This window comes from Pituophis catenifer, unplaced genomic scaffold, assembly GCF_029215685.1.
Source record: "Pituophis catenifer annectens isolate HBS135680 unplaced genomic scaffold, rPitCat1.0.hap2 SCAF_3, whole genome shotgun sequence".
NCBI lineage: Eukaryota > Metazoa > Chordata > Lepidosauria > Squamata > Colubridae > Pituophis > Pituophis catenifer.
Window position 1 is genome coordinate 199,907,526 of NW_027256883.1, and position 144,179 is coordinate 200,051,704.

A 144,179-nucleotide genomic window follows, 5' to 3' on the forward strand; every position below is an offset into this window, starting at 1 on the left:
TATAGAACTGCACACCAGAACTAGACACTAGGACAGTCCGTCCGTCCATCCCCCTTCCCATGCCATCACTCTGCTAAGCAACTAATTTCCATAACACTGTCAAATTATCTAGTAAGACTGTATTACTATTATTCTCATCTTTCCTGTTACCTATCTCATCTTCTTATGACTATAACTTTGTTGCTTGTATCTTATGATTTATATTGTTTATTTAGTATCTTAGTATGATTTATGTTGATTACTTATTTAGTATCCTATGACTATCACTAAGTATTGTATCTTATGATTTTGATGAATGTATTTTTATGATGACCATGATCATGATCTATCACTTATTGCTTGTATGTACACTGAGAGCTTATGCACCAAAGACAAACTGTGCATCGAATTACACTTGGCCAATAAATAATTTTGTTCCATTCCATTCCATTCCATTCCATTCTTTACTCAAAGGAAAATCTCCTTGTGTTACATGGAGCTTATACCGACATACATAAATGAGGAATTGTAACCTTCATTCATCTGTGGCTCTTTGAATGGGATTACATTGCCCTGACAATGAAACCCATTGAACTCAAAGGAACATTTACAGGATGGGCCTGTGAAGAAGAAAAGGAAGCGCAATAACCACATAAAAACATCACAAGAGAGGCTTCATTTTAAAGCCACATAAAATGGCAATGATTTATTTGATTAATTTGTACAAACAACCATCTAAAAACAACTGCTGTAAGGAAATAAAAAGTCCCCAAACATTTATTTGTTTCACCAGCAGTTGTTAATAAATATTTTATTAAATAAAGAAACAACATGTTTTCAAATGAGAAATGATTTTTTTTTTTTTTTTTGTCGATTGCTTGGTTGGTTTTGTTTTTCCCAAATGCGACTGAGAAAAGAAATACAGAGGCTGAAATAAATAATTTTTTTTTTTGGCTTTTGTGAAAACTATTTACAAAAACATGTACAAAGAATGGAATTTAAACAGAAATTAACCCAAAGAAAAAGGCCATTTATTTTGAAAGGTTGGGAAGGGAAATGACCCTAGGAATATTATTCCCCTAATACACATAAAGAGGCTGAACTCATTCGTGAAGGTTTTCTTCCAGAATATTTACCAACATAATCTGGAAGAGAAGACACTACAGATCACCCATATATTATATACATACTCATAAGGCAGTTTCCCCTAAGATGGTGTCCTCTGTATAAACTAGGACTACAATGTTCAGAATGATGATCACATGATGGCCAGGAATCCTGTTTCTGTTGTCCCAACACAGCCTGAAGGTAAAGGGCTCAGGAAAAACACATTTTTTAAAAAAAAATCTAGTATAGCATTAAAAAAAAAAAGTTCCCTGAAGGAGATTCATCAAACCCTAGAACAGCGCTGTCAAACTCGCGGCCCGTGGGCCAGATGCGTCACGTGTTGGCCACGCCCACGCCCAGTTTAGTGAAGGGGGGAAAAGTCGTGATACGTCACGTGACGACGCGAGTTTAACACCCCTGCCCTAGAAAGACATATGAAGCTGGTGTAAGCATCTATATAAAAATATGCTAGGACTTTGACCTCCTGACTTAATCAGCAGGTGAAGGGAAGTTAATCTGATCCCAAAATATACTGACTGAGAGAAAAGGTAAGGATTAGAATCAGCTCTAATTGGAGGGATGCTTGAAAATCACACTAGTCCCTTTAGCTTCCCATTGGGATCTACCCCCACAATCATTCTACCTACTGGTATATGAAACAAGCTGGTTTCAAACAGTAGAAAGTCCACTTTGGGCCTTTTCCACCTAACAGCCACCCAGTCTAAAACATTTCCAAGCATGACTTCACAGATAGCAAGGCAATGTGAATCAGTAAGGTTTGTTCCCAACATCCTATATATATATCACATATATAAAGTATATATACAGTATATATACATACATACATATATATATATATATATATATATATATATATATATATATATATGTACACATATATATGTGATTATTTAGAAGTTAGCTTTCGTGGTTCAGAGTCTTTGGTAGACCCATCCTCCTCCTATTTTAAAAACCAGCAATTCATCATGTGGGAACAAATCCTAGAAATTACTTAGGCACTATGGGATAAAATACTTTCTGTGTTCTATTGTGGCAAATTAACTTCATTAATTAAGCCTTATTAGCAGGAAGAAGGGAAGAAACATCTCTCTCATATTCAGGGAGACCAGAAAAAAAAAATACAGGTAGTCCTCGACTTACGACCACTCACTTAGCAACCATTGGAAGTTATGACAGACCCCAAAAATGCTATGGTGGCTAGAGAATTCTGGGAGCTGAAGTCCACACATCTTCAAGTTGCCAAGATTGAGAAGCACTGGTATATAAGGCATGCACAGGTTTGTTGGTTTCTATTCTTTGGGCGGTATACAATGAGGTAAAATTTAAGGTTGATAAATTACCATCATAATTTTATGACATTTTAAAACCAGGTAAAGACCCACAAAAATGTGAACACCAAGATGTTATCTATCCTACTGGCTAGATGATTGCAAAAGATCTTACTAGATATAATTCATCCTTCCCAGTTGGGGTTTATCAAAAATTTTCAGGCATCAGATAATTTGCATATATTATATAAGTGACATACTGCATATAGCAGAGGATGAAACAGATTCTGCTACATTAGTATCTTTAGATGCAGAAAAAGCCTTTGAATTTTTTTGGAAGCAAGTGATGATTAGATATGGCTTTCCATGGGATTTTGTCCAGTGATTGAGAGTTATTATCTGCAACCTTGCACCAGTTATAACAAACTGAATGGCTTCAGTCACTTGTTAGCCACAACATCTTTTTTTGAACTAGGAGCTCCACCCAGTATTACAAGTGCGGTATTTATGTAACTTTAGCTGATGGCATATTACACTTGCAGCTTGAAATTCAACACTTTTGTGAGTTCAGCTCCTTTAGGCTTCCTATGTAGGTTCTTATCTTGGTATCTTCTCCTATGAAACTTTCCTGAATGGTCAAAATTCTTTTTGAAACAACATACAACACAACCAAAAGTCATATCGCCGTACATGGGCATCTTCAAGCTAATTGAGGATGAACAATAACATTCTCAAGTTTTGGAAACAATTCTACTTGATGATAGAACCTGGATTATTTGCCTTGGTATCAAGTTATTGATTAATGTTTGTTCCCCGTAACGGTCCTCTCTATCCAATCTTTATCCTTGTACCTTTCTCCCAACTTTATCCAGTGAATAATTTTGTGCGCACGATCTGTACAGAAATAGGTAACACATGGATCTACAGATGTTGAATTCCAGCTTCTGAGCCACAGTGACTAATAATGAAACATGAGACTTACAATTCAGTAGCATCTGGAAATCACAAAATGCTTACCACTGTTCAACCGAGTTGCAATTCCATGTCATTTAGCACGGAAATATTGACAAGCTGTCCACCTCTTCATCCAGATTAGTCTGCCCAACGTGGCTTATGAATGGTAGCCTTTTAATTCAACAGCAATTATTGTATTAACTTTTTACACCTTTCTGCTCCCTTCCAGATTAAAGGAAGATTTAAATTAGCATTGCCAAAACAGAAAAGGGAGAAGGCACTTTTCAGAAACAAAAGATCTCTATATTGACTGAATGCATTGTTCCTGCACATTAAGAGATTCGCCCTTCTGAATAGTTAAGAGTTTTCTCTTGCCTATCAAATTGGATTAAAGCATAGGAAAAAGAAGAAATCTTGCCAGAAAAAGTGATTAAACAATTATCACAGTAAATCTGCATGTTTGCTACTGTGACTTGGGAAATAAGATTGGCAAATTTTATTGTCAGTATTCTAGTGAATGCTATTGTCAATCCTGTTTTCTCAAACAGGGGAAGCTTCATTGTGCAATTCCATGAATTACACTAAACACAGCCAACTGCGACTCAAATCTGTATGCCGTTTATCTTGAGGTCTCTGTGCTTGTATACGGAACACTATGCATGGCCATACAAAGATATTATGTACAGCCCTGACTCTTGGATTTGTAATGCTGCCTGCTCTTTTTGAATGGGAAACAGGAGATCCAGCTGCAGAAAGTACAGTATATATACATCATGCTCAGTGTCTGGAATCACTGCAAAAGTTTTATAGCTGCCTTGGCAGGGAACATCTCAAACATGTAAGGCCGTGGAATTTTTGTTTTAAAAAGAAGTCAAAATTCACATCTTCCATGTAATGTGGTTGAGATAGTCAGTGGATTCAGATAAATTCATTCATACATTTTAATTCAGCTGGTGCATTTCTTTAGGAAGGAGATCTATAAACCTGTACGTAGCACTCATGGATGTGTTCCTCATTCATATACACCTCAAATAGCTTTCTTGTTAAAAAAAAAAAGAAAGAAAGAAAGGAAAAGTAAAAAATAAAAGAGGTCTGTTTCCTTGACAAGGCACTTTCAGGGAAAAAAAAAATCTGTTCTTAGAATTCATCCTTATTTTCATCCAAGATGCTTCTGTGCAATCTAAAGCCAACTTTGTTCAAAGCAGCGCTTGCATCTCAAAAATAATTCCTGAACCTTTGGCCCATTTAGAAATGTTCTTTCTAAGATAGCTTTCCTTTTTTTTTTTCCTCATTTTTTTTCTTTAAAAAAAAAACCTCTCTATTTTATAAAAACAATTCAGTCTACACATTTTGAAATCCCGATATAGCTTTCCTGACTAGGCTGTTAATGGCAGCCACAGGCTCGTACCACCATGTTTCTGTATTTCTTCAAAATGACGTTGGAGCTGTCATCGAAGTAGAGAACGGAAATGGCATTGAGTTGTGTTGGGGCACAGCAAGGCTTCGGCACGGTATCGGGGTTTATAAAGTGAACCTGGAGGCAAAGAAGTTACGAGACATCAAGATGTTTACAAGAATTTAAGGTGAATATTAAATACAAATAGAACACAACAGCACATCAGTTGGGCTACCAGAGAGACTGTAGGAATCCTGGAAACCACTAGATGGCAGGAAAGATACTGAAAACGATGAACTCATTGCTGCCATCTAGTGGTCATTTAAATTTTGCAGCCTGAAAGACGGTTTTCCAGAAATGGACTATGGTTCTTTCCCCCTCCATATCTGCTTCTCTGTTTCTACCACACTGATGTTATAACCACTGCCACTTATAATTGGAAGATCTGCTTTTCTACAAATTTGGTGATCCCCATGCAAGAATTAACAAGGCATTTTTGAACTTTTTTTTTTTTTAATTTGATTTATATGCCGCCCTTCTCCGGAGACTCAGGGTAGCTTACAATGCATTAAGCAATAGCCTTCATACTTTTGTATATTTATACAAAGTCAGCTTATTGCCCCCACAATCTGGGTCCTCATTTTATCTACCTTAGAAAGGATGGAAGGCTGAGTCAACCTTGAGCCTGGTAAGATTTGAACTTACAGTAATTGCAGACAGCTTGATGTTAGTAACAGTGCTTTAGTCTGCTGTGCCACCAGGCTCTGTGAACTTTGAATTGAGCAAGCTCTGTGGGTACTAGACATTGAAAGGTACAGGGTTTTTCAACAGTTACCACCAAGTTCTATTGGAACTTGAGCCAGGAGAGCTGACACCTTGACTTCTGTACTGAGAAGACTATGATTACTGGGCTTAGAAGAAACAGATCTTGCAGAAGATCAACAAGAGTTGTTACATAAGAAAGTCATGAAAGGACAGTGAGCAAGAAGGGTGAGGATAAAAGGCTTTCTGGGTAAATGTTTAGGGTAAATAATATTATTTGCAATATATGTGTATGTTTGTGGGTATTGTGGGTATGTGGTGTATGCACACAACTCACACCCCACTATCATTAATGCAACTCGCACAGCCATAGAAAACACTTGTTTCTGTGAATTTGTGACTGTTCTTTAGATATTCTTCCTAGTCTTGGGAACTGGTGATATGAAGAAATTATTGATATGAAAAATACAATAATCTTTCTCTTCCACTTTTTACTTCTTTCTCTCCTCCTCTCTTTTGTGGGGAAAGCTTTCATTGGATCATTTTATATCCAAGAGATACAGCACTGGGTTTCTCAAATATCTGGATTATTTTCTTAGTACTTTTCAAATTCTCATTCTTGGTGAAAATATAATTAAAAAGGTAAAATAATTCACTTTTATTCACTTTTTATTTTTATGGTGAATTATAAATACATATAGACACATGTTAATTGGTTGAGCTTCACACTCTTTCACCCTGTCAATGTTTCCTCCCATTATTCAACTAGAAGATCCAGTTTTGGCACCTATTATTACCAACACTTGATTTCCTCTGATTGCATGGCAACTTTGGGTGTTGCCCAAAGAAGACAGGTTACCACCATCAAAGTAGCTGAACTAGCTATTCCTGAACTGTCAATGTAGCTGCAAGGTCTTTACTCATAGTGTCAATTAATAATTAGATCTAGTTTATAATCTCAGAGTAACCCAATATCCTCTCCCATGGAATTTTAGCTCCTGATAATCTGTGATGATGGAAAATATCGCTCAAATTTTTCTTATGTCAAGTTTTTTGAGGAAATATGAGAAGTATATTGCTACAAGAAAAATGTGTCTAGTGAGATATATTTGTTTAGCATGAATAAAAACAGTTATCATACCCAACAGGGCAAGAGGAGGAGAGGACAGAAACTGCCATCCTATCTAACAATGGCAAATTGTGGATACATGATTTATATTTGATGATGTTACCTAGTTTGGTAATGAAAGGTCTGCAAGCAAACACCAAGCTCAGAGAGCACCAAGGACTCCACAGAGTTCACCAAATACCGTCTACCCTGGTATCAAACAAATTACCAAATTGAAGATATAAGAAATGCTAATGTGTAATTAATGATTATTTTACTTTCCTGAAATCCATATAGTTCACCTCTCTTATACTTTCTCTTTTAATGGAATGACACTGATCAGGCTACAGAACTGTTGCGAAAGACGCTGAAGATAAACTTACCAGTGTCTGTACAATAGCATGATTTGTTGCATTCATGTAAGAGTTCAATGGAAAAGCACATTCTCCTTCGCAGTAATAAGCAGCATAGCCTTCTGGAGCGATGATCCAGTCCTGGGTGAGGCAGAGAGATGGAGAGGATTTAATAAGCTAAACATCATCATTTTTTTTCGGTCCCCAAAATTCTTGAAATTCATCTGTATACATATAGGACTTTCACTTAAATGGGAATTTAAAACTGAATTGGTTAGATAATATTGTTTTTATTTTAATTTATTTCTGTAGATTGTTTTCCCGCATCCTGTGTTTCTCTTTTAAAAGTTGCAATAAAAGAACGATGATAAAAAGGATGGGGGTTAGGGGAGGTTTACTTTAGCTTAAAACAGTTTAGGGATTATGTAGGCCTAAATTAATGTCTCTGGTCTGTGCTATCATCTAAAGATCAAAAAGAGGGTTAACAAAGCTTAAGCTTCATTTCCTGCCACAGGCACATTCATTTATCCCTAGACCCAGTACAAGGGTATCAACTCCGATGGGGTTGCTGTGGATTTTTTCCCTGTTTCCCCTAAAGCAGTGTTAATTTTAATTGCTTCCCCTAATGCTGAACTGGGAATTCTGGGAGTTGAAGTCCACACCTCTTAAAGTTGCTGAGGTAGAGACACATTGTATTAGAATGACGTTTTTTTACTTTTTTTTTTTTAAACCCTATTATTAGATTTGTATCCATTCCTTATCAGTGGTTAAGGTACCAAACTGGGAGACTGTGAGTTCTAGTTCCATTTTAGGCATGGGAAACACCTGGTTGACTTTGAGCCAATCCCTTTCTCTCAGCCCTACCCACTAAAGGTGGCTTTAAAATTACTGATTCTTTTGGTTTATAAAGAAATTTAAAATTCTGGCATGGTTCAGGAAGAGAGCCTTCTCTCACATCACTCCTGCCCTTTGGAATACACTCCCCCCACCCCCAAAAACGAGGCAGTCCCCCTGGCATGGCATTTCCAAAAAAAAATTGAAGACCTGGCTCTGCCGACTCACTTGGGGTTCGCAGAGGAACACACAACTTTGGTATTGTTCAAAGAAAACCAACTGAGACTCTCCATAGACACACAACTTTGGTGTTGATCAGTACCTCGAAGGCCCTTCCTCTGCCTTTTTAATTTTAATTATTTCATTCCCGTTTACACTGCCTCCTATTGGACTAAAACGCACATGATTTTTACGCTATAATTGTACACCACTCAAAGTGGCTCTTCAAGTGAGATGGGCGATCTCCAGATTTGATATAGAAATTAAAAATAAATAGATAAATACATTAGTGGAACTGAATCTACTACCATGTTTCCCCAAAAATAAGACTGGGCCTTATTTTCTTTTTGGCCCCAAAATAAGCACTAGGGCTTATTTTTTGGGGGGAGACTCTTATTCATTTTTCCCCATGTACGGGAGGCCCACTTCTTCTGCTTGCTTGCAGAGGGGTCAGGATGCTGAGCAGTGGAGCTGCCCCACATGCTCTGCACTGGCTTACTTCAAGCCCCCCGCAGCCAGGCCACCCATGGCCCAATACCTGCCTCGCCTCATGGCCACGGCACCAGAACACCATTAGGCTTTCTGCTCTATTGTGGCTGTGAGCAAACAGAAGTGGGCTGGTGGCCACATGGGCTGCTGCTGCACATGGCTGCTGCTGGTGCTGCCGCTGCGAGGCAGGTGTTGGGTTGTGGATGGCCTGTCTGTGGGGGCCCTGAGGTAAGCTGCTGCGGGCCATGTGGAGCAGCTCCACCATCACAACACCTCGCCTCATGCCTGCAGCACCATGAGCAACCAGACAAAATGGGTGGCCAGCTGTCTGGCTGCGCAGGTTCTTAACTAGGGCTTATTTTGGGGATAGGGTTTATATTAAGCGCAAAAAAAGTGCTAGGGCTTCTTTTCGGGGAAATGGGGTATAAGGAAAGAAAGCTTGCCCTGGAATTATTTGCAAGCAACATGGAAACCTGCATGATTTTACCTGTCAAAACAGGTTTGGCTTTTGTTTTTCTACAGTTTTGGACATAATAGAAAAAGGAAATCACGTTACCCACTTGAAAATTAGTAGACTTAAAGCACAACCTATTATTAGGATCTCTAATTCCAAGTAAAAAAAAGTAGCATTACCTGCCAGCCAAGATCCCTGAAACTGACATAGAGTTCATGTTTCTTGCATGCTTGCCTCTGATCATTGCTGCTGTTTTCTGAGTTGGAGAGCGTTGGGCAGAAAAAGAAGGCAAAGCAAAGTTAGACCAACTGTCTCGCAGCAATCAGTCTGACAATTTTATTAATAACGCATAGACTAGCACTGGGAATGTAGTTACATGCATACACGACTTTTTGAAATATTTTTCTAAAATCATGACAATATCTATAAACAGTGTAATAGAATCCCATGCAATCCTAGAAGGATTTATGTATCTCTCAGCCCCACCCCCACCCCACCAGGATACTGTTGTGGGGAAAATAGGAGGAGGAAGGAGTATTAGGTATATTCACCATCTTGAGTTATTTACAAAAATAATAAAAGTGAGATATAAATAAATAAATAAGAGATAAAAAGGATGCCAAAAATTAATCCATAAAACCTACATATTAATGGTTCCTTAATATTCCTCCAACACATTAATGTATTGATCTGGATTCTATAAACATTTAAACAACAGATGTTGTTTAGGAAGGTGAAGAGAGTTTGAAGAAAATTTGTGAAAGCATAGAATCTCTACACTGCAGCACAGGTGCAATTCCCAAATCCAATAACTTCCTTCTTTCCCTCTCTCCCTCCCTTCTCCGACCCCTTCCTCCCTCCTTTCCTTTCTTCCTTCGTTTCTCTCTCCCTCCTTCCTTTCTTCCCAAGCACAAAATTGTGGTGATGGCCAATCATAAAACTGCCATACGTTGAAAACCAAAACTGGTAAGGTTCCTTCATGGAAGTGTGACTAGGTACATATTCTATAGCTTTCTCTTCATAATATAGACATTGTCTATATCAGAGGTCTTCAACCTTGGCAATTTGAGGACATGTGGACTTCAACTCGCAGAATTCCTTAGCCAGCCATGTTGGCTGGGGAATTCTGGGAGTGTAGTCCACAAATCTTAAAGTTGCTAAGATTGGAGACCCCTGGTCTATATTATTGTTGCAATACTGTACGACAATAAAAATTCAGCCCCTTGGTCTAGTTTTCCAAGCATCATACCTGAAGAGCCCAGGATATAGTCCTTAGCTGTAAGAAAGTGACCTCCAGATGAAACACTGGGAGCAAGATACTTTTTCTTTTCTAGAGTGAACACTGAAAGCAACGTCCCTATTTTGTGCTGAATTCAAAGGGTCATTTTGTTTCAGATTTAGAATGCTCAAAATGGCTATTCTGACCTAAGAACGTTTTACACACTCCAATTGTGCAGTGGAGTTCATTGTGTTTGATAACTAGTTGGTTGCAGAGAAGCATTTCTCAACATCCAAGCATGTTCACAGCAGAGAAAGCCATGCTCGGATTTCGTTTCTTCTCAGCTAAGATAAAAAACAATTTAGGAAGGAGACAAAACTACCAGAAACAACTTCATTTTCTTAACTTAATCCCCAAGATTAATTTTATGGAAATCACAAACCTAATGTTTGCATACCTCCAAGATTTGACACTCGAAAGGCTTCTTGATTTTTAGGTGCCTTTGAACGGTTTTGGTTCCGCTGTTTACCTCCTGTAGAACGAATACTTCGGAGGTGCACTTCGGTAGCTTTGAAAAAGGCCACCGTAAATGGCTGCTTGTTTTGTGGACCATGCCTTCCAATGAGACCAGCAAACTTGGGATTGATGCTTTGTCCTAAGTGGAAAGAGAAAGAAGAGAAGAGAGGCAAATTAGTTTTGCAGATGAATGTTGCCTATTTTCCAGTTATGCCAATAATAATGGAAGCTTCCAATGAACATACATGGTGACACAGTGGTTAGAATACAATACTGCTGGCTAACCAGGGATGCTATTTAGCAGGTTCTGACAGGTTCTGGAGAACCGGTAGCGGAAATTTTGAGTAGTTCGGAGAACCAGCAAATACCACCTCTGGCTGGCCCCAGAGTAGGATGGGAATGGAGATTTTGCAATATCCTTCCCCTGCCACGCCCACCAAGCCACACCACTCCCACCAAGCCACGCCCACAGAACCGGTAGTAAAAGAATTTGAATTCCACCACTGTGACTAACTCTGCCCACAACCAGGAATTCGATCCTGATGGAGACCAAGTTTGACTCAGCCTTCCATCCTTTCAAAGTTGGTAAATTGAGGACCCAGATTGTTGGGGGCAAGATGCTAACATTGTAAACCATTGAGTGTCTATGCTGTAAAGCACTAACTGCTTTTAAGTGCTATTGCTATTCCAATGGAAATTAATGCTAGACGTTTCATACAAGAAATGACTCAATTAAAAAAAAATCATTTTCCATTTTGAAATTTGCCGTTGCTAAAGCAATTACCTCTATTAAAGCTACGTTACTCCAGGTCAACTTCCAATATGAATTTCTCCTACTCTTTGGTTTCTTTAAAAAAAAACAAATGTGGTGGGGGAAGTTTCTTGAGTTCAACCATTTATAATTTAATGTGCTCCTGTTTTTTTGTTTTTAAAAAGAGCCATAAAACTAAGTCCAACAGACTAGAATTCTCCTTGGAAAGTTATTAGTTGAAAATAAAAATGTCCTAAAATAAAAGCTGGTGTGTTTCCAGAAAACATCCATTTGAGAGATAGACAGAAACAGCTTTTTCTTATTAAAAGACATCACAAATAATTTGTTTAGTCTTATGTAAACCAAAGATAATTTTGAGGACTACTGCAACAGTCTTTACATGGGGCTACTTTAACGTTGCAGTTGGCTCAGAATATAGTGGCCCATTTGCTGGTTAGTACACCAACATTAATGGCCCTGGCATATGTTACAAATATGTTTCTGGATACAATTCACACTGCAGATTGCATCAGTGGTGGGATTCAAAATTTTTTACTACCGGTTCTGTGAGTGTGGCTTGGTGGGTGTAGCATGGCTTGGTGGGTATGGCAGGGGAAGGATACTGTAAAATCTCCATTCCCTCCCCATTCCAGGGGAAGGTTACTGAAAAATCCCCATTTCCTCCCAATCAGCTGGGACTCGGGAGGCAGAGAATAAATGGGGGAGGGGCCAGTCAGAGGTGGTATTTACCGGTTCTCTGAACTACTCAAAATTTCCACTACTGGTTCTCCAGAACTGGTCAGAACCTGCTGAATAAAACCTCTGGGTTTCATCCTATGAAGCCCTTTGGGGCTCAGCTCCAAGTATTATTGAGATCTGTCCAATATGAGTATCCCAAAGGAAGGGGCTAATGGTGGTCCATTTTGGGGAAGTAAAGTTGAGGCCTGAAGATCTGTGATGGCTCCTGTTCATGGAACAACCTCAGTTTGGAAGCTAGATTAGACCCCTGTCTAGTAGCCTTCCAGAGATTGGTAAAAGTAGAGTGTATTAAGGGACTTAGGATTTGTTGAAAATCAGACAGTCTATCTTAATAATCAGACAAACTGATGTGGAACAGGATACATGAATGCTCTTAAATGCTTTAGAGATCTAGCCCCCAAGTTTGTAATGCAAAGGAACTTATCAACACTTTGTGAGACCATCTCACCATCATTTAACTGCCAGGATAGAAGACGGATTTTTCAGAGGAAATTTATTCATACCAATTCCAAATAATACCAGTGGATTTCTGGGGCACACGGTGGTCACCAAAAATATGGCAATTTTTAAAACTCCCTAGCATACCCATTTAGTCAATAATGCCTATAATATCAATAATATTTAATCTATTCAGTTGTTCAGTAATGCTGGGCCAAATCATTCATTCTTAAATATCGGAAGTATAGATTTGGAAAATTTGACACAGGATTTAGCAGTCATCGTTTTCTTTCTTAAATGGTATTTTATAGATAATTTAAGAAATAGATTTTATTTAATTTAATAAATCTTTTAAGTCAGCAGTCCACAATTTTTGCGGCTTCGCAGCTCGGGGAGAGGGGAACTGGGCCGCATGAACAGTGGGCTAGCGCCAGTGGTGGGTTGCCCCCGGTTCGCACCGGTTCTATAGAACCGGTAGTAAAACCAACATGAGGCTCCGCCCTCTGACCCTGACGTCATGAAAATGCTTCTGCACTTGTGCAGAAGAGTGTGCGAGTTCACACGTGAAGCTCGCACACGCGGCCCTGTTGCGAACCAGTAAGGTAAGTAGAACCCACCCCTGGCTAGCGCACATGTCTGCGCAGCGGCCCACTTGTCACACAGCCTGATTCCGACTAGGCCACAGCCTGGTAGTGGCCTGTGGCCCAGGGCTTGGGGACCCCTGTTTTAAGTAAAAAAAAAAAAAAAAGCTCTCATTCCTATCTGTAGTAACTCCCTATCTTGGGCTCTAATCTCATTATAGTGGAAGTTCCTTTGCAGTCACTCTGATGATTTCTCATGAAGTCTTTAGAGAAGAATATAGTTATATTAATTTTAAAGCAATACCCTTCATTTAGATGACAAGATGCAAATATGCTTCAAACTAGCTGTGGCTCTGAGTCTACATTCATTGGACATTTCCTTAGCTAGGGAGGCCAATAAATTGCACAGGATTTACTGCCCAGCATGTATGTCTAGTATCAAGCTGCATAAGAGTTTTCTTCAACTTGCCACCGCAATGAGACAAACAGGATATGAACGAGTATGTAAGAAATCAAGTTAACTTTACAAAGTCAGCTATTACTCCAATATAATGTCAGGAAGGAAAGCATTCACGGACTTAGAAGATAACAGAATGCCTGAGGCTAATGGATTACTTTAGCCTTTCTTGCATTGCTTCATTTAACCAAACTTTTTAAGAATAAACAAAAACTCACTAAAATTCCCTCCTTCCCCTCTTTCTTTCTTTCTTTCTTTCTTTCTTTCTTTTTCTTTTCTTTCTCTTTCTTTCTTTCTCTTCCTTTCCTCCCTTCTTTCTTTTTCTTCCTTCCTTCCTTCTACCATTGTTCCTTCCTTCCATCTACCATTGTTGGATTTAACTATCAAAGAATGCCATGTTTCCCTGAAAATAATACCCGGTCTTATATTTTTTTGAACCACGAAATAAGCGCTTGGCCTTATTTTTGGGGAGGTCTTATTATTTTGGGGTGCATGGAGCAAGATGGGGCTCCTCTTGCTATCTTACCTGAATTCCAGCTGTTTTTAAATATTTTCGTGGAGGGCTTATTTTCAGGGGGAGGCTTATTTTAGCGCATGCACTCAAAAGCCCGATTGGGCTCATTATCAGGGGATGTCTTATTTTTGGGGAAACAGGGTAGAATTTGTGATCTATATACCTTGTCTATAACCTAACCTGGATGAAACAGTGCATTATAGGGTGACAATTTTTTAACTAATTTGACTATCTTAAGAATGTGTCCAAAATCCCATGGAATTGAAATCTGGAAAAATTATGGTAGCTTCAGTGCTGACATACTGCCATCCAGAAGTTCAATAGGCCATTCCCATCCTAGCTTTCTGGAGACTGGGTACATCAATCCTACCAATGGCTGCCAAAGGTAGTCAACCATGAGCAAGCTATCAGGAAGTCAGAAGTCATTTCCACTCTCACTGATTTTCTGCCTTGGTCATTCTGTTTCCCTGTTTAAGTAAGAAAATATCTCCAAAACGATGACCAAATAGGTCATGAGTTGTCTAGTTACTATTGAATGTGAGCTTATGTTTCAGTTAGAACTTCAAAATGCCTTCAAAACCATCCCATCTAGACTCAAATCTCCATGAGGTGAATGAAATGACCATAAGACTCAAGTCAACGCCCACATGTACTTTTCTTACATTAACAAATTTAGCTTGTTCTTATTAGTCTTCATTCAGTCTAAGGAGGAAGATGTCAGATTCTGATAGTTTCTTTGTATCATCAGAGGCAAAAACAAAACAAGAAATTACTTGACCTAAAGGATTTAGCTAAGATGACTTCCAGGTGCACGTAATAATCTTTGGAGAGCCAATGGAAAGTCTAAACCAGGTTTGAAAACCATTTTGGGAGAGATAAAGGGGAATAATTGAAGCTAAATCAGTGAAGAAGACAATAACTAACCAAGGACCTTGTTTTCCTTTTTATGAATCTTCATCCAGATATAGGTCATGCAGCCTTACAACAGAGGACACCTTTGAATAAACAACCATCCTCTCTACCAGGGGGACACATGAAAGTAACACCATCTCTAAATACAACTGGTTATTATCCCAAGCACAAATTGTAAAAGATTTGCCAAAATGTTATTTTCTTATACTCACCATCTATACTCTCCACTGATAGCTGCAGGCCAAGATTGTGCTGCGGATTTACCACCCAGTGATTACTAGTTGCTGTAATATCAAATACCAGCCAACCTTCTTCTTCAGCCCAAATTGTACGAGTATCAAGTAAGAACAAATCTGAATCCCTAGAGACACAAAATAAAAGGAAAATGGGAGAGAACATCTTTCAAAATTTCTAGAATTAAGATTGTGTGTGTGTGTGTGTGTGTGTGTGTGTGTGTGTGTGTGTGTGTCTGTCTGTCTGTCTGTCTGTCTGTCTGTCGTGATGGCTCAGTGGTTAAAGGCACTAAACTTGTCAGCTAGAGAGCTGACAGCCTGAGTTTGAGATCCGAGCACCATGCAACGGTGTGAGCTCCCATTCCTTGCTCCAGCTCCTGCCCACCTAGTAGTTTGAAAGGATGCAAATGCCAAGTAGACTAATAGGTACCACTTTTACAGACATTTTCTGTAAAACCATTTCATTTCCTGCAAGGACTTGAAAAATGGAGAGCAATCCACAACCTGTTGGCTCAAACATTCTTTGCAATTCCCAGAAGACTTGCTGACAGTGCCTCTAAAATCTGGCAACTTTCCACCAAGTATTTGCAGCATATCTTTCTGCTCCTTTTAGACTGGAACAAGGACAATTATTATCAATTGAGGTTTAACTACAATCATATTCAAAAAATCCAAGTCTCAAAGAAAAGAAAGCTTTGTCCACTGCAGTCCTTCTTATCTAAAAGTAGATAAGAAGCAACTTCTGAAACAGGGGTCTCCAACCTTGGCAACTTTAAGATTCATGGACTTCAACTCCCAACTTTAAGACTTGTGGACTTCAAGCTGGCTGAGGAACTCTGGGAGTTGAAGTCCACAAGTCTTAAAGTTGTCAAGGTTGGAGACCCCTGTTCTAGAATTCCATGTAGGAGTTGCTAAAGCTATTAATTCACCATAAAATCTGGTGACCATCATCTACAACAGCAGAAGCTTCCAGGTAGATTTGAGATGCAGTTCTACTTAAGGCAGTTATATATGATGAAGGCTTCACTTAAAGCTTTGCATAGTAATCCTTGACTTACAACCAATTTACATTACAATTTAGTGACTATTCAAAGTTACAACTGCATGAAAAAGTGACTTATGACCAGTTCTCACACTAATGACCACTGCATCATACCCACAGTCATGTGATCAATTTGGGGGCATTTGGCAACTTGTTTGCCTCTATGACATTTACAGCACCCTGGGGTCATGTGATCACCACTTGCAACCTTCCCTATTGGCCTCCAGCAAGCAAAGTCAATGGGAGAAGCCAGATGTGTTTAACTATCACATAATTCACTTAACTGTAGTGATTTGCTTACAACTGTGGCAAAAAGGTTGTAAAATTGGGTGTGATTCATTTAACAACAGCCTTGCTAGCAATGTAAATTGTGGTCGTAAGGTGAGGTCTACTTGTAGAATGCACCACGTAAGGTACATGCACAATGCTTTAGTCTACCCTACCATCTTGGCACAACTGAGGAAGCTGGAGCCCAATTGAGTGTTGAAACCCACAAATCCTAAAATAAATACTGGGTTATACTTCAACTGTTTTGAATGAGGATATCATCCCATCGATCCTTTCTCAGCTCTATGGATGGTATCATATATCATTTCATAGCATGTCATAGCATGTCACATCATACTTCTATGTTCTTGTTCATGCTCATTTTTGGACTGTGGTGACCCACATGCTATTCTAGAACTTAACAGTGTCCTTAATTCTCACCCCAGACAAACTGTACATTCCTCATACAATCCATTTTGTAGTAAATATAGGCCACTTGGAAGTTGCAACCGTTTGTGCAAGGTTCATAATTGGATACACCAACACGCCGGCTTCATTTACAAGCCCGTTTTGCTGACTTGCATACACCATCTTGCCAAACAGCCTGTGAACACGTTTGCATAGATATTTGCGTAACTAAATTACTTTGTGTGGGTTCCAACTGAAGCAAAGATAAGCCCATCTGTGTGGTTATGAAAATCTTAGGGCGCTTTATAAATTCTTGAACGACTACTGCTACTATCAGTAGAATGGTTGTTTATAGATAAAAGAAGCACCAAGCCACAAAGCATACTCATATAAAAAAAAAAAGGCAGAGGTGTGGAATTTAATATTCAACAAAGGAGTAGAGCAACCTCAAGAGTAAGCACAAAGATCAAGAAAGAAAATCATGAGGTCCGAGACAGAAGCAATATCTAGATTACTTCTTTCTGATCTGCGCAGTTACGTATGTGAGTTTCTTGCTTGAACAGAAGAACTTCTGGACCATCTACAACAAACCTAAAGTCTCACATCTGGGACTGCCTCAAGACCAGATGAAGGAGAGTATGCGACGACGTGACGGTAAGCACTTTCTCTTGCAAGTTTTCAACAACAGGAATATATTAAGCAAATTCAGCTGTGATCAACAGTTTACCCATTCGAAATTAAGTCTGGGTGAAGCATTACTAAATTCAACTGAGTTTTCCTAAACCGGCTGGTAAGCTCTCTCGTTTCAGCCTTTTAAATGAAAACTAATGAGGCAATTATCATCAAGGTTTTATGGGTGGCACACCAATACTCAACCATCTGGCAGAGCAGAGGTATTCATACTTTTTTTGTGCTGGTAGATTCTGAAAGCACTTTATGGGCATTTTCAGAAATTACCAGGCGTTGTAGATGGGATTTACCAGAAGGCAAACAAATGAGAATATTCCCAATCACCTGCTTTAGTTTTCTTGCATGCTCCTTTACCACTTCTGCTGACCTTGTCCTATTCTGGGAAGATCAAGTATTGGGTTGTGAACTCCTTATCATTTTATTTCATAAGTATAGCATATAAAGAGTCGGGAAGAGTTCTTTAAATGGGGCTAGAGGCTTGGGGCTTGGCTTTGCAGCATGGTATTTTTACATGTGATTTTTAATTAAAAGTAATTGAGCTAAGCATGGAATCTGCCAATCTTCTTCTCATCCTTACTAGTACCTATCTCTTCCCACTTAGGGCTATATCCATGTTGCTTGCATCTTTACAACCTATATTGTTTTTACTGTTTCTTAGTATGATTTGATTGCTTATTAGTATCCTATGACTATCACTAAGTGTTGTATCTTATGATTCTTGACGAATATATTTTATTTTTTCTTTATGTACATTGAGAGCAAAGACAAATTCCTTCTCTGTCCAATCACACTTGGCCAATAAAGAATTCTATTCTATTCTATATCCAGGCACCCTAGGACTCAGATCTTTCTTCTTTCTATCTATCTGTCCATCCATCTTTAGAACCGCCCATCGCCCTCACAACTCTGGATAATTAGGGCAGAGATGCCAAGCTGATCTCTGAGAAGCTTTTGTTCTGTTTTGTGACATTGATCCTCATATAACAGCTAGCCACCAGAGGATTTTTTAAGGAGCTGGGAAATTCTAAATCCCCAACTGAAAGATCTTTCTGTAGATATTGAAGCAGAAGATAAAATAATGTGATGTAATCAATTTGATCAGCAAATCTGATCAAGGTGAAAAGACTTAACAATTTTAAAAGTACTTTCCCTAATAAAGTCCTAATCCTATCTATCCTCAATGAATTGCACACTTTTTATCTTCAGAGAACTTTTTCTACATCAGACAGTTACTTCTCCATTTTCAAAACAATCCTAGTGTATTATATAGAAATGTTACGTACACCACAGAATGCATATTCAGATAGTTTGGAAGACAAGGACTAACTCTTGATCGGCAACCTTGATTTAATAAAAAGCATATCTTAAGACAAGATCTTCAGATCATAACTTTGTGGGGCTTGTGGACAAATCTGAAATTATGAAAGAGATAAATTGCTGCGCCATGGTTGCTCATTACTTTATAACAATTTGATTATATATGTGGGGCCCAGCAACATTCCTGGAAATTAATTGTGCTTCAGGCTGGCAAACTGCTTTACGGTGTGCTATCATTTCACTCTCTTTTTAAATTAAAATCATATTTTAGACAAATCAGATAGCATAGGCAGCCTTGGGAGCCCCAAGGTCTGTAAGCACCATGTGGGGGACCCAGGTACAGTTGCATCTTAGAAAGACTGGTTATGGTACATCAGCCAGTCACTTTTCAAGAAAATGCAGCAACTATTTCTAATCATCCCATCAGGGTGTCCCTACTAAAACAGTCGTTGGCTGCTAGAGTCTTTCTGAAGATTTACGGTTTTGAGAAGATTTTGCATTGCAAATGGAACAAAATGTGCCCTGTATGTTCGTAAAATAAATACACACATGAGCAAGGAACTCCGTGTCAGCCCTTCAAGGCAGGCCACCCTAAGAAACAGACACCAAAAGAAATATTAGAATTCTATTTTATTATAGTAACAGAATCTAAAAAGGTAAAGGTTCGCCTCACACATATGTGCTAGTTGTTCCCGATTCTAGGGGGCAGTGCTCATCTCCGTTTCTAAGCCAAAAACCCAGTGCTGTCCGAAGACGTCTCCATGGTCATGTGGCCGGCATGACTAAATGCCAAAGGTACACGGACCACTGTTACCTTCCCACCAAAGGTGGTCCCTATTTTTCTACTTGCATTTTTTACGCGCTTTCGAACGGCTAGGTTGGCAGAAGCTGGGACAAGGAACGGGAGCTCACCCCATTATGCTGCACCAGGGATTTGAACCGCTGAACTGCCATCCTTTCGATCGACAAGCTCAGCATCTTAGCCACTGGGCCACTGCGTCCCTTTAACAGAATCTACACCCCCAGATTTAAGAGTAACAGTAGTTAGTGATAAAGGTAAAAACCCCAATTCTACCCAATCTCATCTGGCCTCTTTATAAATTACCTGTAAGGTAACAAGAAAGACATCTGCATGAATTCTGCTACCAGACAGAGCAGTCGATGTTCAGCTTAATTGATCAGGACGGGTGGTCCTTTGAAAATTGGGGCATCAAACTCTCCCCTTCCCCTTTGACAGAGTCAACTTAGAAACAGACAAAAGCTTTTTGGCCAATTTGTGCCAAGACCTCACTGCTCATCAGCCAGGCTCTAATGTTGAATTCTATTGGTGTTGTGGCCCACCAGCGGCCTGCGCGGCTTGTGGCTGATCCCGACGACGAGGAGGCTGGTGTGGTGTCGCGCCAGCAGCCTGTGCAGCCGGCGCTCGCGTCGGGCAGCAAGGAGGCTGAAGAGGATGTGGTGCCAGAGGCAGAGACTCAGCCAGGGCCTTCAGAACCTCCAGAGGCTCCTTCAAGTGCAGAGAGTGAAGTGGAGGAGCCTCTCCTCAATGCTCGAGCACGCAGGGCTGCCAAAAGGCAGGAGTGGCTACTCAGGAGGAGGAGGTCTCCTAAAGAGTAAGGCTTGGGGCTAATTGGCCACTCCCTTAGCCTATTTAAGTCACACACAGTTAGCAATTGTTGCTGGAAACAACGTTTAATTATTAGGCAGAGCATTTTGGAGAGTGAGTTTCTTATCACATCTTGGTTTCTGGGCTGGTTGCCAAACTTTGTCGGACTTTGTTTATTCTTTGTACTTTATATCAGGCTGATAAGGACATTTGCACTGAAAGCCTGCATTTTGAAAGGGGTCTGTTTGTAATAAACGAAGTTTTTGGAGCTTGGTGTGTGTCACACTCCTTGGGATCCAGAGCTGGGGCAGAACAATTGGTGAGTTTTCAAATCAAGGAGCAATAACAGGAAACATGGATGACGAAGCACTACACTCAGCCTTAAATGTTGAGATCTGATGTGGAATTTCCAAGATTTCACTTGACTGGACTTCCTTGATTCAACCATCTTCTATTACTCACAAACCTACTTCATGGATGTTTACTTTTTGGGGAATGGGTCAAACAGACATTTCTTGAAAATTACTACTTGGGTTAACCTTATATGGGGAAAAGCTACCCCTCCCCTTTTTTTCATTTTCATTCCCTTGTTAAAATGAAGGCATGACATGGCCCAGTGCAGGCCATGAGTCAGCTGGGAAGCTGTAGAATACATCTGTTTTCCTGCAGTTACTTAGATTCCTGCGTACGCAGTGAGTCTGGAGGGAAACCCCCTCAGGAATAGAGATCAAAGGGAATCATCTTTCCCACACTTATTTGGAACTTTTCTGTCCTGGTATCTCATAATATACTCAGCAGCAATAATGGATTAGCAGTCTTGGAAGAAGAGCGTCCATTTTATGGAAGTCATTCCAAACTAAATAATTTGTTTGCTTCATCTCCTATTTTTAACCCCAAAATTAGAAGATTTATTGTTTATTCAGGAGACTTAAAACAAAGATAAATTACGTAGGTATGCCAATTAACACATTGAATATCTATCTATCTATCTATCTATCTATCTATCTATCTATCTATCTATCTATCTATCAATCAATCTATCCATCCATCCTAGAACAATAGGATTGGGAAGGACTTGGAGGTCTTCTAGTCCAACCTCTTGCTCAAGGATTCTGGAGAAATGACTGCCCAAACTCTTCTTAAAAATCTCCAGTGATGGAGCACCCACAATTTCCCAAGGCAAGTCATTTCACTGATTAATTGTTCTCACTGTCAGGAAATTTCTTCTTAGTTCTACGTTGGATCTCTCGTTGATCATCTTCCACCTGTTACTTCTTATCCTGTTCACGTTGACTGTTTTCACTAATATATGGTGGAATTTTGGCTTTCATATTAAATCTGATATTAAAAAATGAATGATGTCCAACTTCATTCAGCATAGAAGAAATAAAATGTTACAGCCTCAAACTTTTGCTTTACATTTCTAAATGTTTCTATCTATCTATCTATCTATCTATCTATCTATCTATCTATCTATCTATCTATCTATCTATCTATCTATCCATCCATCCATCCATCCATCCATCCATCCATCTACCTACCTACCTACCTACTGTGTTGACACAGTGGTTAGAATGCAGTAATGCACTGGCTCAAGATTGACTCAGCCTTCCATCCTTCCAAGATCAGTAAAAAGAGGATGCAGAGTGTTAAGGACAATATGCTGACTCTGTAAAACTGCTTAGAGCAGGCTGTAAAGCACTGTGAAGCAGTGTCTAAGTGCTATTGATATCTATCTATTGATTTACAGAAGAAGACATATGTCTTTGTTTAGAAGTAAACCGTAGGAAGGTTTGAGCAGCATAGTATACTCTTACCTCAAAGGATTTATCTTTGGAGGAAGTTTAGAAGCTCCTGAGATACCTTCACTATGACCCCCTAAGTAGACAGCTCCTATTTACTCAGAGGAGATTCTTCATCTTTGTTTCCTGAGACAGAGCTCTTTTGTTGGAATAAAATCAATGGGATGATGGGCAGCAAAAGAGATGGTAATAGCTAGGCAAAGGAATGCTCTGTGGTGTTATCTAGCTTGGTAATGAAACATCTACAAGAAAACCACCAAGGAAGGCAAATATACATGTCCCATGTTGCAGGATCCAATTTGGGTCAGTCACAGGAACCAGAAGTTTAGTCTTCTGAACTTTCAGACTTGTGCTACAGCTGGATGAGGATGGGCTCCAGCATGAGTCCAAAAGCTTGGAAGATTAAGCCTTTGGTCCCTGGTGACCGATCAGATTGAAGCCTGCAAAACCACCAAGCTCAGAGAGCACCAAGGACTTCAAAGGAATGCTCTCTTGAGAAACAGATCAGAGTAAAGGCTTACTCATCAGTGGGAACTCTACAAAAGCTTCTCTTCAGATCTTCAGTTGAGCATCCTAGTTGCTGATGCACTGGTGTTGACCTTTGGCCTAGCATTAGAGTCTGCTTACAGCTAGACCGTTTGTTTGAACTCCTGAATGAACTTTAGATTGCTTACTGGCTCTGATATAAGTAACTGATCTGAAAACCTGACCTGGTTACAGAACAGACACAACAAATAGCTAAAGTTTCCATCCATATTTTACATGCCACCAACCACATCATTATTAGAATGTCTTACAGGCATTGCAACACTTCAAGTAAACAGAATCATAGAATCAGATGAGGTTGTTGTTTTCAGCCAGTCTAGAGAAAAGAAGGACTAGGGGTCACGTGATAGCAGTATTCCAGTATTTGAGGGGCTGCCACAAAGAGGAGGGGGTCAACTTATTTTCCAAAGCACCAGAAGGCAAGGCAAGAAACAATGGATGGAAACTAATCAAGGAGAGAAGCAACCAGGAATTAAGGAGAAACTTCCTAACAGTGAGGATAATTAACCAGAGGAATAGCTTGCCTTCAGACCTTGTGGGTGCTTCATCACTGGGGGGTTTTAAGAAAAGACTAGACAGCTATCTGTCTGAAATGGTATAGAGTCTTCTGCTTCAGCAGAGGGTTAGACTAGAAGACCTCCAAGGTCCCTTCCAGCTCTATTCTGATTGACTCCTCAGTGAAGGATACACTGATAGATCCTATGCTCAAAGAGTGATGGGGAATCTAGCACCTATCTTAATAATTCATTTCACTATCCAGTATCCATTGCTCTGTTACTATTTTTGAACTTTCAATTGGAATTTCCTTTCCTACTATTTAAATCTGCCTTTGGAGTTTCACTGCTAAAGTCTGTCATATTAAGCCATCCTCAAGAAGGGTAAGGGCTTCCAACACGATTCAGATAGGAGGAAATCCTGCAACTCTGACCAAATTCTGAAAGTTTAGCAAAATGAGCCCTGTATGGCTAGCCAGTTGAAGCAACGGAGTCACCAAGCAGTCTTTTACTCCGCATGGAATGGGCCTAATCTTCCTACCTGTTTCATAAGCAAGTTCTACATTAATTAAACCAACTGCTCTTCAAAGGCTTACACCTCAATTCTTGATTATCACTTCAAAGCTAAATTCATTAAATACACAAGTATAGTTGCATTTTAAGGGGGATAATTAAGCTGAACAGAAACAGCCTCTGGAGGTCAAGGGCTAAAACAGAGTTTCCGTATCATCTCAACAAAGGAAGTTTCAAAAGATCACCTCACACATTCAGCCCCGAGTCTTTAGATGAGGAGATACTAAATAAGAAGCATCACAGACTCTCTCCCTCCCTCTCTCTCTCTCACACACACACATTGTTACAGGCATCACTGAACTATATTTCATTCTACAATCTCTTGGGTTTCCAGCACCAACTCAAATGAGGTCTTTTAGTCACTCACCTTCCTGGATGTTCTTGGAGGACCTGATAGACACTGATTTGGAATGTTTCGTTATCAAAACGTTCTCTAATGTAGTCCTTGTAAATTCGAAACTCAGCTGCAGTTACTGCTTCACCCTCGGGGATCCTAGAGAGGTCAAATCGGAACTCACGACGATGACTACGCTGATGATAGAACTCCTTGTCATGTTCCACTGCAGAAAGAAAAGCAAATTATTGGCTCCAATAATTTTTCAATGACTCATACACTATCCAATGGCAGAATTAACATCTATGCATTAACAAAGAAAATGTTTGGTGGAAAAGAAAATGTATCCACAGGATAGGAAGATATTACTACTCACAACACATTTTAAACCTTTGCAGAAACCTTGTGGAGTGGGTGTCTGCTGGTTATTCAAATTAGATGGACATGCCAAATATTGGGAAGTATCTGTTCACTCTTGCTCCCTGACTGAGAAACCAAGCCAATCCAGTCTGAATTTCAGATTCACAAACCCTAACTAAACTAAAAAATATACAGTATATAATACAAAGTACAATATGGATGATAAACCAGATGTACATTACTGATCATCTCTGGATCTCGTGTAGACTTTAGAATATTGCTATTCCCATATACCCTGTTTCCCCCAAAATAAGACATCCCCTGATAATGTGCTTTTGAGCACATGGCAATAAGGCCAGCACTTACTTCAGGGTTCAAAAAAATATAAGACAGGGTCTTATTTTCGGGGAAACACGGTAGTGGGCAGGCAGAAATGGCTTTATTGGTCCATCTTAGAAAGTTATTAGTATCCGCTCTCATTGCAGTTTCTAGGAGGGCATATAGCAAGGGTGTCAAACTCAACACCCGGGGGCTGGATCTGGTCCATGTGCTTAGATTTGGCCCACGGGGCCACCCTGGAAACAGGAAAGGACCGGCCTGTGGTTCCTCTGCCAGTGAAAGCGGAGCTAGGAGGGCCGCGGGGGGCCCTCCCAAGCTCTGTTTTCACTGGCGGAGGGTTGCAGAAGGCCGTTGCAGCCAAAAATGGAGCTCGGGAGCCCGTTTTAGCTGGCAGAGAGCTAGGGCCACCACAGGCACACCAACATGAGTGACGTCAAGCTGGCCACACCAGGGGTGGGTTCTAAAATTTTTTACTACCAGTTCTGTGGGCGTGGTTTATTTTGTGGGCATGGCTTGATGGTCATGTGACAATTATTTAGGATTTAGCAGAGGTACTGGTCTACCAGGCTTTTTTATTTTTATTTTATTTTATTTTATTTTATTTTATTTTTATTTTTTATTTCATTTATTTTTACAGGCACTGATCTACTCATGTATTTTTGCAGGCACTGGTCTACTCATTTGTTTTCTTTTAACACTGATCAGCTGTAGGGCGGCCCTTTGAAGCCCCGCAGCAAGAGTTTAAACAGTTTTTTTCCAGCTAGCCATCAGCTGGGACTCAGGAGGCAGCAATAGATTGGGGGTGGGGCCAAATAAAAGGTAAGAATAACGCGGGGGGGGTGGGGGGCGCGGTGCGGTGCGGGAGGGCAGAACCGGTTCGGTGTTGTCATATCATCACTGCTACCGGCTCAGGAGAACCAGGCCGAACCGGGAGGAACCCACCACTGGGCCACACCCACCCTGGCCATGCCCCCCCCCAGCCGCCCAAGGTCAAACACAACCCTGATGCGGCCCTCAATGAAATTGAGTTTGACAACCCTGGCATTTAGGGTATACCAGCCTTAAGATTTTTTCTTTCAACCACCAGATAGAATGCAAAGGAATTCTGGATTAATATTTTTTTTATCAACATTGGGAGAGCACTAAAATGGGGCAGAATCACAACTGATGATAGTACCTAACGAGCTGTGGCTGATCTCAACAAAACTAAACAGGGTCAGCCCTACTTGGAGAAAAGGACTATGAGAAATCTCAAGACTAGAGTTGGGGGAAAAAAACATACTGGAAAAAGGAGGGGAAGGAACATACCACTTCATTCTTTTTGCCAAGAAATATTTCTTCAGGCAACTCATGCTTAAACTATGGAATTTGCTTCTAGAAGATATATAAGCCATGGCCATTAACACAGATGGCTTTAAAATGTGGTATTACTCTATAAACACTCTTATGTTATTCTCCATAAATTTGTCTCTCAACAGTTGTCCAATGACAGATGAATCATATGTATTGGAAAAAGTAATAGAAACAATAACCAAAGAATTTCAACAATTGCTACGATTCAAAAACAACCTCTCTCTATAAGGAACAGTATTCAAACTATCTTGCATGTTCTTCTCCTTCTTGGACTAGGAAACTACTTGGCAACAAGATCATGTTGTTTCTATCTGTCCTTTATTTGTGCAATCAACGGATCAGTTATCATAATTTATTTTTGACTGGGTGAGAACTAACTTTCATACTAGCTACTAATCATGAGAGCTATGCATTACCCCCAATTATCATTTCCCTCAATCTGAACTCAACTTCTGAGAACTTCATGGATCTCTCCATAAAGTTTTCTTAGCAACAGTAAGGAAATGGGGATTTTGCAGTATCCTTCCCCTGGAGTGGGGTGGGAATGGAGATTTTGCAGTATCCTTCCCCTGCCATGCCCACCAAGCCATGCCCACAGAACCGGTAGTAAAAAAAAATTGAATTTCACCACTGATGTTCAGAGTGATGGGAATAGGCAACTAGACTTTATTGAGCAGACCGGATATCATCCATTTATATTGCTGCAGTTGTGGTGATACTGGATCACAACTTTTAAAAATATAGATACTTTCTGTTTTTATTGTGAGCTACATAGTCATTTGAGTTGAGTGGTTCAACATATTTAATAAAAAAAAAGTGTCAGAATTCTACTCTGAAGTACATTCAGCTTAAGGAAAAGGCAGAAGTTGACAACTTTATTATTTTCTTGATTTCTCAAGACATTAGAAGTTAGCTAAATTTTAAAACAAATGCCACAGTTTGTGTTTTGAATTCCAAGGACACATGTCATTGCTGGAATTAATAGTTTTCTCTGGTGTTTTCTCTGTTTGCTTTGTAACTATTTGGCTTTTCTGGATCCTAGCCTCTATATGTAAGTAAAATGTTTGTTATCTAAATACTTCCATTTTAATGGCTATAAACTTTAAATAATTAAAACAGAGAACTAAAATGTGTGAAATCAAAGCATAAGCACGAAGCACTTAAGTACAGGGGCTATTATTGTACAGGAAATAATCTTACTAATTGTGGTTCATAGTTGGATGACATAATATACAAATCTGTAGTTTAAAACCTAGAATTTTCCAAATGATGAAGAGAGCAGAAGAGGTTTAGGTCAGTAATTTCAGAACAGAATTATGATATTGGAAGAATGTTAAGTGATTGCACTGTGTATGCACTTAAATTATATCCTCCCCTCTCTTTTTTAGTTTAGTTTTTAACTGTTTTTCTTTGGTATTAACGGTTAAATTTTGTGATTGTTAATTTGAATTCTAAATGTGATTGTTAATTTGAATTCTAAATTCTAAATGACGGCACTTTGATCAGGGTCATATGGAAGTGAGATGGGGGCATATAAATTCAGTCAATCGATTCTCTTCAATAATCCATATAACAGTATATTTTTCTTTCTTTCTTTTTTCTTGTACGTTTTGATGCTTTTTTCCTGATGCACTTCAGACAGTACAATAAGAACATACTGCAGTTAGGAAACTACACAGACAAGCGTGAGAAGGTGGGATAATGCCCCCACAAGGTTCACTTGGTATCTATGACGTGTAACTACCGTACATTCGAGTCATGGTCATTGTGCCTAGATGCTGGCATGGGAAGAAAGCTGTATCATCTCAGTGACAAAACATTGTGGTGAGTTTGGAAAAATGTGATCCAATACAACTCAGACAAAGAACATCTGGATTACACCCCCCCACACACACACACATACACAACAAATGACTAACAGGCAGCTATGCTGCATCAAATGGATTGCTTTGAAAAGCTCAGAATGAGATTTCTCTCAATTTCTGTTTCTTGTGGAAAAGAGAGCACATGTTGGCCATCTTTTATTTTGATGCAATGTGGAGATGCTTATGAGTTGAAAGCTGTTTTTGCTGGGTTGGTTTTTTAAAAAATTAAAATAGTGGGAATAGGAATACTTGCTCAAAGTTTCCAGAAAAGATGATTTAGCGGACAAAGCGAGAGCTGGGGAGAAAGTGATCCTGTTGGAATTCTTAAGTGTGATGGGAAACTTAAGCTGAGTGTAACCAAATTCATGTTTTGGGTTTCGAGAAACCACTTTTTTTTTTAATAAACTCCAAAAGAACAGTAAGAATTCTGTGGCAGGAGAAACCCATAGGGAAAGAATGCCAAGGTGGGTAGGAGTTCCTTAAAAAGGAGCCGTTGAAACAGTTACAGGAACAGTTACGTTGAAACAGGAGCCTGGATAGCTCAGCAGACTAATGCACTGTAATTTAACTCCAGCTGTCTGCAATTAGCAAATTCGAATCTTGCCAGGCTCAAGGTTGACTCAGCCTTCCATCCTTTCTAAGGTAAGTAAATTGAGGACCCAGTTTGTGGGGACAATAAGCTGACTTTGTAAAATATACAAAAGTATGAAGGCTATTGCTTAACACATTGTAAGCCGCCCTGAGTCTCCGGAGAAGGGCGGCATATAAATCAAATTTAAAAAAAAAAAGTTACAAAAAAATATGGTGTAAAAATGGGACAGTAGAGGAAGGTAGTACGTGTATACAAAAAAATGGAAGACAGGAGAAATAAAGGAGATGGACGGAAGAGCAAGTTGTCATGCAGGAGGATATACAAATAGTCCAGATTTGTTGACATGATACCAGGAAAATTAACGCTTCAAGAGACTGGGGTTGCTGACCAATGATATGACTAATCAAAAAGACCTTTTCTAAAAGAAAGAAAGAAAGAAAGAAAGAAAGAAAGAAAGAAAGAAAGAAAGAGAAGGAAGGAAGGAAGGAAGGAAGGAAGGAAGGAAGGAAGGAAGGAAGGAAAGAAAGAAAGAAAGAAAGAAAGAAAGAAAGAAAGAAAGAAAGAAAGAAAGAAAGAAAGAAAGAAAGAAAGAAAGAAAGCCAGTTGCCAAATGGAAAGGAGCTAGAACATTAAGAAAAGACAAAACTACTTTAATCCTATTAAAGTTCAGTCTTCTCCTAAAAGTGTACATGTCTTCTCCCTGGCAATTAGGAAAAAGCAAGATTCAAGCTTAAAGTTGATATCCTTCCTTCCAGAATACTTAGTGACCTGGATTCAGAACTTCAGGATTTTATTCTAAGATAAAAGGACTTGCTAAATTTGTTTTTAATCAAATTTTAAATCTTCCCATCTCCCTCTCAGAGAGACTCTTGGCAGTGTACAAATAAAACAGTACAGGTAGTCCTTGACCTACGATCACAATTAAGCCCAAAATTTCTGTTCTTAAGTGAGACATCTGTTAAGTGAGTTCTGCCCCATTTTACGACCTTTCTTGCATCAGTTGATAAGTGAATCTGGCATTCCCATTGACATCGCTTGTCTGAAGGTCGTGAAAAGTGATCACATGACTTTAGGACACTGCAACCGTCATAAATATGAGTCAATTGCCAAGTGTCCAGATTTTGATCACATGACCATGGGGATGCTATAAAGGTCGTAAGAGTGAAAAATGGTCATAAGTCACTTTTTTCAGTGCCGTTGCAACTTTGAATGGTCACTAAACGAACTGTTGTAATTTGAGGACTACCTATATATAAAATTTCAAAAGGATGATTAAAATTTAATGTTAAAAACTAATTCAAAGGCAGGGAGAGGGCTTTAAGGGTGCTAACCCTGCATGCTTCTCTGTGTGCCCTACGTAAGGCTGCAGAGAAATGGTTTTGTTTTTCACTTCTCCAAAAGGCCAGGAGAATGACGGCTCTTCTTAACCTCTGAGAGGAGAATCTTCAGAGGATGGGGGGAATGGCAGAGAAAGCTCTCTTCCTGGACCCACCAGTTGGAATTTTTGGGCTGATGAATTCCACAACATACCGTATTTTTTGGAATATAAGATGCACCTTAGTTTTGGGGGAAGAAAATAAGAAAAAAGCTGATTGGCAGGTGGATCGGCCTCCCTTACCCCCAATCAGCTGTTCCCAGAGGTGAATTTTAGCAACAGGTTCGTTGGTTGTGAGCTCTGTGCCTTGCTTTTTTTTTCTGCCTCTGAAACTTCTGAAACTCTGTTTCAGAAAAAACTTTTTTTTCTGCCTCTGAAAGCCTCCAAAACAGAGCTTCAGAAAAAAAGCCTCTGAAACTCTGTTTGGGGGCTTCTTTTCTGAAGCTTTGTTTCTGATGCTTTTTTCAGCCTCTGAAACCTCCGTTTGAGAAGCTGGGCGGGGCTACATTAGGAGTATAAAACCCAGATTTTCACTCTCTTTTTTGGGGAAAAAAGGTGCGTCTTATACTCCGAAAAATACAGTACCTTCCCTACCTACAGAAGTGGCCAAAATTGCGGAAACCTTTTGGGAAAAGTATATTTTCTAAAACTAGCTAATAACACCACTTTTTTTTTTGGAGTAGTACCATAAAATTATATATCAATGGAAAAATAATTTAATCAAGAATGTAATGCAATAACTTTTATGAAGGATTTGGTATTAAGTTACAGTATAAAGAAGAAAAGTGAAACACGTAGAAAAAACGAGATATACAAAAAATATCACCATGTCAGTTAATACTTAGTTGGGTAACCTTACAACCTCTTCCCATGGAGTGAACCAAGTCTTTTAGTTCTGCAGCTGTTATAATGTGAAACCAAGATTGAATGATTGCTTCTATTAACTGGGTTTTATTGCTGGGTCGCTTCTGACTAACAAGTTTCTTTAGTCAGCTCCATAGATTTTCAGTTGGGTTAAGGTCTGGGTTATTCCCAGGCCATTCCAGCAGTGGAATATGATTATCTTGAAACTCCCCCCCAAAAAAAGTGGTGTTATTAGCCATCAAACCTGAAAAATACACTTTTTCCCAAAAGGTTTTCACAATTTTGGCCACTACTATAGCCTGGTGGGATGGGCTAATGTAATAGAATGAAGACATTTCTGTAGTTAACCTGGCCCCATGTAGAGCCTTAATAGTCATAACACGTTGAATTGGAGCCAGAAGCAGACTATTCGTTTTATCTTTGGGGAAATCCTAATGAATGAAGAAAAGTTTTGGAGTGATTTTTGTCTCTGTCTTCTAAAAGATAACACAGACCAGTCAGTCTGATATCAATAACCTAAGTCAGATCATTAAATGATAGATCTGGAAGTATCTTGAAAAAGTGGCCCTGGGACATTTTAATCGTCAAGGTGGTTAAATTTGAGAATCCCTTTCTGCAATTAAGAAAGTCAGATTGTGTAGGATTGTATTTTGTTGTTAAGCATACGGAGTAGGAATAATTCCACAGCAGTCAAGCTTAATAGATAATAAATCTAAGTGATAATAATTGTAGTCAAATCTGGAATACCCAGAAGGATAGAGATGATTATTGCGGAAAGCCTAATCAGTTATTGCGGTGCAGAGCACTTTATATATACGGTACTGTATTTAAAGAAGGTTGCTGGTAAATAAGAGGGTTTTTGGTTTTTTTTACAAACAATACCATGTAAATGTATTGAAGTCCAAACCTACCATCGCCTGCATTTTTTGTACTAACTACGCTGACATGCTTCTTGTCTAAAGTGTTGGAGAGCACCAAATTGGGCAAGGATGACATAGAATAATGAGGAAAAAAAACCCATTAAAGATTGACAACTGCAATGTATTCTCATGGACCACATCTTGTGGCCTATTTTCCTTTGGATACCTAGATTTGGGTTTTGATGAGCAAGTTCATTGCTCATAAATGCATTTTTTAAAGATAACTATCCTTTGTGTAAGGTAGGAAGTAGAAAACCACATAGAGAGCTTCAGATGAAACAAAAATATTAAAATCAACATGACCTTCAGGTTTACCACTCTTCATTTCTGATTCAAGCAGTATAAGATCATGGGAAGCAATGGACAATGTTATATGAGTCACACCATTCATAGAGTTAGCTGGAGCAATAGCAATAGGACTTAGATATATATACCACTTGACAGTGCTTTGCAGCCCTCTCTAAGCAGTTTACAGAATCAGCCTATTGCCCCCAACAATTTGGCTCCTCATTTTACCCACCTCGGAAGGATGGAAGGCTGAGTCAATCTTGAACCTGGTGAGATTTGAACTGCCAAATTGCAAGCAGCCGGCAGGCAGCAGAAGTAGCCTGCAGTACTGCACTCTAACCACTGCGCCACCAAGGCTCTTACTAAATGAAAATAGTATTAAATATGTCTGTTTATACTTTCCTTACATTGGTGCACTGTCTAGTGAACCATACTTGATTACCTGAGAGCTGTAGTGGCGCAGTGGTTAGAATGCAGTATTGCAGGCCAATTCTGATGACTGCCGGCTGCCAGTGAATCACTGCAGGTGTTAAATTAGTAACAGAGTTGTTAAGTGAATCTGGCTTTCCCATTGACTTTGCTTGTCAAAAGGTTGCAAAAACTGATCACATGACACTGGGACACTGTAACCGTCATAAATATGAGTCAATTGCCAAGTGTCCAGATTTTGATCACATGACCATGGGGATGCTATAAAGGTCGTAAGAATGAAAAATGGTCATAAGTCACTTCTTTTTAAAGTGTCATTGTAACTTTGAACAGTCACGAAATGAACTGTTGTACGTCGAGAACTACCTGTATAACCATATTAGATTAGTTTAAAGGCCTATGTAGTCAAGCATCTTGGTTTTTAACAGTGGACTGCCAGTTATTGATGGAAATGTTTGTAGATTCTTTTCTCACTGTATAACAACCACAACTGTATTTTTATTGTGTGGCAGTTGTTTGTATTCCATTAATAATCATAAATAAATTAAAAGACACTTGCTCCTGGGGAGGAAAGCTATGGCAAATCTAGATGGCTTACTAAAAAGCAGAGACATCACCCTGTCAACAAAAGTGTGTATAGTCAAGGCTATGGTTTTCCTAGTTGCAATGGATGGCTGTGAAAGTTGGACCATAAGAAAGGCTGAATGCCAAAGAATTGAGGCCTTTGAACTATGGTGCTGGAGAAGACTCCTGCGAGTCCCTTGGACTGCAAGGCGATGAAACCGGTCAGGCCTAGAGGAGATCAACCCTGACTGCTCTTTAGAAGGCCAGATCCTGAAGATGAAACTCAAATACTTTGGCCACCTAATGAGAAGGAAGGACTCACTGAAGAAGAGCCTAATGCTGGGAAAGATTGAGTGCAAGAGAAGAAAGGGATGATAGAGAATGAGGTGCCCGGATGGAGTCACTGAAGCAGTAGGCATGAGGTTAAATGGACTCCGGGAGATGGTAGAGGACAGAAAGGCCTGGAGGAACGTTGTCCATGGGGTTGCAATGGGTCAGGCACGACTTTGCAACTAACAACAACAATCATCATCATCATCTTAGAGAAAGAACTGGGAAAAAAATACAAAATGCAAAGACTAGCAAATGGAAGTAGAACAACTGTGGTAAAAGAAAGCAAAGATAGTACCAACAGTAATAGGTGCCTTGGGTGCAATCCCAATATATCTGAAGCACCACTTGAATACCATCAACATTGACAAAATCACAATCAGTCAATTGCAAAAGGCAGCTTTACCTTGGAGCAGCTTACATCCTATGACAATATGTTCGACAATATCAAACAATAACACCTGCCTACGCCAAGTCCTTGGGAAGACTGATAGGTGGATAAAAATTCCAAATTCAGTCTAAATATGTGGCTGACTGTGCCACCAACTATAATAATAAATATTGATGTGGCATTCACAAGGAAATAAACTCAATTCTCACTCCCAACAACCATATGGAGAGCCATACTGTCTCCATTGTCTCAGCAGGTGGCAGCACATGGTTGATCTTGTCTGAGCTCACAATATTAGCAAGATCAGGCCTGATTAGGCCTGAATAAGAAATCATCCTGAGAATACAAAGATTACTCTGGGTAATCCCGGAAGAAGCAATGGGAAACTATTTCCTCCCCACTCCTGAGGGAAGGAGATTGCAAAATCTCCATTCCCACCCCAGTCTAGGGCCAGCCAGAGGTGGTATTTGTGGTTCTCCGAACTATTCAAAATTTCCGCTACCAGTTCTCCAGAACCTGTCAGAACCTGCTGGATTTGAACATGATTAGTTGCCTGTATGGAAAAAGTATGATAAATGAAACTATGGAATTTCATTTATTCCTACAAACGGTTATTACACTAGCTGTCCTCTTTTTCAAGCAAGGTGAGCAAGAATATATGCTGTCCTAAAAGAATCCTGATGCAATTCACTAAGGATATGTTCATAGCTATTATTTTTTTCAGAATATCTGCCCTTAGAGTAGAATTTACACTATTGTCCAAGTCCTAGTTTCAGTTCCAAGTCCTAGTTTCAGTTTAATTAATGAGTCCACAGCAGGTGGCAGCAACTGGTCAACTGTTTCTGTCTGGATTGAGAAGCTAAGCAGGATCTCTGCCTAGTTGGTACTGGATGGGTGACACGCAATACAAAGGCTGTTGACTAGAACAGGAATTTAAAATCCTGAAAAAGTTAGTTGCAAACTACTTCCTTACTGGTTCCATGACAACTGCACGGTGTCAAGTTTAACCCGAAGGAGATGACTTTACAAAGATGCCGCACGACACCAACACAGCTTTAAATAAGTCAATCATTTATTGAAATGATGCAAGCATCCGCCTGAATGTGATGAGGCAAATAGCATTAGGAGGGAAGATAGCTTAGACTTGAGAAAATATTTTCATTAATATTTCCCTTCCTCCCTTCCTCAGCTCAGACTTACTGCTCCAAGAAAGTCCATGATCCAGCCCTGACTGCAACACTCAGAGGCATCCATGGGAAATCTCTTCATCAACCTTTTGCCAGCTTTCTCATCTGCTAAGGCAGCAGTCCCTCTTTATGGGCTGGGCTGGAAGAATTCATTATTAAACCCTTTGAAGATTAAATGAGCTGTGTATTATGCAAAACATATTCAAAGTGAAATGACCTAACAAGGAAAAATAAATGAATATCCCAGAGCCAAATTGACATGGAGGCGGCCTTATATCAAGTAAGACTATTGGACTACGAAGCCGAGTGTTGTCTAATGTGATTGGGGGAGACATTCTGGGGTCTTATAGAGATTTCAGCCCTATCCTTGTACCTGAATTAAACTCAAGACTTTCCCTTTGCAAAGAAGTTTTCTACCGCTGAACTGTGCTCTTAATAAATTGAATTGAAGAGCTAATCAAGTTGCTTGTGGATATGGAAAGGAGAGAAGAAAAGAGTTCTAGAATTTTAAAAAATCTAATATTTCACAAAGACTTTCAAATCAAATAATTACTATGCATGCTATAATTCTGAAAACTCTCCCTGTTTTCTAATACCTCTCCCTCTGGGAACAGCCAAAAATTCACAAACATTGGCTTAGTTTACTGGCTTTTGAAAAAGAGATGGAACTGGCTCAGTGGCTAAGACGCTGACCTTGTTGATCAGAAAGGTCGGTGGTTCAAATCCCTAGGTCTCCTGCACGAGCAGGGTCCCTTCCAACTCTGTGACTGTTACTTCGAGAATACTTTAGAAGCAGGGATATTGCTTAGGGCCAATTAGCAGGAACTTGCTATTAACAACAGTTTCACCACCTACTGTATTATGTCACCATTCAAATGCTAAATGTGAGCAATAAAATTCTACAGGACTCAAGATCAGGCATTTTGAAAGAATGCATTTTCTTTGTGAGTTTGCCCACTTTGTAAGACCTTCAAGAGAAGTCTTTCTCTCTATCTCATTCATTCATCTGGCAAAAATACAAGAAGGCAGTTTTCTAAGCGACTGGCACTTAATCTCAACAATTCTTCTCTTGTTTGTGGATTTCCTATCTTGGTTGGGTTCTAGCCCTGCTTGTTACTACCTTGAGTCTCAACTGCAAATTATATATCTGTTTTTGACTCCCTTGGTCTTGGTCTGCTTTCCACTGTGGTCTGATCCACTTCATCTAACAACCAGCTTCTTACGCTCACCCTAAAAAGAAGCTGCCTTCCTGGAATACACAGTAAGCCAGAGTGAAGTTCGTGATGAGTTTTGGTTTCCTAATATTAACCCAAAGAAATATATTCTTTGTTAGTAGGCTGATTTTAGAATGGTAGACTAAGGGACGCACATAAAAAAAAGCACAGCACAATGCTACATCAAATTAATTTAAAAGTGATGGGGGCAGCAAATTTAAATTAAGTAAATAATATCTATTAGAAGTTATCATACAAACATGCTTACAGGTAGTTTCCGAATAAAATAGAATAACAGAAGGCACCTTTGAGGTCTTCTAGTGCAAACCCCCTACTCCTGCATACCATTTCAGACAAATTGTTATTCAATCTCTTCTTAAAAACTTCCAGTGTTGGAGCATTGACAACTTCTGGAGGCAAGTTGTTCCACTGATTAATTGTTCTAACTGTCAGGAAATTTCTCCTTAGTTTTGGGTTGCTTCTCTTGTTTAGTTTCCATCCATTGCTTCTTGTCCAACCCTCAGGTGCTTTGGAGAATAGCTTGACTCCCTCTTCTTTGTGGCAACCTCTGAGATACTGGAACATTGCTATCATGTCTCCCCTAGTCCTTCTTTTCATTACTTTAAGGGAAGCCAAGCTCCTCCAACTCTTAAAGCACCCTTGTCCTTATGCAGCTGCTTTGGAGATCATCCCATGTTCTCTGCACAGATAACACATTAATCAAAACTGTCAGCAAAGCAGTTGGGGATGCACAGACCCATGCAGTAAACTGTGAATAGGATTTGTGCAAGTTGTAAAGGTGCAATTCACTCATTTGATTTATATCAGATATGTGTGTGTGTATGTGTGTTTTTATATATATAAGACCTTTTCTTCAGAACTCAAGGTGGGATACATTCTCCTCCTCCAATTTCTGCCTACAGAATCCTGTTAGCAATGGTACACAACAGGGGTGTCAAACTCAAGGCCCGCAGGCCGGATCTGGCCCACAGGGTGCTTAGATGTCACCTGCAGTGCCACCCTGGAAAGAGTGAAGGACTGGCCCGCGGTGCCTCTGGCAGTGAAAATGGAGCTCAGTAGGCTGCGACGGCCTCCCGCAACTCTCTGCCAGTGAAAATGGAGCATGCGGCCCTCCCAAGCTCCATTTTCACTGGCAGAGGTGGCAGGAGGCTGTCGCAGCCTCCCAAGCTCCGTTTTCACTGGCAGAAATGAAATGCTTGGGCCACCACAGGCACCCCCGAGTGACGTCGAGCTGGCCATGCCCACCCCACCGCCAATGTCAAACACAACCCTGATGCGGCCCTCAATGAAATCGAATTTGACACCCCGGTATACAGGAATGCAAAGATAGCTTTGAAGAAAATATGCAGTAGCAGCAGCTGAAGGAGAGGATGATATTCAAGGTGGGCTCACCTTCGTGCTCTTGGTGATAAGAGGAGGGGAAAAGAAACTCTATCAGGCTTTCAAGATTCTGTTATTGATGACTATTATGTGCTATTAATTTGCTGTTGACTCCTAGTGATGATCACATAGATAACTCTTCATTATCTAGGAGCCGAGGTGGCACAGTGGTTAGAGTGCAGTACTGCAGCTACTTCAGCTGACTGCTAGTTCAGCAGATCAGCGGATCAAATCTCACTGGCTCAAGGTTGACTCAGCCTTCCATCCTTCCGAGGTGGGTGAAATGAGGACCCAGATTGCTGGGGGCAATATGCTATTTAGTATACTGTCTTTGGTGTAAGCCGCCCAGAGTCCTCAGAGAGTGGGCGGCATAGAAATATGAACAATAAAATAAATAATAAAATAAATCTTCTGTCCCTAATCTGTTCCAAGTCTTCCAATAGTGCATCCATTGCCACTGTAATTGGATCTATCCACCTTCCTGCTTGTTGTCCTCTTATTGTTGTTCTTCTGCCTTTCCCGGCATTAAAGCCTTCTCCCAGGGTGTAATAACTCCAAACTATGATGATTTAAACCTGGTCATTTGTGCCTTGAGTGAGATCTGTTATTATATCATAGAACAATAAACTGGAGTTATAGTACCTCCTGTAAGGTCTATTTCTTGACTTAGCTTACCTGAAACCCAATATTGAAAGAACTAAATTCAAGTTGCTGGGTTTTTTAATAACTGCTACTAATTTCATGTAAGACTGTTTCCATGCTTCCTAAACAGGTAGGTTGGACTGAGTTTCTATAGTTGAGAATGGACTAGAACCCTAGTCTCCTAATGCCAGTCCAATGCCCTAACCACTACACCATACAGACTCTGTGGTGATCAGCTTAGTTATCCACTTTTTGTTAGATGCTAAAAGTTATCATTACAACATTGGAAAAATAATACACATCATACCTTAGATCAGGGGTGTCAAACTCAAGGCCTGCAGGTTGGATCCAGCCTGCAGGGTGCTTAGATCTGGCCTGCGGGGCCTCCCTGGAAACAGCGAAGGACTGGCCCGTGGTGCCTCTGCCAGTGAAAATGGGTAAGCACAGCCGGGCACTCCCTTGGGGAAGCAGGGCTGGGCTGGGATGGGCTGTGGAGTCCCGGTGCCCTGGGAGCTTGAAGGCCAGGCTGGCCGCTTGCCCTCTACTGCCTAGAGCTCTGGACAACCTGTGACACCATCTGGGGGTCCACCGCGTGGCCTGGGAGGGATGGATGGCAAGGCTCCTCTGGAAGACAAGGGTTTGGCGCTCTTCCTGGTCTCATCTTCCTCCTCTGGAGACAATGGGTCCCCCGCAGCCCTGCCCGAGCCACCATGGGTGCCCCCAACACAAGTGATGTTGAGCTGATCATGCTCACCCCAGCCATGCCCCACGCCCCTCCCAGGTCAAATACAACCCTGATGCATCCCTCAATGAAATTGAGTTTGACATCCCTGTCTTAGATCAATGTCATTCAGAAGTATAGGTGATAAGTCTTAATTCTGGGATCTTATGGAAATGAGTTTTTCATTAGCCCTGTAAGGTTGGGTTTAGACATATGTTATTGTTGTCTACAAGCTCTCCAATTAAGTGGTAACCTGTGATCTAAGTCTTCCTAGTGTTAGTCCAACACTCTGCCACCCTAGTTTATTCATTATTCTTCCTCCTAAATCTCCTGAATCTAATTTCTGGTTCAGCATCTGCAGCCAACTTTTAACAAAATGAGCCAATGGTGGGGTAGCTAAATCATAAAAGTAGATCACCACTGAACTTCATATTAATGGGAACCACTGGTATCTTCTCTCCACAAATACATTAATGAAAATGAAAGTAGTGTGGGAAGTTAGCACCCACTCTTCTCCTAGAAGAATGAAATATTCTAAGAAATATTAAAAAGGCAGAATATTATACCTCCCTGGATGAGAAAAGGAGAAATATGCTCTTGGAAAGCAGCCCCTACCTTTGTCAATAGCCCCAGAAAGACTGGTGCCAACCTATCTACAAGACAAAAGACTGGGCCATCTTGTCTACAAAAGACCTTCAGCTACAGGGTGATAGGATTAGCCCTCACTCAAGATCCAAACCAGGACAAAGCCATTCAGCCATAATAGGAATTGCCCAAAGCCCCTTCATTACATTACCCAGCAAGATTCAACCAAGCCTGGGACTCAAGACAACCTACAAAGTTACCTCTGCATGGCCCCATGGGAGGCTGACAACAAATCAGAATACATTTCTTATACAGGAACAGGAAGCTCCAAGGCAGGGCCCAAGAGAGGGTATAAATCTCTCTCTCTCTCTCACTCACTCATGTGCTCGATTGCCCAAGACCTCAAACCATATGGTCCTGTCCACCACTAAACCATCTTTCCAAACAGCTTCCATGTTTCCAGTGTCTTTCTCCCCACTTGGAACTGAACCCAGATGGACATTTCTTCCAACACTTGGATATAATTAAATGCTTCCAAAATTTTTGTACTGAAACAAAGGTTTGCTGTAACGATGGCCATGAATGATGCTCTTACCAACACCGTACTCCTTTGAGACTGTCGATTCCTATGAGAATAACTAACACAATGCAGTTGGATTTTATTTAAATGAGGGCTGAGGCATGCATGGAATGCTTACATGGCCACCATCGTATCTATTTTGGTCTCAGACCTGAAAGCTAAGAAGAGAGAAGAGAGATCTTGATTGCTGTTGAGTGCTTTCATAAATCTCCCAATAATTAATCACCCATTTGTGGCTACACTGTGTACTTAACTCACTCTGTGTGTTTGCTTGGCTTAAGCTTGTATCTGCTGATCTCATTTACACTTCCTGTGCTACCCAATTAACAATTAACTCTGGGAAGTTACACATACATTATCAACAAATCCCCACTTGACCTTCTTGTTTGATTACTTAAACCAAAAACAGCTTCGGAGAACCTGTTCACAGAGTTTGCATCTTCTCTAGTCAAACCCACTTTTTTTATTTATTTATTTATTAGCAGGAAGTATCAATGGGAAATAATCACACACACTTTCTTGAAAAAAATGTCAGTGATCGTGACCAAGCTCAAAATTATGGCCCAAGATTAGCATGGAAATTGCTGCTGAAGGGTATTATCACATGGAATGTTCTTAATTAAATTGCAAATATGCAGTGGAGGATAATTGCATGGAAACATTCCAACAAAAACGTGACATATGCAAATAAGCTCCTGTTTCTCTGATATCTTTCGTAACATCTGCCAATATTACTGTGACTTTGCACAACAAAAAAACAAAACAAAAAACAAAACAAAAAAACCCATGAATTTATCGGATCCAAGTGCTATTTTGTTATATTCCAGGGACAGCCAGAGAGGTTTAACAATAATAAACATCAAAGCACTATTCTGGAACTCTAAATTCAAGCCCCTATTTTTAAGAACTGAAAACATTAGAGATGGCACCCACTAAAAGCACATGTTTGTTTATGTCTTTTCATTTTGTCAATGTCTAATGCATTTGGATAAATTTGTGCCTCCATTGTGGATAACCATTCTGGAATTTTGTCATAGTGATTCTTTTTTATCCCTTGCCCTGTTAGTAGTAGTGCATCCCTGATTAAATGTCGTTGAAAATAGTTATGTTGTCTATTTTTCCCCTCCCATAAGAAGACACGCCACCCCCTCTGTAAATCGTATCCCTCTAATGTTAAAATTCTTTTGTTTCGTAATTCTATCCAGTCCTTGATCCATGTAAGTGATGTCGCTTTGTAGTAAATTTCCCAATCTGGGAGTCCAAATCCTCCTCTTTCTCTACTATCTTGCTGTGATTGTATTTTGATTCTTGGTTTTTTCCCCCCTGCCAAATATAGTTCTCTGTTAATTTATTTAAGTCTTTAAAAAAGTTTTTTCCTAATTTTATGGATACTACTTGGCACATGTTTGCTCATGGTAGGTCTATTGAAACAGTATATAATCTGCATCAGTGGTGGGTTCCTCCCGGTTTGGTCTGGTTCGGCCGAGCCGGTAGCGGTGACGATATGACGTCACCGAACCGGTTCTCCCCCCCCCCACCCCCCCCACCCCCCCATGTTATTCTTACCTTTTATTTGGTCCCACCCCCAATCTATTGCTGCCTCCTGAGTCCCAGCTGATGACTAGAGGGAAAAAAACTGTTTAAACTCTTGCCGCGGGGCTTCATAGGGCCGTCCTACAGCTGATCAGTGTTAAAAGCAAACAAATGAGTCGGGTTGTAAGTGCGAGGATTGGTCGTAAGTACGAGGACCTTCCAGAAATGACTCTGACCAGCTAGCCACGCCCACCTAATCACATGACCTCCAAGCCACACCCACAAAATAAGCCACGCCCACAGAACCGGTAGTAAAAACATTTAGAACCCACCCCTGATCTGTATCTTTTTTTTTTTTTTACAATTACTGATATTATTCTATTACTTTCTGTAATATTATAAGCTGATGTGGATATAAGATATAACATTTGGGGAGGGGCAATACATGTACATGTACATATACATATTTTAATCACACCAACAATACCTTTTGGCCTCTAATTCTAACTTCAAGATTCAAACATACCCAGATAGTCCTCAATTTACGACCATAATTGAGCCTAACATTTCTGTTGCTAAGTGAGGCATTTGTTAAGTGAGTTTTGCCCCATTATATGACCTTTCTTGCCATATGTAAGCGATTCACTACAGTTTTTACATTAGTAACACGGTTGTTAAGTGAATCTGGATTCCCCACTGATTTTGTTTGTCAGAAAGTCGCAAAAGGTATTCGTTCACATGACCCTGGGACACTGCAACCGTCATAAACACAAGTCAGTTGCCAAGCATCTGAATTTTGATCACATGACCATGGGCGTGCTGCAATGGTCATAAGTGTGAAAAACAGTCATTTTCTCAGTGCATTGTAAGTTTGAATGGACACTAAATGAGCTGTTGTAAATCAAGGACTACCTGTATAAGGCTTTCTTTTAACATCAAGAGTTGGATCCCAAAAATCTACGGATTAACATCTCTCCGCTAACATTTGCACCAGCACTCAATTAAATGCACCACAGTGACTTTCAAACTATTTAATAAGATATAGTAAAAGTTCGTCATGACCTAACCAGTCTGACTACACCTTAGTACTGGAAGATTTTTGTCACTTCTCATGCCAATAATGCAACTGAACTGCAACAACAACAATAAAAAGTTCCTGTTTATGCATGAGCAGTCACGTGATATATGGGAATGATCCAGCAATAGGATTCCCATGCCAGTTGTTTACTAAACCAAGTCATTGCAGCTTTAATATTTGGAATATAACCACTAAAGTAGGGGTGAAATGTAAAATTTGTTACTACCGGTTCTGTGGGCGTGGCTTGGTGGTGGGGGGGGTAATGTGACTGGATGGGCGTAGCCAACTTTTTTTTTTTTTTTTAAACTTTTCAAAGCATTTTTTCTAATGCTTTGAAAAGCCTCTGCCGATCAGGAAACTCAGCTGGGATCGTCAGAGAGGCTGCTTTAAAAATACCTCTCTGCCAATCAGGAAACTCAGCTGGGATCGTCAGAGACTTTTCAAAGCATTTTTTTTTTTACCACCTCTTCGGCCAAGAGGTTGCAGAAAAAAATGCTTTGAAAAGCCTCTGACTATCCCAGCTGAGCCGCGCGATCATCAGAGGCTTTTTTTTTTTTTAAAAGCATTTTTTCATCGGAAGAGATTGTAGAAAAAATGCTTTTAAAAGTAAAAAAAAAAAAAAAAAAAGCCTCTGATGATTGTGCGGCTCAGCTGGGCATGGTGGGGGGGGGGGGCCCCGCAGGGATTTTTGCTACCAGTTCTCCGAACCACCCACCGCCATCGCTACTGGATCAGGTGATCCGGTCCGAACCGGGAGCATTTCACCCCTGCATTAAAGTCATTGGAATAGTATCCTTGCTAGGATTTAGACAATGCTATTTTACTTTATGGTTTTATGTACTTATTTAAACTAAAAGTAAAGGATGTTTTATTTTAGATATTTAATTTTAGAAATATCTAGTAATATGTAGCTACATAATATAGCTACTATGATGCATTATGTTTTATTTAGAGTAAGTGAATATAATATTATATATTTCTGTTATTATGTGATAGTTTGGCATGTACATCTTTTACACTTTAGTTTTATATCTGCTTATTAGTTAAAGTAAGCAAGAGAGTATTTTATTGTATAATTATATCTGTATGGAAGAGAGTTGGAAATAACTTTTTAATATTATTTTTGGTTTTGGTTTTTTCGGTCACTTTAAATTTTTCCTGTCGTCCCCCTTTCCCAGTTTTCCCTTTTTGGAGTAATTTTTGTATTTTAACTTTCTAGCAGCCAATAAGCTTTGGCTGTTTTGAGGCTTGTATCCCAAAGGAAACATTATTGTACATGCTTCCTTATTATGGTTTATGGAAGAAAAATGGGAACTTGTTTAGCACACATTCCCCATCATGGATTTGGTCTGAAGAAGGAGCACAACATTGAGTAGAAGGACCTAACTTTATTTTCTGATTTAGAAGAAAGAGGATCTTTGAAAAAGAATATTTTTTATAGAAAATCTATAAAAGTCTACAAGGTGGAAAATTTTAGGGAAATTTGGGGAAGTTAGTCCTATCAGTATATCTGGGATTTTTCTGTTGTCGTTAGTTGCAAAGTCGTGTCTGACCCATCGCGACCCCATGGACAACGTTCCTCCAGGCCTTCCTGTCCTCTACCATCTCCTGGAGTCCATTTAAGCTCACGCCAACTGCTTCAGTGACTCCATCCAGCCACCTCGTTCTCTGTTGTTCCATTCTTCTTTTGCCCTCAATCGTTCCCAGCATTAGGCTCTTCTCCAGTGAGTCCTTCCTTCTCATTAGGTGGCCAAAGTATTTGAGTTTCATCTTCAGGATCTGGCCTTCTAAAGAGCAGTCAAGGTTGATCTCCTCTAGGACTGACCTCTAGGTTTCATCACCTTGCAGTCCAAGGGACTTGCGGGATAGTTCTATTGTTAGGCAAAATGGACTTTTCAGAAGGACAGCAGAGCTGGGGAAGTCCATTGTGAAGAAGATGGAACATTGAGGTCATCAGCTGATAGGAGCCTTGGTAGTACAGTGGTTTAATGCACCCTGTTATTAACACAGCTGCCTGCAATTTCTGCAGGTTCGAATCTCACCAGGCTCAAGGTTGACTCAGCCTTCCATCCTTTCTAAGGTAGGTTAAATGAGGACCCAGTTTGTGGGGGCAATAAGCTGACTTTGTATAAATATACAAAAGAATGAAGGCTATTGCTTAACGCATTGTAAGCCGCCCTGAGTCTCCGGAGAAGGGCGGCATATAAATCAAAATTTAAAAAAAAAAAAAACAGTTGCAGTTTCTCTAGGTTGCAGTTTCCTTGTAAGGACAACTTTTGGGCTATACTGGTGAGAAGACTTCTATTCTTGATGGGATTGCAGGAGAGGGTTTTGTCTAGGACAGGGAACGTCTGTTTATTCTACACTTTAGCACTCAACAGAATGCTTTACTGACTGCTCTTAGTCAGGTGGATTACATAATATCTCCAGGATTTAGTGGCAATATATCACGAAGAACTATCTTCAGGACAGCTTTAACGGGAAAGTGATGTCACCCACACAAAAATCTGTGAGATTTGGAATAGCAATGCCAAGAACTTGAGAGATGCCACAATCTTGTGAGATTTTTTTTTTAAAAAAAAAATTCATTTTGGCACCTGCACCAGAAATTATATATATATATTACTCTCACGGATTTCAGGTTGGAAAGTATGTGCTAAATTTAAACGGCTTTGAATAAATATTCCTTCCTTCACGTTTTCTTGCATTTCAAACATGGCCTGGATCTGAGAGCCAGGTGGTTTCATTTAAAGATGAGACTGTCCAGACATCATGGTTTACAGGAGAGAGTTCTGCTCCTCAGCCTGACAACCTTAACTTAGTAATATAAAACTTGCCTGTAGGCCAAAGACCCCGGAGTAATTTTCTAAACAGCTGCATCCCACCAGATTGTTCCCAATCCACAATTCTTTGTTGGAGGTGATTTGGTTTATGGAAACTGTTTTCTACATAGGCTACTTCTGATCTAGCTAAAGATTGAGCTAGATTTCACTCAATGTAAGGTAGCTTCCCATAATTTCCAGATTCTGAAATTTCCTTTCTTCATCAAGAAGTGTCTCTTCTATAATGTTATTCTGTGTGTGTGTGTGTGTGTGTGTGTGTGTGTGTGTGTGTGTGTGTGAGAGAGAGAGAGAGAGAGAGAGAGAGAGGGAGAGAGAGGGAGAGAGAGAGAGAGAGAGAGAGAAGAGAGAGAGAGAGAGGGAGGGAGGGAATAAAACCAAATTACATGATTCTAGTTAGCAGTTGGGTAGTTTTCACTGTACTTTCTACTATCATTAAAGATAAGATTAGTGTACAGATTCTCACTAAAGATATGAGTGCTGTTTTACAGGGCACTAAAGATTCTTTACTGATTAAAGATTTTTAATCACTAAAAGATTTAAAAATTAAAGATTTAAAGATTAAAGATTTAAAGATTAAAGGGATGTGGTGGCTCAGTGGCTAAGACGCTGAGCTTGTTGATCGAAAGGTTGGCAGTTCAGCGGTTCGAATCCCTAGTGCCGCGTAACGGGGTGAGCTCCCGTTCCTTGTCCCAGCTTTTGCCAACCTAGCAGTTCGAAAGCACGTAAAAAATGCAAGTAGAAAAATAGGGACCACCTTTGGTGGGAAGGTAACAGTGTTCCATGCGCCTTTGGCGTTTAGTCATGCTGGCCACATGACCATGGAGACGTCTTCGGACAGCGCTGGCTCATCGGCTTTGAAACGGAGATGAGCACCGCACCCTAGAGTCGGGAACAACTAGCACATATGTGCAAGGGGAACCTTTACCTTTACCTTAAAGATTCTTTAATACAGTTTAACTGTGTATTTTCACAAATGTATTTTAATTTTTTATCCTCAAAAAATCTTTGGTTGGCAAGTCAGGTTGTAAATATTCCTAACAATGGCTCTCTTTCCATTCCTATGGAAATAGTGGGTCCTCATAGCTGTTGCCTTGAGGATGAAAACCCCCTTTCATACATATGCATAGAAAGACGCACCATCAGGAATGCATATTTAAATATCTGTGACTGCTCTCCTCACCAGAAAAGGCCATGGGGGATTTGCAGGAGATTTTAATCTCCTTGAGTGAATTCCTGAATCTCAAAGAGAACCTAAGAGAAAGTAGATTCCAAACGATTAAACCAGATACTCTCTTTATAGGGGGGAGAGAGACCGATTGGGGACTTAAATGCATTGTTCTAATTCTCATCTGACAAAAGATCAGAGTACAAATAAATAAGTTCTTCCATATGCTAGAACAGGGGTGTCAAACTCGTGGCCCGCAGGCCAGATGCGTCACATGCTGGCCACGCCCACCCCCAGTTTAGCAAAGGGGGGAAAAGTCGTGATATGTCACGTGACGACAACGTGATGCCATGAGTTTGACACCCCTGTGCTAGAAAGAAGGAGAAATTTGGGGGAGTTGAATCTTTTAACAACGCTTCCAAAATCAGATTATGACTGATTTAATCAATTATGACTACAGGCAGTCCTCGACTTACAACAGTTCATTTAGTGACTGATCAAAGTTACGACGTCACTGAAAAAAGTGTGATTTATGACCATTTTTCACACTTATGACCACTGCAGCATCCTCATGGTCACATGACCAAAATTTGATGCTTGGCAACTGCTTCATATTTATGATGGCTGCAAGGTCCCCGAACCATGGGAATACCTTTCGTGACCATCTGACAAGCAAAGTCAATAGGGAAGCCAGATTCACTTAACAACCGGGTAACTAACTTAACAACTGCAATGATTCTCTTAACAACTGTGGCAAAAAAAGTCATAAAATGGGGCAAAACTCAACTTAACAAATGTCTCACTTAGCAACATAAATTTTGGGCTCAATTATAGCCGTAAGTCAAGGACTACCCGTAAGCCCACACATCTGTACAGTCAAGGGTCCTTAAGCCCATGTGTGCAAGAGTTTGTATAATTCTTAGAGAACTCTCCTTGCATAACTATGGTTCTTGATGGCATGGATCCAAGCTAATGGACACTGGGGCAGTTCTCCAAAGTGACATGCTGAAACTGGAATAATTAACCAACCAAACTTCAATTAACTGTTCCTATTAGGGGTGAAATCCAGCAGATTCTGACAGGTTCTGGAGAACTGGTAGCAGAAATTTTGAGTAGTTCGGAGAACCGGCAAATACCACCTCTGGCTGGCCCCAGAGTGGGGAGGGAATGGAGATTTTGCACTGCCACGCTCACCAAGCCATGCCCACCAAGCCACACTACATTCACCAAGCCATGCTCACAGAACCGGTAGTAAAAAAAATTTGGATTTCACCACCAGTTCCTATGCATGCTAAGTCAAAGTGGCCTGTATTGTCCCAGCATGCTGCAGTTGTGATTGTTTTGTTTCTTGACAACTGTGCTGTGAATAAAGAGAAAAAAATAATGTGAACTAAAGTATCCCATTATTTCCCCTTTAAGTCACTGCACAGACTCTTCTACATTGCTTTGACTCCTGATTAGGGGCCAGGCCTGGAACCCCTGGCTTCTACACAGATGCTGCTAGAAGCTGTTTCCTTTCAGAGTTATTCGTGTTGCTCCACTACTAAATCAGGAGCGGATACCGATCACATCCAAGACCAAGTTGTTTGGGGACAAAGGCTGAATAATGGGTCAAGCATTCCATTCACACTTCTTTTTTTTTTCCCATCTGTGCTGGCAAGCAGAAGCTCTCCCAGATGCCAAATCACCAACTCTTCTGGAAACCGTATTGCTGACTACAAATACTCACTTAAATTTGCAAGATGTTCTGTCGTTTTATCATGACATCGTTAAGGTTCGTAGATGTTCCAAGTTTCTAGTGGCATGGCCAGCTTCAGAGGCTACTACAGGTAGTTCTCGACTTAGGACCACAGTTGAGCCCAAAGTTTCTGTTGCTAAGTGAGACATTTGTTAAGCGAGGTTTGCTCCGTTTTACAACTTTCCTTACTACAGTTTTTCAGTGAATCAATGCAGTTGTTAAGTTACTGGCACAATTTGTTAAGTGACTCTGGCTTCCTCCGTGACTTTGCTTGTCAGAAGGCCGCAAAAGGGGAATCACATGACCCTGGGACGCTGCAACCGTTATAAATATGAGTCAGTTGCCAAGCATGTTTAATCATGTGACCATAGGACTACCGCCACAGTCATAACTGTGAAAAGTGGTGGTGTACTTCAGTGCAGTTGTAACTACACTGATGTTGTAAGTGAAGGACTAACTGTATCGCCAGACAAGTACTGAAGCCCAACGCTCTGTCAGAGGCCAAGTTCCCGAGTCTCTCTTTTCCAAGATACTTTTGCTCAAAGTCTAATGTCCACAAAGACAGGGGTGGGTTCTAAATTTTTTTACTACCGGTTCCGTGGGTGTGGCTTATTTTGTGGGCGTGGATTTTTTTTTCTAATTTGATTTATATGCCGCCCTTCTCCAGAGACTCAGGGCGGCTTACAATGCGCTAAGCAATAGCCTTCATTCTTTTGTATATTTATACAGAGTCAGCTTATTGCCCCCACAACTGGGTCCTCAATTTACCTACCTTAGTTTGATGGTCATGTGACAAACCATTCTTTAGGATTTAGCAGAGGTACTGGTCTACCAGGCTTTTAACTGCTTGCAGAGCTGTACTGGTCTACCCATTTGTTTTTGGAGCGCACCGGTCTACCACCACACTGCCTTTTACCGATGATCAGCTGTAGGGCAGCCCTTTGAAGCGCCACGGCAAGAGTTTAAACAGTTTGTTTCCTTCTAGCCGATCAGCTGGGACTTGGGAGGCAGCGAATAGATTGGGGGCGGGGCCAGGTAGAGATGGTATTTACCGGTTCTCCGAACTACTCAAAATTTCCACTACCGGTTCGCAAGAACCAGGGAGAACCGGTACCAACCCACTGCACAAAGACTAGGCCCCCGCGTTATACAAATTACAGTAAGAGTGAGAAGAGACAAGAGTTTTTCCTATTTGCCTTGAGTTTCTCTCTAGGATTAGACTCAATTGGATAGGCAGTTGGGAGAGGGAGGATGAAATGAGGCTACTACCCTGTTTCCCTGAAAATAAGACCTATCCTGAAAATAAGAACTGGCATATTTTTTATGTGTATGCCTAATATAAGCCCTACCCCCAAAACTTAAGAGCCTGCACAGCCAGCTGGCCGCCCATTCTGTCTGGTTGCTTGTGGTGCTGTGGCCACGAGGCGAGGTGGGATGGCGGTGGAGCTGCTCCATGCACCCCGCTCTGGCTTACCTCAGGGCCCCCACAGCCAAGCCATCCACGCCCCGACACCTGCCTCGCAGCGGCAGCACCAACAGCCATATGCAGCAGGAGCCCACCTGGCCGCCAGCCCACTTCTTCTATTTGCTCATGACCACAATGGAGGAGGAGGCTGAATGGAGTGCGGTGCCATGGCCACAAAGCAAGGCAAATGTCAGGGCATGGATGGCCTGGCTGCGGGGGCCCTGAGGTAAGTCAGTGCGGGGTGCATGGGGCAGCTCCATCCCCCTCCCCCTCCCAGCCTCATGACAGTGGTGCTGGCATGCTGCCTCACCTCCTGCCTGGCCGAACGCAAGCAGAAGAAGTGGGTCTCCCATACATGGGGGAGGGAAATAAGACACCCCTGAAAATAAGCCCTAGTGCTTATTTTGTGACACAAAAGAAAATAAGACGCGGTCTTATTTTTGGGGAAACACGGTAATAAGCAAAGTCCTTACAAAGTCCCCCAGATTCATCACTTACTGCAACTCCAGATAACTTTTAAACCATTCTGACATAGGAAAGAATACAACAGTTAATGTCTCAATTCTCCCCAGACTAAAAACTTTGCAAAGCTAATCCTCTGTGATTACAACTTGGATAAACTAGCATGTATTGCTAGCTCAGTTATGTCCGTGATACACATTCTGTGGATTTGCTGCAACGAAATTAAAATGGGCAACACAACATTGTTATGCAACTTTGCTTTTCTTCATCCCAGCTCCCTCGAGTAAAAAGAATTAACGTGCTTGACCACAAGAGCTGAATCAGCATTTGAATCTTTTTAGTTTTCCCTGATGCTATAAATAAGGGGTTCTGGAAGGAGAGCGCAGCAAATGTTCCACACTGTGCAACCAACAGGAAAATGTTTCTTTAATACTGTTAAAACAGAATTTGCCTGACACTGTCAAAATTTATAGGCATCAACTCCCTTGCCCGATTAGATTATTTTGGAACACGCTGAAAGGAAAGCAAATTGATTTTAAAAAAATGAAAGAAAGAAAGAGGCTTTGCACTAGGAAAACAACATGCAGCTTTCCTGGTTTCCAGTAAATTAATCTGACTATCGGTTCACTGCTGCAGGCCACGTGGCTCTTTCGGAAACACTGAGCTCTTTGAATACAGGTAGTCCTCGAGTTACAACAGTTCATTTAGTGACTTAGTTCAAATAATAATAATAATAATAATAATAATAATAATAATAATAATAATAATAATAATAATAATTTTATTTTTATACCGCCCTTCTCCCGAAGGACTCAGGGCGGTGTACAGCCTATTTAAAAACAGAATCAACATCAATTTAAAATAATTTAAAAATATTAAATAAATTTGGCTTAATTTAAAACCCCAAAAATTTAAAACATCCAATTTAAAATTATGTTGCTAACCCAGCCTGGCAGAACAACAGGGTCTTGAGTGCGCAGCGAAATACCCGGAGGTCAGAAATCTTACGAATTTCCGGGGGCAGTTCATTCCACAGGGCTGGTTACAATGGCCCTGAAAAATGTGACTTATGACCGTTTTTCAGAGTTACGACCTTTGCAGCATCTCTACGGTCATGTGATCGAAATTCAGACGCTTGGGAACTGATTCATATTTATGAGGGTTGCAGTGTCCCAGGGTCATGTGATTCCCCCTTTGCGACCTTCTGACAAGCACAGTCAATGGGGAAGCCAGATTCACTTAACAACCAGGGTGCTAATTTATCAACTGCAGTGATTCACTTAACAACCGTGGCAAGGAAGGTCGTAAAATGGAGCAAAACTCACTGAACAAATTTCTCATTTAACAACAGATGTTTTGGGTTCGATTGTGGCCGTAAACTGAGGACCACCTGTGGTATCATCACAGGCATTCCAATGGCACCTTTTGCTATTGGACCTGCAAAGGTACACATAGTCCTTGACCTACAACTGTTCATTTAGTGACCGTTCGAAATTACAACAACACTGAAAAAAGTGACTTATGACCGATTTTCACAATCACGACCATTGCATCATCCCCGTGGTCACGTGATCAGTTGGACACTTGGCAACTGACTTATACTTAGGATGGTTGCAGTGTCCAGGATCATGTGATCACTTTTTGCGACCTTCTGACAAGCAAAGTCCATGAGGAAACCAGATTCACTTAACAACCGGGTTACTAACTTAACAATTGCATAGATTCACTTAACAACTGTGGCAAGAAAGGTCGTGAAATAGAGAAAAACTCACTTAACAACTGTCTAATAACTGTATAATATATGTGGGCATATGCATAATTTTGTATTAAATAAATAAAAAATTATGCATATGCCCACATATATTATACAGTTATTAGACAGTTGTTAAGTGAGTTTATTTATTTAGTCATGTTTATGTAGTGTATATTAGAGGTGGAGACCCTTTGAGAGCTGTAGGCAACGAAATTTCATTTTAGTGTATGCTGATGAGTGTACATTCAAAGTGACAATAAAGTTATTCTAACCTTCTAACCATCTTGCTTAGCCATGGAAATTTGGGGCTTAATTGTGGTTGTAAGTTGAGGACTACCTGTACACTCTTTCAAAATAAAATCATGCTACCTTTAGGCCAAGCAATATTCCTCTAGGGACAGATTAGATTTCAGGCTGCTAGTTGCTGACTTGTGGAATTCTCCTTAAAGGAGAGAGGTTTTGCATTAGCAGAAAGCAATTCAGCTTCTACCAGTATCTGATTTTTCACCCATCTCCTCTGCTGGCTGCACGTTCCCAAGTATTTTAGCTTCGAAGGAAATTGGGTCTCCTGCTTTTGGAAATAGGGACTTGTGTTTTGCCTTATGCAGGTAGGAGTGCAAAGTTATCTTTCAATGTGAAAATCAAATTTAATCTGAAATGATACATACAGCAATAGGGAAACCAGAGCATCTAATGGAACTAAAACTTTTCTGGTTGAAAAACACACAATAACATCCTTTGCACTTTTTATAGGAATAAAAGCATCAGCACAGAAATGGGAAGAATGCCACAAAATTACTGTCATTTCTATCTGGATGTTTTGATGTACATATCAGCATCCTATAACACAGGCATAAAGCAATTGAAGCTTTCAATTGCCATTGATAGAAAAAGCTAATGTGTCATCTTAAAAAAAACAAAGCCAGTCATGATGGAAGGAGTGGGAAGGAACAGTTGCCCTTGTGTACATGTCAATCAAAAACAGCAGAAAGTAGCCTGCAAAAATAATTGTGAGTAACCTGGATCTTTGCTTATTAAAGGATGTTTTTAAAAATGAAAATATGTGGATTCTATTATCCATAAGAACTAATGACATCTTAAAATACTTCATGATTTCTATGCTATTTTTTAACAGCAATATTTTTTTATCAATGTTATAAGATTGGAAGTACTATCGGTTTCTTTTGCATCCAAAAGTTAAACACCTTATACAGTTGAGTGGCAAACAAAATATAAAGCTGGATGAGATGCTTGGCTCTGTGTATACATACATATTTACTCATGTATGTAAATATGTATTTATGCACACATACATATGAATGTAGTAAGTATGTCTATGCATACATACACATGTGTATATTATATATATTCTTCTTGCTTAATGTTGTTGAGTAAATTTTAAATAAATCACAATAATATATCTAAGAGAATTTGCATAATTAATTTCTACAAGAAAACACAATCAAATCCTGACTTAGGAGAGAGGTTGAATGTCAAAAATTGTTCATGTTTAATTTTTGAGAAGAAAATATTGTTTTCTTAAAGAAAGATTAAATAACAAGGAAGGAGATCATCTTATGTATAGGGCTATGAATACCTAATGATTGCCTAAATTAGACATTTGATAAGCAACTGTACCATTTCAAATAAATTGTTGCCCAGTCTCTTTTTGAAAGCCTCCAGTGACAGAGCACCCATAACTTTTGAAGGCAAGCTATTCCATTGGTTGATTGCTCTTGCCATTAGGAAATTTCTCCTTAGTTCTAGGTTGCTTCTCTCCTTGGTTAATTTCCATCTCTGTAGGAGCCCTCTAATATTGGAACAATACTATTATGTCATCTCTAGTCCTTTTTTTCAGTAGGCTAGACATACCCAATATTGGATTAGATACAGATAAACACGAAATCTATTGTAATAGAAGGTTCTACTCCCCCTCCCCCAAAAAATCCCCATTTGTGAAATAAATGCAAGAAAACTGATCCAATTAAATATCCATCTGTACCTCTATTCTTTTATAGACACAACACACACACACACACACACACACACACGAAACTAGTCTATGGTACAGTCAAACAAATGTAAATTCAATAATATTCCCTTTTATGAAATGATTTAAAATTCATTCTTGAGATATATTTCCAAGCGTTCTCCCCCAACCACACACACACACACAGGGGCTCCAAAGGAACAGCAATGTTTATTCCAGCCTTCTTCAATACAGGGGTTTCCAGATGCAGCATGACAGCTTCATCGTGTCCAGGAATCATACATCTGTTGGCTAGGAAGCACATCTGGAAGGCTGGGTTGGAAAAGTTCATCTAAAACATTAACCGATAGACTAAGCTCAGTTTCAGAAATCTAAAACCTAGTACTTGAACCAAGGGATTTTGTCGTCAAAGTTTCATTACAATGGAACAAACTGCCCACCAGGATTGAGGCAAACTTTCTTCCTCTTACAGTGTAGGAGGGGAATTCTACTTTTTTTTTTAATTTATCCAAGCTTTTAATAATCTAATGTTTTAATATCTGCAATTTTTACTTTTTACTATTTGTGCTGCATTTTCTTCTTTCCAGAGAGAAGGAAGTGGGCAGTTGAAGATGAATTGTTTAATAAAATAAATAAATAACCGTCGTGGCAAACCAAATGATCTAGAGTCGAAAATAGAGCAGTGAGTGAGGTTTTTAGCATTCTTCCCACCCAACACAGACTTTTCACTAATAAATAAAATAAGACAGATTTTATAGCAATGGGGCATATCACATCTGCAACCCGAATGGAAAGAAGGAACGCCTCTCCTTGCTGAATATAAGAGGAGAGATTTTCCATCTGCTCATGTATAAGCATTAGCTATTACTTTGTCAACAAATCCTTTTAATGCAAACCATTTCTTATCATATACAGATGTTAGAGGGACCCCCCAAATACTGTAGTACTAGATTAAACACTTTAACATCAACATATTTGCTGTGAACAAAAGTACCATTGTGTAGGAACCCAACAAGACAGAGCTGAAAAGAAGGTGGATCCAATTATCTCTTGAACTCTCAAGAGTTCTTCTCAAATGGCATCAAAGCCCAGAAAACTAATCTGAAATAACCATTCCTACATTTGCTCCCGGAAAAGAATAGTGTATGTTCAGAGGACATGTCTTTTCAAGACAATGTCAAAAAAAATTGTATTGAGTTAGCCAATATTGAATAATTGCCTTGCAGCTTCTTCTTAGAAAGCATTTTAAACGATTTATATAACATACTAATACAGGGGTCCCCAACCAGTGGGCCACGGCCCATTACGGGACAATGGCCTGTTGGCCACTGGGCCACGTGAGTGGCTGGCCAGTGCGCATGCTCGCCACGCTTGCTGCCCCAGTTCACATGTGTACATGTGTCAGTAGTGGGTTTCAATTTTGTTCGCTACCGGTTTGCTCGTGGGTGCACATGCATGACGCTTCTGCGCATGCACAGAGACATCCAGGTGGGTGGGCGGAGCCTCCAACCGCCGCTACTACCAGTTCGCCTGATCCAGGGCGAACCGGTAGCAACCCACCACTGACATGCGTGCATAAAGGTACCTGCCCATTCCCCAAGGGTCGCCAACCCAGAAAGGTTGGGGAACTCTGTAGTAGTACAGTAGATCATATACTATTTACATAATATACTACTAAAGTTAGAAAACATAATATACTACTATTTCATAGAACCTCCAAGAAGCCTTAACAATTATTCAGGAAAAAGCAGTGCAAAATGAAATTTAGAATGTTGTAAAACTGTGGAGAGGGTTCTCCAGGAAGAAGAAACCAAAAACAATGGTTAGCAGATTCAAGGACAAATGACACAAAGCCAATAGAAAGTGCAGTATGACAGCTATGCAAAGGCCCAATTTCCAATTTTGGAGACCTGAGAGGTTGATTTCATTTAAAATTCTCAACACCATCCTTTGATGCACCATGAGCTTTTTTTCCTAATTCTTCTTGAACCAATTTACCCAATAGAACAATTCTTAATGGGCTGGGAACAGAACTACAAGAAGCAGAAATATGATTGAAAAACAACTGGAAACAGGCCGATCCATTATATTGCTAAAATTAAAATTAAATTAATCCTTGTAAGTCCCAGGAGGTATATGTATGTCTTCTTGGTTGATAGAACCAACCGTATATCTAGCATCTTCAGAGCACTCATGGAAGCTGGAGACTGTGACAATGGTTCAGCTTAAGCACTGGTCCCATGTCCACAGCACATGGGACCTAGCATTCATCTGATAGATGCTGATATATTAATCTTCACAGAGAAGTGCATTTCATAAGAATAACTCTACTGCAAGAGACCAAGGATAGTTCTCACAAAAGTTCACAAGATGCTTCTGGATGCTCTTAGGGCAGTGATGGCGAAACGTTTCGGCACCAAGTGCCGAAAAGGGAGCACACACTTACTTGTCAGACCTGCAACCCGGAAGAGGAGCTGCCCAGGGTGCATGCGTTCACCCAAAAATGCATTTCTGGTTTCCGGCGCATGCATGCGCTCCGGCCAACTATTATTCCAGTTACTGGCGCACATGACAATCAGCTGGCTGGCGTGCATGCTCATGCAGGAAAACAGAAGACTAGCTCTTCCAGTTTCCAGCACTGTCACACGCACAAAGGCCAGCTGATCGTCGTGCACACATGCACGCCAGAGACATGGAACAGGAACAGGAAACGCTGTGTGTGCCACGCGTGCCCTAGGTTTGCCATCACGGTCTTAGGGTATGGAGACAAACTTCTCTTCTCCATATGATTCTCCTACAGAGGTGGGTTATATTTTCTGATTTTTGGGGAGGAAAAACATTCCATAAAACTCCTTAATTTTCCATTTCTCTTCCAGAACATGCTCAACCTGCTGTTTGGGATTGGTCGAGCAGTTTTGCTAAGTTATTCTTTCAAAGTAGAAGCTGTAATCCCAGCCAGAACATTATAAACCATTGAACCATCCTCCAGATCAGGCTGATTAGCAGAATCCAGCGGAGAGACAGAACAGAGTTCTTGGAAGAGCTCATTCCCAGAATGGTATGTTTTGCATATATTTATTCTCTCCCAACTGCCAAGAAAGAATGTAATACTGAGTTCAAACATAAAACGATGGCTAGAGATTAAATAGGATCAGAATAGGCTGCAATTATGGTAGGTTGCAATTATGAGGCAGAAATACCATCTTTACACAGAAAAGAGGTAGGGAATATGTGGTCCTCTAGAACTTGTTGAATTACAACTACCAATATTCTTCAACAATGGTCATGTTCTCGAAGGATGTCAGGAGATCCATGGCTTCACAGCCCTGAGATAGCTTAACTTGCTTTATTCTGCACTTATTATATCTTAGCTGAAATATCCTATCCACTACTGACTTAGTGACAAAACAACATACCAAAAATATATTGATAAATGGGTCCAGAAGAGATAGGTTGTGAAAAAGAATCTTACTAATTGTAGGTGATTAGAAAAGCAAAATTAGTTTGTTAATTCAAAACCACAGTCGGTCAGAAAAGAAACAACTTAAATATGTTCTAGAAATACCGAAGTTATTTAATGGAAAGTTATTTTAATTCTAACTGTGGCCACTGCAACATTACCAGAAGGAGTTTTGCTTCACAAAAATCAGCCAGGGAGTAATAGGCTGAAGGACTGTTGACGGCTACCCACATAGGAAAAATTTAAGCATTGAATTAATGTGTATGTTGTAACCACAGTCCTATTATCTGAGGAACAGGTCTGTCTGACGTAAATGTTCTCAGATTGTAGGGTTTGGGGTATAAAATATATGCTGGTTTTGTGTGCATTGCCATTGCTGCTTTCTGAAGACATTGCATATCCTTCCCTTGGTGACATTATTTCCTCTGTATCCATATTTAGCCATCTTTGTAGAGCACCGTTTCATGAAATGCTTTTTCTGTGTGTATTGTGTGTCATGATGAAATTCCAAACTTATCTGGCTGCACTTGCAGTTGTGTATGTATCATTTAAGATGTTAAAAAAACATGATACTTTAGTTATATGAGTGAATTAGAAATATATGCATACAGGTACTCCTCAATTTACAACAGGTCACTTAGTGACCGTTCAAAGTTACAACGGCACAGAAAAAAATGACATGACAGGGGTGGGCAACTGTGGCCCTTTTACAACCTGTGGACTTCAATTCCCAGAATTCCTGAGACAGCTTGGCTGTCTCAGGAATTCTGGGAGTTGAAGTCCACAGGTTGTAAAAGGGCCACAGTTGCCCACCCCTGACTTATGATCATTTTTCACACTTATGACCATTGCAGCAATCGCCATAGTCATGTGATTTACATTCAGATGGCTGACAACTAACTCACATTGCAGGGTCCTGACCAACTTATTAATTTAACAACCGCAATGATTCACTTAACAAGTGCGAGGAGAAAAGTTGTAAAGTCGTGGGGGAAAACTCATGTAATAAATTTCACACTTTGCAGCATACATTTTGGGCTCAATTCTGGTTATAAATTGAGGACTACCTGTACTTAAATAATATCTGCATTATATAAGTATATTTAGAACTGTAATTGTTTACTGTTATAATAGTCATCTTAAAGTACTTTCCAAGAACTTTTTTCTTTGACAATGTATGCATTTCCGTCATAATTATGGTTGTGTTTTGTTCCTTTTTTTGTTATTATGTTTAAAACAATAACAAATAAATTTAAAGCTGCATGTATCATTTAATGGTTCTATAGTTCTCAGTGTTTATTTATTTATTTTACTTGTGAAGTTTTTTAGCTACCTATCTTTCCATGGGGTAACAGTGTTGTATGGGCACTGAAAGAGTTTTGTTCATCTATATCGTTCCTAGTGGGAATACCATCATTCAAGGGCAGTTGTACATATTAAGATTATAACAATATCTTCATCTCTGATACAAACACCAGAGACCATTTGTTCTCTGTCAATTTTACCATGATGTATTAGGCTATAAATTCTGAATTCTTGGAATACTAGTGGGAAGATGATGGAAAGTTTACTTCAACATATCTGGCAGAAACTGGCAGATATGTTTTTCAAGAGTGAACCTCAGAAGGTGTTCTCGGCTAGGTGGCCCTATCACAATTAGATGTGGTGGAATCTGTGGGTAAAGTGTGGGGTAAAGTGGCGGTTTAGCTTATGTCGCTCTGTGAGAGAAAGCAATGGAGGCCAGACTCCCAAAAGCTTTTATTTGCCTGTTCCCAAGAGAATGCAGTAAGTCTGGCAAGGTTCTTGTAAATAGAACAGAGGTGTCAAACACAAGGCCCGTGGGCCAGATCTGGCCCGCGATGCAGTCGGATCCGGCCCACAGGGCCTTCCTGGAAAATGTAAGGGGCCCACGTCACTTCAGCCTGGTCTACCCAATGCAAAGAGGAAACATGTCAACAGTTTGGGGAATGGCATCAAGATGGCCCCGCCCATCCAGTGGGCCCCGCCCACCCAGTCAGCCATGCCCAGTGAGTGCCATTACGCTGGCCACACCCACCCAGTTGGCCACACCCACCCAGTTGGCCACAGCCAGCCGGCCCCCCAAGGTCCAACCTCAGCCCTGATGCGGCCCTCAATGAAATTCAGTTTGACACCCCTGAAATAGAAGAAAACAATCAAGAAACTACTTTGGCCTATTCCCTGAATTGAACTGGCTTCTTATGCCTGGTATTAAGTCGGTGCTCTTCCTAGAAGCAGAGACTGTGATATAAAATGGTGTAGTTTAAAGGGCCCACCTTGCCCATCAAATCCTACATAATCATGCACCAAAATGAAAATTAAACCTTTCCCAACAGTTGGCTAGCTATCCTCTGCTTGAACACATCCGTGAAGAAGTACATTAGCAATCCATGAGCACAAAGAGAAAGACCTTGAAGGATAAAGTTGTATATGCAGCAGCAGCAGCTTGATGTCTAAGCTAGCTTTCTGACAGAAAAAACATGGAAGATGTACCAGTGGAGACATCATTGTGGACAGACCTCAAAGGGAAAATCTTCTCTTTGAGTACAGGGTCCCCACATGGAGTACCTCAGAATTGCAACTGGAGGTACGAACTATCAGCAGCAAAGGAAAGACGAAGCACCATTAGGCAAAATAAAGAAGTAAAGAGAACTTTTCTAAGCAACACGAGGTAAGAGTAGCTAGTGAAGCAAGGAGATGAGGCTATAATTAGGTCAAACAGATTAATACATTAAATACTGTATTAAAACCTTACCTAGGTTCACATATCCCCGCCAGACCTTGTGTGGTTTACAATCTATGATTTGGCTTTAGTGCAATATGTGATTTCAACCATTGTACCAGATTCAATAAATCATGGCTTAACAATTCCTGGCTTAGAACACTGATTCAGCCCTCCCAAATAAAACATCTTCCTTCAGATGCCTAATGTAACAAGAATGCAGTGCAGTGTGTTCTTTTTTTTAATGCTTCTTTCATACTCAGAAGATGTTTGCTTTCAAAGTTAGATACGTCTAATTTATTTCTTAACAACTTCCCCCTCCTTTAACCATCCTTCTGCTCTTAGTTATTGGGTGTACATTAGAAAGTTAAAGTTATAAATGTAATAGATTAGCAGGTCTTTGAAGGAGGAGGGGGAAAAGCAGTCTGGAAGAGCCAACTGGATTCCAGACTGGTACAGCTGGTTTAAGGTATTTCAGAAGTAAATGAAATCAAACGAAAATTTATAATCCTTCCTGAGCTCTGGATTCCATCAAACTAAACTCATTAGGCGTTAAGATGCAGGTGCAGCTACATAAAGGATTGCTCTGTTTTCCTTAATACCATAAGATCCACATCTTGAGTTCAGAATAAAAGTCCTTCAAAAGCACAAGCAGAGTGTACGGGTACATCCATCAACCAGCAACACTTAAAAGCAGGAGATTAGGTGACAGACTCTTCTAATGGGTTAATGCTATCGGTGGAATGTGCTCTTTTCTAAACTGATGTTGGCTTGTGGAAAAGCAAGGCTCCTTTCAGTACAAAAAGATTTCCCCCTGTCAAAGTCTAAACCTCCAGACACCTGCTCTAAATTCATTTATGCAGTTCTGTTTCTTAGGTCGTCTTTTTCAACGTGATGCTCTCTGGCTAACATAACCACTGAGCATGCCAGCTAGGATGAAAGAAGCTGCAGTCCACCTGAAAAAGGGTAAACCAGTCTAGGGAAAACAACATCAGAAGCTGCGCTGGATTTTTAAAATCCAATTGGGATTTTTAAATAGCTGTAAATGTTTTTGTAGAGCCTGTGCCACAAAGTCTTAGATCAGGATTAAATTACATGGGATGCGGGGAGCTCCATGGCTCAAAAGAAACCACGCTGGGAGATTAAACTCTAGAATGAATTATGAATTTAATTGGGGAGAATATGTGATTAACTTTTTCTTTTAAAATGAGTTTAAGATTAACTCTTTTTAGAAATGAAAGTTACCTGCTTCTCAAGAACAGGAGAAAGAAACTTAAACTTAAAATTGGGGGGGGGGAGGCATAGCACAAATACTTATGTATATGCGTACACACAAAAACAGCCATTTGAACTCCTTCTGTTACTGTAATTTGGTATACACACCCTAGCACAAATAGTCAACAGACTAATCACAGGTCTCTCATCGCTTGTAATTTGATTCATCCCAATCCAAAGTTATTTGGGAGACGTGCAATCAGGACTCAAGACTCTAATTAAAATGGCAAAAGAACACAAAGAAGTGAAGTGGATGTAATACTAAACAACAGCTCCTTACCATAATAAACCTGAAAAAAGGGGTACTCTACTGACTTTATGAAAATCATAGTGTACAAAAAAAATGAAAGTTCTGGACTTCAGAGACATTTTCCTTCTCTATTCTGTATGTTGGTTAGAAAGATGGCTATACTTCTCAATGGTTCCCACTGTGTTCATTTGTTTATTATTTAGAAATGGTAGAAAACTATTCTCTCTCTCTCTCTCTCTCTCTCTCTCTCTCTCTCTCTTATAGCCAAAATCTTATAGCCAAAAACTAAAAAAAAAAAATAGGGATTAAGAATCTTCAGAAGGTGAGGAATTTCACACAAAAAAAAGTTACCACCAAAATAGCATTAAATCTTGTCCCTGGGATAAGCCCTTGAAGTATAAAAGCCAATATGCTTTTTTAATCTATCTATCCTCAACGTACAGGATAATAACACTGTCAGAATGCTTAATTAAACTGCTGTCATTAGCCACAGTTTATATTCTAGTTAGTTCTGGAGTAAAATTAAATGAGAGTGCAAGCCAAAATGGGAATAAAAGGGAATGATTAAGGCCAGAGTGAGGAAGATGGTTATCTTCTTGGAAGATAAAATACATGGAATAGGATCACATAATATGTACAAATAAAGTAGTTCTTTGTTTACAGCTATTCATTTAGGAAGAGTTCAAAATTATGATATTGAAAAAAAGTAACTTATAACCAACCCTCACTCTTATGACCATTGCAGTACCCACCCACCCACCCAGATCAATATTTGGTTGCTAGGCAATTGGCATGTATTTAGGACAGCTAGACTCTGATAACCAAAGTCAATGGGGGAAACTGGACTTGCTTAACAACTATATGATTCACTTAGCAACTGCAGCATTTCGTTTAACAACCATGGCAAAAAAGGCTGTAAACATGGCTTACTTAACAACTGCTTTGCTTAGCAACAGAAATTCTGGTCCCAAATGTAGTTGTAAGTTGAAGACTACCTGTAACTCAGGGGTGAAATCCAGCAGGTTCTGACAGGTTCTGGAGAACCTGTAGTGGAAATTTTGTGTAGTTTGGAGAATCGGCAAATACCACCTCTGGCTGGCTCCAGAGTGGGGTGGGAATGGAGATTTTGCAATATCCTTCCCCCAGGAATGGGGAGGGAATGGGGATTTTGCAGTATCCTTCCCCTGCCATGCCCACCAAGCCACACCATGCCCACCAAGCCATGCCCACAGAACTGGTAGTAAAAAAATTTAGATTTCACTACTGCTGTAACTTCCAATCTAGTGGAAACCATGGATAAGCCATCTGATATGCAAAATATCTTTGGATCATTGTTGTTTTTACAGTTATGACCTCATATAAATCAAAATCACAATAGATGGGAAGGGGAAAACTGAATTCCTTTATAACTCCCCCCCCCTCCCCATATCATTCCCCAAATATATCAAAAAAGGGACAAAAGCAGAAATAAAAGACAGAACACATTTCCCTAGCTTGGGTCCCTTCTAGATATATAGACTTCAGTTCTCAGAACTCTCAGCAAAAGCCTGGTGAAGTTCACATACCTGGAGAGCATCCAGAGTGCCATAGATTAATTGCCCCACCTCCATGCACCTACACATATTCTATTTAGATTATTAACCCAACAAGTTGAGATTCAGTTAAGGAAACCAACCAAGTTTTCAACCCATAGTTTGCATGTGGATGTCACACTACATTGGGTCACTAGTCATTGGCAATACTGGCTAAATTGTGTGTATATCAGGACACCATTTGCAAACCAAAGTTTACAGAACACAAGTGCATTTTGACTGATATATGCCAATTCCATAGCTGGCCTCGTTTGCATGAATATGCTGTAAGATGCATGAGGCCATTGTGGCGTCTACTCAACGCCTATGGAACAAGTACAAACTGAGTTCTCATTAAAGTGTAAAACACAACAAATTTATCCCAAGCTATTATGCACACTTGGTAAACAAGCAGGAATTGGAGGACGGATATTTTCAAGACTTGGGACTATCTTGATCTGTCTGAGCCGGGAATATGGATTCCCCGAGGCTCCATTCAGCATCATGTTCTTGTAAAACATCATGATCCAGCAATGTAGGGTGTTCACTTTACTGGAAGGTGAATGCAGGTCTTAATACCAATTGCCAGAATAATTAATACTGAATACCAATTGCCAGAATAATTATTAAAAAGGTTACTAAATAAATGGAAATCATACAGATCATTTCTTAAAAATAACAAATCAAGTGAATACATATTTATAGTTTTGCCCTTTGCCAAATGCAGATTAGCAAAACTCACAGGTTCTAACATCTTTTGTTGAGGCATGTTCAAAAGATCCTGATGAAGTCAGTAGCAGTTTATTGCCTCCTCTGCTTGGCACAGTTCCACACAGGGATCATAGCGGACAGAATTATCCTGCTGGCTTGCACCCTGTCTAAAAATATAAAACCTGCTCCTTTACTGAATAGACCAGACTTAGTAGCTGAGTTCACACAACATTATGGCTTAGCAGGACGTGCAAACCCAGCCATTGTAGTTTATAACAACAATGGGTTTATGGCATAGTCCAGGGGTGGCCAATTGATAAGTCATCTTGCAGCCCTGAGAATATGCCTAGATACTCTGTCAAAATATCCCAGCAAAACTACCTCTGGCCATGTTAGGTAAAGGTAAAGGTTCCCCTCGCACATATGTGCTAGTTGTTCCCGACTCTAGGGGGCTATGTTCACCTCCATTTCAAAGCCGAAGAGCCAGCGCTGTCCGAAGATGTCTCCATGGTCATGTGGCCGGCATGACTAAACAGCAAAGGCGCATGGAACACTGTTACCTTCCCACCAAGGTGGTCCCTATTTTTCTACTTGCATTTTTTACATGCTTTCAAACTGTTGGCAGAAGCTGGGACAAGTAACGGGAGCTCACCCCATTATGCAGCACTAGGGATTCGAACCGCTGAACTGCCAACCTTTCGATCGACAAGCTCAGCGTCTTAGCCACTGAGTATGCTGAAATCAAACATACGGTACCTTTCTAAGCAGCAAATCAGATAAATATCTAGGTATACACAGATAAGGGTGTGTTTCACTTGGGCATTTGGGGGGGGTGCCCTTCAGTTTGAAAGGGCTTTCATGTATGATTTGGAGTAGTTGTGTACACAAAACAAATTAACTATATTGCCTCTGTGTGCATGCATGTGTGAGCTTTAAGATACCTATCTACTCTGGATTTTTTTTTAATGCCATTCTAGAATAAACAGGCAAAATGGGAGGGTTAATTTTGTCTGTAAGAATTAAATAAAAATAAGTGTTACTAGAAATGTTTTTTTTAAAACCTTCAAAACACAGAATGGGTAATAAAATAGTCAGTACTTTAAAAAACCAATAATACATGCTTATCAAAGCAAAGAAATAAAACTATCTATTCCTCCATCAGCTACTTACTGAAATAAGTTAAGTAAGTAAAGCATTGGACTGATGGCAAAGGTGCATTTTCTCTAGTTATCAACTTATACAGTTACTAGTAGTTCTTGTGTTACGATGGCAGAAAGCAAGCCGGAAAAGGTGTGTGGTAGAAGTGCAGAGATGTTTTGGGAGGACCTGCAGAGCTGTGCAGGAGACACAGTAAGGCTTAGTGTAGTGATGGCTAACCTTTTCTGGACTGAGCACCCAAACCCCCAAAACGCAATGTGCACACGGGCCCCTGCGCATGCGTATGTGCCCCTGCATGCTCCCGCCCCCGCACACTCCCTACATATGGGTGCACATCCCCCACATGCACCCTGCGCATGCACGCACAGCCGCCCACACACGCCCCACTACTCACCCATGCCCGGCAGAGACCCAAAGACCAGCTGGCCCGGGGGAAGTGCGCGCACATGCACAGCAGAGCTGAACTGAGGCGACGGCTCATGTGCCATCAGAGAGGGCACTGCGTGTCACCTCTAACATGCGTGCCATAGGTTCGCCATCATGGGCTTAGTGAGAGGTGTATAAGTGAACGGCACAGCAAAAACACAGTGAAGCTAGAGGACGCTTACCACAACAATTTGCAACTTGTCCTGCTGACTCCCCTATGACTTTCTAGAGAAGCCAGCAAGGAAAGTCCTGTTATTGTGGTATGCTGCAATCAATTGTAAGTGTGAACTGGTTGCTAAGCATTCACATCACGATCATCTAACCATAAAGGTGCTGGGAAAGTCAGAACTCCAAGGACCTGTTAGAATCACCCTTTGTTCGGCTTCATAATAACTTTGAACAATTGCTGAATGAATGCTCGTAAGTTGAGAACACTTACTGCCAAAAGAAGCCAACATTTTTGGATTCTTACTGTAGGGGGAAAAAAGACCAATTTCTCCAGTTTCTAAAGACGACCCCAAGAGGGCTTCAACACACAAGAAGAACAATAATAGAATCAAGAAGGAAAACAATTTAAAAGAGAAAAAGAATAGAAAACCTTTCTGTCAATACCAACAACAATAGGAGAACCAGATGTCTTCCCTCCACTGCACAAAATGGATATTTCACCCTGTGTCAAATATATCTTTTTATTATAAGTGCAGGAGAATATCCTAGCATAGCACATACCAGAGCTGTCTCACTGTGAAAAGGAAGATTTGTAGAATGTTGGCTAATGAGTAGAATGGTTTTCTGCAGAACACATCTGCCAAACAGCATCTGACTTGGAGATTGGAAGATCACCAGATTACCAGAGCAGGATTAGAAGCAAGAGGCAGATGAAGTAGCTGCACTCCTAGAGAAGTATGTCTAATTTCCTCTGGAACAACAACAGACTAAGAGCCAGAATCTGAAGTAATGCAGTATATGCATGGATCCGCATGAATAAATTATAACAAAACTTCCATGCAGAGAAAAAGCTGAAATTAGACCAATAATTAGAACACCCAAATCCTGCAGCTTTTCCCAAGGGTATCTAAGTATAGCTGGTCTTCAATTATGGACTCTCTTGTTTAGCAATCATTTGCAATTACAACAGTGATGAAAAAGTAACTCTGCGACCATTCCTCGCATTTACAACCATGTAAAGCAGAGGCCCTCGGGCCGGCCAGGAAAATGTAAAGGGCCGGACAGTGTTGCTTCGACCCGGTCTACCCAATGCAAAGAGGAAACATGCCAGCAGTTTGGGGAGAGACGTCAAGCTGGCCACGCCCACCCAGTCAGCCACACCCAGTGAGTGGCATCAAGATGGCCGCACCCACCCCATTGGCCACGGCCGGCCAGCCCCCCAAGGTCGACTACATGTAGCCCTCAATGAAATTGAGTTTGACACCCCTGATCTAAAGCAAAGGAAAACTGAAAAAGATCATAACCACAGTTATGGTTCCAAGTAACAACTGCTTTGTTGAACATCCAATTTGCCCAACTGTGGTTGCTAAACGAGGACTACCTATAGCTTTGTGGACAACTGGGGGGGGGCACATTATTATTCCAGTGGTGCTTTCTCTTTGATTCATTGAGTAGGACAAAATAAAGCTAATGACAACTGCCTACATGAGCAAAAAAATGGCATTGACTTTTACTCTTAATATGGGATATGCTTTGACAGAGGCTCAAGAGACACACTCCCTCAAAGCAAATAATGCTGCCATATCGTCTACGAATTCATACATTCAAAGACAATGTCCACCAGGTCTAACCAGCACTTGTAAAATCTGGAAGACGCTTCCTATCAAATGCTGAGATTATCACAAGAGGCTTCTGCACATGCATAATGGGTAAATTATGCAACAGATTCCAGAATGAATTCTGGCTGTTCTGAAATGGCACCCGTTTCCAGGATGGAGCCATAAGGCCTAGGGATGCCAAGGGGCAGAATGAGATGCTCTTCTTTCCCAATGCAATCTCCATTCTGGAAGGCCCTGATGACTGCCTGTATTCCACTCAAATCTTCCCAGTAAGCTACTATCCCAGTCAGATCCCCTCATGGTGGTGGTAGGGGTTGTGTGAAGTGCAGGGAATCAAAAGACAAAGCAGTTCAAATAAATACAGGTTTATTGCATGCTAATACTTGCTACAAGAACCTGAACTACTAACCGTTAAAGCAAATTGATGGTAGATAAGACTCAATGGAATTCAACTTGGGCTGGACTTACACCCCTTGTGGGCTCGAAGGAACTAGAGATAATGATGCACTTGACCCCTTCCTTGGGCTCAGCCCAGTCATCTCCTACAGGTTATCTCTCAGCAAACAACCACACTAACTTGTTCTAAGGTTGCCGTTTTGGGGAAATAAAACCTTCACCCACTTTCTTTAGGAAGTGCACAGTATCTCATCAGCCCTTCACCACTAGTGTCCTGTAAAGGCTTCACGACATCTCCATTTGCCAAGGAGGTATAGGGAGTATAGAAGGCAATAAGAAGCAAAAAGGACTTCCATGGCTGAGAGTGCACTTGACTTTGGATCTTCCTTGTTCTGCTTTTGATCCTTGGAGTGTCAGGCCATCATGATAAAGAGCTACAGGTTTCAAAACACAATTGAGCACCCAGAGCTAACTTCAAAAGCCTTCTGCAGGACATTAGGATATAGGTGTCTCTTTAGTTTGGGTTTGGGTTTGGGTTTGGGTTTGGTTTTGGGTTTGGGTTTGGGTTTGGGTTTGGGTTTGGGTTTGGGTTTGGGTTTGGGTTTGGGTTTGGGTTTGGGTTTGGGTTTGGGTTGAGGTTGAGGTTGAGGCAGGGGTGAAATGCTCTGAAGTCTGCTACCGGTTCGCTTTGCGCGCTTATGCAGTCACTAAGAAGTCTTTTCTGAGTCTGGAAAGGTAAGTAGAACAGCGGGGGGGGGGGAACAGCTGTGCCGCGTGATTTAGATTCACTAGAAAGCAGGATTTCCTGCTTTCTAGCGAATATAAATCACGCGGCACAGCTGATTGTCGCACAGCGGATTGTCGGAACTTTTACTTTTTTAAGCATTTTTTTACTACCGGTTCCAGCAAAAATGCTTAAAAAGTAAAAAAAAAAAAAAAAGTTCCAATGATCCGCTGTGTGACAATCAGCTGTGCCGCGCGATCGTTGGTACTTTTTTTAAACTTTTTTTTTAGCATTTTTTCTTACTACTGGTTTCTGCGAACTGGTAGCATTTTTTACTACTGGTTCGGGCAAACTGGCCCAAACTGGTAGCATTTCACCCCTGGGTTGAGGTTGAGGTTGATGTTGAGATTTAAGGTTTAAAGTTTAAGGTTTAAGGTTTAAGGTTAGGTTAGGTTAGTTTTTATCTCTATCTATTGCTTTCATTAACCCTGCCTCCAGGTAGTCTACACTAGGTTAATCATGAGCTAATACAGACTTCTTAGAACAGGGGTGTCAAGCTCACAGCCTGCAAGCCAGATGCGTCATGTGCTGTCCACGCCCACCCCCATTTTAGCAAAGGGGGGAAGTCACAATACATCACGTGACGACAACATAACGACGCAAGTTTTGACATCCCTGTCTTAGAAAGAAAATTTGCAGACCTGATTTAAAGTTATCCAAGTTGATAGCTGTAACTTCCCCATGATGTCAAGTGATGTGAAAAAGGATCTTTAGAAAAAACAAAACTGTTAACCTCTTTTCCCAAAAGGAAAAAAAACATGAAATTGCAGGTGTTCATATTTAGCTTTAATCATGTCTGTTCTCTTTTTTAGAAGAATCAGATCAAGCCCTGCGAGCCAGTATACCGCTTTTTTGTTAAAAGCATAGCATGACATAAACAAACGGTTTCTTTCCCCTGTTTCTACCTCGCCTGAGAAGGCTTTCAAAGTACAGGCTGCCTTAGGTTTCATAAAGACACCAAATGGGTTTAAATCTCCTGTTTTATTGGAACAGGTGTAGCCTCTAACAGTGCTGCCAGGATCTTCCTAAGCCAGCAAAAGTGAGGGCTGTTTTGGGTCAATGGATTTAAAAGTCTCTTGAGAGCAAAGCAGTGAAAGAATGCAGAAAGTGCTTGGCAAGGAGAAGGCTGTTAAGTAATGAGTTTTGTCACTCAAGGCTTCTAGAAAATTGCCTTCAAATATTCCTAAAACTGTTTAGGGAAAGGGGAGGGAGAAAATGGGGGGACAGAAGACCAGGAAGCTATCCAACCAGTATTATATTTGCATTGTGTATTCTAAACATCTGTATCTTTTTGAGCACTCTTTTTTTTAAAGGGGAATTCTTTTGCTATTGTCTAGATGTATTCCATCTGATGAGTATGATTTTCTCCTCCTAAAGTATAAAAAGTGGTGCAAATTTTCAAAGTTGGAAAGTGAGCTGATCCCCCTCGACTGGGGAAACTTACAAAAAATCACAACGTAATCTCTTCCATGCCTTTGAAAAGAGCATGTTCTAAAGCAGGGGTGTCAAACTCATGACCACACATTGTCGTCACGTGTCATATTGCAACTTTTTTTCCCCTTTGCTAAACCGGGGTGGGAGTGGCCAGTGCGTGATTCCTCCGGCCTGCAGGCTGCGAGTTTGACAGCCCTATTCTAAAGTAAAAACCACAGTAAAGGATACAACTAAAATGACAAGGGCCACATTCTGTGACATCTGATCTTACGTAGTGAAGTTAATGTATTTGAGAAAAACTGAAGAACTAAAACGCCTGAGAGTAGTGGATGAATTCCATTTTTTTTTCGTAGTGCAGTTTCTAAATTCAAGTCTATTTAGCTTGGGAAATTAAGCTAACTTTTTCCAATGAAAACCTGCTCTTGGTTTTAATTGTTCTAGGAAACTCCTTAAAACATTTTAAGCACTATCTACTCTTTCCTCAATTGGCATTCCTTGGCTTAATGAGAAAGCAGCCCTGAAATAAATGGCTTTATACAATTATGCAGGTTCTTGTTAAATTATTTTAGTTCTTGCGTCTAACTGCTAAGTGTTTAATTTTGGTCTCCGTGCAGAAACTTTTATCTAGCTGTATATCCAGTGGTACACTTCTAAATTTGTGACTGAATCTGAGGAAAACCCATACGAAGAAAATCCCTAAATAACCAGCCTCCTTTATTTTTCTTTTCTAATGTCTATTTTTATTCTGAAATACTAGGAAGCGGTCTGGAATTTTCTTAACCTGAGACAGTGTCCAGTCTCTCTTTTAACCCAGTCTGAAGCAATTACTAATTACTAGATTCAGAAAGTAAATTTACTCCATAATACGTCAATGTTTTGTGAATGGAGCATCCTTCAATACATGCAGATTTAGTAAATTTTGCCTTTAAGGCAGTCTTCCTCAGAGTAGCATTGTCCAGATTTCTTAAGAGTTGCGTCTGTTGCAACTCCCAGCCATTATAGCCAAATCAGAGATGTCTGCAAGATGGCAGTTTAAAAAGTCAAGTGGCGGTTGGGGCTGTATGAATAAGTGTTGAGATTGCATACACAAAGATAGTCGTGGCTGCCATGTTGATTTTTACTTTCCTGACAGATACTACTGAGCCAAAGGCCATGGTAAGGCGAAGGGCACCTATTAGGGAAAAGCTAACCTACCACCGACTACTAGCTTCTGGTGGTGATTATGGAAGGACAAAGGGAAAATCACAGCAGAATAGGCAGCCAGAGTGAGAGGAAGCAAAATTGTGTGTTATATGTGAATCACAGGCTGGAATGTTTTATCTCCCTATTTCTCCACTTTCAACCAAGAACTTGCCCTCAGCCCTTACTACCTCATGTGTTTACTGTTGTGAGAGAAACTGAAGGTGAGAATGCTACTCGTGCTGCCTTGAGTGTCTAGAAGAAAGATGAGATCTAAATACTCCCTTATTAAGACCCTGTAATCCCTTAATTCGGGGTAGAGTCAGGGCAACTGGATGGAGCTGAGTATTTACTGACTGGATGCCCTTCTTGATGCCATGCGGAGTTCACAGCAGTTTTTTTTTCTTTGTGCCCAAGGAGAGAAACATCTGCCGCTACCCAGAATTGAACTCTCAACTTTCCAAGTCTTCACCACTAGGCCACCACACCGCTGAAGGATAAAATCTAAATCTGGCAAACAAAATAGAAGTCAGAAGAGGAGGAGGAAAGAGAAACTGCTTAGAAACTGTCTAGTTTTCAATCTTTCCAATTGTTAGTTAGGAAGCAGTGCAGATAATCTTTCTCCTTGGGGAAAAAAAGAGGATGAAAGGAAAAAGAAAAAAAACACAAAAAAACCTAGCTCAGGCACTAGCTTGTTTTTTTTTCTCCTCAACATTTTTCCAAGGGAAACCACATCTTACTAATAATATTTGTAAGCTACCCTGCAAGCCAAAATAAATGTGGAGAACCACAGAACAACTACTCCCAACTACTTGTATGCTTCCCCTAGGATCTAGTTGGCCAATTTGCAAAAAAAAAAAAAAAAGTTGGACTAGCTATACTTTGATCTGTAAGATTCTTAAGATTAGAGCAGGAATGAATTACTATGGCAGGTGGACAAAATTATAGAAGCAATTCAATGAACAACAAAATATTCATGCTAATTGGTTTACGGTTTTTCATTTAATCAGCTGATAAAATTTAAAGCTGGCATCCTACCATCATGAAAATAACTTAATAGAGGTGAATACAATTGAAAACTATAATTACATGTCCATAGGTTTGAAGACATCAGGAAAAATAACTCATTCTCTACTACAGTAGTCACACCACAACTGAGGTACTTTAAGAAGGATGTGGGCAGATTGGAATTGGGAAGAATCTAAACTGGTCAGTGGAATAGAAAAGAGAGATTCTCTATAGAACTACTGAAAGAACTGAACATATTAAGCCTGGTGAAAGCCAAGTGAGACAGGGGATGCTTCAGAAATCTGAAGAAAGTCACATTAAGAGACAGATTTGTTCTTCAGGCCCAAAAGTCAAGACAAGATTTAATAGGTTTAAATGAGAGGAAAAGGGTGTTTGGGTTGAGAAACTGCCTGAGGATAAGATGAATCTCCTTAAATGGCCTAACTCAACTGATGGGACATTTTCGATAGAAGATGACTAAAGAGTTATCTGTCAGAAATAGATCTAGCAGAAGAATGAGATTAGGTCGGGGTGAAATGTTACTGGTTCGGAGCAGTTCAGCCGAACCGGTGGTGAAAATGCTACTGGTTCGCTCAAACTGATAGTAAAAATATGCTTTAAAAAGTTTTTTAAAAAAAGTTCCGACGATCGCGCGGCACAGCTGATTGTCACAGCTGATCCTCGGAACTTTTTTTTTTTTTACTTTTTAAAGCATTTTTTTACTACCTATTGCCTGAACCAGTATTTTTGTGTAAACTGTGATAGTTTGTTTTTGAGGTCTCTGTGATTTTGTGAGGTTCCTGCCTGTTGCAGGGGCCATTTTGTGTGAAGTCCAGCTGCTTTTGCATTGTGTGTGAGTCAGTTGTGTAGCTTGTGTGTCATTTTTGTGTAAAGTATGATAGTTGGGTTTCCCAGTCACATGACCACCAAGCCACGCCCACAGAAACAGTAGGGAAAATTTTTGAATTTCACCACTGAATTAGTTTATCTAGAAACTAGCCTCACTTGTACAGTGTTATGAGCCCTGCATAAAATAAAATAAAACTCTTCTAAGTCTGTTTTTACATACAGTATATTAATACCTTAGTATACATTTAAAAAATAATTACTTTCTCCAGATAATCTGAGGAATGTTATTCTATAGCTACTGAAGACTTACAACAAACAATGTGTTTATTGGGAAGGAGTTGGATGAAGAATGGAAATCTGAGGTTGATGGTAGTGAGGTGGGAGAAATGGATGCTTATGGTCTACAGGTAGTCCTTGAGTTACGACCACAACGGAGTCCACAATTGATGTGGCTAAGTAAAACATTTGTTAAGTGAGTTTTGCCCCATTTTACTGTGATTTTTCTTGCCCCAGTTGTTAAGTGAATCATTGCATTTGTTAAGTTAGTAACAGGGTTGATAAGTGAACCTGGCTTTCCCATTGACTTTGCTTGTCAGAAAGTTGCAAACGGTGATCATGTCACCCCAGAACACTGCAACCGTCATAAATATGAACCAGTTGCCAGGCATCTGAATTTTGATCATGTGACTATGGGGATGCTGCAATGGTCGTGTGAAAATCGAATTAAATCACTGTTTTCAGTGCCATTGTAACTTTGAATGGTCACTAAATGAACTATTGTTAAGTCAAGGACTACATGTATAAAACCATATTCATCCAAAGCCATTATAAATGGGATTGATTCCTTTCTTCCAAAAAGGAAAAATAAACGGGGTGGGGTGGAGGGAATCCTCATTAGCCTTTGTTATTGCATACTCTTTTAATAAGAGTAAGAATACCTTCAGATTTTAAGAATAAATTGTTGTGGGAAAATATAATCTTTCTTTCAGATAAATACAATGGATAAAACTGCTTTGTGACAGCAGACAGAAATAGCAAAAATTGAGAACAGTTTAGCATCTCTCAACACCTCAAATTTCAGTTGAAACAAAACAAAATGACTTTTTAAGGTATTTTTGGTAGTTTTTCTTCTTCTCACCCATACTTGTTTCATAATTCCAGTGCCATTCGCAAAATGTCTCTGGAGATTCTCAGTCATCCAGGTCACAATTGTCCAAAACCATGCCTTCTACCGCATAGCTCCCAGTGACCGGTAACATCCCACAGAGTTGGTCTCCTCCGGGTCCCGTCAGCTAAACAATGCCGGCTGGTGGGTCTGCGGGGGAAGGCCTTCACTGTGGCTGCCCCAGCTCTCTGGAACCAGTTACCTCCTGAGATCCAGACTACCCCCACCCTATTGGCCTTCCGGAAAGCGGTGAAGACCTGGCTCTTCCGTCAGGCCTGGGGCCGTTGATCTCGCTGTTGCAATCTTGCGAGATCAGGCCATGAATGGTGTGCATGGGCTTTTAATGTTTTTAAATGTTTTTATAATGTTTTTAAATAATTTTTCTATGTTCATTGTTCGCATTATTTTTGCTGTAAGCCGCCCAGAGTCCCTTGGGAGTTGGGTGGCATAGAAATGTGATAAATTAAATTAAATTAAATTAAAACATGCTTTTTTCAAGGGGCAACTGGACAACTGAAGACGCTTCTTGGCTGAGAAGCAAAACGCCTTTAAGGAAAATGTTTGCCTTTCAAAAAAGCACCTTTGGGAGTGCCATTAGAAGTTAGTCTTGGTTAATAACATTGGGAGAATAATCAGTTTGGAATCTTCACTTCAGTACAGGTAGTCCTCAACTTACGACCACAATTGAGCCCAAAATTTATGTTGATAAGAGAAGAATTCGTTAAGTGAGTTTTGCCCCAGTTTACGACCTTTCTTGCCACATTTGTTAAGTGAATCACTGCAATTGTTGAGTTAGTAACACGGTTGTTAAGTGCATCTGGCTTCCCCATTGACTTTGCTTGGTTGCAAAAGGGACACTGCAACTGTCATAAATGTGAATCAGTTGCCAAGTGTCTGAATTTTGATCACGTGTCTGTATGGATGCTGCAACTGGCATAAGTCAGTGGTGGGTTGCTACCAGTTCTCCCCTGTTCTTACGAACCAGTAGTGGAAATTTTGAGTAGTTCTGAGAACCGGTAAATACCACCTCTGCCTGGCCCCGCCCCCAATCTGCCTCCCGAGTCCCAGCTGATTGGCTAGAAGGAAGAAATCAGGGGTCACTTGACAAAGATTATCTCACAGAAGAAGAGAAAAAAAAACAAAGACACCATAGCTTTAAATTGAGAAGCCAAGAAGCCTCCCACTGATCGGCTAGAACCAATCCGCTCCTTGTAAACCACTCGGTGGTGGTAGATTGGCAATTGAGGCCAAGCTGCCTGAAAGCAGTTTCTGATGCTCTCGGTGGTGGCAGAGCAGCAAAAAATTGTTTAAACTCTTTTTTTTTTTATTGAAAAAGTTTTCAAATACAAATTCCCCCCCCCTTTTTTCCCTCCCCCTCCCCCTCCCTAACCCCCCCTCCCCACCAATGCCCCCCTGTGACTTCTTCGTAACAAAAAACCTAATTCATAACAGATTACTTACTCCCTCCTCTAAATACTGACCTTTACTTACTAAAAATATTATTAATATTATAACATCCCCCTTTATCCATACATTTCAGAAAAGAGAAAAAAAAAAAAAAGAAAGACATTATACTATAACATTGTAGAATAACTTCTAATTTAGCATAATAGTATTATAACTCCCAATTTGGCAATAATCTGCCCTTTTTTCTCCTCTCCCAAACTTATATCTATATATTATTACAACAATTCAAAACCACCTTCCACTTTAAGACTATACGATAAGTCCTAGTTTAACATTTAATCTTCTATATATATTACTATAACATTTCACAGCGGCCTTCCCCATAAAATCTAGTTTAACATTTATTCCACTCTATCCATTTCCTCCACTCCCCTAAGTATATCACTTAAAATCCCTTTTCTTAAACTAATCAGTCTGCTAACTAACTTATTCACCCACTGTCCTGCAAAATTACCATACACAGCAATTCTTAATATCTTTGATTCACTGCCCACACTACTTAAAAATATATGTATATATATTCCATTATATCTAAATTAAAAAAAGAAAAGACAATGACTTTAAATTTATCGTCCATATAAAAAAATTGTTTAAACTCTTGCCGCGGCGCTTCAAAGGGCCGCCCTGCAGCTGATCAGCAGTAAAAGGCAGTGTGGTGGTAGACCGGAATGCTCCAAAAACAAATGGGTAGACCGGTGCACTCCAAAAATAAATAGGTAGACCGGAATGCTCCAAAAACAAATGGGTAGACCAGTACAGCTCTGCAAGCAGTTAAAAGCCTGGTAGACCAGTACCTCTGCTAAATCCTAAAGAATTGTTTGGTCAAAAAATTCACAGTGACTCTGAGATAATCGAACAGACAATGGCTGAAAGCCAGATCTGCTAGAGATGTTTCTCTCAGGCTGACAAGTCAAAACTAGGCCTGAGAGGAAGGAACAAGGGGCGTGGTCAAAAAACTATGGCTCACCTTGATGTGAGTGACATTGAGTTGACCCAGCCTACCCAGTCACATGGCCATCAAGCCAGGCCCACAAAATAAGCCATGCTCACAGAACCGGTAGTAAAAAAATTTAGAACCCACCCCTGGCATACGTGTGAAAAACGGTCATAAGGCACTCTTTTCAGTGCCGTTGTAACTTCGAACATTCACTAAACGAAATATTGTAAGTCGAGGACTACCTGTATATTCTTTCTGTTTATGTTGAGAGTTGGGAAGAGGGAAATCTAGAGGAAGAAGTTCATGGCTGATCCAACATTCAATGGTTTACTATTAAAAAAATACCACCCCTTTGTTTTCAGACATTTCCATGGCTGTTACATATGTTTCTTAGCAGTTCAGAATATATAGGAAGATGTTTTGCAGGCATTGCATTAAGATGTTCTTTGAATTAATTGATGTTTAATATGTGCACTCCTATAAACACAGGGGGAAAAAAAACCAGACTGGAATTTTTAGAAGCACCAAAGAAGCTGGTACATTATTCGCTAAAAACTCACTTCAGATGTTACATTGTTTGCATGAACAAGTTAACTAGAGCAAACTCTTCCAATATGGTATTTTCCAATTACAACTGAGACTGCATCGCAAGAATTTCCAGCTAGGAGAAAATTGTATTGGTATAACTAATGATTTATAACTGGTTGGAATGGCATAAAATTTGATTTACAAGATTATCAATTTCAAGAAATTGACATGGTAATTTGGGAGAAATGCTACAGATGTTAATAGCACTTTCTTATGAAAAGACATGGACCCAATTACAGTGTAAATCACTTTATTAAACAGACAATCCTTCTTTGTGAGATAATGTAAAAAAGAATTACCCCTTATCATTAGAAGAGCCATAATGGAAAAAAACCTGAACTATATTTTCTGTCCTTTAAGGATGAATGATTTTGTTTTGTTCTTTCTTTTCTCTTCCCTCTCTCCTTCCACGTTGTTTCTCATCCATACTTTTTTAATGAACATTTAATGAATATTTTATATTTGCCTTAATGCAATTGATACAATCTTGATTTTTTTTAAAAAAAAAATGTTAGCTGAACTTTGAAATGACCATATGGGAAGCGACATGAAATATATTGTATTTGACAAATGCAGTTAAGCATTATCTCTGAAAAAAGAAGAAGGATAAATGAAAAAAGATGACACAACAGGTGTGTGTGTGAGAGAGAGAGGGGGGGGGAAATGCATCATGTAATGTTTTCTTAAAATGTACTAGTTACTTGTTTCAAACTGGACAGAAAGGGAGTGATAAATGCTCTGTGGACATGCCTTTACGCCAGCCAAAGGCATGCATATAAAAACAAAATCCACTCTAGCTGGATAGTATTATGAAAAAGCTGTGCCCACCATGTTTGTCAGAGCACACCATAGTTATTTCAGAAAGAACCAGATAGGACGTTACGATATGTAAAATTGAATATCTTAAAACTCCTGAAAAGGAATAAAGGTAAAGCATAAATTACATATTGTACCTATTAAGGCTGACCTTCTAAATGTAATGGCTTCATAGAAAATCTCACTAAAATCAAGTAAATCCAGGGATTAGCCTACAAGTTTCCGTGCCTTTGGGTCAAATTTGGAAAACATGGGAACAGTCATTGTTTCCATGGGTTTACTTCATTTAAGGAACCCTTTCAGTAATTTTGGTTAATTATTAAGCGAAAATAAGCCTATTTTATTAAGCCTTTTCTTCAGGAAAAGGAGCTGAGCTCTCTATATCAATATTGTACCCTGCCTTTACTTGGTGCCTCCAGTGTCAGGTACCAAATCTGATGAGCGCAGCCAACAGATTCCCCCCCAAGTATCATTTGAGCATTGGCAGCTCTACACAGCAAAGCCATCAACATAAAATAATGGTTGGCCATTTCTGGCTCTTCCATGGGAACAAATGAACACTGGCATTCCAAGCACAGGAAAAGTCAAGAAATTGGAAACACAGTTCAGATTTGGCCGGCACTTTGAAATACCATGTGCTACTGATGTCAATTAATGAAAAGCAGAGGTTTTGCTGAAGGGGGTCTGGTTTTGAAACACATTAACACACATTCAGCATGTTTGCACAGGAACCAGATTATAAACATCTTGGTCCTTAAACAATAGAGCAAGTACACTGAGATTTGCAGTCTCAAAACTGAGTACACCCAGATCTGAATTACATGTTTGGGGAGTGTAGGGATTATAGAACCACAAAATGTAGATTTATTTATTTTTTAAATGGAACTAAATGTCTCCCGTTCAAAAACAGACAAAAAACAAAAAAACAGCAACACCAAACTTGTTTGTAGAATGCTGGAGTATTAAGAAGAAATATTTTCTGCGCACAGAAAAAGGAGGCTTGGGAAGGTAAGTAGAACAGCGAGGTGGGGGGATAGCTGTGCCACACAATTTAGATTCACTAGAAAGCAGGATTTCCTGCTGATCGTTGGAAATACCAGTTTGGAGGAACCGGTAGCTTATTTTTACTACCGGTTCACCTGAACCGGTAGTTTTTATCACTACCGGTTCACCTGAACCGGTAGCATTTCACCACTGATTTAAAGTCAGAAAGTTCTCAGACAGGAGAGTCTGTTAAGCATCTTGGATGGCACCTGCAAAACCAGTGTTTCTCAAATTTGGCAACCTTAAGATGTGTGGACTTCAACTCCCAGAGTTCCCCATCGCCAGTATGATGGAGATAGATGGGCAAATGTTCTGTCCTGATATATGACAAGTTTCCAGGCTCTTTCATAAATATTCAGTTATTTATTTTCTTCCACCACAGTGTAAAATAGTAGCTTTTGTTCATCCTGTTGAAAAATTCAGCTGTATCTGAAGATTGTGTTGCTCTCTGAAATGCCTTCAGGTTATCCTCCAACATGCACCAGGAAAAAAAAAAGATTAAAAAGATCCATTATAACATTGTGTTATATGAATCCATATCTGTATCACCTCTATAGCTACCCAGACACACAGATCTTCATCTATGTCTGCAACTACAGCACTGTACATCCACATTTATCTAAAAACCATCAGAACTTCAGATCCGTTTCATTTGTTCTTTGTTTAGTGTAATATATGAATTAAGCCTATTATACTATTAGATTATGACCAATGCCGTGCAGGTTTTTGGCAGCATTTTTTGGAAGTGGTTTGCCCTCCTCTTCTTCTCAGGGCTGAGAGAGTGTGACTAGGTCAAAGTCACCAGCAGCCTTTACACCTGAGGCAGAACTAGAACTCACAGTCACCTTGTTTTGAGTCCAGCTTCTTCAACCACTAGACCCTTACCTAAAGCTATAACAAAGGCATTTATTCTACTCTTACCTCAAGGAGAAAAATCCAAGCCAGCTGGAAAAGACTGACTCTTGTAATTCCCCATGGCTATCTGAGTATCATTTTAATAAAGGCCTTTCTTAGGATACATATATTAGTACCATTTAAAAGGAAATCAGTTTTATTGCAGACTATCCTATATCATTTTTCAACAAACAAAAATAACGGAAAGTATCTATGATTGCAAGCAGATGTATCATATAGGTGAGTTTGTAACAGAGGAAGAGAGCTGAGACATCAGGTTGAAGGTCTACAACCCAAGGCTCTGTAAACCTACCTATACAGTAATATAAACAGTATTTTTCCAATCAGAAATAATGCACTTATACAATCACAGAACATGGAGTCCCCTACCGATTGTTACACCCATGCTTCATATACCCTGTTTCTCCCAAAATAAGACATCCCCTGATAATAAGCCCAATCGGGCTTTTGAGTGCATGGCAATAAGGACAAGCACTTATTTCAGGGTTCAAAAAAATATAAGGCAGGCTCTTATTTTCGGGAAAACATGGTATCTCTAAGATTAGAGCTTAGCAGTTAACTTTATCTGCCATCATTCAGCTAACTATAATGCCAATTTTCTTTCACAGATTCTGAGTAATCTTGCCAAATTTTATTGACTGTGTTTCCAAAACAGAGAATACAGAACACCTCATGAACAGAATTAAGGTGTTGTGATGTATAAATTCAAACAAAGGGGTTTTTATTGAAGAAAAGAAATCTTTATGGGTTTATTTCTGGTATCTATCTACTTGCTAGCAATATTTTAACCTAAACATACAACTTTAGCACAAAATAACCTTAATAACAGTGAACAATAACATCTACCTAACCAGCAACTGTGGGCTTTTTTCAGAGGTAGCTTTCTTTAGGTGAGAGTCAATGAATTCTCCATTCAGAAATGGGATTTTTTTCCTATTGGTTCCAGACTTTTGAAGTAAAACAAGGTGCTTGGGATGTATTTGACCAGCCCTTTGCAAAAAACTGAATCAATCAATCTCCAATTCTTACCATTCCAGATATGCAACATATGCAACATTTTGGGACGGCTGTATTAGAATACAATCAGTCTATATTAGACTATTATAAGAAGGCTTTAATAGAGCAGGGCTTCAGTTCATTAATTTCAATACTCTGCTTTCCACATTAGTCAACCCAATGGCCATAAACTGCAGGTTATTAAAGCGAGGGCTTGGATCTAGTATTCAAAGCTAATTGCCACTAGTTCAGGGGTGTCAAACTGGTGGTCCATGGGCTGGATGCATCACATGCAGGCCATGCCCACCCCAGCTCCGCGAAGGGGCAAAATGTCACAAAATGTCACACGACGGCAAAGTGACGCTGCACGTTTGACACCCGTGTACTAGTTGATTTCTCTGTAAATTAGTAATTATTATTTCTTAAGCAAGAGATGTGTTCAGAGCGTGGTCAAAAAAAGCCAATCTAGTGATCATGACAAAAGGATTCAATGTTTCATTTAACATATGAGCACATAGTGTGTATAAAAAAAACAATGTCTCTGTCCCATTGCTGTTGGGAGTCGCAATCTTGAGGTTGACCACAACCTACAGAAACCCCAGACTTGACCCATGTCAACAACTTATTGGTGGGGCCATCTCTCCCTGAAGGTATCTTCAGGTTCAAGGTTGACTCAGCCTTCCATCCTTCTGAGGTGGGTAAAATGAGGACCCAAAGTGTTGGGGACAATATGCTGACTCTGTAAACCGCTTAGTGTTGTGGCCCGCCGGCCGGCCAGTGGAGCTGGAAGCAGAGTTGGACAGTGAGGAGGTTGGGGAGGAACTTGGGCCAGTCCTGGGGGCTGGGGAAAGCTCGGATGAGGGCTCTGCATCGGAGGAGAGAGGGGGCCAAGGCCATCTGATAGTTCTGTGCAGCCTCCGGTGTCTGACAGCAGCGAGGCAGAAGAACAGCAGGAGCCTGTTCCCAGTGTATACATGTGCAGAGCTGCCAGATGACAAGAACAATTAAGAAAACAGGGTCGATTTGGGAGTAAGGCTTAGAGATGATTGGTCCCTCCCATAAGACATAAAAGAAGAACGAACGGGACGTGTGCTTTTGCAGGAAGCAATTAGTTCATTTGGCCGATTCAAGATTTGAAAATTCTGTTTGTGACTCTGTACCAAGCTTGGCCTTGCCCTGAGTCTGGAAATTAGCTCTCTGGCAGCGTTCCATGTGAAAGAGGTGGGTGTTGATAACCTTCCTCTGAAAGACTGTTTATCAAGCCTTGTGGACTGTAAAGGAAAGTAATTTACAGTCATATAAATAAAGGAGGTTTTGCAGGACTAAGATTGTGCTTTATACTTTCTAAGGAAGCCTAGGTCAGAATACTTAGAGAGGGCTGTAAAGCACTGTAAAGCTGTATATAAGTCTAAGTGCTATTGCTATTGCTATCTGCTCTTTTCACCAGGTCAAATAAGGGGTTGAGCACTCCAGATTCTTCCTTTAAATGTTGCCATCTAGCAGGACCTTTACTGCACACCTTCTCAGTAGCTATCATGAGATTTAGAAGGCTCCTGGCTTTCCAGAAAGCCATGGAGGCTTGGGGGAGAGTGAGGCTAGAGTCTAGGAAAGGAGTACACTTTCTTCAGGATGTGTGGGGGTATATTGTGTTTGGGGTGTCAGGAAGGTTTTTGTGGCTTCTGGGGCTTTTACTATTTGCTTTTGAGTCACCCAGGTTATGTTACATAAACTAGGTGGTATTCAAATCTTAATGAATAAATAATCTCGCCTCTACTGTGCAAACTGTGGAATTCATTGGTTCACCTGATTTTTTATCAGTCAATCACATCAGCTGCTTTGGGCTTTTGTTGCATTAGAAAGACTGAGTTGTGTAAAAACTAAAGATGTTATCATTTTAACCACAAATTAACAGTTTCTGTACAAATATTAGCATTTCCTCACTGTGGTTCAAGGAGGGAAGCCATAAGAGCTCTAACAACATATTTTATTTTGATTAATTAAAACCAAAGATTCTTGCAATTTAATATATTGATTCTAGCAGTGGGATCTAACCCCCCTTTTTCTTTAATAATACGTATAGACAGCTGCACCACTCACCCACTGCCCTTTTTAAACCTAATCCCCACATTCTTCCTGACAATAACATGACAGGATCCACACATCTCTGCATTAGCTTTAACCCCAGTGACACTGCCAGAATGTATTAAACTGAAACATAACATGTCCCGTTTAAAAAGAAATCTGTCAACAGATCTTGACTCAGCTTTGATAGTAATAAGCTTTGGGGGGAAAAAATCTTTCCAACCATTTTTGCTCCTGTCTGCCATTCCTTTCTCAAATATGTTCCAAACTGAGTAATTTTTATTAACAAAAGAAGTATGTCTTAATAACTGCTGAATAAGCTACAATTGCATGAAACACAACACAGCACATCTGCGGGTCTTGCAATAAAACTCTATCCCAAACTCATGTGAAATAGCGTCACCTCATCTTTGACATCCATTCCAGCTGGTGACTGAGTCCATCATTAGCAGTCAATCACCAATATGATGGCACCACATGAACATCTAGTAGCAGGTTTCAAGATGGAGTATTATTTGAGGCAGCTTTTTAATTAGCCTCACCTTAGTGCTTTGAAACCACAAGTGTGGATGGGAAATCATTCTACAAAATCTGTTACTCTATCTTAGATGTGTAATGGTCTCCTCTAGAAACCAAGATGTGATATGCAGTACCCTCTTTAGGTAGACTGAGCTGAGGGACGGTAACTAGCTCACCTGATGATCTGTAGCTAAGAGCAAACTCTGAACCTTCCAACTCCTAGTCCAGGGGTCTGCAACCTTAAATACTCAAAGAGCTATTTGGCCCCTTTTCCCAGAGAAAAGAAAATACCGGGAGCCTCAAAACCTGGGTGGGCGTGGCCAACTCGATGTCACTCACTTCCACCAGTCACATGACACATGACACCTACTACCCAACCGGTCATTAGGGCAAAGTACCAGTTGTTAAAAAACACCAGGAACCACAAAATCCTTTTGACTTATCTCTCTCTCCCCTCCTTCCCTCCCCCCTCTCTCCCCCTCTCTCTATCTCTCTGACTCAGCCCTGGCCGCTTCTCCATCCCCCGCCGTCGCTCTTACCTTCTCAGGCCTGGCGAGGAGTGACTGGGAGAAGGAGGGCCAGCCAGTGGTGGGATCACCTGACAGGGAGCCACAGCAGAGGGCCCAAAGAGCTGCATGCAGCTCCGGAGCCGCAGGTTGCTGATCCCTGTCCTAGTCAAACACTTTAAATTAGATCATCGAGGACAATCAAGAAAATTCACCTTTTGAGGAAATACTGAAAAATTACTTTTGGCGAAATTATCCAAGCACCATACAAAATCAAGCCTACTATGATTTTTATGTACAAACCAAAATGAATTAGCCTGTAATTCTGTAGTGTTTTGCTTGAAAGTAAGCCCCACTGAATTATTTGGGCTTCATGTTGATGCAGAATTGTTAGAATTGCAGTTCAACTGTCTTTTAAGCAGAACCGTTTTCAAAAAAACAAACCCCTAATTTACAGAAATTCATCAGTTGATGAATAAGAATATAATCTATTACAAAAGTTGTGGTTTCATTTTGGGATAAGTCATATGTGCCAGTGCATGGGTTACAGACTACAATAAGCATTAATTCACCATTCTCTGGCTCTAATTATCATTATGTCATGATGGAAGAGGTTTAAAGAAAGCTTGGCCAATGTTCTTTCAAATTCTACATTAACTTGTATTACTCAGTCTGGATCCTTCTCGTTAAGTATAATGTCTATTCAAATTACAGTTATTCATTTGAGGAGAAGGCATAAACTGAAGCACTTTCAGCAGGTAAAAGATGAACGAGAGGGATAAAAGCACAGGGATTTAAGGAAAAACTACTTCAAAGCAGATTGATAATGACTAGGTCAATCCATGTCAACTTTTTTTCCCGAGACAATGGGTTTGATTCAATGTGGAGGCAATCCTAAATGCAGACTAAACTCACTTATTTACTTCCTTTGAGACAATATATACAAGATTCTTCCGCTTATCTGGGCTCACTTTTGGTCCTAATAAAATATTTCTATTAGTTCTTTCAAATCTTTTCTCATCCCATTTTAACTAAGTTCACCTTCACTCTGAAATGGATTCTCACCTGTTGAAAGAAAATTGGTTGTTATTCTTATTTTGTTCTTTCCCTTCCACAAGCTGGTATTAAGACCATTTAAAAAAATTATTTACTCCTCTTTTGAAATTATTTACACCTCAGTAACATGTCACAAATAGTAATTTTACTTCTAATATGACTAAATGAGGACATTTCCACAGTGGCGCAGTGGTTAGAGTGCAGTACTGCAGGCTACTTCTGCTGACTGCTGGCTGCCTGCAATTTGGCAGTTCGAATCTTACCAGGCTCAAGGTTGACTCAGCCTTCCATCCTTCCAAGGTCGGTAAAATGAGGACCCAAATTGGTGGCGGTAATATGCGGACTCTGTAAACCACTTAGAGAGGGCTATAAAGCACTGTGAAGCGGTATATAAGTCTACGTTGTATTGCTATTTCCCATAGAGATCATATCACATCAAAGATCTCCCATAGAGATCATATGAATCAAAGAAATTAGTTACTGATATAAGAGAATTCAGTTTCCTCCATTGATTTTGCTTGTCAGGAGCTGGCTGGGAAGGTCGCAAATGGCGACCAGGTGATGCTAGGATGCTGCCAATGGCGACCAGGTGATCCTGTCATATATACAGATCAGTTTAGTTTTGATCACTTGACCATAGGGATGCTGTGATGGTTGCTTCTCTTGTGAATGCTTATGTGACGCACCCTTCAGACAACCTATATGGAGAATAGCATAATTTACTTAGGGTATGTATTAAGCCTTATTGTGTAAACCAGAGGTGGAGAACTATGGCCCCTTTATGACTTGTGGACTTCAAGCCCTAGAATTTTGGGAGTTGAGGTCCACAAGTCATAAAAAGCATTGTTCCTCATCCCTGGCGTAAATCAAGCCTCTGCAATTAGCTTATGGTTTAGTTGGTATTATCAATCCTTCCTTAGTCATACATCCATTGAAATCAATAAACCCACCTTAAGCCCACTGATCTGAAGGCTCTACAATGACCATGATTTATCCTAGATGCAAGCCAGTGAACCATCAACTAAGGCAACCTTTTTCTACTCAACAAACTGCTCTTTTAAGTTTTAGATATTTCAGCTATCTGATCCTAAGGATGTACACACCAGTTGTGGTTTGATAGTGCAAGGTGTTTTTAAAATCAACCAATAATAACAATAGCAACCTTTTCTGCCACACCTTGCTAATTTTGTGTGAAGCACCAATCGTCTCCACCAAAGAGTTCTTTATTGCTTCCCTTCTCCATGCAACACAGGGAAGCTGTTTATTTTATTTTATCAGTTTTTAAAATGTGAGAATATCAGGACCGATGCCCAGTGCAACATTTCTGAAGCAAAATTTCAAAAGAAAATCCTGCACAAGGTCTATCAAACCTATTAATATGGTGATTTCTACCAATGAAAACATTCACCTCAGAACATGAGAAGATAAATGCCATTCTGTACCTATCATAGGGTGAATTGGAGCTGCCATGTGAGAGCAGGGAAAAAGAATTTGGACAGAAGGGGAAAAAAAGGCGGAAGCATTTCTGTTAAAAAGACAGGAGGACGTTGTTACGTATTTCAGTGCTTTCCTTTGTGTTAAAAATATGGAAAATAATTCCTGTACAGAGACGTTACAAGGAGAAAAAGTCTACATGGGATGCCTCATCCCAATCATGGCAATGGTTTGGAAGTCAGAATGTTTTCGACATGTGAATTATAAATATATATTATTAACAATTAAAAAGATAAGAAGAATTTTGAGAAAGATATTTAATAAATGAAAGAAAGGTCAGGGTTGCCTGGACACCATAGTGAAAATATTAAATTGAAAATCTATACACCAATAGAGAGAGATGGAAGAAGAAATAGAGAGATGGGAGAGAAGGGAAGGAGAGAGAGGGATAGAAGAGAGGGGAAGAAGGAAGGGAGGGGAAATCAGAGTAGGAGAGAGGGTTAGTCAGGGAGGAAGAAAGGAGGAGAAGGAGAAAAGAAGGGGAAGTAGTAAGGAGCAGGAGAAGAGTGAAAGAAAGTAAGAAGGAAGGAAGAGAGGGAGAGGAAAGAGACTGAGAAGAAAGATTGCTGCATAAAAAAAAAGAGGAAATGGAAGAAAGGCAACCCTGAACACACATATGAATATATGAAGATAAAGAAGATATTGTTAAAAAATAAAAGAGAATAAATGTGAACAAACAGGAAAATTAGAATTTGAGAGCAGATGAAGATGTTGTTTATATAAATAAATATAGAAATATTGAGATATGAATTAAAGAAAAAATAAGGAACAAAGGAAGATTTTGGCAAAAATTGTAACTGAGTAAAATGTATTTGAACTTGAAAAAATGTATAAGATAAGAAATGGCCAATACTCTGTTCAAAAAAAGATGTGGGTGAATGTGGGGGGGAAAAAATCAATAAAATTTGATTCAAAAAAAAAAAAAGAATGTTTTCGACATAAGTGTGTGTAGAACTTTGCTCACTCTTTCCCTTGAAACATTCAACCAATTACTCTGAGGGCAAAAGGTAAGCTGTCCCATTTTTAGCCCAGAACATTCAAAACATATATTCTCTGAAATGTTAAGATTTATTTTGGATAAGCTAACACCAGATGCGAATTTAACTCTATTGCCACCTAAGTACACATGCTAAAAAAACAAACAAGTAATATACAGCACATCAAGTCATGTTTGTGTGCCCCATTATTATCACACAAAATAAAGGCGACATAGATAATCAAAGATAATATAAAACCAGCCTAACATAATCTTGTTTGGCATACACTAGAAAGCATTTTGCTGTTGCCCTTTGAAGTCGCTGTATGGTTCCTTGTATCAACCATCTGACTGACTCATTGATTAAGGCGTGAGTTAGTCTGGCCATATTTATCTTCTCCAGTATGGTCCAAACATTCTCTTCATAACTCTTTCCAAGTCTCAAAACTCTTCTTTACCAGAAGTTCTAAAGCAAAAACAAAATGGAAGACAATCTAATGTGTTTGTAGAAGATGACCAGGCTGAGCCCGAGGAAAGGGTCAAACGCTTCATATGTCCCAAGTCCCTGCCTGCCCACAATAGATATAAGTCCAGCCCACCTTAAATGTCTCTCTTATCTCCCACACATTTCCCTTGACTACTAGTTGATCAGATTCTTGTAGAGAGCTTGCAATAAATCTTTATACCCATTTGAACTGCCTGAATCTCCTGATTTCCCGGGTGCTTGACAGTGTTTCTCATTTAGCTTACTCCTTACTTACTTTGCCTATCAGATTCATGGTTTTACTACCTGGTGCAGAGCGGAGGTATATGATCCAACTCCAATCTTATAGGAATCGTGATTCTAGGGAACACTAGCTGCCTAAGTGCTTATCCCCAAACCAGGACTGAGAAACTGACGACTTCTAGATTGTAGTTGAAATCCAAATCCTATCAGCAATAAATAGAAATTACCAAGGGGCTGAGAGTCACTTTTCAGAGTAAGATGGGAGGCATATAAATTTAATAAATACATAAGTACCAGTGGTGAGTTTCAAAATTTTTTACTACCGGTTCTTTGGGCGCGGCTTGGTGGACGCGGCATGGCTTGGTGGGCGTGGCTTGGTGGGTGTGGCAGGGGAAGGATACTGTAAAATCTCCATTCCCTCCCCAATCCAGGGGAAGGTTACTGCAAAATCCCCATTTCCTCCTGATCAGCTGGGACTTGGGAGGCAGAGAATAGATGGGGGCGTGGCCAATCAGAATTTTTACTACCGGTTCTCCGAACTACTCAAAATTTCCACTACCGGTTCTCCAGAACTGGTCAGAACCTGCTGAAACCCACCTCTGGTACGTACGTACATACATAAATGCTGCAAACACAGAAACACTGGAGAACCACACACTGAAGTTCTCCTCTGTTCTAAGTTCTTATGATTTCTACATTCTGACACAAAGCAAATGTACCTATTGGCTTATTCTTATTAATATCATGCATTCTGTTGGAAGGACAACATAATTTTTTACACTGAATCTCTCTTTCATTTAAATCTCTAGGGGGTTATAAATCCCAGGGTGTAAGGAACCGATTCAACATCCAGGCTTTCAAAACAAGCAGAGAAGCTTAAAAGGATAGCGGGGGGGGGGGGGAGTGGGGGGGAATGTTTATCCTGAGGTATAGACCACATCATGTGATCCTTGGCCTTTTCAGGGCCAAGATTTAATCTGCTTTGTTTCAAGTGGGAAATGCACAAAGATCAAATAAGTTCAAATGCAGGTCAAATATCCTTCAGAAATTCTTTTGATTTATACAAGCGGGAAAATGCAGTTTAAGAAGGCTGAATATGAAAGGGTTACTACAAACACAGCTGTATACATACTCGTATATCTGAAGCGCTCTAAAGAGGGGGGGAGGATTTGAGGGGGAGAGAAACTTTGCGACATCTATATTAACCTTTGGCTGTACACCAAGGAAGGCCTGTAGTGAGATGGAATGCAAGGCAGCTTTTTCCAAATTTTAACACAAGCCAGGTTACAGCTGCAAATGCTTGTCCCCTTACATTCCCTTCACAAAGTAATCCCCCAAAGAGGGTGCCCCCCTCCTTTCTCCTACACGGTTGTAGAAGGAAAACTCTAATACCCTACAGTGCTAAAAGCTTGTTATTAAATGGGGCAAGGAGATGGATTTTCTGATGCCAAACACTTGTCAGGGGAAAAAGACAGGGGAGAAAAAGAGGCTGCCAGATGGTATGAAGTAAACTGAAACTCCAGGGTTTCTTAAGCATCTTCGTTTACATGAACCAAAAGCCACTTTTCTATGCTCTTTCCAAGAATGACTAATTTTCCCATTCCCACCTCCCTCACTTACTTACTTAGTCAAGCATTTAACCACAATTTTAGAGTTGTCAATGAAGCAACTGGAGCTGACAGCATTTTTCACCGAGGCTGGGTCTGAAAGGAAGCCATCAAAGACCTGCAGATATTTTCAGCAGCTTGCTCCAAGCAGGTGGAAAAGCACTGCAGGCAGCAGTTTGTGGAAACCTTGTTAAATTTAAGACCAAGAAGGCTGTGGAATGAGGGGGGAGGGAAGGGTGAGGGGAAAACTTCCATACCTATCTTCTTTCAATCCAAACAAAAGGAGATTTGCTCAAATAAAACAAAAATGTTAGCAAACTTTTACAAAGGGCTCCTCAGAACAGCAAAAACCATTCATAAATTTGCCAGGGTGATATCTCATTGCAACCAGATCACTAAAATCACCTCTGCGAGTCTATATTATTCTTTTATTATTAATGAAAATTAATGAGGCGTAGTTCTTGGATCTGTTGCATGAGGTCTCCAGCTGATGCAGAAAAATCTGTTTTATTTCATCATCATCATCATCATCATCATCATCATCATCATCATCATCATCATCATCATCATCCCAGATCATTCCATGAAGGTGTCTTGCCTTGAAGGTTATGGACTATAATTTATCACATTGGGTCCAATGTATGCTGGTAGCTGGGATCGTTTGCAACCTCCCCATGTAGGGCTTAAAAGAGATGTGGTGGTACAGTGGTTAGAATGCAGTACTGCAGGCTACTGCAGGCTGCCAGCAGTTCCAGCAGTTCGATTCTCACTGGCTCAAGGTTGACTAAGCCTTCCATCCTTCTAAGGTTGATAAAATGAGGACCCAGATTATTGAGGGCAATACGACTCAGTAAACCACTTAGAGAGGGCTGTAAAGCGCTGTGAAACGGTATATAAGTCTAAGTGCTATTGCTATTAAAGAGAATGATTGGCCCAAAGTTACTCAGTTGCCTGCTCCAGGCCTAAGGGATCGTTAGAATCTTGTTCTTTCCACTCCTAGTCAAACCTCTTTAACTACTCTACTCGCTGACTCTCAACAATTGCTTCTCTGTCGCAGAGAATGTCCTGGGGAATAACTTCCCAACAGAATTCGGACAGCTCCAGCCCCCCTGACCTTCTGAAAGGCATCTTCATAGACCCTATGTTTTGGGATGCTGCAGCATTATTAGGATATCTCTGTCACCGCAGAAGATTTTGCTCCTGCTGGAAGAGATTTCTTCTCATCAACTGCTTTTCACTTCTGCTGTACAATTTCAGGATTTTTCTGCTTCCTCTAAGAAGGAATCCTTTTTCCCTTCCTTCGGTTGTTCTGTAGTCTTTCTACCGGGCAAGTTCAAGCTGGTTCCCATGAGCCATGGCAAAACAATAATTACCAGTGGTAACAACCATTATACTCACAAGCTTCAGCTTCCCACCACCTGCTCCTAATGACAGAACCTGTAGTCCGGGAGTTTTGGCTTCAGTCTGACTCTTGATTCGGTAATGGACACTTCTGCTACTAGGCTTTCTGCTGGTAAAGTCGGGGAGAACTTGGTGCCACAGAGTGTTTTACAATGCTCAGCTGCCTTTTCCAAGGCAACAATAATAGTAATAATAAATGCATATGCCGCCTGACTTCCAACAACTCTGGGCAGTTAAGATGATGACTTCCAGACTCTGTTGGTTTGGCATCTTCTGGACTTCCCAACTATCATGGACAAAGAGGAAGGTATCTGGAATTTGGAACTGGTGCAAAATGCAGCCATTTGGCTACTAATTAATACAAGATACAAGGATGACACAATATCTGTATTGAAAATTCTGCTGTTGTTGCCAATTGTTCTCTGAGGACAATTTAGGGCATTTATCTGACCTTTAACTCTCAAAAACAGATTACAGCCTGACTACCTGAGGGACCACTTTTCCATTATGAACTTGCTTAGATGTTAACATCTGCAGGGGAAGCCTCACTGAAAAGGTCATTGCTGTCAAATGCCCGTTTAGGAGAAAGGCCCTTCTGCACTGGTTCCAGGTTTTAGAATGAATTTACTTCAGAGTGTATCTGTTTATTTACAGTTTTCATGGCTGAGCCTAATCAGAAGATTCTGCCTAGGTTATAATGCCAAACGATACAGGAATTAAAAACACCTCCGGTGATCCACTAGGGTTAAAAACTCACTGGAACAGGGTTGTTTGCAAATGCTTTTCAAAATATGTTAGACAGATTCAGCAGATCTGTTGGGGGGGGGGGTTCCAAAATGTGGCAGTCACAATGTTAAAGTAAACTACATTTCACTCTGCCTGTAGAAAATCTATACAGGTGCAATTTTTCACCATCAGGTGAGTATGTCTAACTGTGAATTGATTTTATCATGAAAAAAAGTGAAATCATCTTCGCTCTAACCTCAGATGCTAATGAGCTTTATGGGCAAATTTGGCCAGTTTTCATCATGTGATATAAAAACCATTTATCCCGCCTTCCTCTAGGATCTGTATTTTTTTTTTAGTTCCCTATCTTAGCATTTAAATTTTAATGTTTTGCATTACATTTTTAGAAGAATTCGGGCAGACATTTGGAATTCTGTTCTGAGCAAGCAGGTTGGGGTTGCAGCTTGAATTATTGTTACGGTTATTGTTATGGTACCGCTTTTATTTTGTAGTACAGCATTCTTCCCTTTAGGAAACGAGTTTCTCCAGAAGGCTTCTACAATGAGACTTTCCCCACCCCCCCATGAAAAGCACTGATTCACACTCCATCTCCCATCATCCCAATCGAGCATGGACACCAGTTTGAGAAAGGCTTATACTGAAAAATGAATTAGAAACACATTTGCTTGTGGGGGGTGTTGTTTTGGGTGGGGGGAAGGGGGAGAAAGAAGGCTGACCACTTTCATTCAAGCCAGTTCCCCAAAGGTTTCTATGACTACAAATCCAACATCCCAAGAACACCAGATTGAAGAAACCGAATTCATTGCAAGCCTCCATTTGTTCCAGAAAGTGTATAGGTTTCAGTCTGGGTGTGCCCTGAATGCAAAAAGAAATATCTTATTTTCCTCCACTTCTCCTCAGCTATTTGCATATTATGTATGGAGGATACAGGTGGTATGAGTCTCTACTTTCATGGAAAAGTTTTGTTTCCTTGCGGCTCTGGGAAAGCCAACAATCTGAAGAATTGCTTGGAGCCTGTTTTGAGGTAAAGGAAGCAAACCATGGTTGCTAGGCAACAGCCAAGCACTTGCTTACTGTTCTTATGGAATTTCAAAACAATATGAATCAATCCAGGTGATGTTCTCTTCCAACTACCCTACTTTGCCAATTTATAAGAAGCACTGCCAATGTGATGAGACTGGGTAACTTGTAGTTCTCCCTACCTGGCAGACTATTTTTCCTTTCTCCACCCCTGTATTTGCTGGATCTCAGCTCAACAATGTAGACTATCCCAAATCTACAGAAATCTAAAATTATTTTTATTAAGGTGGACTACAATAGCAGAGGACCAAGGGACGCGGTGGCTCAGCAGCTAAAATTTATTTATTTATTTATTTATTTATTATATTTCTATACCGCCTTTCTCCCATAGGACTCAAGGCGGTGTACAGTCATGATAAAATGATGAACTTATCAATCGAAAGGTCAGCAGTTCAGCGGTTTGAATCCCTAGTGCCGCGAAACAGGGTGAGCACCTGTTACTTGTCCCAGCTTCTGTCAACCTAGCAGTTCAAAAGCACGTAAAAAATGCAAGTAGAAAAATAGGGACCACCTTTGGTGGAAAGGTAACAGCATTCCGTGTGCCTTTGGCGTTTAGTCATGCCAGCCACATAACCATGGAGACATCTTCGGACACCATTGGCTCTTCGGCTTTGAAATGGAGATGAGCACCGACCCCTAGAGTTGGGAACAATTAGCACATATGTGCGAGGGGAACCTTTACCTTACAATAACAGAATCTTGCAAGTCTGATTATGCTTTACCTCCTCCCTTTCTTCATATTCATGTGAATTGGGGGGGGGGGTTGTCTGTGTGAGATGTTTATGCATACCTTCTTCTTGATTTGGACTCAACCTTTGATTTGGTCCTCTTAACCTCCATTTTGATCCACGTATCCAAAAGTATATACAGGATATATGGGTACTTTAAAAAAGCTAAGGAAATATTGTATATACATATTTACCATCAAGGTCATCCTCCTTTACACTTTACATGCTAGGGCTACTCAGGTATGGAGAACTATAAGTTCCCCGCTTTTGAACTAGTGACTCAGACTATGCCTGAGGACACCCAGTTTCAGAACCTTCAGAACTCTCCAGATACAAACTCATTCTGAAGCTATAACGGAGGGCAAGAAAGATGGAAAGCATGAAATAAATAAGCAAATTGGGAGTGTTTCTGTATGATAGGATTTCCATAAGTAGGACATTATACATGCAGGTATGCATGTATTCTCTTCACATAATTCCCTTCTGAGCAAACCAATGTGTAATGGTGTGAGGAAAGACCTTGGGAGACAGGGTGAAGAGAGGCTGCCTGGGGAATAATCAGATAAAAGACAGCATAGCCTGCAGCTGAAAAATGTGTGGGACAAGAGGCACAGAAGGGATTCTCCCTAGTTTCTCAGGCTACAAGTAGTCCTCAACTTACAACCACAATTGAGCCCAAAATTTATGTTGCTAAGTGAGAAATTTGTTAAGTAAGTTGTGCCCCATTTTATGACTTTTCCTGCCACAGTTTTTAAGTGAATCATTGCAGTTAAGTTAGTAGCCTGGTTGTTAAGTGCATCTGGTTTCCTGTTGACTTTGCTTGTCAGAAGGTTGCAAAGCATGATCACATGACCCAGGAATGTAAATCACGTGACCATGGGGATGCTGAAATGGTCATAAGTGTGAAAAATGGTCATAACTCACTTTTTTCAGTGCCATTGTAACTTCAACAGTCACTAAGTGAACTGTTGTAAGTGGAGGACTACCTGTATTAAGAAGATGGTGGGAGCAATGTGCTTTCAGACTTGCGAGATTCTGTTCATGTAATTTTACAATAAAGTAGTGTTTTCTGTCTGATCTATCTGGTAAAGATGACACAATATGGATGACCAAAGAAATTAGTGGCATAAGAAAAGCAATTATAGCTAAATCTAATATTCACCCTTCTATAGTACCACTTCATATACTGTCTTTTATTCTTCTCAATTCTCTCTTTTTTAAGGACCTTGTCAACTCCATCCAGTCAAAATCCTTCTTCTTTCATTCCGTTTACTGTATACATAGTACTTGTCTATTAGCCCATCCACGGTTAAGTCGACCCTTAGATTTTTAGCCAAAATACCATGTAAAATGTATCAACTATGGATAAACTGACCTTTGAAAATTGACCTACCTGTAGATTTTCATGGTACTTTGGTTAAAAATTCAAGAATCTACTTATCCATAGATGGGCTTTAAACACAAATATATACAGGATATGAGTACTTTAAAAAAGCTAAGGGAATATTATATATAGTCTCAGATAAGCTCATCCACAAACAAACCGAATGCTACTCAAGAACACCACAAGTTATATCTACAATGGACTGTATTCTTCTAGGATAGCAAATAGGCCCATATCAATTCTTTTATATTCTGATGATGTAGCATCTACTACACAATGCAAGTGAGCCTAAGGTGAAGGCTTCTGGCCATGTATTTGATGTTGCAGAGAATAACAATTCATTGCCATTAGCCAATTTTGCCAAAAGAAAAACAGTGACTTTCACCGAACTGTAATTGGAAAATAAATAAATAAATAAATGAAAGTTAAGGATTTTAAATACTTGGGAATTATATTTAAATCCTCTGGTACTGGGAGGAAGCAGATAAAAACTGCTTGTGATTGGGTATTTAAGACCACTAATGAAATTATTTGCTTTACCAGTTATAAAGTAGCCCCTAGCAACTCATCATTATACACATTTAATTGAAGATGCTTTATACCTTCACTTCTTTCTTCACATGCTTCTTGCAGGCTTCCAAACTCGATCAAAGGATAAAATCTGACCTAACCCTATAATACTGAATCTACAAATTAATTCCTTTGTTGATTTACCTTTCCCAGGCCTGAAGTATAACCCGTATCTGCCTTTCCCCAAAATACTTACAGATACTTCTTGATTTACAACCATAATTGAACCCTTGGTTATAGTCTTAAGAGGGTCACCTGATTTTACAACCTTGTTTCTGTGGCAGTTGTTAGGCGAATGCTACACTTGTAAAGCCAAAACTGAAATAGTTAAGCAAACCCATTATTATTATTTTGCCAGAAAACAGAAGTTAACACCAGTTTCTGGCAAAAATAAATCATAAATCATAGTCCTATGATCACAAGAGGTTGCAAAAGGCCATTAATGAGGACCAGTTGCCAAGTGCCCACAATGTGATCACGTGACCATGGGAGGGGGTGGGGCAGCCATCAGAACTTTGACTTCAGGTTCTAAGTAGATTTTTCTGGATTCATTGTAACTTTTAATAGTTGCTAAGTGACCGTCACAAGTCGAAGACTGCCTGTATTCCAAGGTTCCTCTTTTTTAATAATCTCCATCATTTGTTCTCCCATTATTTGATAGCAATCCAGTTTTGATTGTGGTCCAGCATTCAATCCGGCAATTTATTCCTATGATAAACTTTCCAGATTTGAGCACTTCTAAATTCTAAAAAAATTCTAAAAAAGAAAAGAAAAAGAAATAGTCTGAATTATGCATTAATCTATTACCCATCTCATGATTCCCCATCCTCAGTTTAAAAGATCTGGAGAACAAAACCATACAGGTAGACATACAACAGTTCGCTTAGTGACTGTTGAAAATTACAATGGCACTGAACAAAATGACTTATGACCGTTTTTTACACTTACAACCATTGCAGCATCCTCGTGGTCACATGGTCAAAATTTGGATGTTTGGCAACTGGTTTATATTTATGACGGTTGCGGTGTCCCAGAATCATGTAATCCCTTTTTTGCAACCTTCTGATAAGCAAAGTCAATGGGGAAGCCAGGTTCACTTCACAACTGTGTCACTAATTTAACCACCACAGTGATTCACTTAATAACTGTGGCAAGGAAAGTCATAAAAACGGGGCAAAATTCATTTAACGAATGTTTCAGTTAGCATAGAAATTTGGGGCTCAATTGTGGTCGTAAGTCAAAGACTACTTACATCAGAAATGGGCCGTTGACTAGTCATCAAATACTCATAGCTGTCTCAGTAAGTCAGCCTCTGGAATTCACTTGTCCTCCAGTAACTGTGCTTTCACACTGCAAACCGGCTTGGCAGAAAATCTTTAAATACTGTTTACACTTTTCTATTGACAATGAAACTTGGTTCTATGAGCCTCACTATCCCAAAAGCCTATCTCAAAAGTCAAAATGTTCCGAGTGTTATTTCAGAAGACCTGTGCATTACGGGAAAAATGGACGGTATATGCTGACAATTTTAATTCTGTAAAAAAACAGAATCACCATCAATTGGATCTTGGTATCTTCACAAAATTAATCTCTGGATTCTTGGTAAGAAACAGAGATGATAGATAACACATTCAGAGAGGGAGGTTAGTGGTATATATATATATATATATATATGTTCTTGAAGTACCATTGGTTATAAGGAAATACCATTTTTTCTTCTTCCTTTTTTGATGACCTCAAGACAGTTTGTAGAAGGGGGAATTGCATATCTTCTCCACACTGTTCCAACCTCAATACATATAGTCGTTGACTATATGTATATGAGAAAAAAGTTCATACAGTCAATCTTCAGAACAAAACAGCCATCTTGCTTAGCAACAAAATTCTGGTCCCAATTCTGGAGGACTACCTATAACCTCCATGTACCTTAGAGCGCATTACAGAATTACATAAGCATAGCAAGAGAAAAAATAAACACCACTTATTCCTCCTTTATCTTTTGATGCTTCTTTACAACTCACAAAGCCACTCTGTCTTTTTTATAAAGGATTATTTGTTCCTAATACAAAATCTTTTAAATCTTCACCAATCCCTGCAAAGCTCACCCACTTTGCACCTTCTTGAAAACTAATTCTTTAGCTCTTAGTAGCTAAGGCATAGAAAAGTGAGAAAAAGATCCAATTTAAAACACACACATACACACACAAAGAGAGGGAGAGAATAAGTTACACTGGGTTATTTCAAATATATTTATATATTTATTTCAACCTTTTAACTACAAGCAATCTTTTTAGTGTTATAACAGTTCTTCACTGCAATACATTTTCGGTTTTGTGTTATGACACTTCCTTGCTGCAATAGTTCAACGTATGTAACAAGACCCTACCTGGGAAACACAATGCCCGCAAGGGTATCTTTTTTCTCAACCATGGCACAGTTTGATACAGAGGCTGCAATTTTGAAAGATTGCTATAGAAAGCTTTCAATTAAAAGAGGGGGGGAAATCTCCCTGACAATAGATCTTCTAATTTTCACTGTCAATAGAAATCTGTAGGCTCCAAAACAGGTGCTGGGCTTAACTATATAGTCTGGTGAGCAACGAGTCTAACTCTAATTCATTAAAAAGTCTATAAACAAGATGGCCTTTGTCCTAGAGATGAAAGACCTGCAGCTATAATGGGATGAAAGGTGTACACAAGGATGAAGAAAGCTATTAGAGATCTATGTCCTTTCTTAAACATGTCCTGGCATGCATTCTTGACAAGGGAACAAACCCATGCAGAGAAAACTCACTTCATTCCACTAGCCTATGCGAAAGCTACTGAATCTTTCCTATCAGCTTGCTAATAAAAAACTACACTAAAAGAGAGAAAATACCACTATGATAGAATCATTATTTCCAGAATAGCATATTTCCTGCTACAGTGTAGTCCAATCCATATCAGTGGCATAAGAAAATGGATTAGTTTTCCATGGATTGAGAAGGGGGAGATGATTAAATGATTTCCCACAGACACAGTGTTTGTCAACCTTGATAGTTTGAAGATGTTGTGGGCTGCAACTCCCCAAATTCTCCAGCCAGCTATGCTGGGAAATGCTATGCTGTGCTACTTTTTCTGGAACTGTGTTCACACCATACATTTAATTCAGTTAAATGCCCAGGATTTATATTAACATAACATCAAAAACTTGGATAATTTTAGATTATACTTAAAAGATGTGTGTATCTGTATGTGTGGTTTCACCTGCCATGTGAAGCTCACATGTTGGGTTAGGTTTGGTTCATTGGAGTGTGTGATAGTAAAAGTGCATTAATTCAGTACTAGAATAATTCACACAGACTCTGAGGGAACAGTTCAGGAACAAGGATTTTCTTCCCCATCCAAATTCATATAGGCTAAGTTAGTTCAGACCACAAACAGTTTTTACTAGTTGATTGTAGTGTTTCTCAACTTCGTCAGCTTGAAGATGTATGAACTTCAACTCCCAGAATTCCCTAGTTAGTATGCTGGCTGGGAAATTTAGGAAGCTGAGAACCACACATCTAAAGGTTACTAAGAGTGAGAAATATTGGTTGATTGTATGCATGTGTCACGACAGAACAGGACTCCAACTTGTAGAAATATATCCTGCATAAAAATGCAATATAATGCACTATGAATTATGCATTGATTTATACAATAATAAAGAAACTGAAGTATATAAATTGTGCCAAATGATAATTAAGATCTCCCTATTCAGTGTTTCATTGGAAGTTTCAAAAATTTCAGAAAAGTTTGTTTTTTTAAAAAAAAACCCAATTTTGGTGAAAATTGCTTAAACTTTCATGTAGGCTAAGCTCACACAAGTTAACTCATGTGGTTAGTTTGGCTTTATTGCTCAAATATGCATTCTTAAAGCAACTTTCCCTGGCCCACTCTTGACCAGGTATTCACCTCCCAGAATTTCCACCCAGCTTGATTAAAGAGGCTTTAAGTTTTCTCATGCTTTTCTGTCCATGAAACCCTCTTCCCTTCATTGACTGTCCATGAAATATTTTCCAAAACTAATCTTGTGTTAGTCAATTTTCTTAGCCGGGTGAACATTTGGAGAATCAGAAAGCAAGCCACCTCATGTTGCAATAAGAAAGAAGAATCCGGCTATCATTTGTGGCATTTCATATGCAAAGGGTGTGTCCCTCTTTATGACTTTGTTTAGGCCAAGCTGGGTGGTTGGGGAAGGGGGAATGGTTTAAAGTTCTCTCTGCTCTGAACTTCTATAAAGATTTGGTGTGGATTCAGAGACATCCAATCTGTACATGCGGTGGTTTCACAGACAACACGTGATCTAGGCTAAAAACAGATACACAGAAACTCGTACCTATAATTATACATTTTAAATAGAACTTTGCCCTAAAGAGTATTCTACTCAAATCCAGCTGGTTTATTCAACCCCATTAACAAAACAATGAGAAACCCCCATGAATAATAACTCTCCATTTAAAAAATAGTCAGCCTAGCCCTAGCCAAACTGAAAAGTGACAAGTTTCCTTTAATTTGTTTAAACCCATTGCCATGTGCTCAGGCTTTGCTCATTACAAAGCCACAGCAAACAAGGAACTATCAGGAAATCTTTTTTAGGTCATTAAGTTCCAAATCCACAACCTGCTTTGACACCCCCCCCAAAAGCAAACATTTTCATCTGAAAAGGTGCATCATATGTAATGAGTTTGTGGACTACAAACCAGATTGAAAAGAATTTCATTGAATAAAGCAAGCTAGCTTGTTAGAAAAAGCTCTGAGCTTTCTTCTTTCCACTGGGACCTTTCCATTTATAGATGCTTCTGCAGCAACTCCATTGCTCTTCAATATGATCCAAATCCTTTAACATCCACTACAAGCTATGACCTAAACCTTGGGATCTCAGACCCAAGATTGAACTCACCATCATTGCAAAAGTGATGGGAGAGAGCTAGAAGTGCATATGTGATAAGACGTGAGATAACAATAATTGACTGTTATCTTATGCAAATGTGTCTCTGAGCAATTTTGAGAGTGTATTCATAAAACTCTGATTAATTCATTTATGATGCACAACAGTTCAAGATAGCAAATAAAACTGGGAGCTCTTTAGACTAATCTTGATAAGCAGTTGGTATCTCTTAGCAAACTTTTGTTCACACTTAACATATTTGAGGCTATTTTCATAACCCTGCACTGGACATTTAATCAGTGGATTAGATGAGGCTATGGTATCATCACATTACTCCACAACAAAGATTGCATGTTATGTTCATATATTTTTAAGTAGAAGAAAATTCAATTTGTTGTTTCTAGTTTATATTGAGGAATAACTCTAATGTTTTGAGGGCGAGGGGCATAGTCAAGATTTCATTATCAGTAGGCTCTAACCCAACAATATGCATAAAGAGATTAAAATGCAGAAAATGTCATCTGTCCATTGGATAACACAAGGATCAAGCAAAGTGTTTGTCAGGCTACCTTATTGCAAGTGTGCAACATAATGGGTTCAGTTATTACAGATTAATTAATTTCACGAGTTAAAGTCCTGCAATTTGCTATCATCCCAATCCTCTGTTTTCATACACTAAAGGCAGTGCCACTCATTCCCAAATTAATGTGTGTGGTATTGCAACTTTAGATTCATGCAGGTGCACTTTTCAAGGTCCTTTAAGGCCAGCTAATTACAAGATTTCAAGGGGTAGGTTGAAAAAAAAATGTAATAGGCTTGAAGAGCACTTAAAGATCACTGAACAATTGGTTACCCATTAATACAGTAGGGCTGTATTCTAGAGGGGAAATTTGTTGAAATTCAACAAATCCAACAAGTCAACCCTTTTATCACTGTCCAAGATATATGGCTGGAATAAATGCATCTTAGTAAGAATCCACATTGATTTACAAAAGGATTTTGGAGATGATAGCTCCCCTGTTTGTTCATGACCCCAACCAGACTTGAGAATATCCACCCTTTTGATCTAATGGTGGTTTTAAGAAATAACATAAATGCTAGTTCTACCTTCCTTTCTAAGTGCCAAGTTGGACAGGGGTCCCAATTCATAGATTTGGCCTTGACAACATCAGGAAGCATACCCTGAAGACACCATGCCAAATATATCTAGAGACACACTATTGTCCATGTGGTTGATGTGAGGATCAGAAATGTTCTGGAGATAAAGCTACTTTATAATGGTGAGAAAATCCAAGCCTTTGAAAAATACCAAACAAAATTCTGTTTACTTAACCCGAGAATCCAAGAAGCTGTAAGAAAGGATATTTTTTTTTAATAAAAAAAAAAAAATCCAGTTTACCTGTGAGTAATCAAGTAAAAGTCTGGAAGGAAGATAAACAACAATTCCTGACTGATTCATGCCAGCCATAAAGAAGAAAGAAGGTTGCTGGAAGGCTAGGTTCAGGTTTAAGCAGGCCCTTAATGACCCAATTACTGTGGGTCATTTTTGTTTCCCACAATACCTCAGATCAGCATGGGGCAGGGAAGAAGATGGCTGCCTCTGCCAGATAGTCAAGGACCTGCACCTGGGAATCTAGGACTAGTATCCTCAGTGCCCAAAGATCTCTGGTAGGTCACCATCCTTGAGGTTCCTAGGACCAGGCGCAGGTCCCACCTCCATCAGGTTCTTTCTGGCTTCCCAAGAACTACCTTCTACCCTCAACCACCTTCTTACCAAGCACGCCCAGCCACTTTCCACCATCAGCAGGAGACTCACCCATGTTCACGAAGCTCATGACCATATCTGCCTCGGTCAGGAAATTGCTGTCCTGCAGGCTGGCCAAGGGTGGCCCTTGAGTACTGAAGATCGGCTTGTAAGGGTAGGAGAAGCCTTCGCCGCTTTCGCTGGGGCCCTCTTCCTCCACCGACATCGCATTGTAGAGGTCCAGCATGAACATGGGAGCCGAGTTGTGCTTGCCGTGCAAGTGGGGCCTCGGCCGGTGGGGCAACCCCAGGATGGACAGGATCTCCCGCTGCATCTCCCGGCGCTCCTGGCTCCGGAGCCTCCTGTGGATGAAACTCGAGTGCACCTCGTTCTCCAGGGTGAAGTCCGCCAAGGCGCACCGCAGCTCCAGAATCCAGAGGAGGATCCAGACGATCCGGGAGGCAGCCGCCAGCTGCTTGAACCACCCCGCCGCGTGCATCTCCGTCACGGGTGTGTGTGTAGATCTAGGAAGCCAATGGGCTAAGCAGCAGCGGCGGCCGGACGAAAGAGCTGACCATTAAAAATAAAGGGGGGCAGCGGAGCGGAGCGCCCCGCGGAGGGATCACTCGGCTCGGGAGCTGCCCTGGGAAGCCGACCTCGAGGCGCACATGATAAGCCCGGGCGATCGCGGCGGGAAGCAGCTCAGTTGGGAAAATCCATACACGGGGGGTGGGAAAAAAAAGAAAGGAGATCGAGCGATCCCCCCCACACACACCCTCCTCCCTCCTCGCCGCTTCTCGCGGGGACCGCGCTCCTTCGCTCGCTTGCCCGGCCGCTCCAATTCCTGTGCGCGTCTGGCCGCAAGTCCAGGAGTTTTTGAACTGCTGCTTTCTTTTGCGAAGCAACAGGCGGCAGCTCGGGCGCTCAGTGGGCGGAGCTGGCTTCTTCCTCCGCTGCCTCCCCAAAATGTCTGGGAGAAAAAGCCGCAGGAGAAGAGAGTCAAGTCTCTTTCCTCGCCGGGCTCCGACTTTGGCTCGGAGGCATTTCCAAGCGAGCCTCCCCCCCCCACCCTCGATTCCCCGCCTCCGGTCTTTCACCCTCACATACACACACCCCGACTGGCTTGGGTAAGAATGAGCGCGGGGCGCACACGCACACTCGTGGCGGGTGGTGCGTGGAGGGCCTGCCCCATCTGGCGAAAGGGAAGAGAGGCACTTGTTTTGTATAGGCGCGCAGCCCGTCCCTGGGCGTTCCCAAAGGAGCGAAGCCCACTTGCGTAGTTTGCTCCCAGGTAAGCGCGTGGGCGGGCGTCGTGGGCGGCAGGGTTGGGGGTGGGGGGTGGGGGGTGGGGGGGAGCGCTGAACCAGCCGCCAGTTCCACGCGGGGGTTTGATTCTGCAGAGCAGGAAGGGGATGTTTTGGATGGCGAGAACTTGGCTGTAGTGCTAAGAAGCTAAATTGTATTTAAATGTATAGGGATGGGTTCTTTTTTTCCTTGCTTCCTTTTCTGACCCGCTAGCCTGTTTTTTGTAAAGTGCGTTCTTTTAAAAATTGTCCTTCTATTCTTCTTCTCCTCCCCCTCCTCCTCCTTCTTCTTCCTCTTCCCCATTATTATTATTATCTTTATTCATTAAATATGAAACTCAGTCAACTGCAGTACTGCAGCTACTTCAGCTGACTGCTAGTTCAGCAGATCAGCGGATCAAATCTTACTGGCTGAGGGTTGACTCAGCCTTCCATCCTTCCGAGGTGGGTAAAATGAGGACCCAGATTGTTGGGGCCAATATGCTATTTAGTATTTGGTGTAAGCCGCCCAGAGTACTCGGAGAGTGGGCAGCATAGAAATATGAGTAATAAAATAAAATAAACTGATCATTCAAAAATGCATCACAAATACCATTGGCTGGTGTTCATGGTTGATATGGGTTGCCTCCAGCGTCCTAGGTATCAACCAAGTACCTTCTTAAGATGGACGATGTTCCAAGTAGCGCAGTTTTTTGCAGTTCCGCTGGTGTTATTGCAGGAAGCTGCAATTTGTTGATGTATCTTATAAAATTCTTGGACATGGTACCAAGTGCCTCGATGACAATGAGTATCACTGTTACATGTTTCATCCGTAGCCGTGTAGTTTTGATGGCCAGGTTACGATATTTCATGATTTTTTTTCCCAGTTCTTTTTCTTCGACTCTGGCATCTCCTGGTACTGCGATATCAATAAATTGTACGTTTCGGTTTTTGACAAATGTGATACCTGACTTTATTATTATTATTATTATTATTATTATTATTATTATTATTATTATTATTATTATTATTATTATTATTTCTTCATTCCTTTTCTTTCTAGCTACTTCATTGGGTGATACGCTTCAAATAAATTGTATTGGCAGGTGAGAATGAATTCAAATTTTGGTGAAAAATTATTATGTTGACTTACAAATGTATATGGAGCTATTTAAACTCAAGTGTTGTTATAATTAGACGTGTGTGGTGATATGAGGGGTGGTTTTTTTTTTCACCTTTACCTTTTATAATTTTGCTTCATTGGGTGCCAGGTTTAGGAGCTATTTGCCAAATAAGATTTAGGTGACAAGTTAATTTTATTGAAAAAGTGGTTTATCACCTAGTAATATATTTCTTAGCAGTTAATTAGAGTTGGGAATTCATTTCATCAAATGTATATGTATCCTTCACTTGCAATTGTGGCTTTGAGCTTTTAACATTGAATTAAAAAGAAGGCAACAATCCCCCTTCCCCCCCAAAAAAATAATTAAAAATAACAAGGCAATCCACAATCATACTGCTCCCCTTTTCAGAATAAACTCATCAATTCCACCCACCACCCACTCCAATGCCCAGGGAAAAGAGCCTTGCAAAAGACCAGGATCTGCTCCGCCGAAGGACCAGTCTTGCAACAGATGAGGCACATCTGGGTCCCATCAGATGGCTTTGTTTCAAAGAGGAACCCCAAAGAGAGCAAATTGGGTCTAGTGGTTAAGGCACCAGGCTAGAAAGCAGGAGATGATGTGAGTTCGAGTCCAGTCTTAGACATGAAACCCAGCCGGGTGGCTTGAGGCCAGTCATTCTCTCTCAGCCCAACCCATCTCACAAGGTGGTGGTTGTGGAGAAAATAGGAGGAGGTAGGTGTTGGATATGTTCACCTCCTTGAGTTATTTGTAAAGATACAGGATACAAATTTTTTTAAAAAAAGAAAGTAAGCCCATCCTTGGCTGATTGAAAAACCAGGGATAAATTGGAGATAGGCAGCTCTACAAATAACCCAATATTGTATTTCTAGGTAGTCTTCATTTGCAGACCTATGTAGAGTGTATTGCAGTAGTCCACATGGGAGATGACCAAGGCAGAACTGAAAGGAGCAGGACCTCCTAATCTAGGAAAGAGCAATAAGCACTCAAAATGGATTAGTGCAAAGTTCCTCTTGGCTGCATTTGCCATCTGCTCTTCAAGGGTCCAAGAGGATATCCAAATTGTGCACCAGTTTCTTTGAGAGAGTGGTACCCAATGCAGAACCAACAATGAATGCTTCCCAGACCAGAGGGGAAGAATGTTCCTAACCACACAGCCACTTCGTTTCTTCCTCATTCAGAGCCTTCAGATACAGGGAAAGAGCCTTAACATCATCATCATCTGGTCAGCTAAGGGTTGAGATGTATAACTTTGAATTATCTATACATTTAGCCCATGCTAATTATCTCCCCAGAGGTTGCATGTCGCTATTGAGTAGGAATGGAAGAGAATGAGGCATGCTGTAGAGCAGAAGCTTAAGTCTAGATTTCTTGACTCTGAACACCAACAGGAACTGACCTTGGATAAAGGAGGAGAAGCACTGCAGAACTAGGCCCCACCATCTCAACACCGAAGCTGGTCCAGGAAGGTATCATGACCAATGATATTGAAGAGCACCAAGATACTAAGGAAAGTTAGAAAGGAAACCTGAGATCATCTACATGTGTGATCAGTGCCACCTTAGTATCTGTGAAGATTCTGAGTCATCCAGGTCATGGCTGTCCCAAGGTGCTTTTTTTCAAGAGACAACTGGACTTTCTTTGTTTTTCCTTGAAGAGGTTTTGCTTCTCATCCAAGAAACTCCTTCAGTTCACAACTGAAGAAAAACTAAGAAAGCCCAGTTGCCTCTTGAAAAAGCATGTTGGGACTGCCATCTTAGTACTATATCCTAACCTTCTATCTCAACTTTCCCTAAAAAGGAGAAGGGACAGTCCTCTTTTTCAACTTGGATGAAAACTATCCAGCTTTATTGAATCTACTGATGGTTTCTACAGAAAGGGACTATAGAAAGTAAGGGAGATGACTTTGATGGAAATATCCAAGAACTGTTACTTACAGAAAAGGGAATGAAAATGTTTTTAATCCCTGAGAATTTAATACAATAGTTGGAAGCACCTCAGCAGACACCACTCTTGATTCTCTGTGGTATAAGAAGTGGGAAGAGCTATAGCATAAATTAGACTTGCAAAATTCTATTGTACTCAAATCTCAATAAAGGTAGTTCTAATCTTCCTATGGAGTTGATTTCCTGGGCTAGTCTATCTAGTGGAACTAACTTTAATCTTGCAAGGCTCTTAAATAAGACGCATTAGATCTCAACTTTCTCTGTAGAAATGGCACCCAGTTCTCAGGACACTCCAGTATACACTGAGCACTTTGCTGCAGTTCTGTTGCAACACCTACAACAGATAAGTAACTAACTTGCAAAATGCCATGATGCAAGTACCACAACAGTTGGGAGAGAATTAACCACAGTCAGCAGCAGCATCACAGCAGCCAGCCAGCTACACAGCAGCCAGCATTCATGAGCTCTCATGGGAGTTTTACCAGAGAAATTCAGAGGAGACCAGGACTAATTCCTGACTGTCATGATTCAGTATGAACTGTTTATGCAGAGTTTCTCCCAGATCACACTAAAGTGACTTTCATGCTCCGTTTGCTGAAAGAAGAGGCTTGCCAAATATCATTGAGGGCAATCAGCCACATGCTGGACAATGATCAAAATGTCATGCAAAGATTTTTAGACATTTCTTTCAAAATGCCATGAAACGAGTGACTGCGAACCATGAAATCTGTAGTGTGGAGTACAGGTGAATATAACGGTTTTTAAATTATTTCCAAATATGTGAGATAGAATTATCTGGTTCTAACCGACCGATTTAGAGAAGGGCTTGCTGATGAACTGAGAGATGAACTGGTGAGACGGGGCACTCCAGATAATTTGGAAGAGTTGTTATCATTGATGGCTGACTGGAAGAGTTGATGCAGGGAGAACCAGCAAAGGTTTTAGGTTGTCCCTTCTCCCATATCTCCTCTCTCAATGACCTCTTGGGAATCCAGTGTAATTATGAAAAGTGGATTAATTGAAAGATCTCTATCCTCAAGAGAGAAACAGAAGAAGGGAACCAGGTTTATGCTTTTATTGTGATGCTCTCAGGTATATATAGTCAGATCCTGCACAGCTAAAGATCTATGGGTCATATAGCTAGCAAGCAATAGCAAATACTCCACTTGCTTCAAGAGCACAGTGTCAGGAAACTTCATAGGCCTCTCTCTCCAGAGTTCCCAAGGACAATTGGAACTCTTGGGAAACAATTAAGGAGAGCTCAGATGGCCAACAGCAGGCAAGCATACTTTATTGTTCCTGTTCTTCTTTGTTTAGATTCAGGTCAGAAAGGACAACTTTCTGTTCTTGTAGACAGAGGAACAACCACTAATTGTATAGATCGTGCCAGTCTAAAAAGTTAAATTTATGCCCCCAGACGACAGATGCACTGTGTGTACTAACCCACTGCAGTTGACAACACAAGATCACACAGAGCTTTTGCACTTTATGTAACTGCTTCCTTGCAGGGACCCGTTGTCTTGGGAATCAAGTCACTGAAGTTATGGAGTCTGGGCACAAGTATTTCTCTTTGTCACCCCCAAAATGTCAATACCTTTAGCAAGGCCACTGCTCTTCCTCCATTGGCCCAGCATAGAGATTCTTCTACCTTGCTAGACCATGGGTCTGTGGACTGGCAGTGGGCATGCCAGAAACCAGACCACACAAACAGGCGAAGCCTCATGCAGGCAGCATGTGAAACCATTTTCCCTCCGGTCTCGGGGAAAACCTCTCTCCATGGAACCCGTCCCTGGTGCCCAGAAGGTTGGGGGGGCCACTGTACAAGACAAATAATCAAGCTTTGCTGTTATATTTGTGGAGGAGGCAATACATTTGCCTCCCCATCAAACACATGATTGTACTATTAAATTAAATCCGGCGTCCTGGATTCCCATGTGCATTCAAGTTAGCCATCTTGATGACAATTTCAAAACGGGTTTATTCACCCTTAATCTCTGGCATCTGCATTTACAATATTCATCTCTATGAGTGATGGTTCAGTTCCTATTGTTCATGATTATAGACTTCTCAGTCAGGTCACCATTAAGGATTACTACCTGTTGTCTCTTCTTTCAAATCTATTGGACTATCTGCAAAGGCAATCATTGTTACTAAATTGGAATTAAGAAGTACTTACAATTTGATCAGGATGGAAGGAGTTAGCCCTCTTATTATATATTTAGTATAATTTTTGAAGCAGCTATGTATCCCCTTAATTCTTATGCCATCCAACTCATTCTTAACCAGCTTGCTACTAAAAATATATTGAGATACGTTGCTTTACTGAAGTTAATGTATTTTAATTAAGATATATTAAGTCTCTTTCATTCCCATGATCTATTAATTAATTTATTTATTGAATTTATATAGCTGCCCATCTCATAAAACATGATTTTGGGTAGAATAGAATAACAACAAATATAAAAACCTAATTCTCACAGTATTGTCCTATGTCTAAATATATTTACCCATGTTGTATGGCTATAGTATTATTAACCTTTTCAACTTCTTTACTACCCTCTCTTATTGGTATAATTATTATGATACCCATTATTATGATTATTATTACTCTGCAATTTTGCAGGTACACTGAGAACTTCTGCATTGGAGACAAATTTCTTGTGTGTCTAATCACCCTTGGTCAAATAAAGCTATTCTGTTCTGTTCCATTCCATTCCTGCTCATGCCACTGCATTCTGTACCTTTCATCAGAATAGAGCTGGAAGGGACCTTGGAGGTCTTCTAGTCCAGCCTCCTGCTCAAGCATACCATTTCAGACAAGTGTCTGTCCAGTCTCTTCTTAAAAACCTCCAATGATGAAGCACCCACAACTTCTGAAGGCAAGCTGTTCCACTGGTTAATTGTCCACACGGTTAGGAAGTTTCTCCTTAATTCCAGGTAGTTTCTCTCTTTGATTAGTTTCCATCCATTGTTTCTTGTCCTGCCCTCTGGTGCTTTGGAGAATACCAGCTGAAGCTTGTGGATACTCTTCAAGGGCAACATTACAATAGTTACAATGTGGAGCATATTGCAATAGTCGAATCTGGAGGTTCCTAAGGTATGAGTGACTGTAAACGGGACCTGCAGATCCATATAGGTGCAACTGGCACACAAGATGAAGCTATGCAAAGGCCCTCCTAGCCACAATCCGCACCTGCTTTTTGAGCAGGGGTTGTGAGTCTAAGAGGACCCCAGGTTGCTCATAGGGTCAGTCTGGAGCAGTGCAATCTCATCCAGGACCAAAGATGCTATAGTTGTAAATCCAGCAGGCATCCAAACCCACAGCTAATCAGTCTTTACAGGGCTCAGATGTTATTGTTCCCCATCCAGACCCTCCCCTCTCCAGATACCGAGATAAGATGTTTATGGCATTGCTTAATTCGCAGAGATATATAATTGGATATCAGCATACTGATGAGATCTCACCCCCTGGTGACAGATGAGTTCCTCTCGTCTGTCCTTATGTAGATGTTAAAAAGGAGAGGAGAAAACTAGGAACCCTGTGGAGCTGAGTGCAGAACAGGGTTGAAATGCTACCAGTTCGGAGCAGTTCTCCCGAACCGGTAGTAAAAAATGCTACCAGTTCAGGCGAACCAGTATTTTCGACAATCAGCTGGGCAACAATCAGCTGTGACATGCGATTTATATTAGCTAGAATTGTCAGATTTCCTGCTTTCTAGCTAATCTAAATTGCGTGGCACAGTGGATTTCCCCCCCCCTTGCTATTCTACTTACCTTTGCAGACTCGGAAGGCTTCAAAATGTTCCTTTTTTTAGCGCTGCTTGTGCGTGCCTCAGGCGCGCATGTGCACGCTCGGTAGCAGACTCACAAAACCGGTAGCAGACTTCAAAGGATTTCACTGCTGGTGCTGAATACAATCGACTGTTAAAATGACTTATTATAGACAAATTTATGCTGATTTCAGATCATTAATGCATTTGTTTTGAAGGTACTTAGATATACCTATGTTTTACCACAATTCCTATAGAATTTTGGAGAAACTGAATTTAAATAACTGGCTTGCTTCCTCCTTTTTATACTCTTCCAGTTGTCTGGTACTTCACTCCTTCTCCAGGGTTTTTCATGAGTAAATACATACTCATGTAAATGAAAATAAATACTAAGGGAACTTCCTCCTGATGTGATCTGTGATCAGATCAGGAAGAAGTTTCTTTAGGACTTATGGTATTTGGCATTACATATCATTACAGCGGTGAGACTGACATACGCGCAACTTTGGAAAAATCAAAATATCCCAACAGAGGAGGCTATTATAAAAAAAATCTTAGAATGTGCAGAAACAGATACGCTAACTAAAAAACTACAGGATAGAGAGCAAACACAAATAGGTTTGGCATGGGACAAATTCTATAAATGGTTAGAAAAGAGGAAACTATAACCCACATTAGATGAGGAATGGTATTTAAAGAGAAACTTATGTTATATAAGATAAGTGTGGTCAGATAGACCTAAGTGATGTACTAAGAAATATAAGCTGTTCTGTCTTCTCCGGAATATAATTTAGAGCTATAGTACCAAATACTTGTTTATTAAGGTACTATATGGAAGTAGGAAGTACGTATGTTTATTGTTGTATTGTGCTTTGTGTGTCATTTTGTGTTGTGTTGTTTTTTCTTTTTAACTGAAATGTAAATAAAGATTATTTAAAAAAATAAAAAAAAATAAAAAAAGGAAGAAGTTCCTTTAGTACAGTGCAATTTATCTGGTCATCCAGAATATGCTCTATCAGTCTCATGCTTCAATCTTACTTCTTCATATTTTATTTTATGTTAATGCTATGGACAGCTCATGCTTCAATATTATCTCTGCATTGCAGTGCACTGCTCTGGGCAGTAAACAAAAAATAAAACAGAAATCTTCCTAGCGTATTCCCGCAAGTGCAGGGTACGCTTTTCAGACCATTGAGCGCCACTTTGCACGGTAAACTGCGTCTCCAAGGCGCAGGCCCGCAGGCCCGCAGCTTGCATATCTTTGTTGATGGTATCTTGCCATCTCTGTTTTGGACGCCCGCAAGGTTGTTGGCCATTGATTTCTAGTTGGTAGGCAGTCTTGGCAACAGTGGAAGGTGCTGCTCTCTGGACATGTCCATACTAGCAGAGCCAACCTTCTCTCACCTTCTCTATAATTATTGCCACACCAAAATGTTGTTGAATGGTGTCATTTGTGATGTGGTCAAGAAGGGAGATGCCCGATATCCAACGGAGCATTCGCATTTCCATGGCATGGAGATAGTTTTTGGTTGTTCTGACCCAGCCTTAATAGAAAGAGACTCCTTGTCTGAAAAACTCCTCTCTAGTTATCTCCTGTGAATTAATGGCATTCACACACAGAAAAGTCCAGGCAATAAGAGTTAACTGCAGTAACAGACCGTATCAGTTCCTTGAGATAATTGCCAGGCCAGGAGCTTCCAGCCGCAAAGCTGCAAATTAAGTTCTGGCAAGCAATCTCTGAGACACGAAACACGATGAGCCAAATCTTCCGAAATCTGAATGGTTGTCTCCTACAACCACCACTCTCCTTTCCTTCTATTTATTCCCCAGCCAGGGAGGGGCCATTCAGCATCCACCTGTGCTTTGTTTCCCGAGACGACTCCTTGTTCTCAGTTGTTCTCTCTTAACAGCTCTGTGCATACGCGCATCTGGAACAGCCCCACCTGTTCTTCCTCCCCACTTATCTCAGCTTCCGAAGGCAGCTGCCTCTCCGGTGGCTGGGAAATGTCGGACGGCCCTGGCTCTATCTCTGCTTCCGACACAGAGCATCCATCAGAGCCTTCCTCAGACTCCAGAACTGGCCCAAGTTCCTCCCAACCTCCAAGTCTGCTGGAAGCTCTGCTGGCAGCCCACAACATTGGTCCCTGTTGTTGCTGCCCAGCATTCAGTGCCATACAGTGCAACCGGTTGTCTTGTAAATCTTAGATTTAAGATGGGTTGGCATTCGCCAACAAAAAAAAAAAAAATTAAAACAGAATACACATATCAGTTAAAACAGTCAAGTTGAGACCAAGCTGTAAAAACAGCTTGCCAATATATCCTACACATAACTGCTGAGCTTCATTAGTATCCCAGCCAGGTCTCCAACAACCTTCCAAAATGTCTGGGAGAAAATTTTTTCCATAAGGCAGGCATCATGACAGAGAAGGCACACTTCCAAGGACTCAACAGACAACACTGTTCCAGAGCTGCTGGATCTGGTAGGCAGAAGAAACCACCAGGATTAGGTGGCTCCACAAATAACTTGGTCCCATGCCATGTAGGGCCTTCTTGCACCCAAATGGGAGCCACTGCAACTCATAAAGCAGCAATGTCACTGCAGTGTGCCCAAAGTTAGCACTGTCAAAATGCATTCTGGGCCAGCCTGATCAGATTATTTAGAGATCAGTCTCTCAATATCCTTATCCTAGTTGTGTTCATGCAGAATTACTGTACTTCCTATGTAGGCAATTTCTTTCTTTTCTCTTGACATAATTGGTGTTTAAATTAGCTGTTTGAAGTAATTGGACATATTAAACCTTTTTCCAGAAAGCTCAGATGTAATGCTTAGGAAACATTGCTTAGGAAACTATTTACGTAACAGAATTTCAGCCTTTGATAATTCATTTCTTAAACTGGAATTCCAAGATTTAGAAACAGGACATAGGTACCATGTTTCTCCAAAAAGACAATCCACCTTGAAAAGAAGCCCTTTCACGTTTTTGAGCGCATGCGATCAAATTAAGCTCCACCCACAAAACTAGCCCTAATTAAGACCCCACCCACCCTGGTAAACCACACAGGTAAAAAATAAGGTAGGGTGGGGTTGGGAGGGTGGAGCTGCTCTATTTACCAGGCCTCGCACACCCTGACACCTGCCTCGCCTTCTTCTGCAGCCGCTTGCTGCCACTCGCACGCATCGCCCCGGCCTCCATTTCGCCTTCAGATGCCTGCCGGAAAGCATCTGCAGCCGATAGTTATCGGCTGCAGATGCCTTCCGGCAGGCATCTAAAAACACCACAGAAGTCGTGTGCCAGCAGCAGGCTCCCGCTGGGCGGGGCTGTTGGTGCCACCGCCGTGAGGCGAGTCAGTAATTAGAACCCTCCGAAAAGAAAGCCTAGCCGTTTTTTCGGGGGTCAAAAGAAAATAAGACCTGGCCTTCTTTTTGGAGAAACACGGTAGTAGAAGCCAGGTCGAATTTATCTAATATAATAATCATAAAATTGAATTATTGGAAACACGAGCAGGCCTAGGTATTTCAACCTATTTTGTTTCAGACACTCATTTCTGACTGCATTGCCTAATAATCTTCTAGTCAGAATATGGAATTTAAAATTGGTGTAAATGTCATTTTTTTCCATGTTCATGTCAGGTTAGGCATACAAACTAAACATGTTTTACAAAGGTCACCAGTTCTTTGCACAATGTTGATAAATGCTGAATTGTTTAGTAACAAGGCTGCTGAGAAATAATCTTTTTATCAAAGCAGAATTGATCCATGGTTTCTGGTACTTCTCAGAGTTTTTCTAAGGACAAGTTTTCCATGAACGTTAACCTCTGTGAGAACCCATTCTTTGATTCATGATCAAACACTGCATATTTAGTTCTATAATTGCCTTTAAGAAATATTGCAACTAGCTGAGTAATAACCAAAACACTCCCTTAATCCTTTTATAAGCCTAATCATTTAAATAGCTAGAAATGATTAAACACCCTATGTAAAGAATATAAATAATATTTGAGGCAGAAAATATGCTGAAATTGGATCCAACCTTGAAATGGTTCATTCCAACCTTATCTGTTTTGACTTCACCAAAGATGTTCTCAGATCAGAAGGGGCTCTTCTGACTTAAGGGAGGTGTCCAGACTTCAAATCAACTCATTCTGACACTAAAATTGTGAGCCTTCCAATGAAGTTAGAATGACTCCTTAAAAGGCCAGGTCAAATGTTCTGAGGCTCAAAGATGCTTTAAGTGTTGAACAATTTCACCTCAAAACATTTGCATACAGGTAGTTCTCCACTTACAACTGGTCACTTAGTGACTGTTCAAAGTTACGACAGACCCACAAAAAAGATACTTATGACCCAGGTTTGAGGTTCCAATATCACCCCTTACACATGTGACCGGATTTGATGATAATTTTGCCAGATTTTGCTAACAACTGCAACATGATCTTTATGACCATTGCATTTGTTTAATAAACTCTGCAGAAAAATAGGTCCCTGTTTACAATCTCTTGAATTGCCAGGCTCAATTTATATATTATTAAACTTATTGGCCATCCATCTTATTACAGAGTAACTCTGGGAAGCCAACAATTACAGTTTTGTCTGGCACAAAGAATCAGGACCATAAGTTAAGTTGCAATTAAGAAGATTTATTACTGAAGCCTATACAAAGAATCTAGTCTACTAAGGTTCAGTTATAAATTGGTGCCAGATAGGGTCAACGGAATTCAAGAGGGGTTGGATTTACACCATTAGTGGGAACATAAGGACTAGGCTGATGACTCATTTAACTCTGCCCTACCTGTACCTCTATCTGATTCAGAGGTGGGCTCTACTTACCTTTACTACCGGTTCACAGCGGGGCCGCGCGCTCTTCTGCACAAGAGCAGAAGCTTCTGCGTATGTGCAGAAGCATTTTGATGACGTCGGGGTCAGTGGGTGGAGCCTCCCGCCGGTTTTACTACTGGTTCTATAGAACCAGTGCGAACCGGGGCAACCCACCACTGATCTGATTCCTTGAAGACCATTCCCTGAGACTTCAGAAAGCTACTATCAATTGAAGCAGACAGTTTTGGAATATTAGTAAATGGATCTAATATGTACTATTTCTTATATTATTTCTTCTGCAATGAATATAAAAATACTGAAAATAAACACCAGCCAATATGAGTCAACTAATGTTAAATACATTATGCCACACATGTCCTGAAGCATTTACTATTGATTACTGACTTGCAACACTGCAACCAATGTATTCATAGCCCAGTTCCCAGCTTTGTGACTAATGTGCCCGATAAAAGTTCAGCAGTAGTTTATCTTTCCTCATCCCAGTGCAGAGAGCCGAAAGAGCTTTATAGTCTGATTTTTGTGGTTACCTAAAAGGCACCTTTGAAAGCAGCAAGGTGTCTGTGGGGTAAGGGTGAGGCATGGAGTAAAATACGTCAAATAGTAGCTACCACTGTATGATCAAAGTATTGCCCTTTGTTTACATGAATTACATGACACAGGTGAAAAAAGGGCTAGAACTTGAATGTCATAGTCATAGCTTCTATTCGATTTTTTTGGCACCCTCTGTGCAGTAGTGGGTTTCGATTTAGTTTGCTACTGCCTCGCTCGTGTGTGAGCCTCCCGCCGCCACTGCTACCGGTTCTCCCAATCTGGGGCGAACCGGTAGCAACCCACCTCTGTCTCTGTGGACTGTCTAGGAGGTTACTAACTATATATCTAATACACTATTTGGAAACATTACCATCATGATAATGCAACCCATGTAGTGACATACAACCATTTCTAAAGAGAAGACAATAAAAGATTGATTGATTGATTGATTGATTGATTGATTGATTGATTGATTACCTTGCTGACCCATACTGCTTAGCCATTTGACTCATCCTGCTGGCAAGAAAATCATAAGGTTGGAAGACCCTGGAGGTCTTTTAATGTGACCCCAGCCCAATGCAGGAATCTTCATATTATCCCAGACAAATGGGTATCTAATCTTTTCTTGAAAATGTCTGTTGATGGAGCACATACAACTTCAGAGGAGAGCCTGTTCCATTGTGTACTAGTTCTCCCAGACAGGAAATTCCTTCTTATTTCAAGCTTGAATATTCCCCTGTGAAGCTCCCATCCATCGGTTCTAGTTTTACCCTCAGGCTTCTCAGGCAATAAATCCACACCGTCTTCTGTGTAGCATCACTTCATGCATGAAAGACTGCTATTATGTCTCCCTTCTCTTCTTTAAGCTAAACATTACCAAGATCTGCTTTTCATGAGATTTAGCCTCCAAGTCCCTTACCATCTTTTCACTATTCTCCACACCCTTTCCAGGTTCTCCGTGTCCCTTTTGTATTGTGGCAGCCAAAACTGGACACAGTATTCCAGGTGCGATCCAATCAGTGCAACACAGAGCAGTGCTATCACTTCTCATGATTTTGACCTGACAACTCTATTGAATCAAAGTGCATGGGATCTTTTGGCAGCTGTGGCACATTGTTGGCTTATGCTTAATTTGTGGTCTACCAAGATATGCAAATTCTTCTCTCAAGGATACTTGCTAAATCAGGTACCTCCAACCCTGCATCTGTGCATTTTTTTCCTGCCTAAAATGCAGAATATTTTTCACATATTTTACTATTCAGAGTAGCAGCTAAACAAATCATGGATCTGGTTTGCCTATTCGAAAGTCAACTATCTGATATCCTCAAATGTTTTTAACTGGCATTTCCTCGGCTGCAGCTAGATCAGTTTTATCCAGACAATTTAAAAATATTGACTCCCCAGTTTAGCATGATTTGGGAAATTCTGCTTTGTTTTCCTGAGAAGTCAGAACCGGAAGCCATTTTCTTTTTGGATTCCAATTCTCACTTAGGTTCCTAGTTTGTACGTCACACCCAACAAACTGCAAGTAATTAGTATTCCCGTTGCCAGCTGGGGGAAGTAAGAACCTTGGAGCTTATGCACAATAAACTAGAATTATTCAGAATTCTATATTAGCATAGCAAACAGACATCATTAAGTACTATGAAGGGAACAGTAATGCATATACTTTGTCTCCTAATGTTCCAACATTAGGCCCCCAAGGATTCAAGTTAACCCTGAAAAAGAATCCAGATTACATTTTGGAAAGCCACTGCCAACCAAATGATAATAGGCAAATTTGTATTTCGCACCATGCCATATGTCTATGGAGATTCTCAATCATCCAGCACATGGTTGTCCCAAAGGTGCTTTTTCCAAAAGACAACTGGACTTTCTTAGGGTTTTTTTTTTTCTTTGAAAATATCTCACTCCTCATCCAAGAAGCTTCTTCAGGTCTGAACTGAAGAAGCTTCTTTGATGAGAAGCAAAATGTTTTCAAAGAACAAGAAACCAAGAAAGTCCCGTTGCCTTTTGGAAAAATTATCTTTGGGCACCAACCGATTTATCTCGTGTGAACTTGCCCTTGCTATTATATAATCTGTGTTTTATGAGACTACATGGTATGTGAACCCAGACAAAACTCATGGTCCATGCCTTAGAGTGATAATATGAACTTGCCCATTATAAGGCAACTCTATATGTTCTTATTACATGTGTCGCCTTCAAGGATAGAAAAGAACATGGAACAAACAATGACTATGTAATGAAATGTACCAGAAGTGGACCCTTCATAGAGATAGAAGGCCATTGTGTCTAATCATCTGTTCAGGGCACAAATCCAGATTAAAGCATCTTAATACAGATGGTTGTTTAGCCTCCACTTACATATAGCCACACTTTTAGGGAAGCCACCCACTTCTATGAAACATTGATTCCATTATAAAAATGTTAATTCACTTTGGAAGATTTTCTAATCCAGTAAATTAGCATTATTATTTTTAATCTTAGACTCTAGTCTAGAAAGAAAGAGAATAAGGCAGATGATCTTCTACTGATATCTTTTCACATGTTTGAAGAGTTCTATTACATCTGTACTCGGCCATCTTTTCTCAAGGCTAAAATGCCTAGGTCTTTCCATTTTATTGAATGATTCCATATACAGTTCCTTGGTCATCTTTGTTGCCCTTTAAACCTAGGATCGGGTCAATACAAGTGGTCAAGTAGACAATAGAGTATCTGAGAATAGAATGGAACCGCTCCAAACTCGATTGCAGAAAATATGACTTCAGCAACAGATTGATCAAGGCCTGGAATGCACTACCTGGCTCTGTGGTTTCATCCCCAAACCCCCAAAATTTTAACCTAAGACTATCGTTGACCTCACCCCATTCCTAAGAGGTCTGTAAGGGGCGTGCATAAGAGCACCAGCGTGCCTACCGTCCCTGTCCTAATGTTTCCTCTATTTGTATCTATTTTATGTATCCAATCCATGTTTATACCTATTACCTAATGCGTTCTTGACAAATAAATAAATAAATAAAAATAAAAACTTATTTCCCAAGATTTGGGGATTATATTTCTGCTTATTTTATTGGCTTGTTTGTTACAAATACAGATTTGCCTCTGTTGTGCTTAGTGTCCCTGAAATATTATGCCCAATCCAGGTAAAATTACAGAAAGGGGAAAAGAAGATCTTAACACTGGATAAGAGTGTTATCCTGGGAGAATAGCAAAGAGTTTGTTGGCTCTCCCTTCCTTCTCATCTTACTGTACAAGACGGGAGAGAAAAGTATACTCTGAGGGTGTCTCAACTCTGCCTGCTAAAGTAACCTCCATGATCTGGTGTCCTCCAGATGTTTTCAGCAGCCACATTCCCAGTGAGCTGGGCCTTTGGAGAGTTATAGCCAAACACATCTGCAAGTCACCAGGTGGGAAAGAATGCTGTAATAGCTTGCAGACAAAGTTGCCCCCTTTTCTATTTACTGGCTCTGCTCTTGAGCTTTTAGTAGCAGCCCAGGCAACCATATACATTGAGCAGGAAAACTGGTAATTGGAAAAATAAAGTTCTTTAACCCAGAATTCATAATCTCCTCTTGTACTTTACAGAAATCTTGGAAGGTATATTCATTAATACCCAGGTGTCTACAGAGATTCTCAGTTATCCAGATCACAGTTGTCACAAAGGTGCTTTTTCAAAAGATAACTGGGCTTTGTTTTCCTTGAAGACGTTTTGCTTTGCATCCAAGAAGCGTCTTCAGTTCTGAAGCTTCAGAACTGAAGAAGCTCCTTGGATGAAAAGCAAAATGTCTTCAGGAAAAAACAAAATCCAGCTGCCTTTTGAAAAACTGCCTTTGAGATTTATACCCAAGTTTTGGATCCCAGGATGCCTTCCTTGCCATTCACACATGATCTCCTGTTGAGACCAAAATAGGCCTGGCTTCAGTAGCTTCATGTCTCCTCAGGCCATGTCTCCAGTCCAGTGAAACTGCTATAAAATCTGCATTAGGAGCGTCCAAAGGAATCTTTTCCAGTCTGGTTTGTGGAGTTTTAGAAACAATAGCAAAATGTGCTAAAATAACCTTCTCTATAGAACCCACCTAAACGTGTCATTTTGCTAGATCTTGCGTGTTCAGCACCTCCGTTTCTAATAGTTTTCTAGAAAAAGAAATTTGAGCAAGCCTTGGCTTACATGTCCAGCTGCACCTCTTTAACATTTGCTTAGGGACAGTTTTATTAAAGAGACAGGATATCCTTTCTTTTTCATTGGCTATTCTGAAGTGAAACAAAAAGCTTAGAAAAAGGAATAAGAATTAATCAGATATAGCAATTTACTTGTAGAGGAGCTGTGCAAGCAATAAATACATTCCCACATTTAAGATATGCACTCAGTGGTGGGATTCAGACAGTTCGGGAGAACCGGTAGTTAAATTGCTGACTGACTCCTCCACGTCCCTTCCAGGAGTCCCCACACGCCCCATTTTGGCTCCCAGGTAAGTGCAGGGAGGCCTCCTAGGCCCAAAATGGGGCGCGGGGGTGCAGCATGGGCCACCTGTGGCCCCCCGTGGTCCATTTTCACTCCCAAGAGGCTGCAGGGAGGCCTACTAGGCCCAAAACCTGGCACAGGGAGGCGGTGCGTCCCCCCCGTGGCCCATTTTTGCTTCCAGGGGGTGCAGGAGGCTGAGTGCTGGCTGTCACACCCCCTGGCCGTGCCCACTATGGCCACAACCACCCAGCTGGTCATTAGGGCACAGAACTGGTTGTTAAATTATTTTAATTCCACCACTGCGTAGGTATACTTTTTAATAAAAAAAACAAGAAACAAAGCCTGTTTATGTCTTTCCCAAGTTGTTTTCAAACTTGTAGGAATGCATTTATGCTGTTAGCAGTAATTGGGAAACATTCCTCACTCATAAGCTTCCAGATAATGAAAGCAGTTCGCTGGGAATATTACACATCCATGAACTCATTCCAGAACAACAGGGGAAAACCAGTTTCTCTTCTTTACCACCTTCCTTTTAGTACTCTCCAAGTGTCTTCCAAGATGAAGCAACCTATGAGCTGGCAGCTGTTATTTCTGATCTTTCCCAGAGATTACGAACACCAGCCCTGAGCCGCCTCCCTGCAGAGTTCACTCAGGCCATATGACCAGGTCAGCAATACTTCCTTTTTTCCCCCAGGGACCTTATTCTTTTTGGCTTCATCACAGGGGTGAAATGCTACCGGTTTGTGTGAACTGGTAGTGATATAAACTACCGGTTCACGTGAACCAGTAGTAAAAAAAAAGCTACCGGTTCATCCAAACCAGAATTTCTGCCAATCAGCTGTGCCGGATGAAATCCTGCTTTCTAGCAAATCTAAATCGCGCGGCACAACTATTCCTCCCCCCCCCACCGCGTTTGGTGCGCACCACACATGCATGGGCAGTGAACCGGTGGCAATCCGTGGAGGATTTCACCACTGCTTCATCATACATCAATATATGATGCTGGCTTATTTCTCAGATGCCCTGGACAAGTGAAGACTAGCATTCTGAAGAAAGGAAGCTTTATAATGGCGGGGGGGGGAAGATGGCCATTCTTTATTTATTTTTTATTTATTTATAATTTAATTTATATATTCATGCAACCTTTATCATGTTTATCATTTCTGCTATAATCTCTCAGAGAATCTGTACACTCCCAAGTCAACCACTCTTGACTAACAAGGGTTAGACTACTGGAAATGCAGCCACCCCATTTTCAAAGGTGATCCTAAAGGGTGAATGTTCTCTGTTTCTAATGGAGCTGTGGGAATTTCCCCCTACCAATCCCACCCCATACTAAAAGGCAGTTAAACCTCATTACCAGTAGAATCAGTTTTAAATGGAACTGAAAGCTCAGAAGTTGATGTTTAAAACACGTACTGTAGGGCTGCCTGCTTTGGTCAAAAATAAAAGACAGGAAATCAGATTACAGATTAACAGAGTTGGAAGGGACCTTGTAGGTCATCTACTCCAACCCCCACCCCCGCCCAAGCAGAAGACACTACACCATTTCTGACAAATGGCAGTCCAATCAAAATCAAATCAACTGAAATATAACTAATATATTTAAAGCTAAGACTATAGACTAGAAATAGAAGGGTAAAATAACTTGTGCTTTCACAGCTGAACATTAGAGACCTGGAAAGTGTTTTTGAACACTCAATTTTAAAACCAGGATATCCACAGGGTATGGTAAAAAAATAAAATAAAAATGGTGGCTGCAACAGCATTACAGGCAGAGCTTTTGATGGCATCACTGTGGCCACTAGCTTGACTTTTTTGATTGTACCCTGCAGACACCTGTTTAATGCACAGTTTTGTGGCTGTCCACAAAATAGTGCAATCTAAAGTGCTACTCCTCAGGGTGCAACTGACTTCAGGATGCCTTTTCCAGGTTACTCCACTCTGGTTTTCTCTTTCATCTCTCCAATCATCAGCCAGCTTTCAGGTAGCTACTTATCAGATTCTTACCTCCATGGACCATTTTATATTCTCTCTCCCTTAGGAGTTCTTTAATCATTTGGGGTAAAATGATACCCTGTTTCCCCCAAAATAAGACATCCCCTGATAATAAGCCCAATCGGGCTTTTGAGAGCATGGCAATAAAGCCAAGCGCTTATTTCAGGGTTCAAAAAAAATATAAGACAGGGTCTTATTTTTGGAGAAACACGGTACCTCTTCAAAACTTTTACAGTTTCCCTAAAAGTTGTTTTTGCAAGCAAACATGCTTTGAAGAATGGGATTTTACCCAGAAAAAAAAATCAGAAGCCATAAAACTTTACAAATAAAAACAATAATGTGAAAAAGTTAGGCTCACTTCCTTCCTTCTTCCTTCCTTCCTTCCTTCCTTCCTTTCTCTTTCTTTCTCCCTTCTTTTCTTCCTTCCTTCCTTCCTTCCTTTTCTTTCTTTCTTTTCTTTCTTTTTCTCTTTCTTTCTCCCTTCTTCCAGGGATTAGCTCTAATATCAAGGTTCTTGCTCGGAAGAAGTACCTGCCTAAAAGAAACCCATGATGAAAAAAGGGGCTACTCAGCTCCCTCCCGCCCGACCATCCGTTTTGTTTCAGAATCCTGATTGCTTGCTATTTTGCTTCTGCAGGGTGGAGGCAGCTCTGTGCTCCATCCATTGGACTGGGCTCTGTAAAGAGTGTGATGTTTCACTTGCATAAACCATTTGTTGGTAGTAGGATAAGAGCCAGTTTGGGGTAGTGGTTAGGGTGCTGTCCTAGAAACCAGGAGACTCTGCGTTCTGTTCCCACCTTAGACACAAAAGCCACCTGCGTAACTTTGGACCAATCACCAGGATTCTAGTCCTGCCTTAGGCATGGAAGCCAGTTGTATAACCTTGAGACAGTCATTCTTTCTCAGTCCAACCTGCCTCACGGGCTTGTTATAGTGGGGGGAAATGGGAAGAAGGAATATTAGGTATATTCGTTGCCTTGAGTTACTTACAAAGTAATAAAAGTGGAATAAAAATCTAATAAATAAATACATGCATTTCAAAATAACAAGGAGAAATCCCCTGAACAAATGTTCTTAAATATTTCTCTTTTTTGCACACCAATCTCAAACTTATCTAAAACTGGGTGCTTGCCTTTCCCAGTTTTTGAGGTCAAAAGAGCTCATCCAGTTCTCCAGTCCAAAGGAGACCTTCAGCTCTGACTGATTCCAAATTACCAAATGGATTCATTTTCATTGGAAGACATTTATATAGGAAAGGCCTTAGGAGCCTATGGGATCTTGTATCTTCTTCACTGACAACTAAACGCTTATAATTACTTTAGCAAGCTTAATGCAAATTCTGCTAATTATCAGAGCAAGATATCCCCATCTAATTTAGAGAATCCAGAATGACAGATTAACAATTGGAAGGGACCTTATAGGTCATCTAGTCAAACCCACTGCCTAAGCAGGAGACCCTACACCATTTCTGACAAATGGCAGTCCAATCATTTCTTGAAAGTCTCAAGTGATGAAGCTCCCACAACTTCCAAAGGCAACTTCTGTTCCATTAGTTGATTGTTCTCACTATGTTCTGCCCCAGCTCCGGATTTCCGAGGATATTGACACACACCAATGGTCCTTATCAAATTTATTAAGTAGCAAGAATAAACAAGGCCAGCAAAGGTTGGCAACCAGCCCAGAAAACAAGATATGATAAACCAAAATACTCTGATAATAATACGAGTTGTTTCTAGCAAGAAACTTACTGTAAGGCGTGTGACTTAAATAGGCTAAGGGAGTGGCCAATTATCCTCAAGCCTTACTCTCGAGGAGACCTCCTCCTCCTGAGTAGCCACTCCTGCCTTTTGGCAGCCCTGCGTGCTTGAGCATTGAGGAGAGGCTCCTCCACTTCGCTCTCTCCACTTGAAGGAGCCTCTGGAGGTTCTGAAGGCCCTGGTTGAGTCTCTGCTTCTGGCACCACATCCTCTTCAGCCTCCTCGCTGTCCGACGTGAGCGCCGGCTGCGCAGGCTGCTGGCGCGACTCCACACCAGCCTCCTCATCGTCGGGATCAGCCATGATCCACTCAGGCCGCTGGCAGGCCACAACACACTGTCAGAAAGATCCTCCTTATTTGTGATATTTCTTATCCTTCAAAGAAGGGATTGAAGGCAAAATTATTAAATGACCAGGAAAAGAATTACCATTCCCTGTTATTGCACTGGTAACAATAACAAAATCTTGAGCATCCTTCAGGTTAATGGCTCCATATGCTAGCTGTTTCTCTTGTCAATCTTTTCCATGTGTCTTTTTTTTTCTTTTTTTTACCAAGTAAGGGAATATTGGAAATTCATCCTTATAAGACCTCAGTGCCCTGTCATCTTCTCTTCACTTCTAAATTTGCCTATGCTGTACAAAGTAGACTGCTTACACAATACACATTTAATCTGGAAGTACATCCCAGGTTAAAAGGAGTGATTTTAAAAATAAATAAATAAATAAATAAAGAGCAGGAATTGCTTTCTTTAAAGAAAAAAGCATGCATTTTTCTTCTATGTAAATAAAAGAACCGCAAAAGATGCAGCATTTGTATGAGTCAGGTTCATGTTAAGTATAGGGATCTAATTGAGGATCTAACATTTCCACATCTCTAACCAATGTTTGGGTTTCTAGACAAGTTTACCTGTCCTCCCATGACCTTTATTGTTGTGTAGGAAGGCTGATCACTGAAATGTGTTTCTTAAACTCATGAAGGCCATGTAAAGAATAAGGCTTCCAGATTGGGACTGGAAATAGCTGGAGGACCATTAGATGGCAGAATTTCACTTTTAGCCGCCATCTTATTTTGGACTGGATTTTTGGCAACTTGAATCTAATAGCTTTAGGATATAGTCAAGTTAGTTCCCGACTTGCACCTGCCTGATCTTCCTTACCATTTCATTCATATATAAATAAGACACTCATTTTCCTGCCAGCAAGCTTTCCCTTTTATCTTATAAGACTTGAACCACTTGTATAGACCTGCTTTTTGAATTCTTCCACACTTTAAAAACGAAACAAAAACAACAGCCCAGAGTGTAGGAACCCAGCTCGCAAGGTGGGAGGTTTTAGGCTTTGCGTATCCCTGTTGTGATAGAAAGCTGAGGCCCTAGCACTGATTTTGGAACTTCTGGGCCAGTAGACTCTGACTAGTTTTCAATTTGCTCCTAAGAAGATACTCCAGGTACCTTTAGTTTAAGATAAGTGAAGAAAACACCATTTCTTCATTGCCATCCCAACAATCTACTTCTAAGATCTAGCTGGCCTTTGCTTAGTCATCTTCCATAAAGCCATTAAAACATGGCTGTTCTGACAAGCTTTGGGAGAGTAATATCTTTGCTATGCCCACATCATTTGGGTAGGATGCTATCTTATTCTTCTATTGTTTTAAGTGAGACTTATGTTGTGCTTCTATAGGCTTGCTGTTTTATTACGTGATTTGTGGATGTGTAATGGTGGATATGCAGGAAGTAGAAAATGAATGAGTAAATCCTGAGGAGGTTTGTTCAAAATACTTTGCAACACTGGCTGTATTTTAATTTAATTTTGCTGCATGTGAAGATAATCCATTGGAATTGCATGAAAAAGATTATTCCCTTTCAGTAGCAAAGGAAAAAGTATACAAGGTACAACTGAGTAACAAAATTGTTATTTCATCTTTTATTCTTTATCTAGAGCGGCACATTGGCCTGGAAGCAGTGGTGGAATTCAAGTTTTTTTATTACCGGTTCTGTGGGTGTGGCTTGGTGGGTGTGATATGGCTTGGTGGGCATGGTGTGGCTTGGTGGGCATGGCTTGGGAAGGATACTACAAAATCCCCATTCCCACCCCACTCCAGGGGAAGGATACTGTAAAATCCCCATTCCCTCCCCACTCCTGGGGGAAGGATATTGCAAAAACTCCATTCCGACCCCACTCTGGGGCCATCCAGAGGTGGTATTTGCCGGTTCTCTGAACTGCTCAAAATTTCCACTACAGGTTCTCCAGAACTTGTCAAAACCTGCTGAATAGCACCCCTACCTGGAAGTGAAGATGCTCATCTCCCACTTGGAAGATTGAGAGTTCAATCCTAGCTAGCGACAGATGTTTCTCTATCAGGATACAAAGAGAAAGTATCTGCTGTGAACTCCACATAGGCATCAGGAAGGGCATCTGGCCTGTAAATGCTCAGCTCCACTCAGTCACCCTGACTCCACCCTGATAAAAGGAATTATATGGTCGTAAAAAGGAAAAAAAATCTTTGTCTATGAAGGTACTATTTTAAAATGCTCTTCTATTTAGAATGTTTTATATTTAAAGAACAGAAGGCAGCTTGTGAATCAGTGTATAGACATGATGGAAACAAGGACAGTCTGCAAAGATGGAACATAGACCAAGAAAAAAGGTGTTGGAGAAAAGGTGTTTATATTACTATTTCCTTTCTATTACAACTTTAATTTCTTTTGTTTATTTGTTTCTTCTTCGTCTATTTTTTGTATAATGCTGCTTGCCCTAAAAGGAATTGGTACGATGTGTATGATACACATAAGTTCTATAGCAGATGTTTAGGGAACGCACTAGTCCATAATGTCTTCATTTTCCACCTATAGCAGGGGTGTCAAACTTGTTGTGGCCCATGGGCTGGAATGCGTCACAAGGTGGCCACACCCACACCCAGTTTAGCAAAGGGGGGGGGGAAGTCACAATACATCACGTGACATGATGCTGTGAGTTTGACACCTCTGACCTATAGGAAGTGGTTGGTTACAGAAAGGAACAACCTGAAACATTTTTTTTAAAAGTTATGGAGTTAAGAAACTTATCAGGGAAAAATATTCAGCAAAATGTCTACACTTCTGTCTGACTTGTTACTGTAATCCATGTAAAATGTAGAAAGCATTTATCTCTGCGCACATTGAAGTGTGGTATAAGAGAGAGTGATCCAGCAACCTATATAATTCTGTTTGCAAAAGTAGAGTTCTTCACTTTTTAAATATTTTTTTAATAAAATACCAGCAAACAGAACTGTATTTACTATATGAAAATTTTCTTTAATGAAGTATCCAGCTTTTCAGTAATGAGTGGTAACTTTTCCTTAGAGTTTTTTATAACATTGTAGGCAAATTTATGTAGGTAGATAATTAATATGATTTTTCTGCATTTTAAGACATCCAGTGACAAGACAATAAGAACAAGCCGCCTTTTGTTCAGACCAAACTATTCCTAATGATCTCCTGTACCAGCAGTGCTACTAATTCACAAGGCCTTGCACTAAGTCCCTTTCAAAAGGCCAAACAGAGCAGAACATGAAGTAGAAACTCTCAGCGTTTGCTAGCTCTTTACACCATGTTGGTGGTCTCATAAACTGGGTGTGGAGAAATAGGTTCCAAACACCAAGAGCAAAAGGGGGGAAATATAAATCATCCTATAAAATAAAATGTTGCCCTGGGGCCTTCATTTCACTTCTAAATAAAAGTCTGCAAGTAAAGGCATGTGGAATTTAATGGGAATTATCACATAGGAAATAAGGTGATCTCAAACACTGGAGATCCAGAAAGGTGATTCTTCAGTGACAGGGTGGCAGTGGTATTTGGATTACAAAATTTAAGGACTCCAGAAGATGTCGTTTCAACACATATGGAGAGCATTTAGTAAGAAAAGGCTGTCTTGGTATGCTTTGTTCCATGTGCCCAACATGGAACAAGATCTTGGCTTCTCAGCAGAAAGCATGTTGCATAGAAAATGCAATAGACCAGTGGTGAAATCCAAATTTTTTTTACTACCGATTCTGTGGGCGTGGCTTGGTGGGCATGGTGTGGCTTGGTAGGCGTGGCAGGGGAAGGATACTGCAAAATATCCATTCCCACCCCACTCTAGGGGAAGGATACTGCAAAATCCCCATTCCCTCCCCACTCCTGGGGGAAGGATATTGCAAAATCTCCATTCCCACCCCACTCTGGGGCCAGCCAGAGGTGGTATTTGCCAGTTCCCTGAACTGCTTAAAATTTCCGCTACCAGTTCTCCAGAACCTGTCAGAACCTGCTGGATTTCACCCCTGGAATAAACTCAAAAATGAGAATGCAGCCTTTTTTTGTCAAGGACCTTTGCCTCGCATGGAAAAGGAGAAATACATTTAGTGGGCGACTGCATACAATCATTTATTTTCATACCAAGTATGGCAGCTAGACTCTCTCTGCTCTGCGCTTCCAAGCATATCCCAGAAAGTTGGATAGGTAGATTTATCACATAAGTTCGCCATCACGGTCCTAGGACATACCTAAGAGACCAGTTATGTATTTATTTAGCTTAAAGCATATCATACATAGACTAGCAATATAGATTAATATTTCAACTAGATTAATAGAACCCAATAAAATATAAATGTTAAAAAGATCTATGTTCAAATATCACTGTCTAAGCCATCTAACCATTGAAGTGCAGTATCATTTATATTAAAAAATATCAGATACTGGAGCGGTGTAGAGTCTCAGCTTACGGCTGGTCACAATGTGATCTACGGTTTGATGTGGACCCCACAGTCACACCGAGAGGAGGATACTATGCCCCATTTATATGGAGAGTCCCGGCAGACAACATGTGAGGTGTGAATCCTGTTCAGGATTGTCCATTGCTGACGTGGCAGTTCAAAGCCTGGCACCTTTTTTGTGGGCTCATTTACATGTTTTCTTATAACTCAGTGTTCAGCGACCCGTTTGACTTTCCATTGGGAATCGATGTTCAAGTTGTTGGGCAGATGTTGCTCCAGTGCCTGTGGGGGCTTCCTGGATTTGAGTCTTCCTGCTGATAAATGAGAGTGAAATTAAGCAAAAGATATAGAGCCACCTCTGGATTAGAGGAAGAGGAAGAATGAAATGGAAATCGGTGCTTGAGTGTAGAGAAATCTATAGGAAAATAGATGCCTACATAGATCAGCTCAGACTGTTTAACTTCCGTCAAATCCAAGTTTTCTGATGACCTGAATTCATGCCCATTTTCCATAGAAAGTTAGTACCTGTCAGAGAAATCAATATTTATGTAATAGAAGGATTACAAAACTGATGAATAACTTTCATTTAACCCCCATTCTTTGTTTGATGGTATAGAAGTTTCTGAATAATGAAAAGGGTGACCTTGCAAAGAAAAGTAAAGAGAAAGGAAGCTCATACCTGAATGTCTTGCTTTTTTTTCAGTGATTAAGAAGTGATGATTGATTTAATTATAGGTTATATTCATTTGGATGGGATTGAGACTGGCATTGGTTTAAAATGCCATAGGAAAAATCTAACTTCTTCAGAAAAGAGTCAGGAAAGTTGTGAACTCATGGGATCCAGTTGCTTGGTATAATCAGGTTTATATCAGGATACGAACTGACTCACTACACACTTTTTTCTCACTGTGTGAATAATTCCTTCAAGATCTTATCTTTGCAATATGTCTTGTCTCAGAGATTAAAAGTGTCCAGTTTTACAGATGGTTTAAAATACCAGTAGCTTTGCTTGCATTCATATTGCAGCATGATGACTAAAACTGGGTGAGATCATGCTGTATCTGCAAATTGTCTGTGCTAGAACAGACCTGTTAAGATGGGGTCATGTTTGAAATACTCCCAGCTTCTGTCTGTGGTTAATGTTACATCTTAATGAAGCAGCACAAGTCAGGACCACAGGATGATGGAGATGTAAGTCAAGAGGACGAAGATCGGTCCCATGACAAGGATAAATCATATGTAGGCAGAGCAGAAAATCATGGAGATGGACATTGGCTTTCGGATTTTGTTGTTGTTGTTTTTGATGGTTTTGGGTTTTTTTTAGAATAAGTAAGAACTAGAAGGTTGTGGGGGGAGGAAGTAGGAAATGTGAATATTTAAGAACCACCTACAATTAACCTGGAAGCATGCACTGCTATGCTAAAAAGGACCCCATAATCTCTCTGTAGGAAAATCTGAATGTATAAAGCATCAGATTTTCACTACAGTCTTCAAAGGGCTGCTACTACAGGAAGTGTGCACAAAGATCTGAAGATGATGCCTGAAGAATGGATGGGGCCTCACTTAAGAAAAAAAAATGAATAGTTGGCAGAGTTATCAGGCCCAAACAACACAGCTGGCTGATTCCATTTAATATAAAAAGCTCGGAGGCTTTGTATTGTGCAGCAATTTGTTCGTTTGTATACGTTTATAATTTATTTGGGGACAAAATGGACCAGTTAAGGTGTCGTATATTATAGCTTTCTAAGATTAAACTATGTCACATGTTGTCTCTCTTAACTTCAAAGTCTTTGGTCCAAAAGACAGCTGTTTACTTGTGAAGCTTTCTGATAAATGGTTGACTAAACTTGACTACAGTCTGCTGGCTGTAGCTTCAAAGACAATTTGGAAATTCCAGACAGATTTCTAGATATGTTTGAAAACACTTTACCATATTTTCTTTTTTAAAAAAAACCTCTCAGAGAAGCTCACAGAAATCTGTAATTTATTCAGGACAAAATTATGAAATTAAATTTGTAGGGTTTTTAAATGTTATCGTTTTCTTTTGTTAAAAAAAGAAACACCTCTTTTTATCTCTGATCTATATTCAAAAGGAATGTCAGCAATAGGCCTAAGTCATTGTTTAGTCATTTGCCTGTTGGGTATTATGGAACTTCTTCCTTTGATCCAATGTACTATCATCATTAGTTAAAGTATATCAGTTCAACATTAATTTGCCACTCTAGGTAAGGATCACTTTCAAAGACTTCCTCAAGTATAAAGGGTCCAACTGATTTCAGCCTTCTTAAATCATCAGAATATGATCCCTCTGCTGATAAATGTTTATATATTGGGGACAGATTGAAGTGGTGAACATTTGACTGTCTGCTTCTTACAAAAGACAATGAAATAGTAAATAGTCATTTAGTCCTTATGTCCTTCTCAACAATTATATGAATGAAGTTAGGTTGAAAAGACAATGATTAGCTCAAGATCACCCAGAAAATGAGATAGGCAAGATTTTTAAATTTTGACACTCAAATTCTATTTGTCTTACTATACTTGGGATTCAAGAAGGTTAAATCATTTGTGCGTCCAATCATTGTCCATCCTTATCCACCCTTTTGTGTCCAATTACATTTGGCCTATAAAGAATATTCTAATTTCCATTAAGAATGGTTTATTGAGTAAACCAGATGACAGGAATTATGCAACATGCTCTCTCAGGAAATATGGTTTATAAAACTCAGGGGATAGATTTACACAGCATACTAAGCCAAATCACTTGTGTTATGGTTTAGAGCAGAGGTGTCCAACCTTGGCCATTTTAAGACCTGTGGTCTTCAACTCCCTGCTTGCTGGAGAATTTTGGGAGTTGAAGTCCACAAATCTTAAAGTTGCCAAGGTTAGATAATGCTGGTTTAGAGCTTCATGCTTGGGATGTGAAATAATACCTTCAACAAAATCATTGCTAGTCAGTGCTAAGTTCTGTTTTGGGAGACTGTAAGTAGAATTCTCCCTTGTGTTCCCAGTAGAGATCACCAAAAAGCAGAGTCGAAAATGCCTTCTTCTGTTACATTTTCTGAAAGTCACTGGTACCCCGCACAGGAATTTGCAATGACAAAAATGAAAAACAAGTCCTGTTAGCTAATACTATGGAAAGATTGATCAATTTGTAACCAAAGCTTTGCAAAGGCAGGATACACCCGGTAGTCTTTGAATTACAACAATTCATTTAGTGACCATTCAAAGGTACAACGGCACTGAAAAAAGTGACTTATGACCGTTTTTCACACTTACGACCCTCATAGCATCTCCATGGTCACATGATCAAAATTCAAAAGCTTGACCCACATATATGACGGTTGCAATGTCCTGGGGTCATATGATCACCTTTTGCAACCTTTTGACAAGCAAAATCAACAGGGAAGCCAGATTCACTTTGTTATTCACTTATCGACTGCAATGATTTACTTAACAACTATGGCAAGAAAGGTCATAAAATGAGGCAAAACTCACTTAACAAATGCCTCACTTAACAGCAGAAAATTTGGGCACAATTGTGGTTTTAAGTCGAGGACTACCTGTACAGTTCTAAATCACTCTTTAAAAGCACGGTGTTACTTCTTGCTTTTTATAGGAAACCACTCAGTTACCTGTTATCATTTGTCCAGAAATTATCACATTATTTAATTTAATAAATTTAATAAATAATTTATACTTCTTTTCATTTTGCATATATTTAATCAAGTCTTGGCCTTCGTAGCTACCATCCATTGTTTATTGCACTCTCCCCCAAATTGTCTGCTGGTGCAGCCAGTGGTTCGACATTCCATTTGAGCTGTTTCAAAGAGAACGATGAAGTTTTAACACTTGAATTATATTATTACTCTCCTCCAATATCTCTGGTGTTGGGAAGATAAGATAACTCTTCGGGGCCCAAGGCACAAAAACTGCATAAAGCCTTCATGTAAATCTGGTTGGGTAACATGTCAAAAAAAGGGAGGATATTATCTATGGAAAACAGTTTTTAGATTCTATCAGCACACGTTTGGCATAAAGAATTTCCTGTGCTAATGCAGGTTACACTTTCCCAGACGTTTGCTGGCACCAATAAAAGCTGCAGCCTTCTTTGTAATGTTAATGAATTATCTTAATGGACTATTTTATTGAGTGGGGGAAAAAAACTTCATCACCCTTTGTGCCCCTGTAACTTATAAAAAAAGGTAAATAGTTAATTAGGTAATAAATCCATATCAAAGCAATCATTGTATCTTATTAATCTGTAACTATACATGATCAGTCCAACATCCCAGTCATATTTAGCACCTTCAGAGATTTTATCATTACCAAGCCTTAATGGGGAATCTTGTTCCTAATAAGAAAAAGTGTGTTTATCTGCAAAACATTCCTGTTAGTTCACATCTGCAAAAAAAAGTGTGAAAAGGAATATCATTACAACTTGTTCAAAGATAATCAATCCCCATGCATTTCAGCTCTTTACCTTTACCTTTAGTTGAATTGTGGGTTCTGTATTTTTGCTGTGCTTTAATTAAGTAAACAATGAACACAATGTTAATTATGTAAAAGGAAAATAATTTGGAGGTATTTTTTCAAAGGAATTCCAGCTTCTCTTCGGTTTAGAAGATGTAGTGAGTTATGAAATATTGAGGCCAAATTTTTTTCTTAATTCAGAAGAAATATAAAGCTGAAACAAGTTTTCTTTTTAGGGCTGTTGGATAAAGAACATGAAAGAAAATTTGGAACTTTGTTATTGTATATATTGAGAGCAGCGAGAATCTTATATATACAAAGATGGAAAGACATGTCAATTCCTACAATGGAAGAATGGATAGAAAAAGTTAGCGGAGATAGCAAAGTTAACTGTTTTAATTAAGGAGAATTTCTCCAGTTTCATTTCCGCTTAGAAATCACTTCTGGGCTTTAGGCTCAAAAGAGAAAAAAATGAAAATTGGATCTACATTAACTTTATTGTTGTAGAAATGGCTTGTATCTATCAGAAATGTAAAGCAAAAATATGTGTTTGTAACTGTATTTTTGCATTCTACTGCACCAAAAAAAGTTGGAATTCACTGCTTTTTAAAAACTTTTTCTTTTTACCTTACCCTCTCCCCACTGATCTTTTATTTCCATTTATATTCTATATCACAATAAACTAATAAAAAGAAATTATGTAAAAGTAGATGTACTAGAATGTGAGAGAATCCAACATTTGGAGTGGGATGGGATGGGAAAAAGTAACATTTAAAATATTACTATTGCAGATATTTGGATCAGTAACATTTTTGTGGGAATTGCATCGAAAATACAAACTAAAGATTATCTAGAATTAGTGGAATGCTTGATTGAACTCAAGTTTTGACACATTTGTGAATATTCCTAGCTATGATAACACCAAAATTATGCAACATACATTATGACATCACAACAGAAGACATGCCCAATCTTAAATCATGAGATCAGAAAAAATATGGGATGGAATGTGTGTCACAACATTATCATATATACTTGTTGTTTGCCCTCTCTCTTGGTTTAAGCACATTTAACAATATTTAGCACGAATAGAGAAAATTAAGATTTCAGAATATTTATCACATTTAGAATAGGTGGTAGCATTGAACTGACTTTGAGTGATCTTGAAAAAGTTAAGTATTGGTGGACTTGACTAAGATTCTGAAGGGAACATCAGAAAATCTGAAATATCTATTAGACTGGAAAGGGAGGAGGAGGAAGAGGAGGATCCTGGAAGAAAACAATAACTTCTGAATTGTCGCCAGAAGAACTGCATGAAGATGTCCATGTAATCACAAGGAATTTATTTTAGCTCAGGGGGAGATGTTTTCCTTCACTGCAATCAGTATAGGTCATTAGTACTAGCCTCATTATATTGATTCAAAATGAAAAGCATTATTATAGGTGGGTAATCCATAACAGAACAACAGTCTAAGACTTGTGGAAACTTAATAATGCAAGACCTAACCAAGGACCCAAGAATGATTAAAATAGCATCTAATATATGCAGGTCCAAGCAGGTGGGGGGTTTTTTTCGGGGGTGTGTGTAAAATTAGGATGTTCAGGTCTGATAAATTCAATATTTCCAGATATTGAGGAAGTCCTTTAGGTACTACTCCAATCACAATTGGTATTATTATTTTCATTTTAATGTATATTACTGCCTTACAACTTAAATAGCGATATTGTATTCATTATTTATTTTTATCCCACCTGTATTTATAACTCGAGGCAGCAAACATACTTAATACTCCTTCCCCTCTTATTTTCTCCACAACAACAACCCTGTGAGGTGGGCTGGACTGAGAGAGAGTGACTGCCCCAAAGTAGCCAATTGGACTAAAACTCACAGTCTTTTGGTTTCTAGCCTGATGCCTTAACCACCAGATAAAACTGGGTGGAATTTATTTTATTTATTTATTTGGGGGGGGGGGCGGCTCTACAAAAAAGTATTTTGCAACGCAATAGTTATATGTATTACTAGTGTACATCTATGGTTTGTCTAGATAAAAGTTATAGGACTGGATTTATTGATTTCTGGGGGGAAATAATATGTGCAGTGAAAAAAAAATGTTTTTAAGCTGAACATTTCAGGGAATTCCCCACTTGCTGGAGAGGTAACAGAAGATAAATGGATGTAAGAGAATAGCAAGAAGAACAAAGCCAGAGGTATAAGTTTTCATGCAGCATCAACATTTCTTCAAGATTCCCATCAAGTAGCGACAAAACATTTTACTGGATTCGTATTTCACATTAGGTGACTCATGTATTATCAAATAAATAGCCATTGGCTGGATTCAGAAAACTGACCAAGTTATAAACTGGCCTATTTGATTTTGGTCCTCTGTGATTCTTCTTTGTTTTGGTCAAGATTACTTGAGCATTAGAGTAAAACAAAAAAGGGGATTGTCTGAAAAAGATGTAACTGTACAGTACTCAAACTCTAATAATTTGGCTGTAACTCCAGCAATGACCTTTCAGGAGATCTGTTAATTGTGTAACTTATTTTTTATCAAATTATTGAGGAGGGTTTTTTGTTTTTTTTTTTGTTTTTTTTTTTGTAAGTGAGCCTTGAATTAGCCTTGAGAAGGTAACAGGGTGGGTGGGTGTGCATTTTAAAAAATACGATAAGCTACGTCAAGGTTAGAAATTATTTTTCATATATTTCCTAGCTTCACAGGCTGGAAAGTAATTTACAGCCACAGATTTGTGAAGGATTTAGACATTTCTACAAACCACCTAAGAGCCTTTTTCTTATTTAGTCAACACACTGGAGATACCCAATTCATCTGTAAAATAATAGGATCCTGTTTTCAATGGCAAATTGTGCTCTGGAGAAAAGACATTCACATTGGGCTCCCCCCCCTTTTTTTTTCTTTTTTTCTTTTTTTCTTTTTTTCTTTTTCATGTCCTAAGCTAGCATTGTATTACTTTGAATGTCACTTCACTGAATGAGTTGGATGACTTTAAGAAAAAGAAAAGAAAAGAAAACCAGTTGAACCAGATTGCTTGTGAAACAACTTTTGGTAGATATAGATTTGCATTGAGCCAAACATATATCCAGTCCTAAGTAATCTTACATTATTATGCATATTGCTGTGGTATGTACATATATTTATATATGCTGCATTTGTTAATCAAACTTATAACCACAAAATTTTAAAGAGTATTTATGAATCATTTGTAGAGTAATAATTGTTAAGTATCTACATATCCAGTTGATAGCTTCTAAATTGTTCCTAAGGAATCATATCATTTCAAATTATTCTACATCTTATCTTCATTTTTATTTTACAGTTTAGCCTGTCACTTGCAAAAACTTTACCAATTGTAACATCGAAGTAGTCAAGTTTCAAAAAATGGGATACCAAAGGTATTCAAAGAATAGCTTTGTCCAGATGAAAGAAAGCTGTCTGCTAGTGAATCTAACCTGTTTGATCTCCATTGCAATTTCCTCCTAACATGAAGTTAGTGCTAAGTGTTTATGATTTGTTTTCTTTTTTTGTTAGTTTGAATTTTAGGGAGAAAATTAGCTTGAGGCATTACATGGCCCACGATTAGAAAAGCAGGTTTGTATTAAAATGATAAGTAAATATAAGCAATATTTCTTTTTTCACAAGGGGATCCAAACTTTTTAAGAATTTACCAGCTACTGAACTGACCCACTATGTTCTTGTCACTTTTGTTCTGATATTTTTTTAAAAAAAATCATACACGACGCTGATTGGTTAGTATATGTGACAGGCATAAACTCATTTTCTTCCCATTTCTCAGAGTAATAGTTCATTTTTTTTAAAAAAAAATATCAGTTTATTATGTAAGGCACTTTATAAAAAAACCTGGCAACCCAATTATTATTATTTTTCATTTATTGGAATTTGTATGCTATTCCAATTCAACAGGACTTTTAGCAGTTTACATTCACTCCTACAATAGAAGAGCTAAAGTACAGATATATTGTAATAAAATGGCATAATACAATGCAAAACAATAAGAAGTTACTAAGATTAAACCCAAGAACAACTTATCTAAGGACAATCCAGTCTAATTTATATTATTATATAATTGAAAACTGAAGGAAATCCAAGATGAAATGATATTGAACTGGGATTAAATAAATTTATTACTTAAATAAGAACATGAGATCATCCACTGCAAACCATTTGCAAGTAGTCCCTTGTTTCATTGGAAACCTTACTATCTCAGATCATTTCATGGAATTACCACGTAGAATATTCTATTTAAGTTTTTAGAAGTCTTATTTTGATGTACTCTAGCAGCTGGAAGATGTTCCAACAAAGAGTACAAGGTGCCCCCTACAGTTTATATCAGTGAAGGACATCAACCAAGAACATGGAGTAATCTGTCCAACTTCTTCCCATTGATATTTAGAGCAAAGAAAAAAAATAACTACAGATTAAATCTTTTATTATACTAATCACATCAAAATTTCTTTCAAGATGAAGCCCAGAGTTTTATTCAATCTGCAGTACTAACTAAATATTAAAGAGAAAATAGGGGCCATGATCAAGAATCACTAGAAATGAATAACACCTACCATAATTATAGGAATCTAAACTTTTTTTGAAGCTGTCTCTCAATCCAGCAAACAAGATACCATGAAACAATAACTGACTTTAATTTATTACATTTACATATTATTTTGCTATTAATCTTCTCATCGTTCCCACCACCCATTTCCTTCCACTTATGACTGTATGACTGTAATTTTGTTGCTTGTATCCTTACAATTTATATTGATATTGTTTCCTGATTGCTTATTTGTACCCTATGACTATCATTGTGTTGTACCTTATGATTCTTGATGAACATATCTTTTCTTTTATGTACACTGAGAGCATATGCACCAAGACAAATTCCTTGTGTGTCCAATCACACTTGGCCAATAAAAAATTCTATTCTGTTCTATTCTATTCTGTTCATTTCTGAGTTCAAGACAGACTTTGGGTAAAATGTAAATGTATAAATAAAATTTGAATTTAAAAAAATCTTATCTAGTTAAACATAATTAAAATAAATCAGTATGATTTAATCTACTTATTATAATTTTATTTTATACATCTATAGAAAGCTTCATATATTTATAGACAAATCTTTGATTGACTTAAATGTTTAAGAATAAATGCCTGCTTTCTGAATAGTTATAGCAAGAATTGCTTTCTTATCTATTCAGAAAAGATTTTGTACATTTAGAGTCTCAGTCTCTAAATACTTACACAACAGCCAATCCTTTGAACTCAGTTTGGCTTATGTTTACAATTCAAATTGGAATTGGGAATTGGAATTAACAGTTGAAATAAATTACCAATTTATCAGAAACACTAATGTCCAAAGATCTCCCATGTGCACTTTGTTTGGGTTATATATGAAAAGATTATATCTTCAAAGGATATTTCTCAGCTCAGACAGGATAAATTCTGTTAGAAGATTTTTTTTTTCTTTTTTGCTCCACATAAAGAATTTATAGATTTACAGCAGATTGGGGAAACTGTGAATAATCCATTTTGAAGACAATTTACAAGCTTCCAGTTATAAACTAGCATCTAAATCCCTTAGAGAACTCTTTTGGAATACATGGAGCTTGTATCAACAGATCTTAGGATTTTTATTTATTTAGATTGATTGATTTTAAAGGCCAGCTAACTCCAAAACAACTCCAGATGGCTTCCACTTTTAAATAGTAGAAATAATAAAAAGAACAGAAACTTTCCCACTGGCATCGTAAGCACTACTTCAGAGGAATATGTTAATGAAAGAAAGTATCACTATTAGATAATTGTTAGTTGTTGATGCCCATAGTTTAATCTAAAGTATAGAATATAATTCAGTTACACTTTAGATTAGGAATGTGTAAAAGGAGTGTGTTTGGGGATTGTTATGTGTGTTGGACCTGGTCTCTGGGTTTTAAGTGAATTTCGTTGTATGGGTATACTGTGTATACACGTACAATGACAATAAAGTTATTATATTATTAAAAACATTACTGCATTTTTTTAAAAAAAATTGTGAATATAAGCCATCCAATTAGCATTAGATTTTACCATTATTTTTAAGCAACATAGTTTAAATATGGCCTTAAAGAAGCTTCAAGTGGGTCCATGTAAAAGATATGTGGATGGGAGAACATGCTAATGTGAAATTAAGAGTTTGCCTTTTCCAGAGTCTTTCTAAATCAAAACAAAAAGTTTCTGCTGTTAGGGCAGTCTCAATATTTTCATTCCTACTACTGATTGTTTCTCTGTCCTAGCACTGAGCTTGTAGGAGGCCTTTTTGCAGGACAGCCCCAACATTTCCTGGTATCTACATAGCAGCCAAGCACAGGGACATGTAAACCGTACTAGAAACAATATAGTTCAGACTTCCTGCTGTTACATATGCTTAGCACATTATCCCTCCCATTATGGGGGAGGTTGGCACTCTGCTGGAAATGTTGTCCCAGTTCATCTGGAGGATGTTGGGATGAAGAATGCTTTTTAGAAGAGTTTTTTAGATCCCAGAAAGCAATGAGGACCTCCAGAGTGACAATATATTTTCTTGATTTAATTTAAATTCAATTTACAGGGCTCATGGGCTTATTTTGAAGAGAAACTATGCAAAATAGATAACAATTACAGTATGTTTTAGTGGCTCAAACGTCTTCATATCTGCCATTACAAAAATGACAAATTCAGTCAACAATTTGAATTTTATTTTTTACCAGGAATCAAACTGCACTTGTGTGGTATGGAAATCCGATGAATAATCTAGTTTGTACATTACTTGTTATGATTGAAGCAATGAGTGTGTAATCATTCTTTGGGAGTCATATTTAGTATTCTAGGAACCTGGACTACATTTCACAGCAGCATGTCTTCCAGAATTATAATTCATATTAGAGTTTACGGAAGAAGTGCAGGTAGTCGTTGACTTACAACTGTTCATTTAGTGACCGTTCAAAGTTACAACGGCACTGAAAAAAGTGGCTTATGGCCTTTTTTCACTTGTGATATTTGCAGCATCCCCATGTGAATTACATTCAGATGCTTGACAATTGACTCACATTTATGACAATTGCAGGTGTCCGGGAGTCATGTGATCCCCTTTTGTGACCTTCTGACAAGCAAAGTCAATGGGGAAGCCAGATTCACTTAACAACCGTGCTACTAATTTAAGAAGTGCAGTGATTCACTTAACAAATGTGATGAGAAAATCATAAAATGGGCAAAATTCACTTAACAAATTTCTCAGTTAGCAACATAAATTTTGGTTACAACCATTCCCATTATGGTTGTAAGTTGAGGACTACCTGTATCTAACGCAATTTATAGTAAATATGGATGAACCTTAATGTTTTCCTGTATTATCCAAAAGAAGAATGTCCCAAAGTGAAAATTTCTCCACCACCACCACCACCACCACAAAAAATGAATAAATATAGACAAAAGTTCTCTGGAATACCCATCACAACAAACAAGGGGTACCAACTCCAGCTGAAACTAATTGCTCACTATATGTCTATCTGTTTGTAGACCTGCCAGAAGTCACACACACAGAAGGAAGGACTAAGATTGTTTGTCTGTCTGTCTGTCTGTCTATCACTTTTTCAAGCACCTTTGGGATAGTGACATTTACCTACTTCTATCTATCTTATCTACCCATCCATCCATTCCCTCCATCCATCAATCCAATTAATTATATATTAATGTTTTTATGTATAGACACCTTTCTTAAGTTTATTACACAAAGGTATCCCATGAAGCAAGTTGAATTGAGTCTTACTCAAAGTAATTCAATGAGCAACATGTCTGAAGGAGTTTTGATTGTGTCCCCTTGATCCTAGTCTAATGTGTTAACCACTGTACTCTGTTAGCACTTTCTGATACTTGCCAACCTCCATGCCTACTCTCTAATAGAACTGACAGAAAAAAACAAGCTGCACAATGACCTACAACAGGTTAGGATCTATTCATTCTAACCCTTTACTCATAATTGTCTTATTATGACCTGGCTTCTCACCCAAGAAGATGAGGTGATAAGATGAAGTGACTACATGTTGGAAGCTTGGCTTGGCGTCAGGATTTTGTTTTTAATGTCTAAGGTTTTAATAGTTTTATATGGTTTTTATTATTTTTAATTCTTGATTGGGAGATGCCCAAAGTTTGTTTTAAATATTTATTAAACTTTTAAAAAGTGATTTGCTTTATTTTCTGATCAATATTCATTTTCTGATCAATATTTTCTGATCAACTTATTTTTCAAAGCACCATATGGCAAGAGGAGAAACAATGAATGGAAACTAATCAAAGAGAGACACAACCTGGAATTAAGGAGATGCTTCCTAATAGTAAGAAGAATTAACCTGTGGAACAGCTTGCCATCAGAAGTTATGGGTGTTTCATCACTGGAGGTTTTTAAGAAGAGACTGGACAGTCACTTGTCTCAAATTGTAGGGTCTTGAGCAGGGGGTTGGACTAGAAGACTTCCAATGTTCCTTCCAGCTCTATTCTGATTGATTGATTGATTGATTGATATTCATAGCATTTTCCTAGGAATTGAACAGGTTTGCTTCAGGGAATATGTTCAACATTCATTTCAAACTGAAGTCAGGATGGGGCAAGACTTCTTTAAGACAGCACACAGGACACATGAAACAACTTCAGTAGCTTGCTACTTGTGCTGCTGGTAACTTTTTTAAAAACATTTTAGCATGACTACTAAAGTACATACTGCCTTTGGAATACTGTATGTCAGAGCAATTTCCCCCTCCTCCAATTATTTATTTAAATAAATAAATGTTCAGAATCCCAACTTAATTCTATCTTAATCCAGAATCTAAAGGAACTGTTTCAGGTCCTTCTATTCTGTGTTAGATGAAAATTAAATTCTGTTTTGAATTTCCCTGATCAAATCAAATCTGAGCTCTGTATGAAATACCTAGCTCATGGAATAGAGATATACTTGATTAATCTGAAGGTGTGTTGAGCTTCTTGACCGCAATGAAGAGGTCAACACACCAATCTTTTGTCTTTATATTGGCCTTATAAGCAGTCTCATTATAGTACACTTAATAATTCAAGAAAAAAAAATAGTATTTGAAAGCAAAATTCATGGAGCTAATCAGTCCGGATCCCTCACAGTTTCCCACTGCCAACCGCAAAGAAATGTCATGCTTTTCGTTATGTCCATATATGGCATATGTTTTTTAACAAAGACATCTGTCTGAGTCATTTGTGTTTGTTCTAAGCCAGGAGAAAAGAAAAAGTTACAGACAGACAGAAAACAGTCTGTTCTAAAAAGTGAAAATGAAACATATTTCCTCTAATTTTAAAAATGGTACTCAAGAAAACATTCCAAGCATTTATTAAATAAGAAGGATATTAATATCTAGGTGTCTCAGCAGATTGAAATACATTTTTTGGTAATGCCTCTGAAAAATGAAATGAAATAATGAAGCTTTTCCTATGTGCTTTCAACTTTTCAAAGTCCCCAGTTTTAAATTTATTTGAAGGATGAGGTGAGAAATGCAGTATAAAGATAACCAGGCTAAAATAAACCTCCTTACAACCCTACCAGTTTGACCTCTACTGATTTTTTTCCCTGACTATTTCATACAAAATTAATCTCCATCCTATTTCTTACAAGTCTCTTCCTTTTTGCTCCATTGTACACATTTTAGTTAGCATTGAAAATCAGCCACATGAGCTTTCATGTCCCCATTGTGCCTGGTGTAAATTTAAACCTATAGTACATTTATTCAAATGTTTCTCTTCCCCCTTTTCATCTTAGGACTCTAACTATGAAAGTCTAACTGATTTTAATACCATCATCATGCTTTCTTCCTTTCCTCTTCACTTTTTTTTATTCTTTCCAACTCAATTTTATATAAATTATGTAATTATTTCTGTTTGTTAGAATAACTCTCTAAAAATTGAAGAGTATACTACCAAATCTTGTGTTGAGAGAGAAGCAAACATAAGGAAGATTGAGATCTGAAATAAACTAGATTAATAGAAGAGAATATTTGTAGTTTTGATTGAAACATGGAATCCTTAGTGCTCTCTTTGGACCCTGCACCTGCGGGAATACGAGAAGAAGAAGTCTCCTTAGTGCTCTCCTCAGAAGATGTTAACTAGTTGGGTAATGAAATGTCGACAATTAAACAACAAAGCTCAGTAAGCACGAACTCTACAATACTCTAGATCAGTGTTTCTCAACCTTGACCACTTGAAGATGTATGGACATCTCCCAGAATTCTGGGACCTGAAGTCCACACATCTCCAAGAGGCTAAAGT

At 39.8% G+C, this 144,179-nt stretch overlaps 1 protein-coding gene across 2 annotated transcripts; it reads right to left on the bottom strand.

Moving 5' to 3' along the window:
* Nucleotides 1-4,713: 4,713 nt before the first annotated feature.
* On the bottom strand, nt 4,714-103,417 carry BMP7 (bone morphogenetic protein 7). 2 transcript variants are annotated; one of them, XM_070940072.1, is made up of 7 exons: nt 102,991-103,417; nt 24,437-24,629; nt 15,304-15,452; nt 10,621-10,818; nt 9,124-9,200; nt 6,979-7,089; nt 4,714-4,863 (listed from the first exon to the last, which is right to left on the bottom strand). In XM_070940072.1, the coding sequence occupies exons 1-7, from the start codon at nt 103,415-103,417 to the stop codon at nt 4,714-4,716; spliced, it is 1,305 nt and encodes a 434-aa protein (XP_070796173.1). The 2 variants fall into 2 exon arrangements, with proteins under 2 accessions (XP_070796173.1, XP_070796172.1); XM_070940071.1 differs by having other exon boundaries at nt 10,606-10,818.
* Nucleotides 103,418-144,179: the final 40,762 nt, after the last annotated feature.

Bases quoted from the DNA above. Each gene is read 5' to 3' on its own strand.
- BMP7 (XM_070940071.1), bottom strand. From the start codon at position 103,417: ATGCACGCGGCGGGGTGGTTCAAGCAGCTGGCGGCTGCCTCCCGGATC. The intron at 10,819-15,303 runs GTGAGTATAAGA...CTTTCCACTTAG, and splicing joins ATCAGTGGAGAGTATAGATG to GACAAAGCATCAATCCCAAG. The intron at 4,864-6,978 runs GTAAGTTTATCT...CTTTGCCTCCAG, and splicing joins ATGCTATTGTACAGACACTG to GTTCACTTTATAAACCCCGA.